The sequence below is a fragment of the Apium graveolens genome, chromosome 6, assembly GCF_009905375.1.
Source record: "Apium graveolens cultivar Ventura chromosome 6, ASM990537v1, whole genome shotgun sequence".
Lineage (NCBI taxonomy): Eukaryota > Viridiplantae > Streptophyta > Magnoliopsida > Apiales > Apiaceae > Apium > Apium graveolens.
In genome coordinates this window covers 281,969,114-282,113,292 of record NC_133652.1, presented here as the reverse complement: position 1 = coordinate 282,113,292, position 144,179 = coordinate 281,969,114, and the positions used below count along the sequence as shown (strand labels likewise).

The 144,179-nt window shown below is 32.9% G+C and overlaps 4 protein-coding genes, 2 long non-coding RNA genes and 1 other non-coding gene across 7 annotated transcripts; 5 read left to right on the top strand and 2 right to left on the bottom strand.

Moving 5' to 3' along the window:
- Window positions 1-91,657: 91,657 nt before the first annotated feature.
- Window positions 91,658-92,926, top strand: LOC141664395 (uncharacterized). The gene is made up of 3 exons (XR_012552004.1): window positions 91,658-91,923; window positions 92,635-92,699; window positions 92,782-92,926. It is a non-coding gene; the product is annotated as an uncharacterized LOC141664395 (long non-coding RNA).
- A 430-nt stretch (window positions 92,927-93,356) lies between these two features.
- LOC141664304 (uncharacterized) lies at window positions 93,357-94,530 on the top strand. Its single transcript, XR_012551953.1, has 4 exons — window positions 93,357-93,474; window positions 93,558-93,774; window positions 94,141-94,232; window positions 94,316-94,530. It is a non-coding gene; the product is annotated as an uncharacterized LOC141664304 (long non-coding RNA).
- Window positions 94,531-117,800: 23,270 nt separating this feature from the next.
- On the top strand, window positions 117,801-117,907 carry LOC141670263 (small nucleolar RNA R71). Its single transcript, XR_012554502.1, has one exon. It is a non-coding gene; the product is annotated as a small nucleolar RNA R71 (small nucleolar RNA).
- Window positions 117,908-128,711: 10,804 nt separating this feature from the next.
- On the bottom strand, window positions 128,712-129,365 carry LOC141666115 (secreted RxLR effector protein 161-like). The gene has a single exon (XM_074472112.1). The coding sequence runs from the start codon at window positions 129,363-129,365 to the stop codon at window positions 128,712-128,714; it is 654 nt and encodes a 217-aa protein (XP_074328213.1).
- A 5,037-nt stretch (window positions 129,366-134,402) lies between these two features.
- LOC141666113 (uncharacterized) lies at window positions 134,403-135,784 on the bottom strand. The gene is made up of 2 exons (XM_074472111.1): window positions 135,183-135,784; window positions 134,403-134,421 (listed from the first exon to the last, which is right to left on the bottom strand). Exons 1-2 carry the CDS (start codon window positions 135,782-135,784, stop codon window positions 134,403-134,405), a joined length of 621 nt encoding a protein of 206 aa, XP_074328212.1.
- Window positions 135,785-138,186: 2,402 nt separating this feature from the next.
- On the top strand, window positions 138,187-139,131 carry LOC141666112 (uncharacterized). Its single transcript, XM_074472110.1, has one exon. It carries the CDS (start codon window positions 138,187-138,189, stop codon window positions 139,129-139,131), a length of 945 nt encoding a protein of 314 aa, XP_074328211.1.
- Window positions 139,132-141,040: 1,909 nt separating this feature from the next.
- Window positions 141,041-141,487, top strand: LOC141666111 (secreted RxLR effector protein 161-like). Its single transcript, XM_074472109.1, has one exon. It carries the CDS (start codon window positions 141,041-141,043, stop codon window positions 141,485-141,487), a length of 447 nt encoding a protein of 148 aa, XP_074328210.1.
- Window positions 141,488-144,179: the final 2,692 nt, after the last annotated feature.

The window sequence follows — 144,179 nt, the reverse complement described above, 5'->3', positions numbered from 1 at the left end:
ATGGAAGTTGGGAGACTATTGATAACGTTAGATATCATTTAATTGCTATTGATATTTATGTGGGTTATAAAGTTTGGACATATTATGGTGAGTCAATATTAAAATGATGAAATAGAAAATCATGTTATGTCCAAAGAGTGGTTGAACAACCGGTAGACATGGATGTGATCTTAAGAGATGTTGGGGATCAAAATTTTAGTGGTACCCTTGATTGAAATGGTAATACTATTAATGCTAATAACAGTAGAGTAGAAGAGTCTCCCAATGTGAATGCTTACAAATTCTATAAGGAAGTTAATAAATGTAGAGCACCCATTTATCCGAGGAACTCTAAATACACAAAACTATCATTCTCTACGATGTTCCTATATTTTAAACATCCATCACGTTGTAGTGACAAGTCATTCAATTTGTTACTTGAAATTATTGGAGATGTTTTTCTTCAAAACATGCATTCCCAAGTAATTACTATAAGATGAAGAAGATGATGAAGGAATTTACGTTGTCATATCATAAAATTGACGCATGTGAAAATAATTAATATAATGGAACACTTGGTTTTGAACTTTGATGTGCAAGACATGCCTGTATAATGATAAGACTAAGTCAAATTGACAACCCTAAGTAAGTTGTATTGTAATCTATGTTTTGCATTTTGTATTGTACCACTTAAGTCTGTAAAAATATTCAAGGGCAGAGTGAAGTCTTTTTCTATAAATATTATCAAGCCTAAGAATTCTATCTGGAAGAAGACCAAGAAGATCATGCTTCAGAAGAATTATGAAGAAGCTTGGAGTTCAATAAATCTATTTTGGGAAAAATATTCTAAGTCAAGATCTCTACAAGCCACAGATTAACTGTTATGAAGAAGTCATTCGAGAACTCCATAGTGACTTATCGACAAGTCAGGAAAAGCTACTAGAGAACTCAGAGATATCGGCAAGCCAATTTGAGGACATGAAGAATGGACATACCGACAAGTCATTTCTTCAGTAGAGAACTGTGAGTTATCGATAAGCCAATTCATCACTAGAGAACTCAGAGTTATCGATAAGGCAATTTGTCACTAAAGAACTCAGAGTTATCGATAAGTCAACTTGTCATTAGAGAACTCAGTGTTATCGATAAGCCAAAGTGAAGACATGAAGATGAGAGATCATGAAAAGCCAAATTCTCTTATAGAGAACTCAAAGAATTCGATAAGTCAAAACAATTGTACAGTGATTAGAGATCTCGATAAGCCAATATACTTGTCGAGATGTCAAGTTCTCTACATATCAAACTGGAGATCTGGAGGTAAAACTCAAAGTACAAAGTGCAGGCCAGTCCAATAACCAAGACTATCAATCAACAAATAATCTAATCAATTGGATTGACAAGTCTACAAAAGCAGCTTGAAGATGACAAGATCAAAGGCCAAGATTAACTGGCAAAGTAAAGTCACAGGCGTGCAAGATTAGCAAAGATGCACTAAGCCAGAAATAGAAAGATTTGATTATCCAAAAATAGGGCTTAGTACATACTAATGCATGATGTGTAATAACCAATGTTTACCGTTCTCTAAAGTAAACACTGGATGCTCTGTTAGTAAATTTAGATCTGAAAAACTTGTATTCTCCCAAGGAAAAAGCTAAGCTCTTTATCAACAAAGAGCCTAGAAATTTTGTAGCAAAACATTTTTAATTTTAATATAAAATTAAGTGAGTTTTGAAAGATTTGTGTTCACTATTTTATTTGTCTAAATATAGTACCAACACATTTAACTACAAGATTTTAATTTACTTTGTTCATTACCATAAACACTTCAGGAAAAGCAGAAAAATATAAAAACACATTCACCCCATGTGTGTGATTCATTATCTAACAAGTGGTATCAGAGCAAAATCTGAAAGTAAACAAATTCTAGATCATGAAAGAATGAATACACAAAAAATTAGTAGCATCAAAGTCCCTACTTTTGATAAGACTAACTAAAGTCTATGGAAGAAGAAAATGTTGCTCTTTATTGGGATGGCCAGTCCATTATATATTCAGATTCTCAAGAATGGGCATTTCACTCTTATGGAAAGAGTTGAGGAATCTACAGATAGAGACATGGTCATTCCAGCTCATTATGCTCCTAAATACCCTTTAGAGTATACTGAGCCTGAGAAAGAAAAAGTCTCCCTAGAAAATGGCTTGCAGTCGATCTTGATAGAGTCACTTGACAATGTAATGTATAATAACATTGTCAACTGTGACACTGCTAAACAACTCTGGGAAAAGATTGAAATACTTTGTGAAGGAACAAAGGAAGTTAGGTCAAATAAAAGAAAGATATTGATTTCACAGTATGAAGGTTTCATGGCTAAGCCAAAGGAAAGTATTACAAATGTGTTTGAAAGGTTTAACAAGATGATTAATGACTTCCAGCTGCATTATAAATATTATGAAGCTGAAGAAGGGAACTTAAAGTTTTTGCTCACACTCCCTGATCATTTGGAATAGAAAATTCTTGCAATCAGAGAAGGTAGAAACTTGAGCAGAATAACTCTGGAAGTTCTATATGGAATCTTAAAAACTTATGAATTAGAAATGTTTAAAAGGAAATCATTAAGAGCTGGTCAAGGGCATGTTGTAGATGGTTCAAGTACTCTAATTGGCAATGAAAGCCAGACCTCCAATGATGAGCCAATATCCCAGACTCCAGTTGCCTCAACAAGTGAGCAAAGAAACAATGGTTCACAGGAACAAGTCATACTGGAATTGGAACAAGTCAATGGCCTGTCTGGAAAGAAAGTTCTCTAACATTAGAGTAAAGAAGCCAAGTTTCTTGAAGGGTAAAGGACAATCACAAAGACAGCAGCTGGAAAGGAAAAGGGAAGTACACATCTGATAGCAAAAATGGTTACAAAACTGGATCCGTTGACAGATCAAAGATAAGGTTCTATAACTTTGATGAGCTAGGCCATTTTGCTACGGAATGTAGGAAACCCAAAAAAGCAAAGAAAGACAAAACTTATCTTGAACTGGAAGCAAAGTATAAAGCTCTTCTGAAGAAACAGCAAAGCAAAACTTATATTGCTGAGGGAAAAAGTTTGGATGATTCTGATAATGATGAAGATGAGAAAGTAGGAAATTATGCACTTATGACCTTGGAGCAAGGAGAGTCATCCACACAAAAAACCCAGCTACCAACTCTTACCACTATAGATTTAAATGTTAGTCAATGTAGGGAAACTGTAGAAAAGATGAGCACAGAAATGTTTCACATTCATACAAGTATGGTTGCTTGAAGCTGTGAAAGAAGAAAATGCTTATCTGAATAACAAGCTCAAGTGTGCAAATGAGACTGAAGTTGTGCTAAGGGAGAAGTTAGAAAATAATGATGTCAAATTGAAATCTTTCTGGAATACATCTGAGTTGGTTGAACAATACCATGAGAAGAATTAGCCATGTGCAAATATTGCTATTGGTCTTGAATATGATGCTTTGAATAACAAGAAGAAAGTTGTAGGTGAAAAAGGGAAATGAAATGAAAATGAAGATGTTCCAGCTATGCTGAAAAAGGTTGGCTCACCTATGTTCAAAGCATGTGAAGTAGATTTTAGTGAAGAAGAGTTGATTATAAAGCAAGAAATTGGTGATGAAGACAATGAGAAGAAAAATGCAGAAACAACTTAAACTTCAAAAGCTGAAAAGAAGCTCATGGATAACCAAGATTCCAAGGCACTTATCAAGGAACCAAAAACTGAAGATGTAAGAAAGAAGAAGAAGAATATAAATGGGAAGATTGGGATAAACAAAAGCAATAATTTTTCTTATATTGCAGATGCTCCAAGAAAGAAATATGAGAAATGTGGATCTGTGAATCACCTAACTCACCTTTGTAAAAAGGTTGTTAGCAAGTAAGTTTAAGGAGCCAGCAAGTATAATGAAGCCAAGGCAAATGATCCCTATTCATTTTGTGATAAGTTTGATTACATTCTCTATAAGTTAAAAGTAATAAAAAGTTGCCACAAGCGGAGAGTAGATCTCAAAGAAGTCAGTATTGGATTTACAACTGCATAAACATCTATGAATGCTATTCTTTCTGAGACTTTTAACTCTATTTCTGCTAAATCAGTTAATAAGAAGAAAGTACACAACACTTCTTGGGTTGTTAAACATACTTAAAACTCATTGTGTGCAGGGCAAAATGAATAAGGTCATATGGATCATAGACAGTGGATGCTCAAGGCATATGGCAAGTGATAAGGCCCTGCTATCATAATTTGAGGAGAAGGATGGCCCTTTGGTGATCTTTGGAGATAACAATAAAGGATTCACAATAGGATATGGCAAGATTGTTTCTGGAAATATTGTCATTGATGATGTAGCATTGGTAGTTGGTCTTGAAGTAAATCTTTTCAGTGTCAGCCAGTTTGCAGACAAGGGTTTCAATGTTCTATTTGACAAAGAAGAATGTATCTTCATCAGTAAGAAAACCAATGAAGTTACTCTGAAAGGAGCAAGAGAAGGAAGCTTGTTTGTTACAGACTTGGACTCAACAAATAAGGATGTAATTTGTTGCTTTTACAGCAAGGAATCCATAGAGCAAAGCAAGTTATGGCACAAGAAAGTCTCACATCTAAATTACAAGGTAGTCAACATTCTGGTCAAGAAAGAGTTGATGAGAGACATGCCAAAATTAGAGTCTGCTCAAATTGAAGCCTGTGAAGCCTGTCAGAAAGGAAAAATGAAAAGATCAAGTCATAAGCTAAAAACTGTGAATTCCATAAGTGCATCATTGCAACTTATTCACATGGACTTGTTTGGGCCAGTGAATGTCTTATCAATTTTAAGGAACAAATATGCACTTGTGATGGTGGATGACTAATCAAGATACACATGGGTAGAATTTATGCATTCTAAAAATGAGACTCCACACATCATAATTGAGCACCTAAAGAAGATAGAGAAACAGGATGAAGATCAAAACTGTGTGAAGAGATTAAGAAGTGATAATGGAACAGAATTCAGAAATGCAACATTGAGTGAATTCTGTAAAAACAAAAGCATTGTTCAAGAGTTCTCTGCTGCTGCAACACCTCAAAAAAATGGGGTAGTTGAGAGAAAGAACAGAACATTAGTAGAAGCTGCAAGGATAATGCTGCAAGATTCCAATCTGCCAACTAGTTTTTGGGAAAAAGCTGAAAATACTTCCTACTACACTCGAAACAGATATCTCATTAACAAGGTTCATGGAAAATCACCTTACTCAATCATGTCTAAGAGAAATTCTACTATAAATCATCTTCATGTGTTTGGAAGGAAGTGTTATATTTTAAATTACTACTCTGAATATGTGGGAAAATTTGTCTCAAAGGTCTTTGAAGCAATTTTTCTGGGATATTCATTGGAGAGAACTACCTACAAGGTCTACGTAATTGATCAAAAGAAAATCATGGAGAGCACAGATGTGACTTTTGATGATGACAAGTGTCCAAGCTTGGAATTCCTTGACGAAAATGAAGCTGAAGCCTTTGCATTTGAAAATCTCAACGTTAACAGTGATTCTGATGAAGAGGATGAAGTAAATGCACAACAGATGATGAATGAGGAGTCTACTAAAGAGGAAAATCATGAAAATAAAATCTCATCTCATATATCTGAATCTGATAGCACAAACTCAGGGGGAAAAAGAGAAGAAGAATCTACCAGTCATACAAATAATGAAGAAAATGATGAAGGCACCAATCAATAAACTCACACTAGAAAATAGGATAGAAGTCACAATCAAAATGCAATAATTGGTGATCCCAATGTTGGTGTAAGGACTAGAAGTGCAACTGCTAATGAGTGCCTACATGCATGCTTTCTATCTCAAGTAGAGCCTAAGAAAATTGAAGAAGCTCCTATGGATCCTGATTGGATATCTGCCATACAAGAATAACTTAATCTATTTGAAAGAAACAAAGTTTGGGAGTTAGTTCTTGGACCTAAGAATAGAAGTGTAATTGGAATAAAATGGGTGTTTAGGAACAAAATAGATGAAATTGGTATAGTTACCAGAAATAAGGCAAGGTTCGTTGAAAAAGCCTACTCACAAGAAGAAGAAATTGATTATGATGAAACTTTTACTCCAGTTGCAAGACTTGAAGTAATAAGGATTTTCTAGTATTTTCTGCACATTCAAACTTCAAAGTGTATCAAATGGATGTCAAGAGTGCTTTCTTAAATGGTGAGTTAGAAGAAGAAGTTTATGTTCAACAGCCCCTGGCTTTGAAGATCAAGAATTTCCAGATTTTGTGTACAAGCTACTCAAGGCTCTATATGGACTAAAGCAAGCAGCTAGAGCTTGATATGACACACTAATAGATTTTTTACTTAAACATGGTTTCACTAGAGTAATAATTGACAAGACACTCTTCTACAAGCTGCATGATGGTGATATGATGCTAGTTCAGATTTATGTGGATGATATCATGTTTAGTTCTACTAATGAGAAGTTATGTCAAATATTCTCTAAGCTTCTGAATATGAAATGAGTATGATGGGTGAATTAAGTTACTTACTTGGACTTCAAGTCAGTCAAATAAGTGATGGGATCTTCATCAGCCAAACTAATTATGTTAAAGATTTACTGAAAACCTTTGGCATGGTTGATTGTTCACCTGCATCTACACCTATGTCTACAATAACAAAGTTGGATGAAGATAAAAAAGGGCAAGAGTGTAGATATTGCAAGCTATAGAGGAATGATTGGATCATTGCTTTACTTAACTGCAAGTACACCAGACATCATGTTTTTCAAATGTCTATGTGCAAGATTTCAAGCCAATCCAAAAGAATCACATTTGATGGCTGTGAAGAGGATTTTCAGATACTTGAAGGGGACTCCAAACTTGGGATTATGGTATATCCTAAGGGAACTAGTTTTGAAGCTGTTGGATATACACATGCAGATTTTGCTGGATGTATGGTTGACAAAAAGAGTACTAGTGGAAGCTGTCATTTTCTTGGACAAAGGCTTGTATCCTGGTATAGCAAGAAATAACAATATGTGTCAAATGCCATAGCTGAAGAAGAATACATAGTTGTTGGAAGTTGCTCTGCTCAAGTGCTTTGGATTAGAAGTCAACTAATGGATTATGGCCCAGTATTACACAAAATTCCTATCATGTGTAACAAAACTAGTGCTATATATATTGTGACTAATCGAGTTAATCATTCTAGGACAAAGCACAATGATGTAAGGTACCATTTTATTATAGAACATGCTGCAAATGGTACCATTGAGCTCATTTTTGTTCCAACAGAAAAATAATTTGCTGACAGTTTTACTAAACCTTTGGATGAACAACTTTCACTAGACTTGTAGGTGAAATTGGAATGCTTAATTTTCCATCCTAAGGTAAGAACTCAGCTAATGTGTTGTAGCAGATTAATTTATAGTAAATCAAAATTAATTTGATTTAATTAGAAATTAACTGAAATATGAATTATAAATATTTCAGAAATCACTGCATATTTATTTTTCAAAATTCAAAATTCAGCTTGTAATTTTTCAAATTCTAAGAAAACTGTCTAATTGTTGATTTACATTTTTAATATGTAAAATTAACACAAGGAAAAATCAAAGTGATCAAAAATATATTGAGAACTGAGTTCTCGATAAGTCTAATTGACTTATCGACAAGTCATTTTATGACTTCTCGAGTGAGTTCTTGATAAGTCAATTTACTGACTTCTTGAGTGACTTCTCAATAAGCTGTATTATGACTTATCGAAAAGTCATTGTAGAGTTCTCTATAAGTGTTAACTTACAGAGTTCTCTACAAGTATATTTTTAGACATATGAATAACTCAAAACTGAAATAATTTAATCCAATAAATTATTTTAGTAAAATACTTTTGACAAAATTATTCTGATTTTATTTTGATTTATTCAAATAAAAATTGGAAAGAATTCAGTCCATTTTTGGACAAACCGGGTATTTATTTGACATCTCAATAAGTTTGTTTTTAGTTATCTACAAGAATAAAACAAATTGAATTATCGATATGTTTTCACTTCCTAAAATGACTTCTCGATAGACAAACTCTAAATGTTTATTTCTAGGTTCTCGACAAGTCATTCACTTTTACTATAAATACCCAGAAATCTCGATACACATATACTTACGCCTTCGAGAACTCTAAGTGACCTAGCTTTTTCAATTCCTAACTGATTTCTCTCTCGTTTCAAACTCTTTTTCACTAATTTTTCTTACCCATTCACTCTTACTCAATAACAATGGCACTCAACAATATTAGAGCTGTAATCCCATAGAAAGGAACCAACGACATCGCTTTCACTGATGCTAACCAAGCCCCTGACAGTTTCAATGGGTTTGTGAAAATTCTATGTGAATCATATCTTGCAGGTGCTTTAACAGCTAACCCAGTCATATACTTGGTTGTTTAGCATGAATTATGGACAACAGCAGTGGTGAGAACTGTTATGCTTGACAACTCTGGGTCCTTGGTGGTAACATGCTCAATTGGAGGTCAATAGATAGAGTTCAATGAGGAAGATGTGAATGCAGCTTTGGCTCCTCCAACAGCAAATTTAGTGGATGTGCCAACCCAATATAAACTAGCTGAGTTCATGGACTTCATCAACTATGGTGGAAGAATCAACTTGGCAAGCTTGACCAGAACAAACCTAAGGAAGGAATGGTCCTTTGTGTTTGATTCTATTATAAAGGCCTTCACATGCAGGAAAAGAAGATGTGATAATATATCAAGTGTGGTGCAGAAGCTGGTATTCTCAATAGCCCATAACAGACACTTGAATGTTGGTCTATTAATCGTGGAAGAACTTGCAACCTGGCTGACCATGCCCCAATCTGCTAGAGGTAAGGAAATTTTATTTCCTAGATTTATTATGTCTACTTTAAATCATAAAGTAACAGACATACATTTGTTGAATGGTATAAATAACAGAAAAATAGGCAATTGTAGGCAAGTGTCCAAAATAATATTTGGTTCACTTACTACAAAGAATAAGGTAAATGTGAGTATGAAAATCACTCCATTCATGATGGAGAGGTTTAGGACTTACCCTTACCCTATGCCTGATATGAGATCAAATGCTCAACCTAGTACATCTATGGTCCTTCAACCTGTAGAAGTTCAAATACAGGAAAACCAACAGGGGTCTTCCCAAAGCTGAGACCATTTCTTCAAAACAAATAGCAGCTAGGAAACCAACCACTTCGTCCTCTCAAAGGATGAAGTGAGTAAAAAGAAGAGGAAGGAGATAATGCTTACAATAATGAATGAGAGTGGAAAGGAACAAATACAACCTGAGTCACCCTTGGTTAGAAAAACAAAGAAGGCTAAGAAAACTGAGTTGACCACTCAAGCCACCTCTGTATCCTCCCAAAAGGACGCAGTTGTACAAATAGGGACAAAACATATTCTAGAGACATACTCTCAATAGGATGTTTCTATTGAAAAGAGCATTCTCCCAAATGCATCTTATAAAGAGTCTGCACAGCCAACACTTGAACAAATCCAAGTGTATGGTAGGAGAATTAAGGATGGCACACACAAGGAGAGCACATCCCTTGAAGCTCCCTCATCCATTCAGGGGGAACTGCTAACACTCAGTCCTAAACTTTAAATTTTTATATCTAATATTTCTTCTTCATATACTGAAGCACTTGAATCAAGTCCTTAAGTGTTGTCCCAATCAAGTGATTTGGTTCAAGAAACCTTGCTCACCACCCAGACACCTCATTTAGATGGTGAGAGGCTACTAGCTAGGGTAGACCTTGATGACACCATCAAAAGCATGGGGGATTCTTCAGTTTTTACTGAAGCCCCCATGGAGGTCACAAATGCACCTTCATGTGTAAATCAGTCTTCACAGACTGTTAGGTTTGAGGGTAGTACTCTTGAGGGGAGGCCATCTAAATCCTCTCCAATTCAATTTGAGGTTACTGTTCTAGGAACAACTCCCCTCAAAACCCTGGCTAAAATTGCTTTGACAATTGAAGTTGGGAGTACAATTGCCAATGATCCTTTCGTAGAGGAGGAAAGAATAGCATATTCAAGTGACAGTATGGTGCAAGGCACACAAGGGTTTAAGACTCTTGTAAATGACAGTAACACAGTCAAATCCCCTTCAATTCAAATGGAAGTTCCCACAACTGGTGAGGAACAACACCCTGCCATAAAAACAGAGAAATTTGAGAGTCAAACTGTGAATTCTGTCACAGGTGGTTCTTATCCCTCACACCAACCATCAACCTCACAACATCAACACCACACCTCCTCTCACAATGGCTATAAACAACTGACTCTCAACCTCCATCTGTGGATTATCAAACATCTCACATCATCTACTTACTTCAGATATGACCAATTAGGACTATCAAGCCATTATGCTAACATACAATGAAGAAGTTGAAAAACAGAAGGAGAAAATTCTAAATGATGTAGAACAAGATGGGAATGTAGATTCATGGCTATCCAAAGATTTTATTTTGGATATAGATCAAGTATTGGCTATGTTTAGGGATGAATATGTCACTATTTTTGGAAGCAATGTCAAGGCCTTGACTCCACAGGATGTTTATGATGCAGTCACTGAAGTTTACAAAGCTCGGCTCAAGGCTTTTCACCTCTTTGGTAAAGCTCTAGAAGTAAAGATGACTAGTCATGAAGAAAAGATAAGGAAGCTGGTGAAGGAGAAAATGGATGACGTCATACCATCTCAAGTCAGGATCACCTCCAAGTTTAAACATTTTGATGATCAAATGGCAAGGCTTGATCTGACTTCTGTGGAAAAAGAAGTCAATAATCTGAGACAATCTTTTATTTCTCTTCATGAAGTGGTCCAACAACAAAACACCAATTTAAATAACACAAATATCAAGCTGGACCAGCTTTATCAAACCATATATGAGCCTTCTTCTTTATTTATGGATGGTATCAAACAGGTTGTGGAAGCAGGTTTTGGCTCTTCAACATCTACTTTCACATCTCTACCTGTCTCTACATCAAAAAATCTACAGATTCAAGCTCTCCAAGGTCAAGTATCAACTCTGTAAACCTCCAATGACCAACTCACAACTCAAGTGCATGCTCTCACTACACTGGTGCAGAGTCAACAGGAAAGCATTCAAGCCTTGGTGGACTCCCACAAACACTTACAAATGCAAAATTATATTGCTTTGAGAGCCATCATGGGTAAGCTCAATATCCCACTGTCTGCACTTCCTGAGTCTGTGAGACCAGAATTATGACCCTTGAAACTGATCTAAAGTCTAAAATTCACAAGAAGCCTAAAGATGAGGAAATGATCAGAATCTTGGGGAGATATCTTCAAAATGTACACCATGTTGCCTACAACAGACTATAATCTAAAAGATGACAAGGATGATGATGAGCAAAAGCATGATGAACATAAACCTCTCGCTCAAATCCAAGTCAATCATCAAGAGCAACTGGCAGCAAGGATAAGAAGCAAGAAGAGAAGAAGGATGATGAAACAAAGACGGGGTGAGAGAAGAAGGAAGAAAAAGCAAGATGGTTCAGAACCACAACAAAACCAAAAAATCCAAACAAATCAAACTCAACCTTCTAAGCCAACCAACTCATACACTGAACCACCTCCTACGTCAAAGCTTAAATTCCTATACAACCAAACTGGTAACACCTTTCTGAAAATATCAATCACCACAAGCCAAACATTTCTCAAGAAAATCACAAACCTACCTTCTGTCAAGCCATAACTCAAAGTGAACTACAAGTTTGTTGGGAGGAAATATAAGAAAGCTAAGCATACTAAAAAAGGCAAGTTACTGAAAGGGCCATCTGGAACTGTTACAAGAAAAGTGATTTTCTACCTTTAACTTGGTGCATCTCAGATGAAGACTACTTTCATCAACTAGCTGAGGAAATATTCAGAGTTTGGATTGTAACATTAAGGGAAGTAAGAATCTACAATGAAGATGGGTCCTTCACATTTTTTGGCTTCAACTTAATGGATAAATTTTCACCCACAGAAATCAAGAGGGTGATAAGTTTATTGAAGGATAAAGATAATGCTACAAGAGCATGGAGATCTGTTTTAGCTGAATGGTTGATAGTAAGGGAAGAAAGGAGAGCAAAGAATAAGAATGAATACGAGGATAAGATAAGGAAGAATGATGAGGAGATTGAAATGTACATTAAAAGATCAGAAGAACTCAAGGAAAAAAGAATGAGCAGAATTTCGAAGGGTAGAAGATTTCTAAATGTAAAAGCTAGCACATTCTCAACGTTTAGGATTGAGTTGTTAGATGGTTATCCAAAACAAGATAGACTCAAACTTGTGGAAGATTTAAGAAGGACACCAATCATAGAGGAACTTGAAATTCTTGTATATCTGAAGGACCTCATTAGAGAAGAAGCAAAAGCAAAAACCGTCTTTGTCTGATGCATGTAACTATTTAATCTCAAGAAATCACCTAATTTATAAATGTTGTAAGTGTATCAATTTTTATATATTAGTCTTATTTCCCATTGTATCTTGGGGTTAGTCTTGTTAATAGGCATGAATTTGTGATAAACAATTTTCTCACAAATTGGGGGAGATTGTTGTGCAAGATTGTTGTGCATACTGGAGTCTTTTTCTGTAAACAGTATCATGCCTAAGAATTCTACCTGGAAGAAGACCAAGAATATCATGCCTCAGAAGCATTATTAAGAAGCTTAGAATTGAATAAATCTGTTTTGGGAAAAATATTCTAAGTCAAGATCTCTACAAGTCACATATTAAGTGTTATAGAGAAGTCATTTAAGAACTCCAGAATGACTTATCGACAAGTAAGGAAAAGCTACTAGAGAACTCAGAGATATTGACAAGCCAATTTGAAGATAGTGACAAGTCATGTTTTAACTAGACAACTCTGAGTTATCGATAAGCCAATTTTTCACTAAAGAACTCAGAATTATCGATAATTCAACTTGTCATTAGTTAACTCAGAGTTATCGATAAGCCAAAGTGAAGACATGAAAATGAGAGATCTCGACAAGCCAAATTCTCTTATAGAGAACTCAAATAATTCGATAAGTCAAAAAAACTGTAGAGTGATTAGATATCTCGATAAGCCAATATACTTCTCTAGATGTCAAGTTCTCTCTATACCAAACTGGAGATCTCAAGGTAAAACTCAAAGTACAAAGTGCAGACCAGTTCAATATCCAAGATTATCAATGAACAAACAACCTAACAAATTAGATTGACAAGTCTATAAAAGCAGTTTGAAGAGTACAAGATCAAAGGCCAAGATTAACCGGTAAAGTAAAGTCACAGACGTGCAAGATTAGCAAAGATACACTTAGCCAGAAATAGAAATATTTGATTATCCAAAAATAGGGTTTAGCACATGCTAATGCATGTTGTGTAATAACCAGTGTTTACTGTTCTATAAAGTAATCAGGAGATGCTTTGTTAGTAGTAACATTTTAGATCAGAAAAATCATGTATTCTCTCAAGAAAGAAGCTACGCTCTTTTTTTTTGCTAAATAAAGCTAAGCCTTTTATCAACAAAGAGCCTAGAAAGTTTGTCATAAAACATTCTTAATTTTAATATAAAATTAAGTGAGTTTTAAAAGATTTGTTTTCACTGTTTTATTTGTCTAAATTCAGTACAAACACATTTAACTACAAGATTTTAATTTTCTTTGTTCATCACCATAAACACTTCAAGAAAAGCAAAAAAACACAAAAACACATTCACCCCCTCTGTCTGTGATTCATTATCTAACAAACTTGGTCGAGGAATCTTGACTCGAGGCACCCATTAACTATCGATGGATGTATCCTTTCAAATGATTATTGTAATTCATAGAATATTAGATCAAGGATAAGGCGCAGGTGGAAGGTTCGATAGCGGAACAATATACTGAGGAAGAAACCGCAAACTTTTGTTTATTTAACTTAGGAAACTATTATGGACATGGTACATATTACTATGTGTTTGAATGAAGTTGTAGTTGAAAATTAAGATGACAATTTTTTTAAGTTTTTAGATACCCAATTTAGTCTTCAGAAAAATACGGTTCTCAATACTTAGATAATGAGGAACACTTTGTTGTAGAATATTATGTCTTTTTGAACATGTCGTAGGTTCAACCGTATATTTGGTATATCTTTTTTATGAAAAAAATTGAAATTCTTCTATTTTTAAGTCTTTATTTAATATCATTTTCTTTTTGCGTAAGAAATACGCAACTTATGCTCGTGCAATATCTGAACAATTAGAATCACTTCTCAAGACTCACTTCAAAACTAAATTCAAAAAAAAATTATCAATTTCAACATCCGTACATATTTATTACTAAAATTGATATATATGTTTGTCTTGATCTATTTTTTAAGTATATTTAGATTAAAATGGCGTTGAGACATATCCATGATTCAAAGATCTACTTTATGGACCGACTCACTTGGTATTCATATTTGACGATTGTAAAGTTAACCGATACAAATTTTAGCGTAAAAAGAATTCTGGTGTTCTTGTCAAAGGTACCTCTCATGCAAATATTCTTGAAAACTATTATGGTTAATTAGAAGAAATTGTGAGACTTATTTATAAAGGAGGAAACCATGTATATTTTTTAAAATGCTGTTGGTTTGATTTAGCGGGAAATGGGATACTTGTTGACAAAAATCGAGTTGTTACCGTTGACATGAGGTCAAGATTCAGGTCAAACGAGGTATTTGTTTTAATAGTCAAGCGAGTCAAGTATATTATGCACCTAATGTTTTCAACCCCCGTAGTAATTTCTATATAATTCTTTTAATTAAAAAACTAATCTTGATGTATCAATTACACTTTCCACCAGAAAGAAAATAATGAAGGTTTGTACACTTACATTGATATTACCGAAAAACACACTCCTTGGTTGATGGAGGGTGTTGTAACTGAGTTCAAGGTATTTCTTCTTTGTGCATTAAATAATTTTCTTTGGCCTCCACGTGTGTTTAATTTTGAGTAATGCAACTGCTTGTATATTTATATTTTTTTACATTACTTACTCTAATATTTAAGCATTTTCTATTTTTTTCCTGTATCTAAACAGAAATGGTGCATTTCGGCAAATTTCCCTTTTTTTTATTACATTATAGTATATATCTATTGCAATTTTGAAATATTCTATAAAAGTGTTGATTTAGTTCATGTTTTTATTACTCTTACATGAACACAAAACATTTTATATTAACAATAAAAATACTGATTATATTTTTAACTTTTGCTAAATATTATATTAGAAAAGGTGTATTTATGTTACCCGTTAACGTGATTTTTCGGTTTTTCACTATGTGTAACCTATTTTTATTATCTTTTATTATTTTCAGAACTTCTATAAGAATTTGAGGGGACAAAGCTGCTTCCAAGCCACCTACAGTATCAAAGAGCATATGAATCAAACTTGAAAAAGAGTGATGAATGAGGAGAAAGATCGTTTGAAGAAAATATGGTTGAAACTCGACTGCTGGTAATGAATGCGACCCTTGTACTTTCACCCATCTCTTTGGGAACAACTGTTAAACTATTGCGAAAGTTAGGCTCCTAAACACCGATCATATGTTGGAGCAATTAATCGGAAACAAGTTCAAATGTAGCAGTACAGGAAACGGAGCTTAAACTGACACTTGTAATGGGCTAAACTAGACCGTCTTTCGTCATAGTCGATTTTATACTTAAACCGACTAAAAATATTGAAAAAAATAATTTGGGCCCATGTTTGGGCGAAGTTTCACTTCTTCCACCTCAAATGAAATTGACCATCTATTGCGACCGTTTAACCCGACCGACACCAGAAGACTTTTTGCTGGATAAAACCAACAAGAAAAACTGACCACGGCTTCTACCAGGCCCGCAACAGTCACAATCCGTTCAACCAGTGCCATGTGGACCTAAATCGACCATCAAACCCAACTACTGAACCCAACTGACTGTGTTGCAGTTTGTTTTATGTTGTAGTTAATGCTTCCCAATTTCCAACAATGCACGTCAGCTAGGCGGGAACATTAATTTAATGAAACCTACCCATATGGTTGGTATTAAATCTATAATTAATATTTGATCTACCTCATTTTCTCTTTTGTTCTTCATTTATTTCTTGAGTTAAAAAAGGGAGAAAAGTGGGTGAAAAGTGAATATCTTGATGATAAAAATTAAAGAGGATCTAAAGCTCATTGATAGTAAATTTTATATGTGAAACATTTATTATTACTTGTATTTTGAATGTTTGATCAATTTATAAATATATATGTGTGTTTCTCTATATACATATAACTTGTAAATACATTCTTGTTTTGATATTATTACAATATGTATACAATGTTGCTAAATTAAATTAGTCATTTCGATTTATGATTAATGATTTGGTGGTATTAAATGAATATTATTTTATTTTCATGTTATAAGTTAGAAATGAATTATATAATCTATACAAATATTTTTTTCCATTGGTAGATGTCTAATCAAAATCGAGATTGGGTGAAAATATAATTCAAACATCAAACTTTCATTGGACAACACATATTGGGACGGTGTAGAAGATTTTTTTAAATTTTCTCGTGGAAATGGGATGGTATCCATAAATATATTATGTCCGTGTAACAAATTTAAAAATGGAACATGGATGACTGATGAAATTATTGAACTTTAGTTGTATCAGAATGGCACTTTAGAAAATTATGAAGTATTGGATAAACATGATGAAAATAAAGAAGCTCCTACAAAGAAAAAACGTAAGCGTATTCTGAAAGAGATTAATGTTGAAGAGACTTTTGATTAAAATGCATTGCTACATTATGTTAATGGTGGAAATATTAATATCGATGATGAACAAGCTATGGATAGTAGAAACGTAGAAGAAACTCTAAACATGTACGCTTCTCAATTTTATACGGATGTGAGAGATTCGGGAGCTCCAATATATCCAGGTAACACAACTTTTACTAGAATGTCATTGAGTCTAGGTTGTTATATTTTAAGACTTCCGCATAATATTTCAAAAATCTTTTGATTTATTACTTTATTTGCTTGGTAAAGTTCTTCCGAAGGACCATACTCTACCAAATTCTTATTACCTTATGGAGACAATGATGAAGAATTTAACTTTGGGATGTGAAAAAATTAATGCTTCTGAAAATGACGTATGTTGTACTACGAAGATGATGTGAACAAGATTCTTTGTGACATTTGTGGTAGTGATCGTTATAAAGGTAAAAGCAAAAAATAGAAAGGGTACATCGAAAAAGGTCTTGAGATATTTTCCACTTATCCCCCGTCTACAAATATGTTATACATCCGAGCATACGGCTAAACACATGGTAAAAAAAGGGAAAAATTTTGTCCAAAAATTTAAATATGTATTTTAGACCCCTCATAAATGAATTGAAGTTATTGTGGGTTATAGGAATAGAAAATTTTGATTTATCATTAAAAAAACCATGAGGGCGGAGATTTTATTGACAATTACCGATTTCCTCGGGTTAGGGATGGTTAGTTGATGGCCAACACATGGAAAACTCTCATGTCTAGTTTGTGTTGGAAACATTCAAGATGTTTAATTGAGAAAATGTAGAAAATACAGTTTTTATGGTACAAATCGGTGTTTCTTACCCAATGATGATCCGCTTTGTCTTCCAAGTGCTAAGTTTTTAAAATAAAGGAAGAAGGGTGTTTATTGGTTGGTCAAGTGGTGAGTGTTTATAGACTTTTTGTGAAAATTTACAATTTCCACCACTTGAGAGAATAAATAAAGAGAAGAAAAGTCACAGTTTTGGAGTTGCTCACAATTGGACGCATTATTCAATATTTTCTGATCTACCATATTTTTCATCACTTTCTTTGCAACTTGTATCAATACAATACACACGGAATATAATCTGTTTGATTATATTTTTTACAATATGGTCAACGATATTAAGAAGTAAAAGGATCACACCAAGGGAAAGGGCGATTACATGTTGATGGATGATTTGCCGGAATTGCCGATCCCGGATGGTCAAAAGAAAAAGCCAAAAATGTCTTTCACACTCACAAAAAAATAACACAAACTCATGTTTGCTTGGTCCCGTTCATTGTCACTTCCGGATGGTTATGCATCAAATATAGGTTGTTCTTGCAAATATAATTGTAAGTATTCGGGGTTCAAATCTTATGATTATCATATTTTCATGCAAAAGTTATTACTGCATGCAATTCATAAGCTTTTACCATCGTACATTGTGGAAGCACTTTCTTCCCTATCAAATTTCTTTCATGACATTTGTTCTTTTACCTGAATTCGTGATAATTTAAACATTTTAGAAAAGTCTATATTCCGGGTGATGCTTGTGTTCAAGACATTTTTTCCACCAAGGTTTTTTGATTAAATGGAGTATATGGTACTACATTTCACCGAAGAATTTAGGTTAGGGGGGCCTGTTAATTATCGTTGGATGTATTTTGTTGAGCGAATGATGGGATATATGAAACATAGAGTTCGATTGTGGAACGTTATGTAGAATAGGAGATGTTGAATTTTTGTTCAGTTTACTTTGATTTTAAATCCAACATGGTATATCATCAATTATTCTGTAACGAAGTTGTGTGTGGGTGACATGAAGATCATAAAAAAATGTCCACATATCCTATTGAACCGCAGTGAACCCGATCAAGAATTATTTGATGGATGATAAATAATTTCTTGTGGAACAACATCTGTTATTCAACTCACTAGACGTTCAACCTTACATAGAAGAGTATGAAACTCATGTCAAAGGAAACCAACCAAATATAACTCCGGAAGAATAAGAGATATTGTTAAAAACCAAATTCAAATCATGGTTTCGGGAAAATGTTTAGAATGATGATGTGAATGGTTAATGTTTTAGAAGCATAATTTTGGGACCAGCAAAAACGGTATTAATTTGTCAAAATTGCACGGTGAATGGCTACAAATTTCGGACCAAATAAACTTCAAGTAGTAGTTCGGGAGTTATAGTAAAATATGGTTCACCTGATAATATTATTAACGATTATTATGGTCAAGAAAATAAATCATCAAACTTGTTTATCAAAATATTCTAACCCTTCTATCTCAGTGCAATCATGAGCAACTAATTCTTCTTTATAATGATCCACAATGCCATATCAGGTTTAAATTTTACTATGTATAGCTATTTGCAACAGTCAACCTTTTTACCAACAAGTATTTCAAAAACTTTTTTCACTTATTATTGGCTTCAAGAGCGGAAAATTCTAAACCAATGGCTTCACACAGATCAAGATATTTTCAAGCACCATAATATGATGTAGGTTCATAATATGATATAGGTTCAGATTAATATAGTAACTTACTTTAATTTAACTAGGTAATTACAATTAGAAATCTTTTTGGTATTTTGGTGACAACCAAATTATACACAAAATTTGAATACCAAAATTATTTTGTTTATAAAATGTCCTACAATACTTAAATTTATACCTTCCATGCTATATTTAGGTTTATTTTTGCACAAAAGGAAACAATTTATGAAAAAAGTGGGAGGGGTTTATCTTCTATATTAAAAGTGAATCAGATTTACAACCAGATTATTATAACATATGAGGTAAAGAAGAGAGAAGTATATAGTACTTCTACATGCAAGTCTTCTACGATTTTCAGGAATCTTCCAAGTTCTAGGCATACTTTTACCATCCTTACCCAACAAGTACTCAAGAAAGTCACAATTATCTAGTGTCTACTGAACCTGAAATTTTAGGTTCATAATGAACTACGTGTGTATGTTGAGTACACATCAAGTTCATCACTTTCTTAACTGAGGAATACTAGAATGTGTAACTAACTTTCCTTCCACAAAATAATTGGCTCCTTGTTTCTATAATATACCCCAAAAAATGAAAAATATTTCAAGGGAATGCACTAAAATATTATATATTAAAAAATATGGTATTAGACTATTATAATTAAATTTATATATATAAGGCTATATAAAAATTTGTAGGGAAAGAAATATTTGTTAAAGGGCCTAAAAACCTTATACACATTATAAAACAAAAACACCATGTAACCCTCAAGAATATACCTGAAAATAATATTTAATTAGGTGTATCAGTGTTTTACATTGAAACCTCCTTTTAATAGTTGATAAGTTACCCTTTTATACATATATATTAGCTTAAAACCAAATTTGGTTCTATGTACGTAATAGTATATAGTTTTTCAGAATTTTAAATAATATTACTGAATAATATTTATATGTATGTATATATATAAGCTAAAGTTAAGTTTTATGGAGACGACCTTTTTGTTGGAGACATCGGGGACCACTTATGTTGTGCAAGTAAAATCTTGCATAAAAACATTGTAAAACATATTATTTTACGGATCTTGTTCTGCAAATATTATTATTTTATTAAAAACCTTCAATATCATATATGTACTGCATGTACAACATTACAAAATATTTTACTCTACGAAACATGTTTAGTTTGCAGAACATTTTTTCATCTTGCAGAACATACACATTCTACTTATTAAACTTAAATGATCTTCAATAATTTTAATGAATTTGAAATATTCGTAGAACATACTTCACAAAATAATAATTTTTAAAGTGTTTTGATTGTTGAACATAGGTGGTCTCCGAGGTCTCCGATGAAATAGCGGTCTCCATAGAATTTTGCTCATATAAGCTATATGTTAGTGTTAATTTGAAATAAGTGTTATTTTAAATTTAAAATAACAATATTATAATTGAAATATAAAGCTATATGAATGATTAATATATAAGCTATATGAATGATTAGTATATATTGATATGTTTTTGTTCGACAATATTATACTAATAATGGACTAACTAATTATCCCTATAGTTGTATTAAGAAAATAATATAGACGTTACAAGAATATAAAAGAGACAAATAAACCAACCAAACATGCCATCAAATTTTAAATACTTTGTTTAAGGCTCTAAATGAGTCGATACGCTGATGAACAGTTTGGTATTTAATTCAAAAAAAGTTTGGCTCGAGTTTATTTCAACTTTTATACGAGATGAACGTGAACACAACTTTAAGGTTCGGTTTTAAATGGGATGAACTCTAGCACAATATAGTTCAGCTCGAAAGTTCTCGAACAACTTCGATTAAAATGTTAATGAACAAGTTCATAAATATAGTTCTTCAATTGGTTCGTGAGTATTATGCACGAACATAATCATTATTAGAAGTGTTGAATATGTACATGGATTAATACTTATACATGCTTGTAATTATTTTAGGAACATGCTTTTGACAAAATATTTAGTGAATAATTTTTTATATATTTCTCTATAGATAAATTTTGCAATTTATTTTAATCCAATTATCTTTTTATTAAATTTATAAATATATGGCATATGCATGACATATATGATAATATATGCTAGATGGTACTTATGAGACTATTTTACTTAAAATTTATTCATGTATTGAGTTAGTAACGTAATTTTTCAAAATTAAGACTCTTAGTTATTTAAATTTATATTTTTAGTTTGCACCGTTACTAAAATTTCAAGTTGATAAATATATATTATTTAAAAAAACAAGTGAAACACAATAAAAAATTTGGGAATTGTGTTTTATCAAAAAAATATTGGTGATATGGGTTCAAAATGAATCGTAAAGACATAAAAACAAATCACATTAATCAAACTTAGAATTCATATCCAAACCCCAATACAGACAAGGTTAGTGAAGGCATGTCATGGACCGAAAATGGCCCAAGTCCTCAACATCCACGAATGAAGGATGTTCGCGTATAAGGCCTAATACATCTAAAAGACTAGAAACGTGACATCCAACATGGACACTAACTCCTAGAGGGAAAGATCTAGAATCCATTACCTTATTGGAGTCCTAATTTTCTTCTAAGTTGGAGACTTTCCCACCAAGTCTCCCAACACTAATCTAACCCTAAATTCATCCACTATACAAAGGGCTCAACCCATCAACCTAAAGTTATATTTTGCCGTGATTCTCTACAACAGAAAGATACATAGGCTTCTTGCGAGGACGGGCAGTCCTGAACTAGAGAGCACCCATTAATGCTCGAAACTCACAAACCATAGCGTTAAATATTAACGAATTCCTAGTTTTTATTCGACACTAATTTGAATTGTAAGAATGAGTTCGTAAACTAATATATTGGTGATCAAGACTTCGTGATCAACATTGATGAGTTGTTTGCTGAACCATAGTTAGTGAGCTAGTTGTTCATGAACAATATCGTGAATAATCTTTTTCGTAACGAGTCGATACATGAGCAAAAATTTTAATTCGATAAAAGTTCGAGCTCAAGTTCGCGTTTGATATATTTTTAACGAAAAAAACATAAACAATTACAGCCCTAGTTTGGCTTATCCTACCCATTTTAAATGGTACATAATATCTACTTGCCAATTAGGTACATTTTAGCTTTTTTTCAGCGAGCGTCAATCTTTTAAGAATTATTTTTAGTTTATATTTAATTTTGGTTTTATCTCAGATAAATACTATACATTATTTTAAATTTAATTTTTATTTTAGTTCAGATCAGTACTATACATTTTTTTGGTTTTAAATTTAAATTTTAATGAAACACTAATTAGGGTTGCATTATATTATTATTGTGTTGCAGTATGTCCCTAATGCAATGATTTGTATTTTTGTAGTTGATGGAAAAAAACGTTGCATTATGCAACGCCCATTTTTCTTGCATATGTTAAAAATAGGCATACTGCAACAATTTTTTGGCTTATTGCCACATTAGAAAACATTGAATTTAAGAATTTTTGGCATACTATTTTATGTAATATAAATTATTTATATACCTTCTATTTTGGAAACTAGTTAACATGAGTTAAAATACACTCTAACCGATATAAGTTACTTATATCAGTGTTATTTTTATCGCTAAATAAAATTTAAATTAATTAAAATTTAAAATAAAATAAATTGAACATATAAAAAAGAATAAGAACTTAAAGGAATTTTAAGCTATTATTAGTGAGGCCAAGAAAACATATTTCCTGAAAAAAATTGAAAGTAACGACATTGATAAATTTTAAAAAATAAACATTGTTTTATTTGATTTGTCTAGTATAATCACCAATGATCAAGTGTAACATGAAGTTGTCTTCTATTTATTAAGAAAAATAGAAGATAGTTGAGCCCATGAAATATATTTGCTAAGCAAGGCCCAACCTAATACACTCAAACAAAAGTCCAAGAAAACTATTTCTCATCCATTTTACAACCCTGTCCAAATATCCATTTCTAGATCTATCTACAATATTCTATAATCATTTATAAAAGAAATCCTCCCCCTTCCCTTCCTCTGCACATCATGTAGCACTTTTCTTTATTGTTCACACCTTCTCTTTCCCAAGTTTTTTGATATTTAAAATAAATATTGTTTATGTGGCTTTGAATATATCATCAATAGTAAAGTTATCACATTTGTGTTCATTAATTGGAAGTTTATCTTATTGGAGGCTTATTGGAGGTTGATGTGAAGAAGGTATAGATCTATGAGTTAAGACCTTAATGATTATTACAAAAGGTTATTTGTAGTTTTATTTATACATATAGACGCGCACATGTAAAAAAAAGAGCTCATATATGTATTATTATGTATAGAGAATAAAATAAAACAAAGTGTCTATTACTTCCATTCTTAAAATTAAAAAGGGATATATGCATATATAGCAGACGTAGTGCTTCTAACCACTACTCCTAAAAATTCTGCACTACACTGGACTGTCCTAATAATGCGGAAAACAAACTCACCACTCAGTCATCTCCTGTAGACTAGGATGACAATTTATTTAATTTAAAACAACTAACTAAAACAATAAAATAATAAAACAAGTTTAGATTAATTTTTCAACAATATCTCCTTTAATCTAAACTTGTCTCATGCAAACCTTCCAGCCCGTATGACTTATTCAACTGAGCCCGTATGGCTAATAAACTGAGCTCGTATGGTTATTCAACTCAGCCCGTATGGCTAATAAACTGAGCCCGTATGGATATTCAACTGAGCCCGTATGTCTAAACTTATGATTATAATAAAGCTAGTTCATCATCCTGGACGACTGCCATATTTACTTCCTGCCTCTTCTCTCTTTCACGTCGTGATTTGCTACATTCTGATGCATAGTGTCCCAAGGTATTACAGTTGTAGCACCTGATCCTACTCTTGTCACGGAAATAAGCACCTCTAGTTCTTTGATTTTGAGATGCCAAGAGAAGTTGTTGCCTGTCTACACTCTCAGACCTGCCTTTCATCCTCTCTTCATGAGCTTTAAGACGACCCATTAACTCTTCAACAATCATAACTTTCATGTCTCCGAACTATTCGATATTTGAAGCTATCTGGAGAAATTTATCAGGGACTGAATGTAGGATCTTCCTCACAACGCTTGACCCCTCCATCATTTTTCCAAGAACCCGTATGTTGGTTGCTATCCCGCTCACCTTCATACAAAAATCATCGATGTTATTTGTCTCCTTCATTGTAAGAGACTCAAATTCTCCTTTTAACGTTTGTACCATAGCCTCCTTCACCCGTTGTGCTCCTACACACATCGTTTTAATGACTTCCCAAACTTCCTTTGTGGTTTCTTTCTCAGCAATAGTCAGCAGTACTTCTTTTGTAACGCCTTGGTGTATAGCTGCAAGAGCTATCTGTACCTTCCTCTCATCAACAACAGTCTTTGGGTCTTCTTCGATCGCACCCCAAACACCTTGCGCCTTCATGAAAATCTTCATTTTTACGGACCATGTTGTGTAGTTACTTTTTGTTAGCATTGGATATGTTAAACCCACTTGGTTATCTCCATTGTTACATTTGTGTGTTTGGGTTGATATTTTGGCATACACCAAATGGAGCTCGCATACCAAGTGTAAAGAGATGATATATGTATTATATAGAGAGAATAAAATAAAACAAAGTGTCTATTACTTCCATTCTTAAAATTAAAAAGGATACATGCATATATAGCAGACTTAGTACTGCTATCCACTACTCCTAAAAATTGTGCACTACACTGGACTCTCCTAATAATGCGGAAAACAAACACACCACTCAGTCATCTCCTGTACACTACTAGGATGACAATTTATTTAATTTAAAAGAACTAACTAAAACAATAAAATAATAAAATAAGTTTAGATTAATTTTCCAACATCACATACCTCCTCTCTATAATATATGAATGTGATTGTTCTCATAAAAAAGATTTTTCAACATTTTACCTAATCATTCCCACAATGGCACAATATCAATTAAAGGTATGACAAAAAAAACTAATCCTTGTAGTTTTCTAATTTTTATCAATTCTGATATTGGTAGCCTTCTCCTCTATTCAATATTAAAAACAATTGGATATGTATTTATTCTCCCAAATCATACACTTTCTAAATATTTATTTTCTTTTGGATATGTTGATCAATATTTTATTCTCAAATCTTCAAATCATACTCTTCATTCAAAATTTAGGATAAAATAATGAAGAAAGTGATGCTCAATATATTATGCAAAGATGCTCGTATCTTACAGGTATTTTGTACAATATAATACACTAATAAAAATATACAGTTTTATTTGATAACTACTATATGAGAAATATATAGGACAAGTTTTTCCACTATTGAAACTTTATGGTATATGATGCAAGCACATAAAACCTTGTTGTAAAAACCTATTGTTCTTAAAAACTTGTTAATGTTTAACTTACACTAATAAATCAAAACTATTGATGGAAAATTTATAACACTAACAGTTTGTTAAATTATAGACTATAAGAAGAACCTTTGTTAAAATCTATTTCAAACAACAGTTTTTTAATTTTTTTTGAACTTTTGTTGCAATACATGTCAGATGTCTTATTTGTAATAATACATGTCAGATGTCTTATTTTTAATACATACCAGAGTAGTTCCAGAGTTCTCAAATTGGTACAAAATAAAATTACCCAATGATGTGACATAGGTTAGTTATTAACAATTTTATTTAATAATTTTGATGTGAACACATGGAGTCTTTTTTTTTATTGGATCCTAGTAATTAGGGAATACGGGTGGGACCATTTTGAAATTCAATTTGTGTATTCTAGCATATTCCTTTGTTCAAGTGTCTTTTTAAGTGTTGTGTTAAGGTACATGACAAGAGTATTTCCATTAATATATTTAGAAATGATTGTGGGAAGTAGTTTAAAAGATAGTCTCTATCTTACAAACCATTGTAAAACTTGGATGTTGTAACAAATGATTCATGAAAACTTTTTTCATAAAAATAGTTAAACTAATATTATTTCATTAAAAAATTATTAGCTATTACTAAAAACTAAACCGACATTGACTGTTAGTTAAGGATGCCAACAAAAGTTTTTGGAAGATCATCAGTTGAGTACATATCACAAAGATCTACTGGACCAGATGCAACTTCCACAGACATCCAACGTGCTATTGCATTTGCAGAAGGAGAAACAATTGGCTCCAACTCCATTTCTAGAAACACTAGGATGATCAATAAAAAGTGTCTTAATATCAGGGTCTTAACCCGGGTTCTTGCAAAGTTGATGCTGCCAATTAGGGATTTTTTAATTTTAGCCCATATGTTGACATAAATTTTTTAATATTAGCCCATATGTTGACATAAACCTAGTTTCTGTTCTTATAAATATTCTATTGTAATTTTGAATCCTTAACCAAAAAATGGTGAGAGATAAATAACAAAGTGGTCTTTTGTAATAGGAGTTTTCAAATAATGTAATTTTTTTGATGTGTGATTATTTTTAATTTTGAGCTTTTTGGGTACATGCCAAGTGGTAACCATTATTTCAATTTAATGTTTGTAGAGTCCGTAAATATGAAAAACTGAATATTTAAATAAACTTTAAAACATTTTATGATGTTACAAATTTATAATATTGGTTGAACTGAAATTAACCGTTGTTGTCCATCACATTGTGTAGATCGCCCAAGTACCTGCAAGAAAAAAAATATAATATGTGCCAAATTCGTTAGCCATTGATGTACTATTTAAAGATAATATCCCCCAAGTTGAAATATTATTTTGACAATTCATAATAAATAGGAAATCTAAAAAGAAACAAGGCTGGAATTAGCATATTTTGATACCCATACAAGAATATGTAGATAAAGATTTGTCATAAGATATCATAAAGTAGGTAACCAATAAGATGAGATGTACGGCATATAGATGACCATAGACAAATTAAAATACAATTAAACTATGGTACACTCATCAACGAATATGATATGGCCAAAGCATAGCCATGGCAAATCACAGTGTGACAGAAGTGTAACGTCTGGGAAAATTAGGTCTGTATTATATCATATTTATAATAAATTATGTGTGTTAATGTGTCATTTATGTGTAATTAACTATCAAACCCTAATTCCTATGTGTTACGTGCATTCGGTGTCGTCTAGGTATTTTGAGGATATTTTCAGATATTTTATTTTGCGTTTATAGTTTTCATATCAAAAGTTATACGACCCGAATCATGATTTTATAGCTGATATTTCAAATAAAATAATGGGCCTTATTTTTCATCAAACGGCTTTTACCATCGCATTATTCTGAACATCTATTTATTTTATAAATTTTCTCGTTTCCCGAAAAATGACTTTTCCGGGCCCCATTTGGTGTTAAAAACCCAAAAAAAATCACATTTTTATTTTTATAAAATTAAAGGACTTTCATTTATACTATTTCTTTGTATTTTTCCATTATTCACAATTTTTGGAAAATTTTGACATATATATTGTAAATATAAAATATATAAAAATTAAATTTTAATACTCAAAAATTATAAAATTAGGGGCTTATTAATTTTAAAAGATATAGAATTAGGGCCTTAATTTTAATTAGGAGTATTATTTTACCTACTATAAATAGCCTTACTTTTATTTAATTAATTATAATTGATGATTAAAAATCTGCAAAATTCTAAAAATTCTGTGAAATCGGGTCGGGAAGAATACGGTCGGGTCGAAAATTCAATCCGTGATTTCTCACTGTTACAGCATCAAATCGTGTGATTCAAGTACTCAAATCGAAGGTTTTGATCTGTTCTTTCTATTTCGAGTATCAATTTCACGTTTGAATTCGTTGTTTTTGATTTTCGATTTCTAGGTTTTATGTTCGAATTAGGGCTTTTTGATTCTAGGGTCAGTATGATGTTTTGATGATTGATATAGCTTCCTGATGTTATTTGCAATCGATTCATGGTGTTTAATTGAATAAACGATACTTTGATAGCAAAGTTTGATTATTAGGTTTATACTTATTTTTCAAAACATAGCTTCATGATTTTTGTGAATATTTTATTGTTATGATGTTAGGGCTTTGATTGTACATGTTCTTAGCTTTAATTTGCACTATAAACCATCGAGTTTCATGTACAGATGAGTGATTTCGTATTTTTGGCCGGAGTTGATGTCGGTTTGATCGGAGATTGTTATTCAGGGATGTTTTTGTTTGATTTTGGCCTGAAATAGACTGGTGAAGTGATTTGAGACCAAAAATGATTCAAAACGATACGTTTTTTACACCAAATCAGACTCGCCGGATTCTGGGTTTCAACCTAGATTCCGGTGTTGTTCTTCACTGACCCGGATTGTGGCCTGGTTGACCCGTTTGGTTAACCCGGTTTTCATCCAAAATTGTCAGAGTTTGGTTTCTGTCATGTGTTTCTAAAATTTGATTTTGATTTTTATTTTTATTAATTATAAAAATCAATTTTATTTATTTTATAAATTGATTAATTATTATTTAATTAATTGATATATATTATAAATAATTCTGAAATATTTTCTAAAAATCATTTTCAATTATTTTCTTAATTATTTACTATTTATTTATTATTTATTAATTATTTAAAAATGATTAATTATTTTATTAACTAATCAAATAATTTTCAATAAATTTATTTTAATTCAATAATTATAGAAAAATCATTTTTAGTTTTGATTTTTCTTAAATAATTATTTCAAAATTATTTTATGGTTTAAAAATTAGTAATAATTATTTATATTAAATAATAAATTGAATTATCTGTATTTAATTGATAATAATTAGACCGTTAGTCCGATTCGAGTGAAACGAAAGTCGTTTTACTCAGAAAATGAATTACTTTCATTAAAAATAATACAAAAACCTAATTTCTTCTAGAAATTAGTTGACCTTGTTATTTATTTGATTATAAGCCGAATCGCGTGCCGAGACGAGTCTGATAAATCCCGATAAATAGGAAACGTGTCAGATAATGATCAGTTAAGCGATCAACGAGTCGATTTTGATTCTAAAAATTATTTTAACTATACAAATGTTTATGTGGCTTATGTGCTTATGTGTATTATATGGTTAATCGAGTATTTCTTGTTAATATATAATATACGAGTCAATCATAAGCGCATAGGTAGACAATAGGAATGATGTGAAGACGGTTCAAGACACAATTGAAGTACGAAATAACTAAACCAGTCTATTTCTCTAACAAAAGCCAAGCTAGTAAGGCAGATTGAGCCGATGATAGACGAAGGTGACGTATTTGAAGTGAGTCGCGCAGAAAGCAAGTTTTTCCCCTATTCTAATTTCAGAATAGTGATATTTCTTCAAATTCATATCACGCTTGTACTCTTTTGATTCTTGTTCATAAACACTAATACACACTTGTTATTTTTCTTGTTTATATTTCATTTTGATTCTTCATTTATCCTTTTTCTTTGAATTTTTTATTCATATTCTAATTGCTAAGCATACACATTGGTATATTCTTGTGATTATAATATATCAAAGCTTACCAATTGTTCCGGTTGCTACTCCATGGACTGGATAATGATATTTTTGGGATTAAGTCTTACTTAATCCTAAGGACCGGGACATAACCGGATCCTTGAGATGGGCCATAGTGCCTGGGTGCCCGACTGGATCTATAGAGTGGGGGATAAATCTGCATTGTATCCTGGCTGATCAGCAGGGTATAGATGCGAACTTGTGTCCAATTTAGTTTATTTGTATTTTCCAACAGTGGCCTTCTTTCTATTCTCGCGGTGTTATATCTTTGCAGATGTACTCAGATTACCGATTCATTTAAACTGCTTTACCACTATTTATATTTTGCGGACTTGTTGAGAAATTTTTGGCTCACCCTTTTTTTTGTCATTATTCGCCTTATTGTTTTTAGTTAAGAAGGAATACAAAACCCATCAGGACTCGAGTGGTAAAGAAGCGGGTCAAGCCTCGGGATCCTCTCATACCCAAGGTGTTGATCCCAATCCAGGAAGAAATCTTTGAGTTGCCCGAACAGGTGGAGTGTAGATAGTTAATGTGTGTGTTTGAATAAAAGATGAAATTAGGTTAAAACTGGTTAGACAATGGTTTGTAATAAAGAGAGTTTGTAAGATTTTGAATTTGGTTTGTAATAAAGTAGTTAGTGGTTCTTATTTTTATACTTCAACTTAAAAAGATCTTGGTTAGTGTTAAAGGGGTTTAGGTATATTTCTTTATTAGTTGTTATTCAGATTGTACAGGTTTGGTAATTAGCTAGTAACCCCCAGACTTATGCCTCGGGTCTGGAGGGCGTTACGTGTTTGGCATCAGAGCTGTATGTTTGGTCCCTGAAAATAAGAACATTAGGGTTAAGATAAGATAGGGAGATCACATAGGATAGGAATAGTCAACTAGGAAGAGTAGTGTTAGGATTTAGATAAGATTATGATAGGAACGTATTAGTTCTAGGAATAATTTAGTGACCTTTGTTCTTTCTTTGGTATATTATCAGATGGCATCATCAGGATATTCAGGTTCATCCGAGAGGACTGTGACAGGACCAGTTGCGCGTAGTGTTTCCACCAGTGTCTGAGTTTATGTTTCCACCTCTTCCATTTCCTCCACCATTGCCTCAAGAGCCAGCACCACCAGTGCCAGGGATAGTTCATGATCCCGTAAAGTTATTTGATCCGTTAGAGTTCTTCGAGCCGATGCTTCCACCATTATTTAAAGTAGAGCATCAGTTAATACAGGGGATTGAGCCAGAGTTTTCACCACCACCAGTGTGACTTCTTATACCAATACAGGCTCCAGAGCCAGAGATATTCCAGATGGTTCTAGTTGAAGGTATGGGTGAACATGAGATAGAGTTACAATTGGGAGTCTCACAGGAGGGTGTTGCAGGGATACCGAGGGTTTAGTCATGGGAGTCAGTAGGACATATTGCACATCCACACATGGTACCGTATCATGACTACAGTGATATGAGAGATGCTGCTGAGTATTAGAGAGCCCAATGTAGGGAGATTATGCACTTGTTTGATCAGAGAGACCGAGGACCGTTAGCCTATTACAACCAGATTATATGATGGGACAGAGGTTACACTCTACCTTGATGAGTGCTACATGAGAGTTAGATGCTTTGACACATGACGGGCCACCTTCTTTTGCAGATTTTATAGGATTTTCTGTTTAGCACAGACGTTGGTTCAGGTACTCCGAGATGAGTTGAGGCGTATACCTCCGGGGTTCTGAGATTTTGAGCATAGGGGACTCACATAGTGGGGATGACAGATGTACATAGATGCAGCTAGTATATTGAGTAGTGTATGTGTGTAGTAGTAGCCTACCTAGTAGCAGTAACCATGACCATCATGACGAGACTTTTTGTATACGAAGCATTCACACCTGGAGCTGGTGTTAGATATATAAAATGAACTTTTCAAATTTTCTTTTATTTAAATTCAGTCTTTACAGTTTTTCAGTAATTACCTCTACTTTATTGTTTTACAGCTTTTCGTACTTTAAATTCTGAAAAAAAAAGAAAAGGAAAAGAATAAACATTTCATTTAACTGTTTACATTTCTTGCTTTTATATTAAAGTAAACTGTTTATATTTCCTGTTTTTATATTAAGCAAACTGTTTTCTTTTTTCCGAACTATTGTCCAAATTTTGTTTATACAGGATAAATTGTTTTCTTACCTACTGTCAATTGTTTAATAAACTGTTAAAAAGACATCACTTGTTATATTATCAATAAATGGCACCCAAGAGAAAGACTAGGACTAAGACTTCTAATAGCAACTCCGAAGAACATACCAATGATACCATGACCCAAATGTTCTATCTGATGGAACAACAGATGGTAATGATGAGCAACAGATGCAACAATAGCAGCAGCAGATTCAACATTAAATATTACAACAGCCACCATGTCCTAAACCCCAGATGCCCCCAGCTATACCTATTATTACTTTTAAGCAGATTCAGTAGGTTAAACGTCCCGAATTTGAGGGAACAGCAGATCCTATGAAGGCTACCACTTGGTTGAAAGAAATAGGGAAAACATTTACGTTAGTGAAGGGAGGTGAAGATCAGAAGACTTGTTGAGAGGGGAAACAAATTATTAGTGGGAATCTAAGAAGGCTTTAGAAGGTGAAGATGTTATTGCATAGGATAGGTTTAAAGAGTTGTTCTTAGAAGAACATTCTCCTCGCTATGTGAAGAATCAAATGCAGATTAAGTTCTTGGAACTGAAGTAGGGAAGTATATCCGTGACGGAGTACGAAACCAAATTTACTGAGTTAGCTAGATTTGTCCCAGAACAAGTTGATACTGAAGAAAAACGAGTTTAAAGGTTTCAAGAAGGATTACGATCGTGGATCCATATACAAGTTGCAGTTTTTGAACTAACGACATATACCTCTGTACTCCAGAAAGCCCTGATTATTGAGGGAGAAAATGAAAGATCTCAAAAGAAAAGAGGACAGGGAAGTTTTCATGACCACTCCAGCAGGAAGCCGGGATTTCAAGCCCGGATGAATTTGAATTTTAAAAGGATAGGACATGGTATCCAGAAAACAGGTAATCATTTCCAAGCCCCCAGCCAGCAGGGAAATGTCAGAGTCCCAGTGTCGTACTGCAAGACTTGTGGACGGAAACATATTGGCATCTATATCAAAGCAGATGTGACATGTTTCAAATGTAAGAAGAAAGGATACTATTATAACGAATGTCCAACGGGAAAGACAACAGAAGTTACATGCTTTCAATGTGGAAATAAAAGGCATATCGCTAGGAATTACAAAGGACCAACAATGGCAGCTAGTATTCCGAAAGTGTTGGCATTACCTCCTCCACCGCCGCTTAATCAACCTAGAGCAAGGACTTTCAACATGACAATGAAAAAAGCAGTGCAGAGTCCTAGTGTAATTACAGGTACGTGTCTTTTAAATGTTATATGATTAAAATATGATCCTTATCTGTTATTATCGGGTGGGTAGACCATAAGGATAAGCGTCTGATAGAAAATTATGATAGATACAAATAGTTCAAGGTATTCAAGCCAGGCATGGGAAGTAAAAGTAGAGTCTAATTATGCATGGGAATGAGACGACTGAATACCGAGTATAGGTGAACATAAAATGATGATTGAAAGTTAAAAAGTGGATTAACTGAGGCAAGTATTCCTCAATTTTCTTCTAATGTACTACAAATATTTCTTTCCATTCGAAATTCAGAATAGTTAAATATTTTTATATTTCACTGCAATTACTCTTAGTTATGCAAGTACCTTTTTGTTCTTGTTCCTTAGTATAAATTGTGATCACTTGAGAAAATACCCTTTATTTCGGGTTATTTGCGAACCCTGAATCAGGATGTTTTGAAATCAAAGTGATTTGACATCAAAATACTCTATGGGCTGGATGGTTACGATGAGGGACCGTGATGGACTGAACCCTTAAATATAGAGGCCATAGTGCACTACACCATAAATGGCCTTCTACAATATAATTACATGATGTTGCCGTAGATAATATTGCAGTAGCTATATGATAATGTACCTTACTGCAACATATTTTAATTATGTTAGCATAGGTCTCATAAAGTGTTGCCAATACATATATTAATAAAAATATTCAATTTTTTATTAATAAAAAAATAAATAAATGCTGATATGGCAGAGTTGGGTCCCCACACTGTTGATGTGGCAGGTGAGTCACCCCATGTTGGTCCCACCTTGCTGACGTGGCAGGTGGACCCTGCTGACATGGCAGGTTGGTCCCCCATGTGGGCCCCACTCTGCTGACGTGGTAGTGGGACCTGCTGACGTGGCAGTGGTGTGGTGGCAGTGGTGATGTATTAAATCAAAAAATTTCAAAAATTTTGCACTACCCTGGATTTGAACATAAGACCTCCTAAAGAACAAAGTTGAATGCAAACCACTACACCAAGAAAGAGAATGTCTTGTATTTCATATTATTTAAATATAACCTTATAGAAATAATTCATTTCTACTTAAAGTAAAGGCTCTTTTAACTCTTTTAAATTTTTTAAAATAAAATTTCGACGATCTGTCCGTACGCATGTTAAAAACAATCAATTTTAGGTGTGTACCATCATTATTATAATTTTTTTATATTTATTTTGTAAGATTTTATATCATTATTAGCATTTTATTTATTTATTTTGAGGGATAATATAGCAGTCAAAGCAGTCAGAATACACTATGCCCTATATGCGTCCCGAATGAAGTATTGATTATTTTAAATTAAAATTTCGACGATCCATCCATATGGATGTTAGAAACTATCAATTTTAGGGGTGTACCATCATTGTTAGGATTTTATTTATTTATTTTGTGGGATAATATAGCAGTCAAAGCAGTCAGAATACACTATGCCCTATATGCGTCCCGAATGAGGTATTGATTATTTTAAATTAAAATTTCAACAATCCATCCATATGGATGTTAGAAACTATCAATTTTAGGGGTGTACCATCATTTTTAGGATTTTATTTATTTATTTTGTGGGATAATATAGCAGTCAAAGAAGTCAGAATGCACTATGCCCTGTATACGTCCCGAACGAAGTATCGATTCTTTTAAATTAAAATTTCGACGATTCGTCCATACGAATGTTAGAAACTACCAATTTTAGGGGTGTACCATCATTATTAGTATTTTATATATTTATTTCGTGAGATAATATAGGAGTCAAATCAGTCAGAATAGACTATGCCCTGTATGCGCTACTGTTCTGAATGAAGTATCGATTCTTTTCAATTAAAATTTCGATGATCCGTCCGTACGAATGTTAGAAACTATTGATTTTAGGGGTTTACAATCATTATTATGATTTAATTTATTTATTTTATGAGATAATATAGCAGTCAAAGCAGTCAGAATAGATTATGCCCTCTAGGCGCTACTGTGTCGAATGAAGTATTGATTCTTTTAAATTAAAATTTCAATGATCCGCCCATACGGATGTTAGAAACTATCGATATTAGGGGTTTACCATCATTATTAAGATTTTATATATTTATTTCACGAGATAATATAGTAGTCAAGGTAGTCAGAATAGATTAATCCCTATATGCGCTATTATCCCGAATGAAGTATCGATTCTTTTAAAAATAAAATTTTGATGAAAAATTAAAAATATTTATTTTATTTATATGTTACCTAAAGCCAAATTATGGTCTATGGTTGCACTTTTTGAAAAAAAGGGGGTGTTGGATTTGAGCCTGCTACAATAGGGGTCTATGGTTACATTTTTTGAAATTTTGGTAACAGCTCTCAATGTGTAACAATAGAGTACCTATAGTTACATTTTCTATTTCTATGGTAACAAGTTGAAAGTGTAACCACAGTTGTGTTGCAACATACCTTATCCTTTAGTAACACCAAAAATATGTTGGAATAGACTCTTTATAACACAATATTTACTATTATAACACTCAATTCAATCTTTTGGTAACATTTTTATATTTTATTGTAACATTCTTTTTTAAAACTCTGGTATTTATTGTAACACTTTTTCCATTTTTTACTAACATAAATATATCAATCGATCGATCACACTTGGAATACTAAAGACTTAAATACATTTAATTAAAAGCTCAAATAACGTTTAAATTCAACACAATACAAAGTTCCTTCATGCGGCTGTCATATGGGTGTTTCCTAACTTTGCTAGCTGGACGACATAGTGTCCAATAAAAACTCAATAACATACAATTGGACCACAACATCATACTTTCTCCCTGATGGATTGATCAAAGCTTTTCCTTCTAGAGTTTTGTAGTCTAGAATTTCATCAGCCCAAAGACTCCTTACGAAAGCAGCATTGAGAGCGCTATAAATTGCTGTGACATGGGTGTTTCCTAACTTTGCTAGCTGGACAACATAGTGTCCAACACCGCTTGAATCTGCTATGACAAGAACATTCATCGGTAGCCAGCATAACCATAACAAAAACAAAAATACCGCAGAACAAAGAAGGCATGCTGAGAATTATGTATTTATCCTCCATAAGTTAGTGCAATATAAGTTCATATTATAATTTTAGCTTAAATCTTCCAAACACCTAATATTTTATAGAAATACAAAATTGGAGATCCAAGAAAAGTAAGAGGCCAATCATGCCCTTTATGTCGCCTTTCCAGCATAACTTTGGCATAGTTTTTTTCTGACCAATGAATAAATTATGAGACAGTAACAAGGTAGATCAATAGATTGATATAAATTTCATACCATTTTGAATGCATCGAAAGCCATCTTCCGTATCAGCCTATCTGATGCATACATAATGACCATTTGAACAGCCTAAAAAGTTTATTATAGTTTAAAGAATGTGCTTCAAAATATGATATGTATAAGATATCTGCGGGAAAATATTTGTACATGAATATTGGCACAATTTTATGTTATTAATCTCATTGCAGAACCCTTACTTCGTAACATTACTATTTCATAAGTTTAGTATACTGGTTGAGGGTTTGAGCATCAGTATAGGCTTATATGTGTGAGTGTGTGTGTGTGTTCTGTAATTGACCATCATCAGAAAATAATATATTAACCTGAGAAGGAGAGGAAGCATAAAAATGTGCCTTTTTTACATTGTATGGCTCTTGCCCTGTGGTTGCCCTTCATCTCTACTTCCTGTTGAATTGTTGATTCTTGCTTCCTATATGCGAGTATAGTGGTAGGCTACTAGTCATTTCAATAACACTCATAAACAAAACCAGACAGTTCTTTGGTTTTACCCACAATCTAGGAAAATCAAGGATTAATATTGATTCAATTTACTGGCAAACTGCTAGTACATCTACCTAATACTTAAACTGTAGTTTACCATTTATCGAACTTTTTGATACCATAAATAGATGAGATCTATGTAAAAGCTTTACTTTTCTGCTAATATCAATCACTTTGGTGGCTTCCTAATCTAAACTGGCTCCAAGGTCACAACTGTTAATTTTTTTTTTGATTTTTTTCATCTATTTATCAGTTTTATCATATCATTATATTGACTGTAGAATGTCATGGGTAGAACTTGTGATGTATCATCCTTATCTAGGGAAACACAATTGCACTAGTTAACATTTAAGCCTTTATCTCTGAATATTGTTGGCTTCATACCATCGATATTTATTTATCTCGCATTTACAGAATCATATTACCTGCAAGGAACTTGGACACTAGATTGACTAACGATATACCTACAAGTGTTGCTCCAAGGTTGACATTAGAAAAGCAGATCATAAAATCCTCTTCATCGTCCATACTTTAGTAGAGCAGATATAACAGTTAATCTCAAAAATCACAATACAAAATAAAAGTGTAAAACTCAGTAAAAATGTAGGGCAAAGAGGTAACTACCTTGAAGGACAATGCTGGTTAGCTTGTCAACACCAGCACCTGCTATCAAATTAAGGTATGGTAACTGACAGTACTAAAGATACTGAAACAACTGTAACACCAATGAAAAACATCTTGAAATCGCATGCCCCAAGCAAACAGAAGTAGAAGCCTTTGAACAAAGAAAGAAGTTAAACCAAAAATAAATCATTAATCGCAGAATAAAAAAACATCAACCAAACAGAGGTGATTTGATTGGGGAAAAAAATTATTTGTATATTCACGAGTATTAACCATGATTTGCAAAATGGTTAGGCTAAATAGAGCACGGATCTTTTCGTTGTCTTTCCCCTCATGTTCCAGTACCAGAAATTAAAAGATCAGCATATGGATTTGAATAGACACTGGAACAGCCTTACTGAACAAGATTGTACAATAGTCACCAACAAACTTTACACAGAACGTGTATATGGAACTAGCTATTCCAATCGTTTTACTGAAAAAGTACTCGACATCCGCATCCTCATAATCTTTTTCTGTAGATATGGATTTCAATATTTTGAGTACTCCCGGAATCGTAACTTTTACTTGCTCAAAGTGTCTTCTCTCAATTGTTGTAAAAACTGAAACCAAGAAACACATTCACTCCTCCTGAATTCATATTCCATAAAATTAATCTCATTTACTCAATAGAAGCTCTCACATAACTGATTTTGTGAATTCAACACTTAAACCAATCAAAAGCTTATCATATTCATATTTACTCAATAACAGCTACACATAAGCAACTTTGTTTATTATCAGTGTAGATATTTGAACATGCGAAACAAAGACCATGGACAATGAGAACGCATACACATAGTTATAAACATCGCTTCATTACACAGATAAGTTAACAATATTTATTTAGATCAATAGAGTAGTGAAAGTCTGTAAATAAACTTAAGATTTGACATTCGCATTCTCATTAGTCTCACAGTGGTTTATATCAACACAGTGGTTTAAACCTATCGATAATACTCTCAAAAACATCTAGACACCTCTTTGAGCCACTCAAAAATCGCAGTAGATTCAAGTCCAACAAACTAATCCGCGCCTAAATAATCACTTATTATCGAAAATCAAAATCACGATATATAGATTACAGTGAATTGAGTAAAACCTGATGGATTGAAGTACATGAGATGTATGTATGTATTTCAGAAAGTACTTGGAAAGAAGTGTTCTCAATTTGTGACTTTTCAGGATCTTCCTCAACTGAATCAGTTAAAGTGTTGAGAAATTCGACTAATTCGGATGTGGAGAATGTCGACTGGCTATAGTTTCGAGGGTCGATTGACTCCTTTAATTGAAAATAAATTATACAGAGTTATGAGTTGGAGTGTGTGTGTATGATTGAAGGTGAAGAAGAGACATACTGTGGCTGAAGAAGAGAAGGAAGCTACAACTTGACGGAGGCGAATCGCCAGCGGAGTGTTGAGATTTTCCGATGTGATTGACATGGTTGAAGATTCAGGGTTTAGACCCAATCTCTATAAATATAAACCCTAATCTCCAAGCTCAATGCTCCAGGTTCCGACCCGACTAAGGATCCTAATTAATAAACCCTAATCTCCAACCTCCAAGCTCTAACCATCTAAGAACCCTAATTTTGAACCCTAATCACTGGCGGAGTGTTGAGATGTTGAAGATGAGTGTTGGTTAGTGTTTGAGTGATGTTTAGTAATTTTAATTGAGTGTATTTTATTTTACATTGGGAAAAAAAAGCGGGTCAAATTTTATCTTCCGGGCCGTCCAAATTTTGGTTAAAATTTGGCCAATGTCTAAAATTCTGCCAAAATATTTAGTTATATGGTAACACTAATTATAGTATCAATGCTAACATTTTTTTATGTTACAAAAGCAACTATATAATGTTTTTGGTAACATCTAGTATTCCCTACTGTAACATAAAAAAAATGTTACCTAAAATCGAATTTTTGTGAGCTTAGGTAACATTTTTGCTTGTAACACCAAAAACAATGTTGCTACAGGCCAGATATGGTGTAGTGGTTATAGACCAACCTCTTGTACATCAACAACAACTGACATTAGAGCTCAAAGTGTAGCCATTTTGCTACACGAGCAAATGTATAAAAATAATCTAACCGTTCTGTCTAAGAGTTACCACAAGCAGCTAATCCTTCTTTATAACCATCCACACTGCCATCTCAGGTTTAAATTTGAGTTTGTATAGCTATTTGCAATTGTCAACCTTTTTATCAATAAGTAATTCAAAAACTTTTTTCCAGCTAATATTAGCTTGAAGAGTGGCAAATTCTACACCCAGGACTTCACACAAAGGAGGACATTTATACGCACCATAATATGTTGTGGATTCATAATATGATGTAGGTTCATATAATTTCGATCACTTACTTTAATTTAACTCAGATAATTATAGGTAAAAAAAATTTGGTATTTTTGTGAGAGCCAAATTGTACACAAAATTTTGAACATCAAAACAATTCTTTTTATTAAAATATCTTAGAATACTTAAACTTATACCATTCATGCTATATTTCGATCCATTTTTAAACAAAAGGAAACCATTTATGAAAAAGTGTATTAGGTCCAGAAGTATCATAGAAGGGGGGTTGAATACGATACTCACTAAATTAAAAAATTCTTTTAAATTTTTTCCGAATATAAAATTTAGTGTTCGGTTAGTGGTTCCGTGTTCTTGAGGTGAATAGTGATTGGAACAGTAAAACGAGGAACACAAGATATCCGGGGAAGTATATATTCATATATAAATCCGCGAGGGGTGTTGCGACAGTCTGGTAAATAAATTAACCGGCTACAATCCAAGAACAACAAAGTTCTTAGCTTCTACTAAGATTTACAAATCAAATCCTATAAAATGATCTAGCTTTTATTTGTCTAAGGATTTAATTACCAGATAACGATTATAATGACCCTAAGAATATACAAGAGTTCAACCGGGCATTATAACGTTACTCCGGTGAGAAGTTAAACCGGTATACAATTTTCTTGAGCTTCTCTGTATTTTTCTTTGCTGCTTGTTTTTCATCAGCTCTCGTTTTGGAGAAGAAGTAGAACAACACAAGTGTATTGCATCTGCTTCTGTTGTGTAGACTTATATCAATTAAAATCTACGGTTGAAATTGAGCCATACAAACTAGACCGTCTTTCGTCATAGTCGATTTTATACTTAAACCGACTAAAAATATTAAAAAAAATAATTCGGGCCCATGTTTGGGTGAAGTTTCACTTCTTCCACCTCAAATGAAATTGACCATCTATTCCGACCGTTTAACCCGACCGACACCAGAAGACCTTTTTGCTGGATAAAACCAACAAGAAAAACTGACCACGGCTTCTACCAGGCCCGCAACAGTCACAATCCGTTCAACCAGTGCCATGTGGACCTAAATCGACCATCAAACCCAACTACTGAACCCAACCGACTGTGTTGCAGTTTGTTTTATGTTGCAGTTAATGCTTCCCAATTACCAACAATGCACGTCAGCTAGGCGGGAACATTAATTTAATGAAACCTACCCATATGGTTGGTATTAAATCTATAATTAATATTTGATCTACGTCATTTTCTCTTTTGTTCTTCATTTATTTCTTGAGTTAAATAAGGAAGAAAAGTGGGTGAAAAGTGAATATCTTGATGATAAAAATTAAAGAGGATCTAAAGCTCATTGATAGTAAATTTTATATGTGAAACATTTATTATTACTTGTATTTTGCATGTTTGATCAATTTATAAATATATATGTGTGTTTCTCTATATACATATAACTTGTAAATACATTCTTATTTTGATATTATTACAATATGTATACAATGTTGCTTAATTAAATTATTCATTTCGATTTATGATTAATGATTTGGTGGTATTAAATGAATATTATTTTATTTTTGTGTTATAAGTTAGAAATGAATTATATAATCTATACAAATATTTTTTTCCATTGGTAGATGTCTAATCAAAATCAAGATTGGGTGAAAATATAATTCAAACATCAAACTTTCATTGGACAACACATATTGGGACGGTGTAGAAGATTTTTTTAAATTTTCTCATGGAAATGGGATGGTATCCATAAATATATTATGTCCGTGTAACAAATTTAAAAATGGAACATGGATGACTGATGAAATTATTGAACTTTAGTTGTATCAAAATGGCACTTTAGAAAATTATGAAGTATTGGATAAACATGATGAAAATAAATAAGCTCCTACAAAGAAAAAATGTAAGCGTATTCTGAAAGAGATTAATGTTGAAGAGACTTTTGATTAAAATGCATTGCTACATTATGTTAATGGTGGAAATATTAATATCGATGATGAACAAGCTGTGGATAGTAGTAACGTAGAAGAAACTCTAAACATGTACGCTTCTCAATTTTATACGGATGTGAGAGATTCGGGAGCTCCAATATATCCGGGTAACACAACTTTTACTAGAATGTCATTGAGTCTAGGTTGTTATATTTTAAGACTTCCGCATAATATTTCGAAAATCTTTTGATTTATTACTTTATTTGTTGGTAAAGTTCTTCCGAAGGACCATACTCTACCAAATTCTTATTACCTTATGGAGACAATGATGAAGAATTTAAATTTGGGATGTGAAAAAATTAATGCTTCTGAAAATGACGTATGTTGTACTACGAAGATGATGTGAATAAGATTGTTTGTGACATTTGTGGTAGTGATCGTTATAAAGGTAAAAGAAAAAAATAGAAAGGGTACATCGAAAAAGGTCTTGAGATATTTTCCACTTATCCCCCGTCTACAAATATATTATACATCCGAGCATACGGCTAAACACATGGTAAAAAAAGGGAAAAATTTTGTCCAAAAATTTAAATGTGTATTTTAGACCCCTCATAAATGAATTGAAGTTATTGTGGGTTATAGGAATAGAAAATTTTGATTTATCATTAAAAAAACCATGAGGGCGGAGATTTTATTGACAATTACCGATTTCCCCGGGTTAAGGATGGTTAGTTGATGGCCAACACATGGAAAACTCTCATGTCTAGTTTGTGTTGGAAACATTCAAGATGTTTAATTGAGAAAATGTAGAAAATACAGTTTTTATGGTACAAATCGGTGTTTCTTACCCAATGATGATCCGCTTTGTCTTCCAAGTGCTAAGTTTTTAAAATAAAGGAAGAAGGGTGTTTATTGGTTGGTCAAGTGGTGAGTGTTTATAGACTTTTTGTGAAAATTTACAATTTCCACCACTTGAGAGAATAAATAAAGAGAAGAAAAGTCACAGTTTTGGAGTTGCTCACAATTGGACGCATTATTCAATATTTTCTGATCTACCATATTTTTCATCATTTTCTTTGCAACTTGTATCAATACAATACACACGGAATATAATCTGTTTGATTATATTTTTTACACTATGGTCAACGATATTAAGAAGTAAAAGGATCACACCAAGGGAAAGGGCGATTACATGTTGATGGATGATTTGCCGGAATTGCCGATCCCGGATGGTCAAAAGAAAAAGCCAAAAATGTCTTTCACACTCACAAAAAAATAACACAAACTCATGTGTGCTTGGTCCCGTTCATTGTCACTTCCGGATGGTTATGCATCAAATATAGGCTGTTGTTGCAAATATAATTGTAAGTATTCGGGGTTCAAATCTTATGATGGTCATATTTTCATGTAAAAGTTATTACTGCATGCAATTCATAAGCTTTTACCATCGTACATTATGGAAGCACTTTCTTCCCTATCAAATTTCTTTCATGACATTTGTTCTTTTACCTGAATCCGTGATAATTTAAACATTTTAGAAAAGTCTATATTCGGAGTGATGCTTGTGTTCTAGACATTTTTTCCACCAAGGTTTTTTGATTAAATGGAGTATATGGTACTACATTTCACCGAAGAATGTAGGTTAGGGGGCCTTGGTAATTATCGTTGGATGTATTTTGTTGAGCGAATGATGGGATATATGAAACATAGAGTTCGATTGTGGAACATTATGTAGAATAAGAGATGTTGAATTTTTGTTCAGTTTACTTTGATTTTAAATCCAACATGGTATATAATCAATTATTCTATAACGAAGTTGTGTGTGGGTGACATGAAGATCATAAAAAAGTAAACTATGCCCTATGAAGTTTTATTTATTTTGTGGGATAATATAGCAGTCAAAGCAGTCAGAATACACTATGTCCTATATGCATCCCGAATGAAGTATTGATTATTTTAAATTAAAATTTCGACGATCCATCCATATGGATGTTAGAAACTATCAATTTTAGGGGTGTACCATCATTTTTAGTTTTTTATTTATTTATTTTGTGGGATAATATAGCAGTCAAAGCAGTCATAATACACTATGCCCTATATGCGTCCCGAATGAAGTATTGATTATTTTAAATTAAAATTTCGACGATCCATCCATATGGATGTTAGAAACTATCAATTTTAGGGGTGTACCATCATTGTTAGGATTTTATTTATTTATTTTGTGGGATAATATAGCAGTCAAAGCAGTCATAATACACTATGCCCTATATGTGTCCCGAATGAGGTATTGATTATTTTAAATTAAAATTTCGACGATCCATCCATATGGATGTTAGAAACTATCAATTTTAGGGGTGTACCATCATTTTTAGGATTTTATTTATTTATTTTGTGGGATAATATAGCAGTCAAAGGAGTTAGAATGCACTATGCCCTGTATACGTCCCGAACGAAGTATCGATTCTTTTAAATTAAAATTTCGACGATTCGTCCATACGAATGTTAGAAACTACCAATTTTAGGGGTGTACCATCAATATTAGTATTTTATATATTTATTTCGTGAGATAATATAGGAGTTAAAGCAGTCGGAATAGACTATGCCCTGTATGCGCTACTGTTCTAAATGAAGTATCGATTCTTTTCAATTAAAATTTCAATGATCCGTCCGTACGAATGTTAGAAACTATTGATTTTAGGGGTTTACCATCATTATTATGATTTAATTTATTTATTTTGTGAGATAATATAGCAGTCAAAGCAGTCAGAATAGATTATGCCCTCTAGGCGCTATTGTGTTGAATGAAGTATTGATTCTTTTAAATTAAAATTTCGATGATCCGCCCATAGGGATGTTAGAAACTATCGATATTAGGGGTTTACCATCATTATTAAGATTTTATATATTTATTTCACGAGATAATATAGTAGTCAAAGAAGTCAGAATAGATTAATCCCTATATGCGCTATTATCCCGAATGAAGTATCGATTCTTTTAAAAATAAAATTTTGATGAAAAATTAAAAATATTTATTTTATTTATATGTTACCTAAAGCCAAATTATTGTCTATGGTTGCACTTTTTGAAAAAAAGGGGGTGTTGGATTTGAGCCTGCTACAATACGGGTCTATGGTTACATTTTTTGAAATTTTGGTAACAGCTCTCAATGTGTAATAATAGAGTACCTATAGTTACATTTTCTATTTCTATGGTAACAAGTTGAAAGTGTAACCACAGTTCTGTTGCAACATACCTTATCCTTTAGTAACACCAAAAATATGTTGGAATAGACTCTTTGTAACACAATATTTACTATTATAACACTCAATTCAATCTTTAAAACTCTGGTATTTATTGTAACACTTTTTCCATTTTTTACTAACATAAATATATCAATCGATCGATCACACTTGGAATACTAAAAACTTAAATACATTTAATTAAAAACTCAAATAACGTTTAAATTCAACACAATACAAAGTTACTTCATGCGGCTGTGACATGGGTGTTTCCTAACTTTGCTAGCTGGACGACATAGTGTCCAATACAAACTCAATAACATACAATTGGACCACAACATCATACTTTCTCCCTGATGGATTGATCAAAGCTTTTCCTTCTAGAGTTTTGTAGTCGAGAATTTCATCAGCCCATAGACTCCTTACGAAAGCAGCATTGAGAGCGCTATAAATTGCTGTGACATGGGTGTTTCCTAACTTTGCTAGCTGGACAACATAGTGTCCAACACCGCTTGAATCTGTTGTGACAAGAACATTCATCGGTAGTCAGCATAACCATAACAAAAAGAAAAATACCGCAGAACAAAGAAGGCATGCTGAGAATTATGTATTTATCCTCCATAAGTTAGTGCAATATAAGTTCACATTATAATTTTAGCTTAAATCTTCCGAACACCTAATATTTTATAGAAAAACAAAATTGGAGATCCAAGAAAAGTAAGAGGCCGATCATGCCCTTTATGTCGCCTTTCCAGCATAACTTTGGCATAGTTTTTTTACTGACCAATGAATAAATTGTGAGACAGTAACAAGGTAGATCAATAGATTGATATAAATTTCATACCATTTTGAATGCATCGAAAGCCATCTTCTATATCAGCCTATCTGATGCATACATAATGACCATTTGAACAGCCTAAAAAGTTTATTATAGTTTAAAGAATGTGCTTCAAAATATGATATGTATAAGATATCCGCGGGAAAATATTTGTACATGAATATTGGCACAATTTTATGTTGTTAATCTCATTGCAGAACCCTTACTTCATAACATTACTATTTCATAAGTTTAGTATAGTGGTTGAGGGTTTGAGCATCAGTATAGGCTTATATGTGTGAGTGTGTGTGTGTGTTCTGTAATTGACCATCATCAGAAAATAATATATTAACCTGAGAAGGAGAGGAAGCATAAAAATGTGCCTTTTTTACATTGTATGGCTCTTGCCCTGTGGTTGCCCTTCTTTTCTACTTCCTGTTCAATCGTTGATTCTTGCTTCCTATATGTGAGTATAGTGGTAGGCTACTAGTCATTTCAATAACACTCATAAACAAAACCAAACAGTTCTTTGGTTTTACCCACAATCTAGGAAAATCAAGGATTAATATTGATTCAATTTACTGGCAAACTGCTAGTACATCTACCTAATACTTAAATTGTAGTTTACCATTGATCGAACATTCTGATACCATAAATAGATGAGATCTATGTAAAAGCTTTACTTTTCTGCTAATATCAATCACTTTGGTGGCTTCCTAATCTAAACTGGCTCCAAGGTCATAATTGTTAAATTTTTTTTTGATTTTTTTCATCTATTTATCAGTTTTATCATATCATTATATTGACTGTAGAATGTCATGGGTAGAACTTGTGATGTATCGTCCTTATCTAGGGAAACACAATTGCACTAGTTAACATTTAAGCCTTTATCTCTAGTTTTGTTTCCACCTTTTGATTTTCCTTTAAAATTCAACCTAAACTTCTTGTACTATAGTCCACTGAAATGAAATATTGTTGGCTTCATACCATCGATATTTATTTATCTCGCATTTACAGAATCATATTACCTGCAAGGAACTTGGACACTAGATTGACTAACGATATACCTACAAGTGTTGCTCCAAGGTTGACATTAGAAAAGCAGATCATAAAATCCTCTTCATCGTCCATACTTTAGTAGAGCAGATAAAACAGTTAATCTCAAAAATCACAATACAAAATAAAAGTGTAAAACTCAGTAAAAATGTAGGGCAAAGAGGTAACTACCTTGAAGGACAATGCTGGTTAGCTTGTCAACACCATCACCTGCTATCAAATTAAGGTATGGAAACTGACATTACTAAAGATATTGAAACAACTGTAACACAAATGAAAAACATCATGAAATCGCATGCCCCAAGCAAACAGATGTAGAAGCCTTTGAACAAAGAAAGAAGTTAAACCAAAAATAAATCATTAATCGCAGCATAAAAAAACATCAACCATGATTTGCAAAATGGTTGGGCCTAATAGAGCACGGATCTTTTCTTTGTCTTTCCCCTCATGTTCCAGTACCAGAAATTAAAAGATCAGCATATGGATTTGAATAGACACTGGAACAGCCTTACTGAACAAGATTGTACAATAGTCACTAACAAACTTTACACAGATCGTGTATATGGAACTAGCTATTCCAATCGTTTTACTGAAAAATTACTCGACATCCGCATCCTCATAATCTTTTTTTGTAGATATGGATTTCAATATTTTGAGTACTCCCGGAACCGCAACTTTTACTTGCTCAAAGTGTCTTCTCGCAATTATTGTAAAAACTGAAACCAAAAACCACATTCACTCCTCCAGAATTCATATTCCATAAAATTAAGCTCATTTACTCAATAGAAGCTCTCACATAACTGATTTTGTGAATTCAACACTTAAACCAATCAAAAGCTTGTCATATTCATATTTACTCAATAACATCTACACATAAGCAACTTTGTTTATTATCAGTGTAGATATTTGAACATGCGGAAAGAAAGACCAAGGACAATAAGAACACATACACATAGTTATAAACATTGCTTCATTACACAGATAAGTTAACAATATTTATTTAGATCAATAGAGTAGTGAAAGTCTGTAAATAAACTTAAGATTTGACATTCGCATTCTCATTAGTTTCACAGTGGTTTATATTAACACAGTGGTTTAAACCTATCGATAATACTCTCACAAACATCTAGACACCTCTTTGAGCCACTCAAAAATCGCAGTAGATTCAAGTCCAACAAACTAATCCGCGCCTAAATAATCACTTATTATCGAAAATCAAAATCACGATATATAGATTCCAGTGAATTGAGTAAAACTTGATGGATTGAAGTACGTGAGATGTATGTATGTATTTCAGAAAGTACTTGGAAAGAAGTGTTCTCAATTTGTGACTTTTCAGGATCTTCCTCAACTGAATCAGATAAAGTGTTGAGAAATTCGACTAATTCGGATGTGGAGAATGTCGATTGGCTAGAGTTTCGAGGGTCGATTGTCTCCTTCAATTGAAAATAAATTATACAGAGTTATGAGTTGGAGTGTGTGTGTGTATGATTAAAGGTGAAGAAGAGACATACTGTGGCTGAAGAAGAGAAGGAAGCTACAACTTGACGGAGGCGAATCGCCGGCGGAGTGTTGAGATTTTCCGATGTGATTGACATGGTTGAAGATTCAGGGTTTAGACCCAATCTCTATAAATATAAACCCTAATCTTCAAGCTCAAAGCTCCAGGTTCCGACCTGACTAAGGATCCTAATTAATAAACCCTACTCTCCAACCTCCAAGCTCTAACCATCTAAGAACCCTAATTTTGAACCCCAATCACTGGCGGAGTGTTGAGATGTTGAAGATGAGTGTTGGTTAGTGTTTGAGTGATGTTTAGTAATTTTAAGTGAGTGTATTTTATTTTACATTGGGAAAAAAAGCGGGTCAAATTTTATCTTCCGGGTCGTCCAAATTTTGGTTAAAATTTGGCCAATGTCTAAAATTCTGCCAAAATATTTAGTTATATGGTAACACTAATTATAGTATCAATGCTAACATTTTTTTATGTTACAAAAGCAATTATATAATGTTTTTGGTAACATCTAGTATTCCCTATTGTAACATAAAAAAAATGTTACCTAAAATCAAATTTTTGTGAGCTTAGGTAACATTTTTGCTTGTAACACCAAAAACAATGTTGCTACAGGCCAGATATGGTGTAGTGGTTATAGACCAACCTCTTGTACATCAACAACAACTGACATTAGAGCTCAAAGTGTAGCCATTTTGCTACACGATCAAATGTATAAAAATAATCTAACCTTTCTGTCTAAGAGTTACCACAAGCAGCTAATCCTTCTTTATAACCATCCACACTGCCATCTCAGGTTTAAATTTGAGTTTGTATAGCTATTTGCAATTGTCAACCTTTTTATCAATAAGTAATTCAAAAACTTTTTTCCAGCTAATATTAGCTTGAAGAGCGGCAAATTCTACACCCAGGACTTCATACGAAGGAGGACATTTATACGCACCATAATATGTTGTGGATTCATAATATGATGTAGGTTCATATAATTTCGGTCACTTACTTTAATTTAACTCAGATAATTATAGTTAAAAAAATTTTGGTATTTTTGTGAGAGCCAAATTGTACACAAAATTTTGAACATCAAAACAATTCTTTTTATTAAAATATCTTAGAATACTTAAACTTATACCATTCATGCTATATTTCGATTCATTTTCAAACAAAAGGAACCCATTTATGAAAAAGTATATTAGGTCCGGAAGTATCATAGAAGGGGGGTTGAATACGATACTCACTAAATTAAAAAATTCTTTTAAATTTTTTCCGAATATAAAATTTAGTGTTCGGTTAGTGGTTCCGTGTTCTTGAGGTGAATAGTGATTGGAACAGTAAAACGAGGAACACAAGATATCTGGGGAAGTATATATTCATATATAAATCCGCGAGGGGTGTTGCGACAGTCTGGTAAATAAATTAACCGGCTACAATCCAAGAACAACAAAGTTCCTAGCTTCTACTAAGATTTACAAATCAAATCCTATAAAATGATCTAGCTTTTATTTGTCTAAGGATTTAATTACCAGATAACGATTATAATGACCCTAAGAATATACAAGAGTTCAACCGGGCATTATAACGTTACTCCGGTGAGAAGTTAAACCGGTATATAATTTTCTTGAGCTTCTCTGTATTTTTCTTTGCTGCTTGTTTTTCATCAGCTCTCGTTTTGGAGAAGAAGTAGTACATCACAAGTGTATTGCATATGCTTCTGTTGTGTAGACTTATATCAATTAAAATCTACGGTTGAAATTGAGCCACATAAATTAATTGATTATATCAATAAACTTGTGGCTGAGGAGCTTGGACCTGCTAACCTGCGACGAGTAGGAGTATAACTTGTGACCAGGAGGGGGAGGGAGTATTTCCAATCAAAGCTAACGTGCGACTATTTCGCAAGTTAGTAACATGTGACCTTTTGGTTGCATGGTTTCTTTTGATTTTATCAACTGGGGACCAAGGTATACCTTGGTTTCCTTTGTTTATTTGTTTTGCCCTTTTTTCTTTTTGTTTTTTTTGTATTTGTTTTTGTTTTGTTTTGTTTTGTTTTTCCTTTTTCCTTTTTCTATTATTTATGTTTAAATTGTAACTAAATTAATTTATACAATAAACTTAAATATAACTTATATAAATAAACTAATTTAAATTTATAAAATAAACTTATGTAATATTTATAAAATAAATCATTTTGAGTTTATTAAATAAATTATATTAAATTATAAAATAAACTTATTTAATGTTTATTTAATTTAACAATTAAACTTTGAACTTGGCCAATCCCTCGAGATGTTTAGCTGTATACCCTACGCACCTCTTCTTACTTTAATAGATAAACATTCAATCCAAGTATGTTCCTCAACTTAACAATTATTCTAAAAATAATACCCAGATTCCTTTCACGAGCTGTTTACGCCTAGTGCAACTGGTCTAGTTCACAGACGACTAACTCCGATTCAGGTCTTCGTATTATAGCCTTGATTACATTGTTAAGCTTGCAACAACTTTATCACTCCAGACATTGACTGTTAATAAACATATATACTCTCACTGGAATCCTTTCTGGCACTATAAACAACGTCTTCATTGCTACTACAATCTTGAATACATCATTTACTGTTCTTCACCGATGCTTGAACATATAAATGAACTCGTGTCAGTAAGTCTACCTTCAAGACTAGAGTTGTCTTCTTTAATCTCTATCTATACCCTGTCTTCAATTATTCAGATTCTTATGCTTCGAACACTGTCTATCTTCAATCAATGCTAATACACTGAAATCTTCTGGTAGCACTTATACACTGAATCTTCATCATTTCTGAAGCCCTGAAAGTCTATAACCTTTTTTCTTCACTGAGGCATGAACATATTAATGAGCTTCTTTCAGTGACCTAGTAAACAGACCTCAAGCTTTCTTCTAATCTTTTGATTATTTGCTTTTTCCTTGTCTTCATTTTCTCTGATTTCTTGTATAAACATATTATTATGAACCCGTCATGTTCTAGTGTTGTTCTCATATTGAGTTATCACGTAACTGTTCATACAGCTATGCATTCTCACCAATAATCTCCCCCTATTTGATTGTTAAACCACAAAACAAATTAAATAGAGAGGATAACTCAACTAACAACTTGGAAAAAGTAAAGTATCAGGACTTGTAAATAATGCTACTAGTTTTCTGGATCAAATACCGCATTTCCAGAATCTCTTCCAGATAACACTTCTCAGTCTTGAAGTAATCATCAGCAGCTTCTTTTGTACAACCACATTTTCTATTGAGAAGCGCAGATCTCTCTTGCTTCTCCCCTTATGAAAGAACAATGATGAACCGAATCCACTTCTTCGGATCACTAGGAAATCACCTTCGTGTTTACCATATCTCCCGTGCAATAGGATCCGTAGTTACAAAAACAACAATGGTGTGTTGTAGTGTACATGCGCTTTACTTTTTCCTCCTCCATGCTATTTCTCCCCCTTAGTTGAGGTATCCTCCAAACTATTATATAAGCTTTTTTCTCCCCCTTAGAGAAAAAATTTATGTTGTTGTCTGATGGAGTTCTCATATTTTACTTGGTTGGAAAAGAAATGGCTTCAGAATGCTGCAGAAATGGCTTCACTATTGATCATCATGTCCCTTTGAATGCTGCATAAATGGCTTCACTATTGATCATCATGTTCATCACTCTACCCAACTCCTTATAGCTCCCAAATATGAGATCACCAATTGTTACCAATTGTTATATCCCAAACTTGTTAGGTCCCGAAGTATTCTAATCCAATCTATAAATGTTAGGTCCCTAAGAGTTAGGTTCCAATCATAAACAAATTTGAGACCCGAAGTATCAAGAACCATGTTGAAGGATAGGGAATGAGATATGGTATTTCTCTTTCTTCGTCACTGTGAGTGTGTGATTCTATTTTGTGTACCTCAAATGTGTTTCACCCTTCTCTCCACTCGTGTTTACACTCATTCTCACAAGTGTATCACTCATCTCATAGCTCTAAAATCCAGTTGTACCTACAAACAAAATCACCTTACCCATCCTTAAGGAGGTCACAGGTGGTGCAATGGGATTTCGCAAATCACCATCGTTGTTAGACTCGTCAGATTTATTTGAGTCATAATCTACAAGTTGTTATTTTCCCTTTTAGGGTTCCAGATTTGAACTTTGGGAAGGTAAATAATGATCCAAATAATTTAGCATAAAGATCAAAGTTTCCTTCTAATGTTTGTGAATATATTTCCTTGTGACTCATCAAGTAAATATGAATCATTGTCAATAAGGTGCCGATCTGCACCTATGTTAGATCCACTATCCACAGATGCATCCAGTGGATTTAAGCCTGGGGAGGTCGACACTGACCACTGACATATGGCTATTGGATAAGTATCCTCTCCTAAAACCTGTAAAGGCAATTGGTCCATTAAAGAACCTTGAATAATCGAATCGGACCGTAAAATGGTCGAAACTCTTGTTTCCTTCAACTCATCCTTTATGTGTGTAACCTACCCTTGTGCATCAAGAATTGTTTATATTTGAGGTGGTGACACTACATCGGATACCCTGGCCGATAGGTGAATTTCAATAGATGCACCATGTTGAGAGGATGAATCTAGTAACTATTTTTGTGCCTTTTCAGCCTTTACATCCTTTTGCGAAGATGCATGGCGGCTAGAAATTGCCCCGGTTTTAATATATCTCAACTTTGTAGGAGACAGAACTGCTAGGTTGACTTCAGAACCTTCCTTATGTGGTGCACTAAGGCACTTTCTCCCTCACGCTCATTCATACTTCATTTTAGGGGTAAGAGAGTGTGGGTTGGTTCTGTTTCTGTGTTAGTCTTTACAGTCTGGGATAGAAGTTGTGGGATTTCAACCTCATGACTATCAATGAAAGAAGGCCATTGAAGGCTAGACCTATATCACATAACATATGGCAATATAAAGATAAAATGCACTTAATATCTATAATGAATGAAAATTATGCATTTAATAGTTTGAGAGAAATGATGTACAATAGTGATTTTGCAAAGATTTACTAATATAAAAAGAAGTTTGATTTTCTCCTAAAACTGTTCGATTATATAAGTCTGTTTTTATGCCTAAAAAGATAAATGATTTGATAAGACACAGACTGATGACCTAGCAGTATAAGAAAAGAAAGAAAGATTTTATCTTTTAATATGAATGAATTTTTGTAAAAGTATTGATCAATTAGGGTAAAGTCTAAAAAATTCGCATTCATGCCAAAAGCTCGATAACCTATTTTTATAAATAATTATTACCAACAACATTTATTATTGATAAAAAATCTTAATAAGAATGGCTCATATAGTGAATCTGCCATATATAGAAACTCATATAAATTCACTAGAATTTAAAATCCCACAATTATCTGCAACAAAATATTAACAATATATCATTGACTGATACATGTCAAGTACTTTAGATAACAATAATTATGTTGCACCTTATTTTAATATAATTGAAATCATGAAACTCATTTGACATGGAATTGTTTAACATCATAATTCAAACGTATTAGAATAAAATATCAATAAATTAAATACCAATTATCTATCAAATAGACATTAGCATTTAATTTCGTATTCTATACAATTGTTAAATCCTAACAACTGTAATATCTCAGACAATATTTGTTCGATAAAAAAGCAACATTTACCAACATTGTCTTATTTGCAATCTTAGAAAAATATTTTAAGTTCCATATAATTTGATTCACTCAGTATTGTATCTATTATCAAAGTGTTAAGGAATTTACAAATAAGTATAAAAATTATTTTAAGTTGACATCATATGGTTACTTCTAATAAAGAATCAAACACTGTAACCATAGTTGTACTTCAAGAAAGATTTTTACATTTTTTATATTAGTATAAGTGAGTGAGGATAAGCATTGTTTACTGAGAGGAGTTTAAGTAATTCGACAAATACTAATACTTCACAATTAGTTCGTACTTCAAATCTTAACTAAATATCATTAACTGATATAAGTCAAAAAATTAGCATACAACTAATCATGCTACAATCATGATTCTGATTTCAGTGAATTCTTGAGATGCAAACATTTCTAAATTCACTAAAATCAAAATCTCATAATTAACTTATAACACATAAGTTACAATCAATATACTAGATATTAATTGTTGACACATTTAGTTATAATCAATCCTGTTGCTTATTTATTTTAAATTAGTTTGAATTATGGAGCAAATAAAATCATTGAATTGCTTCAATTTCCATAATCCAAACTACCCATGATAAATATAAAGTTAATAAATACTGAATATCTATGAGTTAGATACTTGCACTTAAATATTTATAAATATCCTTGAATAATAACCTTATGATATATGACTAATATACATGGCAATAACTCTCTGGATAATTAGAAATTTTGGAAATACTCTCTAAGCATATAAAATATTGAGAGTTTTATACACATAACTTAGAAAAGACTTCGACTTTCAATATTAGTGATTTTAGAAATAATCACTGATTACTTAGAACAAAAATTCTAAATAATATCACTAATACTAAAAGTACCACAATTATTCGTACAAGATACAAATAACTATATTATATATTATTATAAATATAATTTAAATTATGAGACCAATATGGAATGGAATTGTCTACCATCATAATTTAAATCAATTAAAATAATATTCAACCTTAATACTATAATACTTAACTACCACAAATGTATATGACATTGTAATCATGATAATCAGGATATTAGCACTAAGTACGATGTATTGGATTACTGATAAATTCACAAGTCCTTTAAATATGAAAGATTTAATACTTGTGAACTTATATTATGAATTCCTTATAGATGGGATTTCCAACTAATGTGCAATGAATGGTATCCCACATTTACAAACCACACCTGAAAGATTAATTTGAACAAGTGATTTAATAAATGTTTCTGCAAGTGACTCTTTGACTAAAAGACATGCTCTAGAAATAAATGATACCTGGTATAAAGGTACCTTGTCATAGAGTGTTCCACAGAGTTGTTGGATTTGAAGTTATTTCTTATCATAATAAGAAATCATTCTTCTTGTACGAAGTTGACAGCTTCGTGAGATGCTTCTACTGTCACTTAATTTGACAGCTTCAGAGATGCTTCTCCTGCCTTTCTTACAACCTGTGTAATTTATATCTATGTAGCCAAACATGTTAAACACAATATATTTAGGGTACTTTACTCCAAGAGTTGATAGTCCCTTAAGATATCTTATAATCTTGATAATAGCTATAAGATTGGATTCTCTAGGATTCACTTGGAACCTTGCATTTTGGCATCTTGAGAACATTATATGTTGTCTATTAGCATTTTAGTAAAAGAGTGAGCTTGTCATACCTCTATAGCTTGTCATTTTACCTGAGTTACACTGATCAAGCTTTAGTGGTTCATGTTTGTAAGTATTCTTGGCATTTTCAAATCTTCCAAATTCTACATCTTCAGAAGATCCTTAACTTGTATTGCCATCATTCATTTCGTTTACTTGAGCTTCTAAAAGAAATATTCTTTTGGCATGCTTGTAGTAATTCCAAATAGAATTGTAACCTTTCCAACACGCTCCTCCATACCTACTCTGTAATTACATAGAAAATAATCGTGCACAAGTTTTTGTTAGTAGACCAACATATAACATTATCATTATATCACTACACATATATAACATTATTTTTGTGACTAGTGATAAGAGAGTTATTAATATGATGACTATATTAGTTCATATTATATTTTAACTTCAGTTAGAGAGTCATACCATATCCTTGATGATTTCTTGAGTAAGATACCATTTCATACCATCCTGAAGTGAGCTTGTGAAGAAGAGATATACAAATTCTAATAGATCTGCAACTGCAAAGTTGGTATTTGGTTTGGATACCAACTTCCCTATAATCTGCTTATTGACTGATTGAGTTCATCTTGCTTTGCAATCACCCAATCAATCCGGATCTATCAGAGCTTCTGTAACTTTCTTAGTTTCGTCTTCAGATAAAAAACTAGAGAAATAATCATCCAGTATCTCTGCTAATCATTACTCCACCATCCGGATCACCTAAAAACTAGACTCTAGGAATAATATTGACATCAAACCCTTTGTCTCAGCAGATATGTTCTTGTAGTGTCCTCTTGATTTTCAATATGATGTTGTGTCTGACTAGTTGATCATTCTTTTGCTCCCCTTAAGCTATTACTGGGATTTCCTGAAAATCCTTACGCTTGCTGACTGACTTCATTGAAATAATGAGTTATGTTATACACTGCCATTCCATTGCTTGGGTTTGAATCATCAATGTCATTAATTTCTCCTGTAACAGCTTGGAGCATGGAGGTGTTGAACTGTACACTTAGATTGTCTATCACCTTCTGTTGATCAACCATAAATGCCCTGTAGGTTGTATAGTCCACTGAGTAGCCATGGGAAATATTCTAACTAGTCTCAGCTGCAAATGCCAAGATCTTCAAATAACTGAAAACATTTAATTGTTTGCTTCTATAGAACATTCTCTCCAAACACTTTTAGGTTATCCAGTGTTTGCTTCTATTGGCCATTAACTCATTAATGGTCTTCATGTATACATCCTAATCAAGGCTTGATCTTACTTGTTGCAAACTGTATTGACTGCTTCAGCCCTTTGGAATTGAGAAAGTCTTGATTAGCTTGACATTGTCCTTGTTGCTTTAATCAAGTTTCGGTTCTTCCCTTATACCACTCCATCTTGACACAGTGCTCCCAGTGCTGAATTATCTCATAAAATTCTTGATGTTACATATATTAATCAGAACTGCATCTTTAATCAGTCTCATTATCTGACACAAAATCATTTCTTTTACAGTTACTTCCAACTTGATTTTCTGATATAATCAATCACCATTTGTGATGTAGTGTCTTGAGAATGTACGAGCAATAACTTTTTGTTAAGAGTAGTCATCAATCATCACTAAGGTATATATTTAGTTTGATGTGATGTTCTCCTTGACTCCTCTTTCTAACATGCCTCACATATATTTCATCTTTCTGAATTCTAGATGAGGCAGTCCTCTCACTAAACCCTTTTTACAAAAGAGTTCCTTTTATTGATGTTCAAGGGGGAGAGCTTCCAATGCCATAGCTAAATTTTTGTCAGATGAAGCTTTACAGTAGAAATCATTGACTTCACATTTCTTGAGATTCCAGTTTAGCAACGAGCATATCTTTTCCTTACTCTAAGAAGAGCAAGCTTCTCAACCTTCTTGCTTCAGATGAGGCACTAATCATTCATTGAATTGATATTATGCCCTTTGATGACGAACTGTCTGATAAGAGGATTTATCCCTTGATTCTCCAGCAAGAAAGATGCTTGAACTGTTATCAGTGACTCCAATGATTAGTTGTTATCAGTGATAGCAATTGTTGAGTCCATGATGACATCCCTTTTTCTTTATATCTTTGTCCCGTAATAAAAACTTTGATGTCATCTCCAAAGATTATTGACGTGATAGATTTTGTCAACCACATTTGATTGTAAGGCTCTTTCTCTAATCATATGCCTTGAGTATGAATTGCCAAGAATACATATAAATCAATTAACCTGTTATGTCATGCACTCATGAATGGATTAACAGTTCTTGGTACCCAACTTATCAGTTTCGGTCCAGTTGGATTAGAGATTTTACTATAAACAGAGATAACAACAGCTGCAACCTTATCATAGATATTCTTATCTTTGACTGACCATTTTCTCCATTATAATACCATTGACAGATTTATCTCTAGGCTAGGGGAAAAATGGTTCCAACCTTACATAAGGAGGAATAGCAGTCTTTGCCATATTTTAATCCTAGACATGCTTTTTCTACAATTAATGCAAGTACTAAGAGATGTATTCATGGCATATAAATAAACAAACATTGAATTAACAGTACATTGCATTCATTCAGAAATATTACACATAAGAATTAAGCAAGATAGGCATGATATGGAACAAATAGAATTAACAAATAAATCATTAATTCTATCAAGTCCAATCCTGTTAATATATCTCATCTAGCTTTCTCAATCTAATTATAAACTAACATATGTTAACAAACAATTCAAAATAAATGAGAAAATCATATTATAATAGGATCCAGAGAGTAAGCATAAACAAAGGTCTTATATGCTGAAAAACATATATCTCACTAAAGTAAATAATCAGGTTCAACAAATATTCAAACACATATTTAAGACCATCTAAAGTAACATGCACAAGTTAAACATCAATACTAGTTAGCAGAAAATAATCTAGTGAATTAGTTCAGCATTATCTATGTGTGATGCTATCATGCTTGTGCGAGCGTTAAACATTTAAACACTATGATCTTAACATGCATTGAATATTTAAAACAAAATATTGTAGTGGTTCATGAATTTGAAACCTGAGATATGTGAGTTGGACCATCTTCAGAGATTGTTATGAAAGCAAGATATTCAAGATCATCCTTGTCGTCATCTGATCCATCCTAACTCTTTTACATTCACTATAAGTTTTGACTAGCAGTTTCCCTAAGAAAACATTCCACCTTTCTCACAACTCTTCAACTGAATCCCTACTCGTACTTGTTTGTTATGCTTCTTGTTCTGTTGTACCAAAACCCCAGATAGTTACTTGAACATATTGCTTGTCAGAACTGTAACTATCAAATGTTGTTTATGTCCCAATCTCAGTCCTGTAATCACCTCTTGAACTGAATTTATAAAACTCTCTGCTTCAGAATAGATTGGCTTGATCCTTGGATATAGCTTATGTACTCCTTGTGAATCTGATGCTACTAAACTGCCCTGACATGTGAAACACTGCCCTGACATCCAGTCCCTCAAGTACTTCTACCTAAGCCTCCTCTGATTCAGCTATTAGTAACTCTTATATTCTATCCCGAGGTTCCAATTTTAATGCATGTAACTCAGATATTTGTAAGTCCCCACTATTCTCTCTGACGTCCACAATTCCTGCCTATATGATCTCATTGATTCCCGGATCAATGTAGCATTGGTACAAACAACTGTGCGACCATCAATTTGCAACCTACGGCTTTTGTTTTTATCTCTGTATCTTGCGACCATATATCCTAACCTAGGACCAGATCTTGTATTAACACTAACCTGCGACCGCAAAAATGTCTTGACTAAAATTACTAAATGGCGACACTAGCCAACTGGTCACTTTGATTGTCCTGCGCATGAGTTGCTGCAGGCGCGTGAACAAGTTTTGTGGCAGGTTACAAACCGCGCGTGTTGGCTGCTAATTGCTATTTGATCATTGACTGCGGTGCGTGTAATCTACCAAGAAACCAGCCTCGTGAATTCAAACAGATAAGTTGTTGTTTGATTGTTTTTTTTGTTTGTGTACACAATCAACAAAATGGCAGATAAGCTGCTATTGCAAATAAATAAACCGAGGTGATCACAAAACTGGCAGCTAATAGTCTAAATTGCTGAAGTGAACAAACAACAAAATGGCACCTAATAAGAACCCAAGGCTGCCAAATGAAAATTCAGAAAACAAACTTTGTTTACAAAATGGCAGCCTACAAATAAACTAATTTAGATTAAAAAATTTTATTTACCAAAATTTAAATAGTAAATTAATTTAGTTAAATTTATAAAATAAATTTATTTAAATTATGTTTATAAAATAAACTTATTTAAATTATATTTATAAAATAAATTTGCTAAATCAAATTTATAAAATAAATTTATGTAAATGAAAAATTAATAAAATAAATTAATTTCAGGATCCTGATTTTTGTATCAATCAGCTCTGATACCAATTGTTAGGTCCCGAAGTATCGTAGAAGGGGGGGTTGAATACGATACTCACTAAATTAAAAAAATTCTTTTGAATTTTTCACGGATATAAAATTTACTGTTTGGTTAGTGGTTCCGTGTTCTTAAGGTGAATAGTGATTGGAACAGCAAAACGATGAACACACGATATTCGGGGAAATATATATTCATATATAAATACGTGAGGAATATTGCTACACTCCGATAAATAAATTAAACAGCTACAATCTAAGAACAATAAAGTCTCTGTCCTCTACAAAGATTTATAAATCAAATCCTATACAATTATCCAGGTTTTGTTTGTCTAAGGATTTAATTATCGGGTAATGATTATAATGTCCCTAAGAATATACAAGAGTTAAACCGGGTATTATAATGTCACTCCAGTGAGAAGTTAAATGGGTATACAATTTGCTAGAGCTTCTCTGTATTTTCTTTGCTGCATATTTTTCATGAGCTCTCATTTTAGAGAAGAAGATGATCAACACAAGTGTATTGCATCTGCTTCTGTTCTGTAGACTTATATAAGGTCAAATGTATGGCTGAAATTGAACCACATAAATTAATTGATTGTATCAATAAACCTGTGGCCGAGGAGCTTGGACGTGCTAACCTGCGACGAGTAGGAGTATAACCTGCAACCAAGAGGGGGAGGGGGAGGGGGTATTTGCCAATCAAAAGCTAACCTGCGACCATTTCGCAAGTTAGTAACGTGGGACCTTTTGGTTGCATGGTTTCTTTTGATTTTATCAACTAGCGAGCAAGGTAATCCTTGGTTTCCTTTGTTTATTTATTTTGCCTTTTTTTCTTTTTCTTTTCTTTTTTTTTTCTTTTGTTTTCTTTTTCCTTTTTCTATTATTTAAGTTTAAATTGTACCTAAATTAATTTATACAATTAACTTAAATATAACTTATTTAAATAAACTAATTTAGATTTATAAAATAAACTTATTTAAAGTTTATAAAATAAATCATATTAAGTTTATTAATTAAATTATATTAAAGTCAATTAAATAAATTTATTTAATTTAACAATTAAACTTTAAACTTGGCTAATCCCTCCAGCTGTTTAGCTGTATACCCTGCACACCTCTTCCCGTACTTTAATAGATAACCTTCAATCCAAGTATGTTCCTCAACTTAACAATTCTTCTAAAAATAATACCCAAATTCCTTTCACGAGTTGTTGACACCTAGTGCAAGTCATCTGGTTCACAGACAACTAACTCCGATTCAGGTCTTCGAATTATATCCTTGTTTACATTATCAAGCTTGCAACAACTTTATCACTTCAGACACTGACTATCAATAAACAAATTTACTTTTGCTGGAATCCTTTATGACACTATAGACAACGTCTTCAATTCTACAACAATCTTGAATACTTACTGCAGTTGTCTTCTTTAACCTCTGTCTATTACACTCTCTTCAATTTTTCAGATTCCTATGCTTCGTACACTATCTATCTTCTGGTAGCACTTATACACTAAATCTTTATCATTTCTGAAACCCTGAAAGTCTTTAACCTTTATTCTTCACTGAGGCATGAACATATTAATGAGCTTCTTTCTGTGACCTGTAAATAGGTCTCAAGCTTTCTTCTAATCTTTTGATTCTTTATATTTGCCTTGTATTCTTTTCTCCTGATTTCTTGTGTATACGTAGTATTATTAAGTTGTCCTGTTCTAGTGTTGTTCTCATGTTGAGTTATCACATAACTGTTCATACAACTACGCAGTCTCACCAACAAAGTGGGGGGAGTTTATCTCGTGTATTAAAAGTGAATTAGATTTATAACCAGATTATTATAACATATCAGATAAAGGAGAGAGCAATTTATACTAATTAAATGCATACTTCATCATGCACACATCCTATGATTTTGAGGAATATTTAATGTCCTAGGCATACTTTACCATCCTTACCGAAGAAGTACTCAAGAACGTCACCATTATCCACTATTATCGAACCTGAAACTTTAAGTTCATAACGAACCTGACACGTGTGTATTTTGAGTACCCATCAAGTTCATCACTTCCTTAACTACGGAATACTAAAATGTGTAACTAACTTTCATTCTAGAACACAACTGGCTCTTTATTTCATTAATATACCCCAGCAAATGAAAAATATTTCAAGGGAATATACTAAAATATTATATCTTAAAAAATGTGGTAATAGAAAATTGAAATTAAATTTATATATAAGGCTAAATAAATATTTGTATTTTTTGTGTCCAATATTTTGCATGGGCTCGATTTAAGGCCCGTAAGAAGATTGAGCCCTAGTGAGATGGATTAGGAGATGGGTAGGTGCAAGTTTGGCCCAATGATTGATGGTTTTGGAGGTACTGACACTAAGGTAAAATGTACCATGTCAAGTTACAGCTTGTATGAGAGGTTTTTCTAGCTTTATGAAACTACAGGCCACCAGCGGAAGTTAAAGCTAACTAGCACAGGTTCAACTGGATTTTGGGCAGGCAGAAATGGTTGTGGAAGGTGTTGTTACCCAGCAGGTGAAGCATTGGTTATGTAGGTGAGGTGCTGGAAGAACACTGTAAGCTGATCAGGCTGGAGAGGTACTGGAATAGGCGTACAAGCACACCTTTTGGACAAAATTAGTATTTAACAAGGACTATACCTCCTAAATCAAGGAGAATGGACTATATCCTCAAGGAGTGGCTTTCTAATGCATTTCTACCACTAAAAACATGGTGATAACTCCTAATTAAAGGATATATACCATATTTATTGGATAATTACGACTAACTATGGATTAATCAAGTTTTGAGAGTTCCGTTGGCGCTAGGACACTAGACGCTCACTTGGAAGTGGTTAGATAAACTTTGGACACATGGAATAGCTTATCAAATTATGGCTTTCTCATCAAGTAAAGGAGTCCTAAACCTAAGAAGTACATGGGACTTGATTTCTCTAAATATAGGATATGTAGGCATTTTAGAAAGGTTAGAAAATATTGATTCTTACTTTATTCTACAAGAATCACATAGAAAGTGGAGCAATAGGCATCTATGGGCATCTCCCTTGGCCGTGAAGGACTTATTCAGCCTCCCAGACCCAAAAATCTTACAAAATCAGTCCCAAAAATGTCACATCTCTCCACCAACTCTGGAAGGAGAACCTGGAACTGCAATAGCGATGCAGAAGCATGAAATGAACAGTTGCGTTCTATTATCGGGAAACCAAGGACAAAATCAGTTATTCTGATGATATTTACTCATGGTGTTATTACCAAATTCTCTCACAATATTTTTGGTTCAAGAAGGTGGGGCTCATCATCATCTTTAGAGAGGAAAGATGTCCGACGATGGTCGTACATTGAAGAACAATGATGGTAATTTTGTAAATTAGCCCATGAATGGTGTTTCAACAAAGGATTTCGTGAATCAAGATGACATACGTGAATGAGAATCAATTTCTCAAGAAGGTATGCCCAAAAAGATGAAGAAATGAAAGAGAAACTATGGCAGTTTTGTGAAAATCGTAAAACACGTAAAGTGAACTTATGGTTATGAAATGCTTAGTTTTGGTCTTGATAAATGGTTGAAAAGAAGGTGTTCTCACGTTGATTCTGATATGAAATAGCCAGAAAATTAGTTCTAATAGGGTTCAGATTCATGAATGTGAACCAGGTACATATTCGGGTGTGTGATGGTTCAGGCACCTAAAGACCCCTTCAATATGGAATTGTAGTGTATTTGACAAACATGCGCGAAGCTAAACCTAAATTTGTTGATCGAAGTAAAAGGTCATTTGGATGTGTTCGTATGGGCATCAGATAGGAGGTTAAACCTTAACATGCTACTGTAAAAAGGCATTTGGAGAGTTTCCAGGAGAGAGGTGCAGGAGTCTGGGACAAAAGGAACCTCAATCTGAAAGTTACCACACATCAGAAGGTTCTCGATGCCCAAGGGAGAACCTCACCTTGAAGGTTCAACTGCTAAGAGGTTAATGACTACAAAAGTTCTCACAATATAAATTTTGGAAGCACCTGAACCTAGAACTGATGGGTGAACCTCCTGATTAGTAAACAGTAGTTGAAGTTGATTGTTGTCAATTGTATGAACCTCCTAATCAATAAACATCAGTAGAAGCTGATAGATGTCAATTGTATAAACCTCCTAGGTGATGAGAAGACCAAGGAAATGGAAAATATGAGGGTTTAAATCTGGTAATTTATGAACACAGCTAAAGCTGATGATGTGAACCTCCTGGATAATGAGTAGCATGTGAACTTGGATGCTACCAAAGAAGCTAATATGAAGATGTGAAACTCATGAGCGAGGAGGAATAGAAGGACCTGGACACATATAAGGATGCAAACCTCTTGGAAGATATAATTCCGGGAGAAGATTCCAAAGGTCAAGAATTTTCAGCTATTAGAGGCATCGAAATGAGGTTCTCATAAAAAAAGGTTTAAAAATTTGAGGTCACCTCAACCAGAGGATTCGAGCAGCTAGGAAGGAGAATCAAAAATTGGAGGTCACCTCAACCGGAGGTGTATACGCTAGACGCTTTTAAAAGCAGAAGGCCTCTAATAGAAGGATCTATGAAAATATTTTTATCTAAGTTTGACTACATAAACCTAGGATGTCCAGTTTCAGAAGTGGTAATTTGGCATAACCTTAGATGAAAACTGATAAATGTTTCTCTTATGGAACCTCTTATTTCCTACAATAAGCATGCTCATATAGGCTTAGAGGTTCATAGTTGAAGTTATTTGTCACTTAATAAATGGTTAAACAGTTGACTCTACCTGGTAAATTGTGAAACAAGACTCCTTTTATATTTAATAACTACAAGGAGTCAAAGATCTCGAAATACCCCAAGAAAGAAATGATGAAAGTTACAAATGACCTCTCGGTCAATGAAGGAAATGTGAAAGGGGTAGCTTCTCCCAAGGAACTGTTAAAAACCTCATATATGAAGGTTTCTAAATGCACCTATATCCAAACAAATGGGCATATAAATGAGGTTCTGGTTCACAAACTTCATAAACTTTTGAAGGATGTAAGGTTCGTATTTCCTCACTGGATCAAGTAAAGTTCTTCTGCTGGAAGGATCGTTGGTGGAACCTCATTACGGGATCAGACAGCTAAACATAGAAAGTTCGGTAACATGGATTACACAGTATTCATTAGAAGGAATATTACATACGGTAGCCTCTTCACCTACCATACCTATTATTTCTTACAATGAGTATGGACACATAATCATAGAGGTTCAGGTGAAGGTTGGTTGAACCTAGATGATGCTTATTTAAGGTTCCTTTTACATTTAATTACTAAAAGGAATCGGGGATAGTGCATGGTGCACTACTCATGACTAAATCTTAAAAGTTCTCGATTTCAAATAAAAACAGATAATTTGAGCAAAATACATTAACTATGACTTGGTTGTACCTTGGATTTGGATTATGGGTGTTTTTTGGTTATATATATAGACTAGAATAGAATGCATATGTGTTGGTTATGGAACAAGACTGGGTCCAGGTTAATCGTAGCGCTTAGTGCAGTTAATGATGATGAAGATTCTAGTTCATATTAGAGCTCTGCTTACAATTCAAGTAAAGGTTTATGTTATAAATATGAGGAAGAACATGTGTGTGCATCTGAATCATTTTAGTATGGGATTAAAGGTATATATGGTGGAAGAGCTAAAGGGTGCAGATTCATGCTAATATTTGGATCTCGCATTGCTTCAGATACATACAAGTGTTAGCAAGTTGTGACCATGGTTGTTCATGCAAGTACGAGGAGGAATAGTGTGCCTTGTCCATAAAGGATGGAGATAAGGTCATACATAAAGAACTTGAAGAGTTTGCACTATAGTTAGAAGTTCAATCCAACTCATAGATGAATCTTGTTGCATGTAATTGGAAGACTTGATGGTACTTCAACAACAAGGTTCGAGCTCACCCTCTAAAAGTTTATTGATATTCTGGATGAATGGTTCAGTTTTACATGAAAGGTCAAGTCATAGAAGCACTTTTACCATATTTGTGTCATAAATGGGCAAGGTTTGAATAGGTACAGGTATGTGAAATTCTACCCCCTTCTATTACATAAGGTTATTTCTATATGAAACGTATGTTGAATGATTGGTTTTAATGTTTAAGATAATTGCATGCTTACGTGCTCAACTAGTTGAACAACTTTCATGAGTAGAGAGGTTTAATACTCTCATAATATTAGATGTAGCTTCACAAAGCTGATATTCTTACAATATATTTTAATTATCTGCTATTTAGCAAACTCTACATGGTTTAGGTTAATTATATGGTTTTTACATGTATCTACATATTAGGGTACGACTGCACACTTGAACCTAGTTCTTCACTATAAGGTTAAATTATATTACATAACTCAGTGGTAGTAGGTGGATATATCCATTAGTCTTATAACTTAAAAATTCTTCAATTTTGAAGAAAATGTAAAATTTAATTGGAAATGGAATAAAAAATTATGCTTGGATTTCTTTATAGGTATAGGGTCATAATTATTTGCATGAATATGGGTATTGAATAGCTTTACATGTATGAGTTTACATATCTTTAAGGGCATGCTTGCTAGAATAAAAAAATTAAAAGATACTAAGATATTTGTTCTTTTGTATTTTATGTAACCGGCTGTGCAAAATTGATAAAGTGCCTAGAAAAATATTTGCACATTCAGTTGCTCATGTGAATCTATATAATAGCGGGTTCACTAAAATCAATATATGATTCATAGGTTCAGTGGCACTCCCAGTTATCTAACATGTTTTGGTGAAGCTCACTTGAGCTTAACAGGTTCAATAACATATAATAATGGATGCAGGTTCATTCACCTTAATACGTGATATGTAGAATTTATATTTGGATAACACCTTGTAGGTCCCCCGGTTCATGCTAATTAATATGGAGATAATATCCCCCAGGTTCACCTTTTTATATCTGTAGCTTGCAACTTCAAGTTTGCTGGTTCACTGATGCTTAGTTTAAGATAAAGCTAACAAATTCTGTCAATGTACTTAATACCTTCTAATATGCTTAAACTTAAATATAGAAGAGGTACAAAATGTCCTCTCGGTTTATTATGAAGTTGGTGCAAATTTTGCTTAAGAACCCATTAGAGGATGAAGCGTGAGCTATGAAGATTCAGGGAAATAATGGAGTAAACAAAAGGCTTTCAGTTAGAATGGACTCGGATTTGCATGTGTAGATGACAAAGGAAATAAACCAGGATGAATAGTTCACATCATTTTAAAAACAAAAGTTGTTGCAAGGAGTAGTTTTTCCCAAGATGTGATTACTGGAAGCTTCATCTATAGAAGATGAAGAAAAAGTCGTACCTGAACGTACATCAAGGATGGCAGGAAATCGTAAAATGACTAGAGGTTCGAGCTAACTCGCAGATATAACTGGTTAATATGAAAAGAAGACTCTAATGATTCTTGATATGAAGTCGTTGTCGGATGTTTCACTTATAAATGATACCACGAAGACCCCTGACTATGATGTAGCTAGTGTATATTTGAACAGGTCATTCCTTAGCAAGTTAGATTTTTGGAAGGATATTGGGCATTCATTCGTGATAAATAGATTCATTGATATTCAGCTAAAGTTGATGGTTTCCACCTAATTATGAGGTTTCCATAATGAAAGAGAAAGTTTCAACATTCCATCACAAGAAGGTCGGATGGTTCGGAGGGCAACTTGGTTTCCTAATATTCTGTCATGGAAGAGCTCGAGTCATGGAAAGGACGTCCCCACCTAAAGCTCAATCAAAAAATAGTTTCGACCTTGGAAGCTGAATGGCATAATATTAACCTTAATTGAAACAGAGAAAGCAGAGATAATTCATACTTTTATGCTTTTACATATAACTTATTGTGATTGTTTTCCATGCACTCAAGGAAATATTAGGAATGATACGAATGGGTTATCATTCGTAGCTGGCATACTTAGATTCAGGATAAAGTTTTCTACTGTTAGTACGCCCGGGGGGTAGTACGAGCACCTCTAGTTGATAGGATAACTTATAAGTAATATTAAAGGGATAGCTTAATAATATGATGGTAATTCAGTTACTTGCATATTATATATAGTCAATTGGAATAACATGTTTGGATATATTGAATTATAACATATTTAATTCGATCGGGACTATTTGAAAATCTCTTAGTTAAGAGGGATGCATGCTGATAAGACTAGTAAGTTGAGTTGGGTAACCTTTCTAAGGAATTATGAGTAAGCTAACTTAGGTTTAATGGTACAAGAAAATATATAGTGTAATTTTAGCTTGAGCTTTGAGCATGCGCTGGCACCTCAAGTAAGAGGTATAGCCCATGGATAGTTATCAAGTTAAAATAGAAATTTGGTAATCTGGAATGTAGGAGATTCGTGATAAACAAGCACATGCTTATATGTTTTGAATAATTTTTTTATGTAAAATGTGTGGTAAATGGTAAATTGGATCTTATTTTTTCCCATAAATAATTATATGTTAAAGAACTGGCGGTTAGTGGGTATACGCAACTCCTATGACAATGTTGTTAAAATGTTAAAATTTAAAAACAATGGATTAAACATAATGAATGGCTTGGATTAGATGATTGTTATTATTCATAATGATTGCACATATGTATGTAATGATATTTGTAAATGTAATCTACTCTATTTCATAAGTGTATATGCATACTGGTATCTCAGACATATAAAACACTGGTGATCATGTTTTCAATTAGATGAGAAGCGAATATCAACTTGGAATTGCTTGACACCCAAAAGGGATTAAATAAATGTTCATAACTTGGAGTTAAAGATAGCTACAGGTGTGGCTTGGAAAATAGCTACGGGTGTAGCTAGGACTATAACTACTAGCATAGCTTGGAATTGAATACAACTACTGGTGTAGCTTGGAATATAGCTACTAGCGTAGCTTGGAATTGGTTATAACTTGTTTGTAACCTGGAATTGGAATCATGTAAGGTGATTTCGATTATAGATGGATATATAATCATATGTGGATTATATGTAAAGAGTACGTGGGAACGTACCTCATTGAATATATGGCTTATGCAATGATAATCTGATAGATTTTCATTTTTGGTAATTATGTTTGGATTCTTGGATATATGACCTATATGAATGCATGTTATAATGGATATGGATGTTATATGGAGGTGTGTCTAGTTACACATACCTCAAATCAAATAATTTAGGTTTGTCAAATAAATGACATGGAAATATAATGGAAATTTGGTAAGAATGTAATTCTTGGATAAGGAGTGATGTACGCGAGAAATTGCGTACCTGGATGGAATGGTGTATGGTTGATATATCAAAAATGGATGTTTTATGTAATGACCGATAAATTTACGATTGTTTTATGATATATTAAATGAGTATTATGTGAATTATGCTATTATAAAATTATGATTGGTCATAAAAGGTTATTTGTTATGTGTTATATGTGTTCTTTGAGATTTGGGTTATTTTCGGCTATTTCATTACGTGTTAAATGGATTTAAATTAAAATTTATACTATCTAGGTTTTCTTTTAATAGCTGATGATTTATATATAATTATTGGCTTTATTTTGCATCATATGGCGTATACCATGTTGATTTTTCGAACATTTAGTTAATTTAGAGTATGTTTTGTTTCGTGAAAAATGATCTTTCCTGGCCCTTACAGGGACATCAAAGTCCACAAAAAATCATATTTTTGTTTTTATAAAATTATGGGACTATCAAATATTCATTATTATTGCATATTTGAATTATTCATAATTTTTGGAAAATTTTGACATAATTTTTGTATTAATTGGATTAAAAATTATACCCCGTTAATTATTATTTTTGGGCAAATTATTTTTATTAAATGATAGAATTAGGCCCTAAATAATTTTGGGGGTATTGTTTTTTTATAACTGTAAATACAATTTAATTTTTATTTTATTACATAAATATCAGAAAATTGTTCTTGAGTGTTCTTGAGAATCGAATCCAAATTTGGTGGTGTTGTGGATCTCAGTAATCAAAGTATGAGTAACCGTTGTGAAGCCCTTGATCTGTTCTATCCATTTCAATCATTAAAATCATCAAACTATTGGTAATTTTTTAATCATAATTTTAGGGTTGATACCCGATGTTGGGGCTTTTTATTCTTGGGGTTATTGAAAGAATTTGATGATAGCAATAGCTTCTTGGTAGGATTCTGAATCAATTCATGTATTTTCTTGCACAAAATGATTACTGGAATAGTAAAGCCGAATTCTTGAAGCTTAGAGTTTTTTTATTTCTGCTGGTTTGATGATTTTGATTATAATATTTAATTGTACGTTTGTAGCTTTATTTTAACATCTGAATCCTTGGTTTTGGTTGAGTGTTGCCCATTATTGGACTTTGGCCGGAAAATCTCGGTTCTTCACCGGCTTCCATGGCTATTTTACCGGATGTGGTCACGGATTAGTCGTTTGTGGTAAATACCGGCATAAATGAACTGTTGGAACGAATTGGAATAGGATTGATATAGAAATCGAGCAAAACGACCCAGCTTCTGGCAAAAATCGAAGCCGCCGGATAAGTTTCCGATGATCGAAATTCTTCTCCACTATCTGGGTTCTTGATAACCTGTTTTGGTTCTTGGTAACCCGCGAGGTGACCCGGATTTGACCCATTTTCAATCTATTTTTCCCCAAAACAAATCCTAAACTCTGTTTGTGGGATTTTGTTTTAAAAATAATTTAAAATTGTAATTTTAAATTCCAAAAAAATTGATTTTAAATTCAAAAAATTAATTTAGTTAATTATTTATTAATTCCAAAAAATTAATTTTCTTTATTAATTCTAAAAAAAATTCAAACTGAATTTAATTATTTATAATTTAATTTAATCGATTATTTATGAATTTAATTAATTGATTAATTCATTTAATTAATTAATTTTATATATAAATAGTTAAATAAAATGTAATTATTTATAATAATTTATAAATAGTTAATTAATATTATTATTAATTGAATTATTCTTATTTTATTCGTATTAAATAGACTGTTCGTCCGTTTAATACGAAACGAGCGTGTAAAGACTCAGAAAAATATCCCGCTTCCATTAAAAATATTTTGAGACATAAAATCTTTTATTTAGAAAGGTCGCTTGAATTTGTTAACGTTTCTGAGTCGCGAAACTATCGAAAACTCATATTTCGACTTGGTTTCACTTTTAAACATACCGAGTCAAATATTTTGACGAACTGAGTTATCTGTTATGTGAAATATGTGATATGTTCCTTATGTGTTTACGTGGTATGTGAATTATGAGTCCCCGTGTCTATTAAACTTTATGTGATTGAAGCTGATCCCTATTTGTTATTGTCGGGTGGGTAGATGATAAGGATAAGCATTTAATAGACAATTATATATTGTCAGTTAATTGAAATAGTATCTTTTATGATAGATGCACCTAGTTCAAGGCATTCAAAGCTAGACAGTGATAGTAAAAGTACAGCTTGATTTTGCGTGGTAATAAAACGATTGGATACAGACTAGAGGTGAAATATAATGATAATTAAAAGTTAGAAAGCGGATCAATTGAGGCAAGTATTCCTAAATTTCTTCAAATATACTGTAAATATTTCTTCCCTATTCTAAATTCAGAATAGTTAAATGCCTTTATATTTTGCTGCAATTACTCTTAATTATGCAAATACCTTTTTTGTTCTGGTTCCTTAGTATGAATTGTGATCTCTTGAGCAAATACCCATTATTTCGGGTATATACAGATGGATATAGATCTGCATTGTATCCTGACTGATCAGCAGAGTATAGTGCATATGTTGGTTCTCGTGTCCAGTCTAATTTATTGTTGATCGCCATTAACGACATTCCTTCTTGGAAAGTTTATGATTATAAAAACAAATAAAGATTTAATTCAAGAGATGAATTAGTGAAACGTTCACTGTTGCTTATTTACTCAACTATTTTAAATAAATAAAAATGTTTTTGAAATCATTTAAAGATTGTTTGTAGAGGTTTCTTTTTTATGATACTTGGAAACCTATTATGATACTTGTTGGGCATTTTTGGCCCACTCTTGCATTGTGAATTCTTATTTCTTTTATTATCAATAAGGATAAAAGTGAATAGCCCTTAATAGACAGCAGAATTGGACAGATCCCAGCTGAAGGAAGTTAGTAAAGAGGTATCAAAATTTTATTTAGTTTTTATAAATTTTAGATGGGTAGATTCTTGTTTCATACCATAACAAGTAAATGATCCGGAATTGAGGGGTTATATGTGTATATTTATTTTAATATGCAGGTTTATATTGTTGAAAGTTGTTTAATAACACCAACTCCTGACCCCGGAATTGGGGATGTTACAGTTGTTATCAGAGCTTCAGGTTATTGGTCCCTGAAATAAGAATATGTAGAAATTAAGATAAGATTGACACTACAAATAAGATAGGAAAGACTTTAAGTAAACTTATATTGAGTTTGAGTTGATTCTGAATAAGATTATCGAATATGATATTGATTACTCATATAAGATATTGTTAAGATAAGTGTGAGGCGAAAATATCGGCGCTATAGATATATTCAATACCTAGATCCTATAGTTATGAGGAGTCGACGGTTTGACAGATAACGGGTAAAATCCCCTGATTTCTATGTGGTTTAAAATGGATGTGGGATTGATTCTTTCAAGAATTGGTAAAATAAGAGACAAATGGGTTTTAGTATGTTCCGGTATAGGATCGTGTAGATGAATTAGAGCTACCAGTTTTGGAGGAACTTTTAACGGTTGGTCCTAGATATTCATATGAGATTTTTTTTTGCTATTGTCAGCCAATTCTCGGGCGCCGCGGAAGGAACGACACTTACCTTAATAGTTATAATGAAGATTAAAAAGAAAATACAACCTCATCTACAGATAGAGCGTTGAATTATGCCAATTGGTTGTAACTATGACATCAGGGACGATAATGAGAATATCAAAGATAGTATCAGATGCCAGCATTGAAGTTAAAATTATGAATAAGATAGTATATAACGGTAAATGAAGTTTTCATTGACTAATGAAGGTGAAATGGACCTAATAAGGGGTAGAAGATAAACACAATGGAAGGACTCATAAATGGTCGTTTCCTTAATTAGGCACCTTATTGATAGATTACGAGAATAACAAACAATTCATATAGTAATGATGACCATGTGTTCGGTTTTTAAAATTTTAAAAAAAGTCTTCGAAAAAGACTTCTTAACAAAGTTTTTATAAGATATTTAAACAAAATGGGTTTTACAAATTGGTTGCCAAATTACTACTTGAGTTTTCTGTTTGTTATAAGAGTTAGATTATCGAGAAGAATATTTAATCTAGACTCAGTATTGATAATTTAGAGGGCCAAGTTTAAATTTTCCCGACAGAAGAGTGTTAATCTTGTTTAATTGTATCAAAAATAGAATCAATGTGCAAAAGAATTATTTATCCAATTCATGAAAATATTAAAGTTTAAAGGATTTGTTGATTCAAAAGAAGCTAGAGTATGGTTGAAGAGGATTCAAAGATTTCCAGATTTTTGGAAGAAGTATATTATTACTATCAAAAGAGTTGATATGTTCAATGATCAATGGTTATTCTATGCGTCATTGACGAAATTAGAAGTTATAATTGTAAATCCCACAAGATCGCAACTATGATCAAGTTATTAAAGTATGAAATATGAAGGCATGATGCTAAAAATACAAGACTTACATGGCAGGGAGGAAGCGAGAAGTTATGACTGCAAATCCAACAAGAAGACAATTATGTTCATATTGTTAAAATGTTAGAGGTATTTTCAGAAGACTCCCCAACATTATTATCTGACTTGGATTTGGACCTACTGATCAAACCACCCTTGAAAGTACACATAAGTGAAGCATGGATGACGACCAATGCTATCATTCTTTTCTATAATACGACATCGTATACTCTTCTTGATTCTTGATTATGCATGAGCTTCTTTTAGTGATAAGTTATATGAGGCAAGAAGGAAAGAAAATTTATTTTGTTCCTTTAAAATCATTCCTTCTTCAAAATACTTCCTTCTAATTGAGACAAACAGTGTTATAGTGTGACACTTTGTCAGAATAACGAAGAGTCTGGTGGGACGCCACCTAATCATGTGTTGTATACCATATAGTATGAAAGACTGGCCATCTTGAGTACAAATATGGTTGTCTCATTCATATCTAAATCATCACTTATTCTTTCTTCTTCAATAATGATTTATGGATTTATAGACCATTTCAATTGTTTCGTTGTACTATTGTTCTTTATAAAGTTTTGCAATCAAAATCATATAGACAAATCCCGCCCCTCTTGTGTGACTCAGAAGAAATAAATTAATCACGTATAGTAGATGGAAGTACATATTGAGTATGGATACCATTTCAAGCCAACAGATGGTGTACATTTATGCTCAAAGAAGAATCATTATTCAAATAACGTAGTTATTACGAGGCATCGAAGCAGATGCAGATATATATTATACATGATTGTTTCGTTGTGGAAATTTTAACAAAGCGTTATATTATGTTAACATAACACTTTTTGAAAATAAAATTTGATGTGAAATGGATTAGTTAGAGAACCGTATTAGGTAAATTAACCATAAGAATAAGAAGGTAAAGTCGTGTACACCAGATAAGGAAAATAATTGGTTGGATAGCAGAAGCGAATGAAGAACTTCTTAATAATAACCAGACAAGAGATTAATATGTTGCGAAGGTGAAGCATACCTCAATCAGGTGGGAGATACGTGTCATAAAGATTCGAGAATCGAAAAAATTCTAATTACAAATAAATTTTGAATATGTCCTCGAGAAATTGTTAGGCTTCTCAGTTTAAGCAAATGGTTATGGTAAACTTGATATTGGAAACTGAGCCAGCGACGGAGGTTCCTTAGTGAAAGACATAAGTAGAGATAAAGAACTAGTGATCCAATTGCGAAATCTTTAAAAGACTGTGACAATATTGGTTGAGACCATGTGTTGGTTGTTAAAAGTTAAACAAGTTAACTAGTAAGAATAAAGTTTTTGAGAAATAGTAGAATAATGTGTAATGTTATTCTGATACAATCAGAAGAAATGATAAAAGGTATGAATATAATAAGAGTTGTTCATTATGATCTTAAGTTAAAATAGAGGTAATTGTTGTGGTGGTTACTGATATATGTGGTTCGTAGTATGTTATGTCTTATAGTATTATGTAACGAGAAGTTTGGATGATGTTAGTTGATTGGTATACTTGTTGCTTAATTGATGGTTATTTGGGTGACTGTTGGTTGTTTGCATGATTGTTGGTGTCGGCTTGAGTCCGATTGGTAGTCAATAATACAGAGAAAATGCTACCCAAATTTTCGGAAAATACCCTACTTTTAAAGATAGAAAGTATACATTTGTATGTTATCGATATCCCTATTGATACTTGAAATGATTGCAATCTCGGTTCTTGAAAGTGGTTCTTACAACCAAATCGACTTCATATAATTGGTTTTGATTTCATCTAACTAGTCATCACTTGGTTCAATTGATCAATTAAAAAGCGCTAATTGATTAATTTTATCAACTAATGGTCAGTTAGATGGGAATCGATTCCAATAGGATTAAGTCAAATTTTGATGTGATTTTCAAATCCGAAATCAAAGCAATGAGGAATTTGGAGGAAGTAAGGACACCAGTAGAATTCAGAAGTTTAGTAGAATTAGCGCGATGTTACTACAAATATACGAGGCATTATATGGATGAATATGCCCTTTCCAATAGACAAGGGAAATAAAAAGTTATTTGTATAGACGAGTGAGGGGAATGTTTTCGGGAACTCAAATTCAAGATAGAGCAAAAAGAAGGAAGGAATAGAATGAAGAAGGAAGGTTGAATAAAAAAGAGATTAGTAACTACACCAAATGGATGTTGTTAGATGATCAAAGAGATTTTATCATCTGCAACCAGGTTTTATTAAAGGACTTGAAGGTATACCTATATAGAATGATGATGTAATGAGAATTACCCCGGAATACCAGAATACTCGCGAATACAGGTATCCGACATATGGTAGAAGTTAATGATGAGAGTACATGAGTAAAAGATATGGAAGCATCTGTTATTGAAGGAAAAAGTATGCAAAATACACAGACTCCAACAAGTTAAGATATATCTTCATCTAGAGAAAGTAAAATATGAGACAAGGACGCGGGTTAAAAATTGATTAAAGATGGTAGTTATAGTTGATTGAAGAAGATAATTGCATGATTAATAGTTAATTGAGCAAGACTAACGAGATAGCTGACAGTCTCAGTGAAACAAAAAGATGGATTTTCTTAATTTTATTAGCAAGGATAGAAAAAGGGTTTAAATACTTATGAACTGAAGGCTTTCATTCCGGAGTTAGCCATATGAATGGTTTATTTTATGAAGAACCGATCAGTACTATTGAGAAAAAGCACTCACTTATATTAAGAAGATATAATGAGCCAGGAGAATAAAGAACTTAAATAGGATAGGAAGTGGAATCAAAAGGATGATAAGGAAATGTTAAGTTGCCCAGGATGTAAGTACGTGATGGATATTGTGGGTGCTAGAGCTAAAGCAAAGAACGTAATGAAACGTCTATATCTTGAAATAAGGATATCAATCTAAGAATATGATTAAATATTGAGAGATAAAAGGAGATATTGATTGACTTGATATAAGAACGTAGATGGTAGAACATGTAAGTAAATGTTATGACTACCGAAGAATTAAGGCCAACATTAAAGGAGGGATATATTATTGTAATCGTTTTGAAAAAGAATACAACTCGTTAAGGGACGTTGTAGTGAATTTATTCGAGAACCAAATACCGGTGAAGTGTGATTTGATTTATTATTGATAGGTTAATCAGACCTAATCCTTTTCTTTTATTAATTCAATTCACCCGATAAGTGAATTCGTTGTTACTTGAAGAGCTTGTAGTACGTCATCAGATCCATGAATTGATTGTAGATGACCAATAATATTTGAATCAAGATTTGACAGAAGTATTTAGAATATAAAGAATCATGTCGAACCGAATAGTATGTACCACTCCTGGATGAACTGGCCACACGGAAAGCAGAGCTAAAGATAAGAATTTAGTAAAACATCGATGACTCGAGAGATTTAAGTTGTTTCCAGAATATGATAAAGAATAACTATTTAGAAGAAGACTTTCTTATAATATGACATGAAGACAAAAATAAACGTTATATGTAGCTGAACATCAAGGAAGGACATTACGATAAATTTTATAACGCGACTTTCTAGAACCAAACAAATGATAATACGGGTTAAAATATATGGGCGATGTATCCAGATTAATATATTTATTCTAAATAGTAAGATATTTTCGCTTGACGAATATATTCGATTGTAATTCAAAGAACATTATGGGATGGCAACAAATTCGTACGTCAATCATATCTAGTTCAGATTGTTTTTTTAATATGAATCCGGGAGTTGATACTGGAAATGTTTAGAAGCCGAACGCACCATAATTTCAGTAATCATTCACAGATGGATGAGAAGAGTAAGGGAATGATTAAAAAACTTTAAATGATATTCGAAGCAATCATAAGCTAGGTTGATTGAACAAGGAAATACGTGGAGAATGTAATTAAAGGACCGTTAATTGTTGGAAGTGTTTATGAGCACGAATTATTAGAATTAGAAAGAAAAGAAAATTAGTATATATTATGTTAGTCCATTTGAGATAGTACGATATGTAGGAAGATTGTGAGTGAGTTGGCTTTATCGCCACACGTAACGCAAATTCATAGGCTGTTTATATGTGTATAGCCAGGAAGAGTAAATTTAGCTCTATTATATATATAAAATGGAGACTTGAGTTAGATGGTACGAGCAACTGGTAGAATATGATATTAGCAAGTGCCTTTTGAGTAATTATTGTTATAGTGGGTTAAAGTTTATGGAAAAGTTGTAAGGTTCAGAAGTCAACTTGAGAAATTTTAAAGGAGACACTTAAAAGTATCATTATATATTTCTAAGCGTGATTTTGAGGACAAAATCCTTTCAAGGGGGAAAGGATATAACGACCGAAAAATTTATGATTATTTTGTGATATATTAAATGAGTATTATGTGAATTATGTTATTATAAAATTGTGATTGGTCATAAAAGGTTATCTGTTATGTGTTATATGTGTTCTTAGTGATTCGGGTTATTTTCAGGTATTTCATTACGTGTTAAATGGATTTAAATTAAAAGTTATACTATCTAGGTTTTGGTTTAATAGCTGATGATTCATATATAATTATTGGCTTTATTTGGCATCATATGGCGTATGCCATATTGATTTTTATTTCGTGAAAAATGATCTTTCCGGGCCCCTACAAGGATGTCAAAGTCCACAAAAATCGTATTTTTGTTTTTACAAAATTATGGGACTATCAAATATTCATTATTGTTGCATATTTGAATTATTCGTAATTTTTGGAAAATTTTGACATAATTTTTGTATTAGTTGGATTAAAATTATTCCCCGTTAATTATTAATTTTCGGCTAATTATTTTTATTAAATGATAAAATTAGGCCCTAAATAATTTTGGGGGTATGGTTTATTTATAACTATAAATACCATTTATTTTTTATTTAATTATTATTTTATTATATAAAAATCAGAAAAATAAATAAACTCTGGAAATTCTCTGAAAATTGTTCTTGAGTGTTCTTGAGAATCGAATCCAAATTTGGAGGTGATGTGGATCTCAGAAATCAAATTCTAAGTAACCATTGTGAAGCCCTTTATTTGTTCTACCCATTTCAATCATCAAAATCACCAAACGATTGGTAATTCTTTAATCTTGATTTTAGGGTTTATACTCAATTTGGTGCTTTTTATTCTTGGGGTTATTAAATGAATTTGATGATTGCAATAGCTTCCTGATAGGATTCTGAATCGATTCATGTATTTTCTTACACCGAACGATTACTGTAATAGTGAAGTGGAATTCTTGAAGCTTAGAGTTTTTTATTTTTGATTTCTAAATTTCTGTGAGTTGGTTTGATGATTTTGATTATAATAGTTAATTGTACGTGTCTATAGCTTTATTTTAACATCTGAATCCTTGATTTTGGTTTAGTGTTGCCCATAATCGGACTTTGGTCGGAAAAGCTCGGTTCTTCACCGGCTAACATGGCTATTTTGTCAGATGTGGTCACGAATTAGTCGTTTGTGGTAAATACCGGCATAAAGGAACTGCTGGAATGAGTTGGAATAGGATTGATATAGAAACCGAGCAGAATGACCCAGTTTCTGGCAAAAATCGAAGCCGCCGGAGAAGTTTCCGATGACCAGAATTCTTTGCCGGTATCTGGGTTCTTGATAACCCGTTTCGGTTCTTGGTAACCTGCGAGGTGACCTGGGTTTGACCCGTTTTCAATCTGTTTCTCCCCAAAACAAATCCGACACTCTGTTTGTGGGATTTTGTTTTAAAAATAATTTAAAACTCTAATTTTAAATTCCAAAAATTTAATTTTTAATTCAAAAAATTAATTTAAATAAATATTTTAAATATTTAACTAAATTATTTTAATTCTAGAAAATTATTTTTCTTTATTATTTTCAAATTGAATTTTATTATTTATAATTTACTTTAATCAATTATTTATGGATTTAATTAATTGATTAATTCATTTAATTAATTAATTTTATCTATAGATAGTTAAATAAAATGTAATTATTTATAATTAAGAAAAATAATGATTTAAAAATCATTTTGAGCCTTTAAAAATTATATAAAGCTATTTAAAATTCAACTAATATTATTATTAATTGAATTATTCTTATTTTATTTGTAATAAATAGACCTTTCGTCTGTTTAATACGAAACGAGCGCGTACAAAATCAGAAAAATATCCTGCTTTCATTAAAAATATGTTCAAGACATAAAATCTTTCATTTCGAAAGGTCGCTTGAGTTTGTCAACGTTTTTGAGTTGTGAAACTATCGAAAAGTCGTATTTCGACTCGGTTTCACTTTTAAACATACCAAGTCAAATTTTTGGACGAACTGAGTTATATGTTATATGAAATCTGTGATACGTGCATTATGTATTTACGTGTTATGTAAATTATGAGTCCCCGTGTCTATTAAACATTATGTGATTGAAGCTGATCCTTATCTGTTATTGTCGGGTGGGTAGATGATAAGGATAAACATTTAATAGACAATTATATATTATTGGTTAATTGAAATAGTATCTTTTATGATAGATGCACCTAGTTTAAGGTATTCAAAGCCATACGTTGATAATAAAAGTAAAGCTTGATTTTGCGTGGTAATGAGACGAGTGGATACAGAGTAGAGGTGAATATAGAATGATAACTAAAATTTAGAAAGCAGATAAATTGAGGCAACTATTCCTAAACTTTCTTCTAATATACTGCAAATATTTCTTCCCTATTCTAAATTAAGAATAGTTAAATGTCTTTATATTTCGCTGCAATTACTCTTAATTATACAATTACCTTTTTTGTTCTTATTCCTTAGTATAAGGATAAACATTTAATAGACAATTATATATTATTGGTTAATTGAAATAGTATCTTTTATGATAGATGCACCTAGTTTAAGGTATTCAAAGCCATACATTGAATTGAGGCAACTATTCCTAAACTTTCTTCTAATATACTACAAATATTTCTTCCCTATTCTAAATTAAGAATAGTTAAATGTCTTTATATTTCGCTGCAATTACTCTTAATTATACAAGTACCTTTTTTGTTCTTGTTCCTTAGTATGAATTATGATCTCTTGAAAAAATACCCATTATTTCGGGTTATTTGTGAACCCTGAATCGGGATATTTTGAAATCAAAGTGATTTGACATCAAAATAATCTGTAGACTGCATGGTTACGACGAAGGCCAGTGATGGACTGGACCCTTAGGACCAGAGATGGTTGGACCCTTAATTACGAAGACCATAGTACCTGGGTACCTTATATGTTGGGGGGTCTATACAGATGGATATAGATCTGCACTATAGCCTGACTGATCAGCAGGGTATAGTGCATATGTTGGTTCTAATATCCACTCTAATTTATCGTTGATCTCCATTAACGGAATTCCTTCCTGGAAAGTTTATGATTATAAAACCAAATAAAGATTTAATTCAAGAGGTGAATCAGTGAAACGTTAACTATTCTTTTACAGAGAAATGTGATTTATGATTAAAGGCCAATGTGGGCCGATTTTTTATTCGCTCAACTGTTTTAAATAAATAAAAATGTTTTTGAAATCATTTAAAGATTGTATCCAGAGGTTTCTTTGATATGATATTTGGAAACCTATTATAATACTTGCTTTATGAATTCTTATTTCTTTCAGTATTAATGAGGACAAAAGTAAATAGCTCTTAATATACAGCATAATTAGAGAGATCCCAGCTAAAGGAAGTGGGAGATATCAGAGTGAATAAGATGAGAAAGTTAGTAAAGAGATGTCAAAATATTATTTAGTTATAAATTTTAGAAGGTTAGATTCTTGTTTCATACCATAACCTGTAAATAATCCGGAATTGCGGGGTTATCTGTACATATTTATTTTAATATATACGTATATATTGTTGAAAGTTATTTTATACCTTTTATACATAGGATATACGGCTTATACATGGGAAGACCCAATATATTTGAGCCTGCGTGATTCCCTTTGGGTAGTAAGGAATTACTTATGTAAATACGTGTATGTTGATATGTGGGAAAAGGATGAATCTGAGTAAATACTCGATTCCTGGATTAGGTTTGCTTGGGTCTATGAACCTGGATGGATAGGTTCGTATGAAAATACGAGTCTATAAGATTTCCGCAGGTGCATGCTGATCCAAGGAAAGCTGAGATAGTGTAGATCCTATGAAGTTTTGCATAAGTATAGTCAGAGTGCGAGGTACTTGCACAGGGAATAGGGGCTTGCGGGGAAGATATTAAGTTCAAGGACTTACGAAGATGTAAGTTCAGGTTTAAATATGAACCTTGGGATAGAAATTGGAATTAGAATTGGAGTGGGAAATAGAGGTAGTCATAAGACTATAGAAGATAAGTAAATAAAATGATAAGAGGTAATCCTGATCTATTCTAATGTTTAAGTTATTTCATTAAAAAAAGTATGTTTGCATGCATAAAATAAAATAAATAAATTATTAGATTAGTCTTTCCGAGCAATGGTAAGTAAGCAAGCTTTGATATAATGTTACATGATCGGTTCGTAGCATAACTTCAGCTTAGGGTACAAGACTGTTGTGGTACCTCAATCAAGAAGCTTTATGTGTGAACAAATGATTACCTTAGTCTCTTTTTAATTAGACTAATATAAAACTGGTTTGTATTAAAAGAGGAATTTGAATTCATTTAGCTAATTTTTAAGTTCCATTTAAAATTTGAATAATACAAATATAGGGACCATTGCTAATATAGTAGGTTGAGGTTTTCATGTCAATAAGCTATTTTTAGGTATAACTATACATATGAACCTTAGCAGGATCAAACTTAGAACTCATGTAAGTAGAAAATATCCGGTATGCTATTAAGAAACAAATTATGAAATTCGTACTAAAGGATTTTGTTGGGTGAAATTGCTTGAAGTAAAAAGAATATTTACAAGTTAAGAAAATATTTATGAAATTTTCATTTGGTTTTAATTAAGGTACGTAGATTACATTTAAAAACAAAAATAAAATGTTGAAGAAAAGGTGTGCATGATAGCCATATCATGGTAAGGATTTTGAGTTTATTATTGGTCATCTATTCTTTAGCTATTTTATGGATAAAAGTTCACTTTATAATTTAAAGGTTAGGTCTAGGAAACTTTCCTTTAGGGAAGGTATGTATAATGACCTGAACCCGGATACATATTAAGTTGTTATTGATTATAAAGGATAGGTAAGGTAGGATCAAAACCTAGAACTCTAGGCTTTGGTCTCGTTCAACGGGCTTTACTTGGCTAGGGTTGATGAGAATTAGATTAATTATACCACGGTAAAAATCTAAGTCCTTGTGAAGGTCTTTGTACAAACATCCCCCAAGTAAAATCTTATAAGCATTACTTGTATAATTTTCTTAGACTAGTATAAGTGGGGGTTAGTTACAAGACCTAGAAATAAGGTCTGCACCTAGTTTGACTCCTAATAAAGTAATTTTTGGTAGAATATAAAACCTAATGGAGTGGATAGAGTACGTAAAGTGAAATCCGGGCATATGTTATTCAAACTTAGAAAAGAATTGAGGGAATCGTAAGGCTTAGGTTTATATACGTACCTTAGGTTTGCCTTTTGGGTAAAATAGATTACATTGCTTTAAGTTGAGAAATATTTTTTTCCTTAGAATAGGAATATTAAACTCTCTTATAAATTGAATGTCTGACATCTTTTTATGTGTGATAAGAGCAAAGTTCTATGGAGACCACATTTTTTTCGGAGACCTTGAAGACGACCCGTGTTCTGCAATCAAAACACTATGAAGTATATTATTTTGTGAAGTATGTTCTATAAACATCACTAATTCATTAAAATTGTTAAAAATCATTGAAGCTCAATAAGTATAATGTGTATGTTCTGCAATTTGAACAAATATTCTGCAAATTAAACATGTTTCATAGAATAAAACATTTTGTAATGTTCTACATGCAATATGTGTATGATATTAAGATTTTGGATAAATTAATGATCTTTGTAGAACATAATTTCAAAAAATAATATATTTTGCAATGTTTTTATGTAAACTTTAGTTGCAGAACATACGTGGTCTTCGTGGTCTCCAACAAAAACGTGGTCTCAATAGAACTTGACTCTATGTGATAATAACTTATATGTGCTTATATCCAATACATTAGCTGTAATGTACTATATTTATACTGGGTGATTGCTTATGTATGCATATTTGTGATATCTAACATGATGCATGTGGAATATGACATTCTATTATTTGATCGGTTATGAATCATTTTATGTGTTTTATTATATGTTGAGCTACCCAACCTATGGAATTAGCTGCGTATATAGACCGCTAACATGATAGGTTCAAACAAGAGCATGAATCGTAAATGAAAGTCTGATAAAAAGTACGGAAGGACATTACACTTGATAAATTATATCTGCTCTCACAAGACGATTTCCAATGTAGGGTTCAGTGATGTACCTGAACTTGAACGTAAAGCAACGTCACAAAAAAAGAGATAAGTTTTACTCTCATATTTCTATATATTTGGTATCATGCATGATTATTATCCATTTATTAAGTTACTATATCATTTTAGAAAAAGGTTCTCAGTGTGAACCTCATCATTTCAATTGATTGATTATCTATCTTAGATGCGCTAATGTTTATATAATTTCGAGGCATGAAAATTATATGGATTTGAACACAATAGATCATTATATCATGAATATTTACTTACCTCATGCATAAGGTTTAAAATGATATTCAAACTTGCTAGACATACTAGCAACTTGAGGAGGCCTCCGTAGCCCTCCTATGGTCCCTCTTATAGATTTGGACATGCCCCATGATATATATGGACACGGTTTAGAAAAGCCCCATGATATTTGGGCTGTTTGGAGAAGCCACATGGTTTATGGGCATCATTCAAAAAGTACCAGGAAAATTATCTAACACCCTAAGAGGAACATCTGGATGAATGGTTGAGAACATCTGAAAGTTACGACATTATGTCTGAAAGAGTATGTTCACCAAGGTTCTACTTGATTGCTAAGGCGGCTATGGTTTTAGATATATACATACATACAAATTCATTTCCACATGTATATTTCCACTGGCATCTATGCATTATATAGGCTTGAGCTACATTTGTTATATGTGTGAGCAACTTAGCTCATGTTTCTAATCATTTCTTCGAGTCATTTTTATAAGTAAAGATTATGGAAGAGATAAGCAGCATCATAATGGTTGGAGCTTAAGGTGCTATTCAAGAGGGATTCACGTATGAAGATCAACTTCGGAGAAGAAAAGAACATCACAAGGAACAACAGAAAAGGAGGTCAAAGAACAAGGATCTTGGAAGCAATCTCGTTCATGGAAGTATCGGGGGTCGTGTTGAGGTACTCTAGCTTCAGATCCAACTCAAAATTAACGAGCGTGGGATTATGTTAGAAGCTAATGATACACGATGTCGAAGCTATGACTTTCTCAAAGAAAGATAATGGAAAATTGAACCTCGTATTTTTTCCATATCCTATTGCATTTTATACTTCAAGGAACTGAGGAGTAGTTGTTGTGCCCAATATCTTGCATGAGCTTGATTTAAGGCCCATAAAGAAATTTAACCTTGATGAGATGGTTTGGTGCAAGGTTGGCCCAATGATTGATGGTTTGGAGGTATTTATACTAAGGTGCACCGTACCAGTTTAAGTTGGAGCTTATTGAGAGAGGTTTTCCTATCTATATAAAGATGTAGGCCATCATAGGAAGGTAAAGCTGACTAGCAGAGGTTTCACTGGATTCTAGGAAGGCAGGAATGGTTGTGGAAGGTGTTGTTGCCCAGCAGGTGAAGTCTTGGTTAGGCAGGTGATCAGGCTGGAGAGGTACTGGAATAGGCGTACAAGCACACCTCATGGGAAAAATTAGTATTTAACAAGGACTGTACCTCCTAAATCAAAGAGAATACACTCTATCTTCAAGGAGTGTCTTCCTAATGCATTTGAACCACTAAAAACATGGTGATAACTCCTAATTAAAGGATATATACCAGATTTATTGGATAATTACATTTAACTGTAGATAGATTAAGTTTTGAGATACCTACTAGCGCTAGGACACTAGAATCTCACTTGGAAGTGGTTGGATAAACTTTGGACACATGGAATGGCTTATCAAAACGTGGCTTTCCCATCAATTAAAGGAGTCCTGAATCTAAGAACTACATGGGACTTGATTACTATAAACATAGGATATGTAAGCACTTTGCAAGGGTTAGAAAATATTGATTCTTATTTTATTTTACAAGGATCATGTACAAAGTGGAACAATAAGCATCTCTTGGCATCCACCTTAGCCATATAGGCCTTACTCCACCTCACATGCACGAAAATCTTTAAAACTCAGTCCCAAAAACGTCACATATCTCCACCCACTGCGGCAGGCGAACCCGGAACTTTTATACGTATGTGCTAGCTTAAAACTAAATTTGCTTCTACGTATGTAATAGTATAAAGTATTTCGGAATTGATATTGAATTAAATATTCTAAGATATAAATTTTATATACCCAAAATTTTAAACAGTATTATTGAATAATATATATTATATATATATAAAAGTGGCTATATGTTAGTAATAATTTGAAATAAGTGTTATTTAAAATTTAAAATTGAAAGATAAATGCTTTTAACATGTATGAATAGCATATATTGATGTGTTTTAGTTCGATAATATTATACTAATAATAGACCAACGAATTATCTGTAGTTTTGTTTTTATAAAATACTATTAGATATTACAAAAATGAAAAGGAGAAAAATAAACCAACCAAACAAACCATCAAATTTTTAATATTGCGGTTAGAGTTGTCAACGAGCAGATACGCTCACGAACACTTTGGTGTTTAAAAAAAATATATTCGGCTCAAGTTCGGTTCAACTTTTAAACTAGTCGAACATGAACACAACTTTAAGTTTCAATTTTAAATGAGATGAACTAGAGCACAATATAGTTTGGTTCGAAACTTAGCGAACAAGTTCAATTACAATGTTCATCAACAAGTTCGTAAATATAGTTTTTCAATTGGTTCATGAGTATTATGCACGAATATAATCATTAATTAATGTCGTGAATTTATATATGGATTAATACTTATACATGCTCGTAATTATATTGCAAACATACTTATGACAAAATATTTAGTGAATAATTATTTATATATTTATCTATAGATAAATTTGGTAATTCATTTTAATCGAAATATTTTTTTACTAAATTTATAAATTTTTTACATATGTGTGACTTATATTATAATATATGATATATGGTACTTTTGTGACTCTTTTATTAAAATATTATTGATGTATCCAACTAGTAACGTAATTTAATCAAAATTAAAATTCTTAGTTATTTAAATTTATATTTTTAGTTTGCATGGTTATTAAAATTTCAAGTTGATAATTACTTATTATTTTTTTTAAAAAATAACTAATATCAAAATTTTGGGAATTGTGTTTTATCAAAAAAAAAATATTGGTGATATGGGTTAAAAATAAACCCTTAAGACATAAAAAATTTGCATTAATTAGACTTGGAATTGATGTCCAAAACCCAATAGAGACGAGGTTAGTCAAGGCATGTCACAGACCGAAAATGGCAAGTCCTCAATATCCACAAATGAAGGTTGTCCGTCAACAAAGCCTACAAGGCCTAATACAGCTAAAAAACTAGAGATGTGACGTACAACATGGACACTAACTCCTACAAGGAAGGATCTAGAATCCACTTCCTTACATGAGTCCTAATTTCCTTTTAATTAAGAAGACTTGTCCAGCTAATGTCACAACCTTATTGTAACCCTAGACTCATCCACTATATTAATGGCTCTACCCATCATCCTAAAATTATGCTTTGGGGTGATTCTCTACAATATGATAATACGTACACTACAAGAAATTTGCAATCAGACAACACTTGACAAATAATGGTTTAAAAAAAAACCGTCATCCTAAAAAATCATATAACGGTGAATTAAATTTGCAAAAAAAATAGTTGTGTGAGCTCCAAAATAGACAACAGATATCCATTTTTTTTAAACTGTTGTACAAGTTGTATCCTCTCATCGAGTCAGGCAACGGTTTTTTAAATATAGTGTTGTTGTAGATGTTTAACACAACGATTACAAACCATTGTTACTATGTTAATGTATAGGGTTAGAAGATAACGGTTTTAACATTACATTGTGTAATTTAGACAATGGTTTTTTAGAAAGGTTGTCCTCTAAATCATCAAACAACGGAATGAAAACAGTTGTCTGAGAAATTTTAATGGGTACCACGTATTGAGGTGGCAGAACGTGATAGGTGGTAAATCATTCACAAGGATTGCTGAGGTGGTGAAATGAGAGCCCTTTATTGAAATGAGATTTGATATCGGCCGTTAGATCAAAACTTAGATGATATTCTTATACAACGGTTTTATGTTAAAACGAAAGAGTTTCCTTAGTTGGTCTCATACAAGCTTTTAGGTATTACGTTGTGTAATTCACAAAACAATTTTTAAAAGGGTTGTCTTAAAAACCTTCATACAACGGAATAAAACAGTTGTCTGAAATAGTTATTTTATAATTTAAATGGGCACCACTTGATGAGGTGGGAGCGCATGATAGGTTGTAAACATATTACTCGGATTGCTGAAGTGTCACAATGACAGCCCTTGATTGAAATGAGATTAGATATTAGCCGTTAGATTGAAAAAAGCTGATATACTTACACAACGGTTTTATAATAAAAAAAAGCATTGTCTTAGTTTATCTTTACACAATGGTGTTTCAAGGAAACCATTGTAAAAGTATTATTGTATAAAATGAGATTTCTGGTTACAAAGTTCAATTTTTAAATAATTTTTTCGACGATCCAACCGTACGGATGTTAATATATATCAATTTTAGTCATATGAAAAAATTATTAAAAAATTTAAAATTCATCTTGCAAGTCAGGATTAGAAAAATCTAGTAAAAGTATCACTACCAACAACGAGACTTGTTCCTGATTTACAAGATTAATTTTTGAAATGATTTTTTCGATGATCCAACCATACGGATGTTAAGATATATCAATTTTAGTCATATTAAAAAATTATTAAAAAAATTGAAATTCATCTTGCATGTCAGGATTAGAAAAATCTAGTAAAAGTATCGCTCCCGACAATGAAACTCCTTCCTGATTTACAAGATTAATTTTTGAATTGATTTTTTCGACGATCCAACCGTACGGATGTTAAGATATATCAATTTTAGTCATATTAAAAAATCATTAAAAAAATTGAAATTCATCTTGCATGTTAGGATTAGAAAAATCTAGTAAAATTACCCCTCCCGACAACGAGACTCTTTCCTGATTTATAAGACTAATTTTTGAAATGATTTTTTCAACAATCGAACCGTACGAATGTTAAGATATATCAATTTTAGTCATATGAAAAAAATATTAAAAAATTTGAAATTCATCTTGCATGTCAGGATTAGAAAAATCTAGTAAAAGTATCGCTCCGGACAACGAAACTCGTTCCTGATTGACAAGATTAATTTTTGAAATGATTTTTTTGACGATCCAAGCGTATAGATGTTAAGATATATCAATTATAGTCATATGAAAAAATTATTAAAAAATTTGAAATCCATCTTGGATGTCAAGATTAGAAAAATCTAGTAAAAGTACCGCTCCCGACAACGAAACTCGTTTCTGATTTACAAGGTTAATTTTTAAAATGATTTTTTAATGATCCAACCACATGGATGTCAAGATATATCAATTTTAGTCATATTAAAACATTATTAAAAAAATTGAAATTCATCTTGCATGTCAGGATTAGAAAAATCTATTAAAATTACCCCTCCTGACAACGAGACTCATTTCTGATTTATAAGATTAATTTTTGAAATGATTTTTTTGACGATCCAACCGTACAGATGTTAAGATATATTAATTTTAGTCATATAAAAAAATTATTAAAAAATTTGAAATCCATCTTGCATGTCATGATTAGAAAAATCAAGTAATAGTACCGCTCCAGACAACGAGACTCGTTCCTGATTTACAAGATTAATTTTTGAAATGATTTTTTCGACGATCCAACCGTACTGATGTTAAGATATATAAATTATATTCATATTAAAAAATTATTAAAAAAATTGAAATTTATCTTGCATGTCAAGATTAGAAAAATCTAGTAAAATTACCCCTCCCGACAACGAGACTCGTTCCTGATTTATAAGATTAATTTTTTTAATGATTTTTTCAATGATCCAACCATACTGATGTTAAGATATATCAATTTTAGTCATATAAAAAAATTATTAAAAAATTTGAAATCCATCTTGCTTGTCAGGATTAGAAAAATCTAGTAAAAGTACCGCTCCCCACAACGAAATTCGTTCCTGATTTACAAGATTAATTTTTTAAATGATTTTTTCAAAGATCCAACCGTACGGACGGTAAGATATATCAATTTTAGTCATATGAAAAAATTATTAAATAATTTGAAATCCATCTTGGATGTCAGGATTAGAAAAATCTAGAAAAAGTACTGCTCCCGACAACGAAACTCATTCCTGATTTACAAGATTAATTTTTGAAATAATTTTTTCGACGATCCAACCTTACGGATGTTAAGATATATCAAATTTAGTCATATGAAAAAATTATTAAAAAATTTGAAGTCCATCTTGCATGTCAGGATTAGAAAAATCTAGTAAAAGTACCGCTCTGGACAACGAGACTCGTTCCTGATTTACAAGATTAATTTTTGAAATGATTTTTTTGACGATCCAACCGTACGGATGTTAAGATACATCAATTTCAGTCATATGAAAAAATTATTAACAAATTTAAAATTTATCTTGCATGTCCGGATTAAAAAACCTAGTAAAAGTACCGCTCGCGATAACGGGACTCGTTCCCGATTTACAAGATTAATTTTTAAGATATTTTTTTTCGACGATCCAACCGTACGGATTTTAAAATATATCAATTTTAGTCATAAGAAAAAATTATTAAAAAATTTAAAAATTCATCGTACATATCACGATTAGAAAAATCTAATTAAAGTAACACTCCTGACAACGAGACTCATTCCCGATTTACAAGATTAATTTTTAAAATTCTTTTTTTGACAAATATATTTACATTAGTCATTTATAAAAATAAGTAAAAAATATGAAATTTATATTTCTATTGATTTGATCTTAATTAAATGAAAAATTAAATATTTAAAAATTAAATACTTAAAATTTAATTTTTTATTAATATCACACAATATTTTATTTCCCTCCATCGGTCTATTATTTCCCCTGCACAAAATTTGGTTCCCCCCTTAATCTCCCCCTCTTACTTTCAATCTGAGACCTTATCTAAACTTATATCTCCCATTTACCTTTGCTTCACAAATAGGTCTCCGACTTTGTTCTTAATTGATAATTTTTCATTCTCATTGTTCCGCTGTTGGTTAACTTTCTCTATCCCCCTCTCTCTCTCTCCAATTACAAGATAATGATTTACGGCTTCTCTAACAGCTCTCGATAGTGAAGATCTAATTGCTCGCATCTCCCCTCACTCTGCTCTCTACACAAGTTTCCAGGTCATACCAAAGTTTTGAGTTGAAGATTTGGGGTTGTGAGTTGAAAAATTCAAAGAATTACACGTTGGAGTGTAAAGATTGAATTGGGTAAGTTTTAAAAACCAAGTTCTAATTCGGGGTTTCAATTTTGAACCCTATTTTTTTTAATTAGTTGAGGCTTTGAATTTTTAATTAATTTTGAGTAGTCAAGGATTGAGTAATTGGCTGTAATTAGTATATCCCCACTCCACTAGGCTTTTATTTTTTAGCCAGAGAGTGATGTTTGTAGGTCCATTTTGTAGTAATGTTTCAACTACTTGATGTATATTTTTACAGATTTCAAATTGACAGAGCAGTACATGAGACGTAAAGCCAGCTATGCACCAAGCAGAATCATGTTAAACTATCTGCTGACCATTTTTAGAATAGTTCTGTCATTCAATTTACTTTGGCTTTCTTCTTTGATTATTCTTTCTCTTAATGATTAATGGACCAAATTTTTTCCCCTTTGTGTAAGCATGACTTTCAGTTCTTTAATATGCTAAGGCTCAGTGAGCTGTATGAAAAAGAAGTTCAATATCAAATGGTGGGTATACATTGTTGCTTGTAATAAGACGGACTAGCAATATTGTTTTAGCCTTACAATAGTTCTAACTGAAATCATTGCTTTAATAATGCTGTGTAGATAGCTCAGCATAAAAATCAGACAAAAGACTCTGTAGATGTTGATGAATCTGAAGGTTGTGAGCTTCAACTTTTATATGTTTAGTTATAGTTAATCAATCTTATATTGTGGTAACATTCTAATTATTATGATAGATGTGGGCTATCCTTTGACGGTTGCGGTTGAAGAGCAAGAGGAGAAGGAGCAGTTGTTGGAAGAGGTCTATAACCTTTTTATAAAATTTTAATTTTTAATCTAAACCTCCCTCTCTTTACCAAAAACTCAAATGACTGTGATTTTAGGGGTTTTCAACATGGAGCAAGAAAGATTTCAATAGTTTCATAAGGGCTTGTGAGAAGTATGGCCGCAATGATGTCAAAGGTAATGCCTCTAAAATGGAAGTTAAAACAAAAGAAGAGGTTGAGAGATATGGAGAAGTTTTCAAAGAAAGATACAAAGATTTGAATGGTAAGTGCGTTGCTTGTTTTCTACATTGATGATTTTTGTTTAAAAATAACCGTGTATGATTTTCATCATTTGAACACATATCAGTAAAATAAATAAATATCCTGGTGTTCGTAGTAAATATAAATAGGTAATTAGGGTAAGGAATTTTTTCTTACATTCTCTATGCATGCTTTCTTGTAATTTTAGCTGCTATCATCAAGTCCAATGGCGTTGCTAAAATATGTATAATTATTGCAATATTTTGAAATCAAAAAGAGGATTGTGATGATAAAATAGAACTTGTGCTATTAGAGTCCTGAATCCTGATATTCCCTCGTTAAGTATAGGTTAGGAACACAATGTTAAAAAGACTGTTAATTGTTGAATGTTCTGTCTCCAGATAATGAAAGAATCATAAAAAATATTGAAAGCGGTGAGGCTAGAATTTTCCACAAGGATGAGGTTATAAGAACCCTTGGATGGAATTAAAGATCCACTATGGTCAGAAAAAAGGAAAATTGTACAATGAAGAATGTGATTGTTTCATGGTGAGTATATGAAGGATGTTTAGTCTCTTAAGAACTTGATTCTTGTTTACTAGTGAGCAATACTTATATTCTTTTTTTTCTAGTTATGCATGACTCATAAATTTGGGTATGGGAACTGCGATGAGCTTAAAGCAGCATTCCGGACACCACCTTTATATCGCTTTGATTGGTTTATCAAATCATGTACTACCATATAGCTCGTGAGGAGATGTGACACACTCATTCGGTTGGTGGAAAAAGAAAACCAAGAGTTTGATGAGAGGGAGAGGCAGGCTCGAAAAGAGAAGAAACTTGCAAAGGGTAAATAACAAAACACCTCCAGTTTACTCCTTTAACGCAGTCTAGCATGGGTTGTTATTGTTGGCTGTATTACTAGTGATTTTTTTTTTTTGCGATTGCGCCTCTAAAGCAGAAGAAACTTGCAAAGATTAAGTAACAAAACACCTCCAGTTTACTCCTTTAACACAGTGTAGCATGATTTGGGGTATTTAGTAGTTCATCTATTATTGGTTGTATTACAAGTGATTTTTTCTTGGTTTGAGATTGCGCCTCTAAAATACCAAATAAACTTTGTATTTGTCAGAATCATGAGCATTTCACTAGCCTTATCATTTAGTTCCCGACAATTTTTTATGAACTTTGTTTTCTCAATTTCTTTTATGCCAGAATCTGACACCTTCAAAGCAGTTTGTGGCAAGGCAGACTGTTGAAAGCCCACCTTCTAGTATCAAGAAGAGGAAATAACTTTTGTGACCTTGGTATGTGTTTTTATAGCTTTCTTCTTGAATTTGTGGAGTTTTTGTAAGGGCTATTCTTATGGAACCATATTTGTTGTTTTCAGGAAGAGTTGAACTGGAACAATTTTCCTAGACTCTGTTGCTGACAAACCAAAACCAATTTCTTAAGATAATGCCTTCAAATCCGTGAATCTGTTGATTTATTTGCATTCCATTTCTTTAACTTCATTTATTTGTAATGTGTATATGGTTGCAAATGTGTCATGATACTGCAAAGGTAAGGAGCAAAATGATTTAAGCAAGCTCTAAGGTTAGATTCAAGAGGGAATTCGATGGCACTCGATGGCAAAATGAGCATGTTTAGAAATAGATTTTAAGTTATAGTTGTAATTCTTGTAGAGAACCTTTGTATTGTAAATTTAATTTCAATTCTGAAATAACAATTGAATTATTATAATATCATTTTATTTTAAAATTGATGTATTTTTAAATAATGAGATTAATTTTATAAACAGTTGTGTGAAACCCACTAAAAAATGATAAAAACCGTTGTATGTCTCACTGCACATATTTTTTTAAAAAAACACTGTTGTCTTTTAATATTGTTTGCAATGGATTAAATCTTTTACACCATTGTCTTTTAAACAAAAAACATTCATGACAACGGTTTTAACTAGTTAAAAGAAGTTTATAAACTGTTGTTTATGAAAATATCGAATGAGTAAACAATAATGGTTTTTCTACAAAACCGTTGTTGTTAAGTTACGTAGACAATAGTTGAATAAAGAAACAGTTATTTAAAAAATTTCCTAACAATGGTTAATATAGAGTACCCATTATGAATTCTTGATTGTAATCAGTGTTGTTGAATCTCGCTTATTACAAGTGTATAAACAAGCGTTGTCCAACCTTTGATCACACGAGTGTTGGATAGACAACGGAAACTCTACCTTTCACACAAGGGCAAAAAAACAGTTGTATGATTGCAAATATGTTGTACTGGTAGGCTTCATGCCAGGAGAGGCAACCATTAAAACTCGAAACTCAAAAACCATTATATTAAACACTAACAAAGCCATGATTTGTATTCCACAACAATTCGAATTATGAGAACATTTCAGAGCAGTACTCTACTTCATTTTGGTTTTAAGTCAAATCAAACGCTCCCACATGCAACGCCCATTTTTTCTTGCATATGTCAAAAATAGGCCCATTGCAACACTTTTAAAGCCTATGGCCACATTAGAAAACATGGCATTTAAGCATTTTTAGCCTAGTATTTTAAGAAATATAAATTATTTATATACCGTTTATTTTGGAAAATAATAACATATGTTAAAATACAATCTAAGATAATAAACAATGTTATTTATTCTCGTTTTATTATTATGCTTTGGGTGATTCTCTACAATATGATAATACGTAGGCTTCATGCCAGCAGAGGCAAGCATTAAAACTCGAAACTCAAAAACCATTGCATTAAACACTAACAAAGCCCTGATTTGTATTCCACAACAATTCGAATTATGAGAACATTTCAGAGCAGTACTCTACTTCATTTTGGTTTTAAGTCAAATCTAACGCTCCCAGATGCAACGCCCATTTTTTCTTGCATATGTCAAAAATAGGCCCATTGCAACACTTTTCTGGCCTATGACCACATTTGAAAACATGGCATTTAAGCATTTTTAGCTTAGTATTTTAAGAAATATAAATTATTTATATATCATTTATTTTGAAAAATAATAACATATGTTAAAATACACTCTAAGATAATAAAATATGTTATTTATACTGATTTATTTCTATTGCTAATTAAAATTTAAAATAAAAACCGATTATATAATAAATAAATAATATATGAAAAGAACTTAAAGAGATTTATAGCTAGTATTAATAAGGCAATAAAATATGTTTCCGGTAAAAAAAGGGAAGTAACGACATTTACAAACTTTAAGTCATAAGTTTAATTTGATTTGTCTTTATAATTAAAATATTTAACTCTAATATAAACAAGTCTTCTATTTATTAAAAAAAGTAGAAAATAATTGAGCCCATGAAATAGATTTGCTAACCGAGGGTCAGGCCTAGCCCAAAAATCAAACAAAAGTCCAAGAAAAAAGATCATGATTATTTCTAGTCCATTCTAGAACCCTGTCCAAAAATCCATATCTAAATCTTTCTAGAACTTTCAATAATGATATATAAAAGAAATCCTCCCCTTCCCTTCCACATCATGTACCACTGTTCTTTTGTTGTTCACACCTCCCCTTTCCCCGGTTTTATGATATTTAAAATAAATATTGTTTATGTAGATTTGAAAATATCATCAATAGTAAATTTATTACATTTGTCTTCTTTAGTTGGAGATTTCTCTTATTAGAGTTGTATGTCAACAAGGTAGGGATTTATCACTTTTGACCTTATTGATTATTAGAAAAGCTTAATTGTAGTTTTATTTATGCATATACATTGATCTCATTATTTTCATTAAAAAAGATTTTTCAACATTCTACCACATCATTGCAACAACTAGACAATATCAATTAATGGTATGACCAAAGAAACTAGTAGTTATAATTAAGCTCCTAATTTGAGCCCAATTATAGTTTTTTATTAGTTGTGATATTGGTAGTGTTCTCCTCTATTCAATATTAAAAACAAAATTTGATATGTATTTGTTCTCCGAAATCATACACTTATTTATTATTTATTTTCTTTTGGATATGTTGATTAATATTTTATTCCAAAATTTTTAAATCTCACTTTTTGTTCAATATTTAGAGTGAAACAATGAAGAAAGTGCTCGTGAATATATTTACACAAAGATGACCGATATCTTACAGGTATTTTACATAATATAATACACAAATGAAAATTTACTTTGTTATTTGGTAACTACTATGGCTCTATTTGGAAGTTTTTATTAATTTATTCATATTTTGAGATATAATATATAAAAATAATGTTTTTGAGAAGGTTTGATGACGAAACTGATAGCAACTTCTTACAAAAGCTGAAAACAGCTTTTTCCAAAAGTATTAGGGGACATGCTTTTTCCAACAACATGTTTTACACCAAAAGGGCTTTTTCAGATAATAACTTTTAGAATTTACCAAACACGGTTCTGACAGATTTTCACCAAAAAGCTGTTGTAGCTTTATACAAGAGGAATACCAAAGGTTACAAAATGTGTCACCTTGGCTATATGACCTCAAACCGATGTCTATTAACATATGTCTAGTAGTGAATCCTTTTTATTTTGTGTTTTGTTAGCATGTAGGTGCATTTGTAAATATGTTTTATTATGGATTGTAGCCTAATTTATGCCTTAATTATTCAATAATTTTTATGGGCGGGAAATGCCATATAAACAATTATTATTTCCTTGTACTGATATCCTTCCTTTTTCGAGGCCAACGTCTTATTCTTCTCATTTAATTTAAAGAGAAGAAAAAATAATATAGGCCGCACTAAGAAAATGTGAATTTTTAGGTGTCTCTGTTTTTCCCTTCACCTTCACAAAGTTCCATTTTTACGCGTGTTAAGTTTTTGAAAGGTTTGTCATTTGAGTTCTGTTTCAGTTGTAGCCTTACCGATTCCTTTCTTGATGAGCTAGGCACGGAGATTACACCGGATACTCTTTAAGCCTAATGGACTCGAAGATGGTACAAAGTTGGCTTATTTTGTCAACGGAAAGGTTATGTATGATTTATGTTACACTTTATGATGCTTCTGATGGCTTTCCTCTAATTTTATAGCTTAATAAATTTAAGTTTGCAGGCTATATGTATGGGCTACAAGCAGGTTAATGGAATAGTCTATAGTCACTGCTATAGAAAAGTAGATTTATTTTCTTCGTACGGAATTTTCAACTCTGGTCAGCGTAATTTCTTTCATGTTGGTTTCAGACTCACTTCTCTACTCTTGCTGTGCTAATGGATGATTCATTACATATTCTTTACATATTGGAACATTTATATTTTACATAGTGCGCTGCAAAAGCATTTTAGATCATGCCCAAATATAACTAGAGTGTCCATTACCAAGGACGAGGAAGTTTTTTTGACGAAGTTTGTTTGAAGGGGTGTGTGCACCTTCAAAATTTATATTTTATTGAAAAGTAACTAATGAAGTCAAATACTTGTCTTTCTACTTGATTCCTTCGTGGGTTTTGATTTATGTTGCTTTTAGGGTGCAGCATTGCTTATATGGATTTTGGTGATACTAATGGTCTCACTATTGTTGGTTGGTGTTTGATGTCAACAAGTTATGAATGTGGTGTTGATATGAAGGAAATGACTTATATAATTAGAATAATTCATGATAGATGGAGTATTTAAGAAGTTTTCGATATTGAAATTTATTGTTTAAATGATCGTTAACTTGATAATAATGCTTCTTCTTGTTTGGAGCTTGTTAGCTTTTATGTTTTTTTATATTTTAGTATCGTTGGCAAGTTTTTACATACTACTGCTTAATTGATCAGTTTTGTTTTTGTTGGTATGGTCATTTGGTTTGTTGGATATGTAAATATAACATATCACTTCAAATGTGCAAACTGTCTATAATAACAAAATAAAACAATTAGATTGTGTAATTTTGTGCCTAAAACTAGTGTATATAATGGAAAATAACATCGGCTAGAGAAATTACAAACTCATGTTAAAGCTAATATACTATTGCTAAACACTGCTTCTTTTGTAATTTTTGACATCAGTCTGTTGTACAAAAATGATGTCTGAAGTGGTCTTTTACAACGACACAAAACTGATATACAGCGAGGGACCTTTCTCTACATCCACGAAGACATCAATTTATTTTCTTAACATCGGCTTAAAACTGATGTATATTGATGTATTTCTAGTAGTATATACTTTATATTTTGTGTTTTGTTAACAACTGTTTATTTTGAAAGATTCAGCTAGATATTGTAAAAGATCACATGTTCTATAGTTAATAATTAAATAGATAGTAGTGGTTTTATACTATCAAAAAACTTTGTTGACTTATTTTTTGCAAATTGATCGTATTACAAATTTTCTACAGTAAGACCTCAATAAGATACATGACGCTCAGCAACGAGATAAAATAGTTCATCTTATGGTCCCTTTAATGTTTTTGCTTGCAAGCTTGTAAATAGGCTCCTGCGAATGATGTTCATGCATCTTAGTCTCCTCAAATTGGCTCTAGGTATATGTCTATATATAGTTTCGAAGATTGGTGGTCACTTGGTACTTCGATATTCAAATCCACCAACCTTAATACTTTTTTAAATTACTTTCTTAAATGAGTGACTTATTCTCTCAAACCACTCATTTTTATACTTTTAACCATTATAATTAATCTTTTTTAGTGTAATATTGTTGAATGTATTGGTAGACAAGTAGAGAATATCGTATTCAATGATTCTACTTAATTAATCATTTTTAGTGAGATGTTATAGAATGTATTGGTAGACAAGTAGAAAATATTATATTCAATGATTCTCTTTTAATCTAATCCCCATTCTCAGCTAGTTGCATATATTATGTCTTCTTGGGTGTCACACATTTGCTTGCTCTCAAACACTCACTCCTTGATGAGGTGTGTTGGTTTTTGGGCAGAAATTGGCCTCCCGTGCTTTATTGTGCGATTGGTGCAAAAGCGAGTCTTCAGCGACAGATGTTGTGACTTCGGTGGTTGTAAAAGACCTTCTTGTCTTGTCACACGTAATCGTGTCATCTAAGGAGCTCGAGGACCCTTAGGTGCTACACAATTTGTTCACCCTAACTATGATCCCAGGTGAGGTAGGACTACACATTAAGTTTGAGTATATCAATAAGCGGAAAAAAGAAACTTTCAAGGATTCCCCCAGTAACGGAGAGCGAACCGGGAATAGCACAGCTTAAAAATTTAGTGGCTCTGCCATCCGAATTGTAGTCTGGTGAAGTGTTTTCAGCGACAGACCAAGTTCCCTGGAAGGGTTTACCAGAGAGGGTGAGAGCCCCGTTGTGCCCGGACATTGTTGCACCACGAGGCACTGTCTACTTATTTTAGGGCTTCAACTTCATATTCATTAAGGCATTCCAAGCCCGGACACTTGTCATCATCAAAGGTCACATCAGTACTTTCCATAATTTTCTTATTCTCTAACACATAAACTCTGTAGGCAGTTCTTTGTAACGAATATCTCAGAAAAATAGCTTCAATTACTTTAGAGTCAAATTTTCCAACATGTTCAGAGTTGATTTTAAACACAAAGCATATGCTTTCAAACACATGCATATGATTTATAATAGGTTTTCTTTTTGACAAAATTGAGTAGGGTGACTTGTCTTGGTTTTTGTTGATTAGATATATGTTTTGAGTGTAGCATATAATGTTAACAGCTTCTTCCCAAAAAACTTGTTGGGAAATTAACATCTTGCAGCATTGTTCTTGTAGCCTCAGCTAGAGTTATATTCTTCCTTTCAACCAATTTTCCGAGGTGTTCTTGCAGCTGAGAACTCTTGAACAATGCCCTTGTCTTTGCAGAATTCACTTAAAAGTTGCATTCTTGAGTTCTTTGTCATTATCACTACTCAAATTTTGTATAACCTTGTTTCATACTTAAACCTGATAAGATCTTGGTCAAGGGGTTGTAGATGTTGTAGTTGTTTATGTAATTCTAGTTCAGTTATTGTATATTTATGTTTTATTATTGTTCATGACATCAAACTCTAGACCCCGGAGTTACGAAATGAAATACAAACTTAGAGGGTGAATAGTTGTTGTAACTAACTAATACTGAATTTTAAGTGGTACCAAATAATTATTAAACTGTGGAGACAACGTGCTGATAATATAAATAATAGTAAATAAGGATTTAGCTAGATTCGAACTCCGTCCCTCTCTCTAGGTTTTACATTGGGGAATAGGGCTCTGTACATATTTTAAACTTCTATAAAGTATATCTTTCAAATTATTTTTCTTCTGAATAAAAAAGTTGTGTTTAAATTTTATTCCAAATTTTTTTTAAAAAAATTATGGAAATCTACCTCATACCAGCCTTAAAATACGTGCCAAACCTGAAAACAAAATTGTAAAGAAAGGAGTGGGAACGAGGTAGCATTATAAATGACTCAAATGATAACAATTAATATCTTCCCTTTATCCATAGAAACTTGACAATAACCATGTTCTCTCATCAAAATGTCCTCTAAAAACTGCATTACCTTAAGTATAATCTTCACTGACAAACTAGTTCCATGAATCTTGTTATCCAACCTTACTAAATAGTACTAGCTACTATCATCAAAATCATAATCCTAATGATATTATTAAATGTAATATTTAATATTTCTTACATGGAGGTTTAGGTGTTTGTTGTTTGGTGTCATGGACATAGCATTTCACATGTTTAGTTTTGGCACAACATTTCACATAGGATTGTACGCGTTATAATCCTAAAAAAAATTATAAAATAGTCTTAAGTTGACATTTAAAATTATAATAATAATAATTATTATTATTATTACTACAATTTATATTATTTTAATTTTTATTATTAATATTTTATGTAACCTATTGTCAAATTAAAAGTTCATGCCTTAATAATTTATTGCTAAGTTGCAAAATATAACTTCCTAAAAGACTTATATGCATAAAAAAATTGTTTTACATAAAAAATCTACTTTTTACACTACAAGAAAAGTGCACATTTCTTTCAACTCATTTTCAACTACTAAAAATTGGTCGAAAATGGAATATTATAACAGACCGAGAAATTCGGTCACAAATAAATTTATAACCAACCATTGTCCGACCACCGACGGTCGATTATGATCGAATGGGACAGACGCTGTTAAACCAACCACTCTCGTCACATCACCTAATTTTTAATAAGTTTCGCATTCTTATTGGTTGAGCCAAACATGATCATTTCCTACTGTGTAGAAGAATATTTCCAACTGTAGTCGGTTAAAAAGGAGCCTGCTACTTTTTAGATTAGTTAAAATATTTTACTTTCCTATTTTCTTCAATGATAATACATAGTTGGGGATAATAAAGAGGAGAGAAATATTATAAGGTATGGGTGAAGGTTTTATTTTTTCTATTTATAACCATTATTTTTTATATACGTATTGAGTCATTTATTGCACATCTTGTAGGCTGGTGAAGTTGAAGGTGAAGTAGAAAATTGATATCTATATGGTATATGTGTATATTATAACTTTCTTGAATTTAGATTATATGTGCACATATATATATTTGTTTTTGATTTAATATATATACATATACTTATATATATACAAATATATATATAAACACACGCACAGACATATCGTAGTTTGATGAATCGTCACTTAGAAAGTAACTGCATTACACTTACTGCGGAGTATAAATTAGGTGTTGAGTCATTTCTAAAGTTTCCCAACATAATGAGAGGTTGGTTGAATATTTGTTAAAATGTCTTTGCAATGATTGTAGAAATGGAAGTTGGGAGACTATTGATGATGTTAGATATCATTTAATAGCTAATGACATTTATGTGGTTTATAGAGTTTGGACATATTATGGTGAATCACTATCAAAATGATAAAATAGAAAATCATGTTGTGTCTAAAGAGTGGTTGAACAACCGATAGACATGGATGTGATGTTAAGAGATGCTGGGGTTCAAAATTTTAGTGGTACCCTTGATTGTAATGGTAATACTAGTAATGATAATAATAGTGGAGTAGAAGTGTATCCCAATATGAATGCTTACAAATTCTATAAGGAAGTTAATAATTGTGGAACACCCATTTATCCGAAAAACTCTAAATACACAAAACTATCCTTCTCTATGATGTTCTTATATTTTAAAGTCCATCAGGTTGTAGTGACAAGTCATTTAATTTGTTACTTCAGATTATTTGAGATGTTTTTACTTCAAAACATGCATTCCTAAGTAATGACTATAAGGTGAAGAAGATGATGAAGGAATTTAAGTTGTCATATTATAAAACTGATGCATGTGAAAATAATTGATATAATGGAACACTTGGTTTTGAACTTGCCCGAGGAATCTCGACTGAAGGCTCCCGTTCACTATCGATGGATGTATCCTTTCGAATGATTATTGTAATTCATGGAATATTAGATCAAGGATAAGGCGCATGTGGAAGGTTCGATAACAGAACAATATATTGAGGAAAGAAACCACCAACTTTTGTTTATTTTACTTAGGAAGCTATTATGGACATGGTGCATAATACTGTGGGTCGAAATGAAGTTGTAGTTGAAAAACAAGATGGAAATATTTTGTATGTTCTTAAATATTCAATCAAGTCTTCAGAAAAATATGGTGTTCAATACTTAGATAATGAAGAACACTTTTTTACGAAATATTATTTCTTTTTATACATGTCGAAGGTTCAACCATATATTAGGTATATTTTTTTATGAAAAAATTTGAAATTCTTTTATTTTTAAGTATTCATTTAAATATTCTTTCTTTTTGCGTAGGAAATACGCAACTTATACACATGCAATATCCTAACAATTAGAATCACTTCTCAAGACTCACTTCAAAACTCAATTAAAAAAAAGTAATCAATTTAACCATGCATATATATTTATTACTAATATTGATATATATGTGTGTCTTGATCAATTTTTTTTAAGTATATTTAGATTGAAAAATGATATTGAGACATATCCACGATTCAAAGATCTACTTCATGAACCGACTCACTTGGTATTCACATTTGATGATTATAAAGTTAATCGATACAAATTTTATTGTAAAAAGAATTATGATGTTCTCGTCAAGGTACCTCTCATGCAAATATTCTTGAAAATTATTATGGTCAATTAGAAGAAATTATGAGACTTATTTATAGAAGAGGAAACCATGTATATTTGTTTTAATGTTGTTGGTTTGATTCAGCAGGAAATGTGATACTTGTTGACAAAAATTGAGTTGTTACCGTTGACATGAGGTCAAGATTCAGGTCAAACGAGGTATTTGTTTTACTAGTCAAGCGAGTCAAGTATACTATGCACGTAATGTTTTCAACCCCCGTAATAATTTCTATACAATTATTTCAATTAAAAAACTAATCTTGATGTATCAATTACACTTTCCACCAGAAATCCCGACCAAGAAGATATTTCAAATGCATAAACATCATTTCATTGTTCGTTGACTTTGCATAATATGAGCTAATTCCAAAAATTTCAGATGAAGATCATATTAATGATCATGATGAAGATGATAATGATGATGACGAAGTTGAGAAAGATGACGATGATGACAATGATCAAGAATTTAATGAGGATGACAAAGAAGTTGAAGAAAGAGAAGAAGAGGGGGAAGAAGAGCAGGAGGAAGACAATAACGAAGGTTCTCCGGATATTGTCTAATAACTATGAAGAAAAAGATTTTACTTTTAATCTCATAATGATTGTTATTAGTTTATTGAGATTGTTGTTAGTTTTTGTAGAGATTTTAAGATTTTTATGAGATTATAGTGTGATTGTTATCAGCTTGTTGGGTGATAATATGAGATTACTGAATTTTATGAAATTGGGGTATGATTGTTACGAGATTACAATAAAATGGATGTAATGATAATGTGTATAAAACAACTTTCAATTACAAATAAACGACCAAAATTACCTTTTCTGACCATTTTTCCATTCAAATCCAGAAAATCAATAAAATTCATATCAATGTGGTCATAAATAAGTTGTTCGAACCACAATTTTGTAACCTCAAACTCGAGGTTCAGCAATAAAACCGAAAAAATGTAACACTATATAGTTTTGTACGGTTGGATCATCGAGAAATATTTTTAAAAAAATCAAAACACTGATATGGAATGAAATACCAGTTAGAGGTACTAGTTAAATGAATAGTTGACTCCTAAAATCTCAAACCCAATCCTTTTTTATGTAAAATTGGGAACATCATTAAAATATATAGTTCTTGACATCCGTGTGCTTGGATTGTCGAGACACATTTTGAAAAAAATAGAAATAGAATTACGGAATGAAACACTAGTTAGAGGTACGAGTCAAATGAATAGTTAATTCCTAAAATTTCAAACCCAGTCTATTTATGTTTTAAGAAAACTTGGGAACGTCATTAAAATGTATAGTTCTCGACATCTGTAAGGTTGGATGTTGAGAAATCTTTTATTTTAAAAATTAAAACATCAATCTGGAATGAATTAAACACTAGTTAGAGGTACTAGTATAATGAAAAGTTTACTCCTAAAATCTCAAACCCAATCATTTTTTTTTATGAAAACTTGGGAACATCATTAAAATATACTCTCTTCGTCCCTCCAGGTCCTTTACAACGGGGGACGAGTTATCGACTCGTATTTTAAGGCTCATGAAACATATATTTTCCTAAATAATATTAAAAAAAAATATTTTAAATAAAAATATAATATTTAAATTTTTATACAGAATAAGAAAATTATGAAAATAAATTACAGAATTATATTTTATAGTGGCCATAAAATATGTGACAAATATGAGTAAAAAGTATGTAAAGTATGAGTATAGTTCTTGACCTCCGTATGATTGGATCATCGAGAAATGTTTTTGACAAAATTGAAACACTAATCCGGAATGAAACACTAGTTAGAGGTACTAGTCAAATGAGTTGTTGACTAGTAAAATCTCCAACCCGATCAATTTTTTTTTAAGAAAACTTGGTACCTAATAAGTTTATTATACATGTTTAAGAAACATCATATTTAACTATGCAAATAAGTCACCTTCTAGACTTAATACAAACAAAATGCTTACCAAATTGGAGAATGTTCCAAATTAGTTGATGCGTGCATCATAAACTAGTTCATGGTTAATTTTATCTATTTACCTTCTAAATAAAAGTCTTGTTATTACCTCATATTCGATACTTACCTGGTATCTATGAATAATGATAGATATCATATATATCTCGGGACTGTCTCTTCTTTTTATGCTCCACCGAACATATATCACAGATACGATTTTTTATATACTGATGCCATTTAATCAGTTTTAATATATATATATATATATTTGTGTGCTCCTTGATGACTAAATGGTGCCAAGAAAAGAAAATATGATGGGTGAGGTGATTGTATCCAAAGGGAGTACGAATGTGAGGGATAAAAGTTCAAGTAGAACTAGGTTGTGCCCATCAAGTCCAATTAATGGAAGGTGTTAGGTCACACACACTGTAGAGGGGGGTGAATATAGTGTATAACACAATCAAATCGAATTCTAATAACACAAGTAACAGAAAATAGACGTTATTCAAAGCAATAAATTATGTTACAGTATGGAACTGTCCTCTCTCAGTGATGAACAAATATCACGAGAGCTGCTAGGGTTACAATGAATAATCTTCTCGATAATGGTAACACTTATAATATAAACCCTATGTCTATGTTTATATAATATAAAGTTACAAGATAATCGCTAATTGATATGGAATATAATTCTGCTTCCTAAAATAGATCAATCAGATATCTTTTCTTCCAAATATTCTATTCTTCATAGAATTCCTTCTTCATGCATATCTCTTCTTACGTTTGTCTTGATCTTCTTTTCCTTTCAATCAGCCGCCTTCCTTATCTGAACGTTTCCTTTAAGTCCTGATATTATTTTCTGATAAATATCTCCTGAACCTTAAGTACTGATGACTTAAGTTATGACTTTAGTATAAGTGATGATTTCAGTTAAGTACTAATTTGTCCTATTTAAGTAAGATCTGAAAACTAAACATAAATCATATTAGACAAGACATTATCAAATATATCTAACAATCTCCCCCAACTCGTAAATTATCATAATATACAAGTTAACAGATATTTGATGATGTTAAAAACATTAAGTACAAATGCATGAGAATTTGACTAGATAACTACAACTTACGATCCTTAAAGCTTTACCAACTTTAACTTTTGATAACAACTTCAGTCTGTATTCATATCAGAATTTGAGCAGTTGTAGATCTTGACTTGGCTTCACTTTATGATCTCTATGATGTCAGGAGTTGTTCTGAGATAGTTCTTTAACAAACATCTCTCAACATATTTGAGTTCATCAATCATCCTCCTTTTAACATCTTTAAGTTCTGCAAAATCTTCACTAGTTTGAAAGATTGCAGCCCTGAGATCATTAATTTTAGCTTTCCTTATGTCTTGATCCAGTCTGATCAAATACGCCTTGTGAGACTCAAGATTGAATTCCACAGCCTTGTAACCCAGAAAGGTAGTTATAATCTTAGCAGAGTTAGGCTTCATCTCAATAATATCACCCTTGTGATCTCTGTACTTTGGAAGATATGTGTTGTCAGACTTTACAGAATAATGCCTTTTCTGTCTCTGAATTTGACTCTTCAAATAGTTTGCAGCACTTTCTGTTATTTTGTCATTCACTTGAAGTAAGAATAATACATGTTCCAATTCTTCAAAATACTTCAGTGGAATGGCATTTTCCCTTATATGACAAACCCTACCATCTGTCATGATGTACAACAAGATGTGCTCTCTCAGCACTACCCAATCCAGATTTATCTCTTTCTTCCTTTCCAGTAACCACTCTTGCTTCAAAACCACTTACATCAGTCTTCAAAGGTTGAGTCTGTTTGGCTTTGGTGAATCCTGGTAGGAGTAACTTTGAAGGTTTAACATGAGCAATGTCAGAGGTTTCCTTTGATTTATCTTCTGATATCAAGTTAACTTGAGCTATGTCAGAGGTTACTTGCTTCTTTGAGATATCAGAACTAACTATATCTTGACTCTAAACAACTTGAGCCATGTCAGAGGTTGTCTTAGAAATTTTTCTTGAAGTTAGAGCAAGATTAGCATCTTCAACAGTAATTTCTTCATCCACAGGGGGAACAATCCTCATTCTCTTCTGTGGTGTCTGAGGAACAGTCTTTGTCCTCTTAGGCTTGGAAGATGAAGGTTTCACAGTATGTGCTGATGATGAAGGTTGAGCTATCTGTGAAGGTTTGAGATGTGTTCTGATAGAAGATTGAGGTATAGATGTATGAGTGGTATATTCTGATGGTTGTTGTGGTGTTTGGGATATGGTTGTAGGTTGTACATTAGGATAAACAGATCTATAGGTTTGAGAATCAGCATTTACCAGGATCTGTTTTATAGACTGAGGAATCTGTAAAGGTCTAACCACCGTTTTCTTAAGGTCAGCATTTACCAAGTCATTAAAAGCCCGTTTTGCAAGTTTAAAAGGTGGAAATAAAGAACTGGTTAGTTGAGGGTCATCAGCACAGCAAAAGGTATATATAAGCTGACAGAATCTAGCAAAGTAAACTACATTTCTATCCTCTGTCATCCTATACCCAATAAAGCCTAGCACAACACTTGCAAAATCAAAATGAGTTTGGTTAATAATAGCATACCCGATGTGCTGACTCATTATTGGAATGGCATCAAAGTTGGAACACTTATTCCCAAAGGCTTTAGTGATGCAGTCGAAGAAAAAGCTCCATTCCTTTCTGATATGTGCTCGTTTCAACTATCCAAGCTTAGCCAAACTCTTCTCATACCCCAAATTGGCCATGAGCTGCTGTAGAACTGGTTCCTCCGATGTTGAGAAAATGCAGCCTTCTGGTAAATGTAGAGCTTTACGAACTGTTCCAGGAGTTACCACATGTTCAAGATCATTGACTTCAAAAAAAAATGCTGCGAGTACCAGTAATACCACCATTATCAAAATGCCCAGTCCGCCTAAATGTCAGAATTTGTTGGATGGAAATGACTTGAGGTTGGGTCAATGTATACCCAATTTTACTGTGTGCCAGAAGATCTTGCACAAAGTGCAACTCAGATGGAGCTTCATCATGATTTAGGATTGCAGCATAGTTGTTGGGAACGAACTTGGCTCCATCTATAATCAAATCCTTAGGTGCCATGAGAAAAAAAATTGAGAATTAAGGTTGCCTGTAAGGTATTTGATAAAATGTCTGTATGAAAACCAACGTCAGGAGATGAGAAAGAGTAAAAGTAAAGAAAGAGAGATAAAGTGTAAAAGTAAATAAAAGATTGTATAATCTTCTCTCTCTCTTACTTTTACATGGTTACAAAAAAATAACCGTTGGACACCTGTCAGACATGCAGCAATAATGAATAGTTAATGGGCACGGGAAAACAGTAATCTTTACTTATCACATGCAGTTTTTCAAGGAAAAACCGTTCCACTTACCAAGTAATCCCATTAATTGAGGTAAGTCGATTTTAATTCAAAATTTAAACTGTTCCCACTTTTTTAATCATTTTTGCTGCAAAACCCATTTTCTGGGAAAATATAAAGTTTGACAATGACCAAAAAATAAATCAAGTAAACAAGTATTGATATTTCAGAATCAGAACTTAATTTATATCAGCAATTAAAATGGTCATCAGAATATGGATATATCAGGATTTAAAAATGTAGTAGAATTGCAAACATCTCAGAGACAAAATCTTGCAAAGATATAAAATTCCATTAATATATTAGGAGAATACATTCATGAAATTGAAATTTACATCATAACATCACAAGACTGTCCTAAGCTACAAACTCCAACATCAACAGGTTTTGTCCTTTGCTAAGAAGCTAGACAAAGCTGACGATGAAGAAAAATAGGAAGAAGAAAACAAATTATTTCTTCTTCCGACTCACTACAAAAAGAATAGCGAGTCGAATGATTCGCTCTTTTTGGCGGAGAGCTTCCAGCCTTTCTTCTTCCAATCGCTCTAGATGGCGATGGTAGTCCATGTAAAAGAACAGGAGGTGTGTGAGAACCTCCTGGAGAACCGAGTCCCAAATCTCATCAGGAATGACAGTTACGTGCTATTCCTGCTGCCAGTCCTCACAGCTCAACTCCATGTTGAAGGTCTCATAGTTTAAAAACATATTGTAGTTGACCATGATTGTGTTGGTATGAAGGAAAAGAGAGTGAGTATGTGAGAAAAGAAATGATGTGTAGGCTGATTTGAGGTGTTGGTTTATATAGGCAATAGAATGCCAGGAGATGCAAAAAAATTTAATGCTGACAAGTAGAAATAATTCTACCTTGTCTCCCTAGACTGGGAAGAAGAAAAACAGCCATTGGAAGTGTAAAACAGGGTTTAATGCACACAAGAAACAAGTAAATATTACTGTGCATGTACGTGTTCCACTAACCCTAATTGTATTGACTGTTAACATCTCACCCGTACATATTCTAATTTAAAATAAGACTGTTTCAGGTTTTAACCACAAATAAGTCAAATAGAGGATCATAATTTAATATCAGCACTTAGACTTATATCAGAACTTAACAGTCATCAGAACATGATTTCTTAACTCGAAAAATGAATGCCTTTCTCTGTGATTCTTTACACAAATTCTGATTTCGGTTCTTCAGAACTTATTTATCAGAACTTCCATCAGAACTTGTCCTCAGAATTTATGCAATCTGACACATAAACTGTTCATCTAAAACAACATTGAACGCCACAGTAATTTTCATCATTCATATGGAGTGTAAGTGTGTGCATTAAGCAAAATATCAGAAAAAGAGTAAAGTCTAATTCACTTCAGTACATCTTAGAAATAAGGCATAACTAAGAACTTTACTAAAAATCTGTCATTATTCTGAAGTTTACTTTTGAATGAGTTCATGCACGGGTCCACCTCAACTGTTTTGTGCTTATTTTATGCATCTTTTGAAATTCCATTTTACAGTGGCTTCTCAGTGTAAGTGAGTCACGACTGCTTATCAGAATTTATGCTATTATCAGAGTATTTCTCCATTAATCATAGAGTGTGAAAATTCACCAAGAAAAATAATTATTTGCTTTTCTGATGCATATTACTTAATACCAGCAATGCACTTGGGTCGTCCCTGCCACATTTTTACTGTAGATCTCAAAGGAGTACCTGATTTTTATTCCCTTTTCTTTTACTTTTTCTTTTGATGAGTGAGGTTTATCAACACTTAGTACATCCATCAGATTTACTAACATCCGAACTTAACAGATGAGAAGCATTATTCTAGTTTTTGAATTAGTAATAAGATAGACAAAGTAAATGTGACTAAGCTCAATATCAGAATTTGCTTGTGTCAATTGATTTCCATATAAATAATTACTTCTAACATGGGATCTCTAATATGTTAAAGACTACTAGGTCAGCATCTAGCACAGTTATCCTCATAGGATTGAATAGTCACAGAAACAGTTAGTTCACTATCATAGTTTAGAAATTCACATCAAACAACAATCAGTACTAAAGCAATTTTTAATTAAGCACATAAAACACAAAGAGAGTAATTTCTATAAATAATGATCATAAAGTCTGATGCATCAGAACAAAAGCTAAGCAGATTTAGAGAAAGAACCTGAAACCATTCCAAGTTCATTTACCAATCTTGTAAAAGTAGCTTCACACAGTCATTTTGTGAAGATATCTGCTAGTTGTTGATCTGTTGGAACAAAGTGCAATTCCACTGTACCTTCATCCATGTGTTCCCTTATGAAGTGGTACCTAATGTTGATGTGCTTTGTCATTGAGTGTTGAACTAGATTACCTGTCATAGCAATATCACTTTGATTATCACAGTAAATAGGGATTTTAAAATATGTTAACCCATAATCCAGTGGCTGATTCTTTATCCAAAAATTTTATGCACAACAGCTTCCTGCAGCAATGTATTCTGCTTCTGCAGTTGATGTGGAAATTGACTTTTGTTTCTTGCTAAACCAAGAAACCAATCTGCCTCCAAGAAATTGGCAGCTTCCACTTGTGCTTTTCCTGTCAATTTTAGAACCTGCAAAATCTGCATCTGAGTAACCTATTAGTTTAAATCTGATTCTCTGGGATACCATAATCCCAGATCAGCTATTCCCTTAAGATACTTTAAAATTCTTTTCACAGCTGTTAAGTGAGGTTCTCTTGTATCTGCTTGAAATCTTGCACAAAGACATGTAGCATACATGATATCAGGTCTACTAGCAGTTAGATAGAGTAGAGAGCCAATCATACCTCTGTAATCAGTAATATCTACTGATTTACCAGTATCCTTATCCAGTTTTGTTACAGTGGCCATGGGAGTGGATGCACTTGAACAATCTTGCATTCCAAATTTCTTCAGCAAATTTCTGGTGTACTTGGTTTGACAAATAAAAGTGCCTTCTTCATTCTGCTTGACTTGAAGGCCCAGAAAATAGCTAAGTTCCCCCATCATACTTATTTGATATCTTGACTGCATCAGTTTGGCAAACTTCTTGCAAAGTCTGTCATTTGTAGAACCAAAGATGATATCATCAACATATATCTGAACCAGAAGTAAGTCCTTTCCATGGTTGAGGTAGAACAGTGTTTTGTCTATAGTTCCTCTGTTAAATCCACTTTACAAAAGAAACTGAGCTAAAGTCTCATACCATGTTCTTGGAGTTTGCTTAAGGCCATAAAGTGCTTTATCAAGCCTGTAAACATGATTAGGATATTTGGGATCTACAAAGCCTGAAGGTTGTTCAACATAAACTTCCTCCTTTAATTCTCCATTGAGAAAAGCACTTTTCATATCCATTTGAAAGACAGTAAACTTTTTGTGAGCAGCATAAGCCAAAAATATCCTTATGGCTTCGAATCTAGCAACTGGTGCAAATGTTTCATCATAATCAATTCCCTCCTGTTGAGAATATCCTTTTGCAACCAACCTTGCCTTATTCCTTGTAATTATGCCATCACTATCAGTTTTGTTTCTGAATACCCACTTTGTACCAACAACAGATCTGTTCTTTGGTCTTGGCACTAGGGTCCAGACTTTGTTTCTTTCAAATTCATTTAACACTTCCTACATTGCTTGCACCCAATCAGCATCTTGAAGAGCTTCTTCCACTTTCTTTGGTTCAGTTTGAGAAAGAAAAGAATTGTAAAGACATTCACTCGAAGTAGCTGTTCTAGTTCTGACACCTGCATCAGGATTTCTAATAATTAAGTCAAGTGTATGTGATTTAGTCCACTTCCTTGCAGATGGAAGGTTTTCTCTAGAACTGGATGCTCCCCCATGATCCATGCTATCTTCATCAACATTTTTTGATGCTCCCCCTGAAACTATGCTCTCTGAGTTGGATCCTTCAGAATTTAAGTTTTCAGAACTATCAGAACTTGGCTTATCAGAACTTGATGAATCAGAACTTGAAGAGCTAGTTGTATGTTCTGATGCTTCTTGAGATGTGGTTGTATCTTGAATATGCTCCCCCTGCATAGGTGCATCTTCCTTTGGCGTAGTCACCACAGTTTCAATAACATCAGAGTTTAATCCATCAGAGTTTGCAGTATCAGGATTTTGACTGTCAGGATTTTTAGTATCAGAATTTAAGTCTTCATCTTCAAATCTCAGCTGATCATGATAATTGAAATCTTCAAGTCCAGTAATCTGCTTATCATCAAAAGAGACATTGATAGATTCCATGACCACTCTTGTTCTCAAGTAATAGACTCTGAAGGCTTTTGTGAAAAGTGGATATCCAACAAAGATTCCTTCATAAGCTTTTAGATCAAATTTGGATAGTTGTTCAGGTTGAGTCTTAAGAACAAAACATTTGCATCCAAATACATGAAAATACTTCAGATTTGGCTTCTTTTTCTTCACCATCTCATATGGTGTCTTTCCTTGCTTGTTAATGAGTGTTGCATTCTGAGTAAAACAAGCAGTCTGCACAGCTTCAGCTCAGAAATAGGTTGGAAGCTTTGCTTTATCAAGCATTGTACGTGCAGTTTCAATGAGAGTTCTATTCTTTCTTTCAACAACTCCATTTTGCTGTGGAGTTCCAGGAGCAGAAAATTCCTGCTTGATTCCATGGTTTTTGCAGAACTCTTCCATTATCAAATTCTTGAACTCAGTACCATTATCATTTCTTATTATCTTCATAGAATCTTTGACCAATTTATCCAGTTTCCTGACATGATCAATCAAGATAGATGCAGTTTCACTTTTTATGTGCAAGAAATACACCCATGTGTATCTGGTGAACTCATCCACTATGACCATAGCATATTTCTTCTTTGCAATAGACATGACATTTACTGGACCAAATAGATCAACATGTAGTAGGTGATAAGGCTCAAGAATTGATGATTCAGTCTTGCTCTTGAATGAGGATTTCCTTTGTTTAGCCTTCTGACAAGAATCATAAAGGCCATCAGGAGCAAATACTGACTTTGACAGTCCTCTCACAAGATCTTTCTTGACTAGTTCATTTATATTGTTGAAATTTAAATGAGAGAGTTTCTTGTGCCAATTCCAGCTTTCTTCAATTGATGCTCTACTCATCAGACAGATTGCCAAACCATTAGTACTTGTTGAAAGCTTGGCTTCATAGATGTTACCATGCCTGTATCCTTTCAGAACAGCTTTTCCTGTAGATTTACTAATAACTTCACAGTGTTCTTTAAAGAAATCCACATGATAACCTCTTTCACAGATTTGACTAACACTCAGCAGATTGTGTTTAAGTCCCGAGACCAGAGCTACTTTTTTAATGATGACATTCCCAAGATTGATATTGTCATATCCCAACATTTTTCCAATGTTGTCATCTCCATAAGAAACACTTGGGCCAGCCTTCTCCACAAAGTCTGATAGCAGGGCTTTATTTCCAGTCATATGTCCTGAACATCCACTGTCCAGAACTAGGATGTTTATCCTGTTGCCCTGCAATCACAAAGACCACTAATCATTAGTTTTAAGGACCCAGACTTACTTGGATCCTTTGGCCTTATTAAGTTTGTTAACATTTGCAGCGGATTTAGCATCAAAGTTTATGTTAACATTTTTCTTATCAGACTTTACACTATCAGACTTTGAATCAGAACTAACACTAGAAGGAACAATTCTAACTTTCTTTAAAGAAGGTTTTATTTGATAATAATCATAGTACAGATTATGATATTCCTTACAAGTATAAATGGAATTCCATAAACTACCACAATGAAAACAAGGATTTTGTGGCTTATATCTAACAGACTGACTCTTAACTTCTGACTTTGAAGGTAAGGAGTTTAGGTTCTTATTCTTTCTGCAAAAAGAAGCCAGATGGTTAGAACTTCCACAGTTATGACACATTTTTCTGGAGCATCAGGAACAGGCTTATAATTATTGCTTTTATTCACACCTTCCTTTCCATTCCTATTTTTCCTAGGTGATTTTACCTTGTTTGCATTCTTAACATCTTTCAGCTTATGCTTAAGCTGCTTCTTTGTCATTAAACCTACGTTTACTTCAGTTGTCTTTTCCTGTTTTAGTTTGTCAGAAGTTAATTCCTTTTTAACTTCTGATTTCTCATTATCAGAATTTACAGCTACAAACTAAACAGACTTTAACTTAGATTTTTGATTAACAACTATAGGCTTAATTTCTACATTTCCTTTATCATTCTTATCATCTCCATAACCTAAACCCTCTTTCCAGTTTTCAGTACTTAACAAATTATGAGTTGTTCTGCCAGAGTTAGTCCATAATCTCTCTTTCCTTTTCTAACTCAGCTTTTAGAGATTCATTCATTTTAAGCACTTCATCCCTAACAAAGAAAGCATCATCTCTATCTTTCTGAGTTTGATGGAACATGACTAACTCTTTTTCTAAATAATCATTCCTCTTTTTGCAAGCAAGATTTTCAGAAGTTAATCTTTCACATGTTAAAGTTTGATCTCTATAGCTAATGAACATGGTTTTAAGATATCTTTTCAACTCATTAATATCATCAGTATGAAAGGCATAAGTAGTTTGAGGTACCTTTAACTCAGCAACTTCAGAACTGCTTTCAGCACTTGCCATATCAGTATTTACCATCAAGGCATAATTTTCCTCACTTTCAGAATCTGAGGTGTCTGTCCAGTGTTTGTTCTTTGTGACAAGAGCCTTGCCTTTGTCACTCTTCACTTTCTTGTAATCAGGAGATATGTGGCCTTTCTCACCACAGTTGTAGCATTTGACATTTGTATAATCTCCTCTGTCAGACTTTCCTCTTTTGCCCTCAGATTTTCTGAAATTCTTCTTATCAGAACTTGCACCTTTCCTGGAAAACTTCTTTCCCTTCCTGAACTTCCTGTATGCAATCTTTGTGATTCCTTTCACCATAAGGGCACACAGCTTCATCATCTCTTCATCAGCATCCGTCTCAGGCAAGCTTTCAGATTCTGAGTCATCATCACTATCAATACTTGATGACTCAGTATCAGACTTTGTGAAGAGAGCTTTACCCTTGACTTTCCTTGAGGTAGCTGCCTTGAGTGATTCTTTTTCAGCCTTAAGAGCAACTGTCTAGCTTCATGAAGATAGACAAGGGCATCAGATTGATGCTAGCTCCCAAATCACATAAATACTTGTCAAATGACAAGTTTTTAATGGTGCAAGGAATAGTGAAGCTTCTAGGATCTTTAAGCTTCGGAGGTAACTTCTTTTGCAGCACAGCACTGCATTCCTCCGTAAGAGCAATGGTCTCTAAGTCATCGAGCTTCACTTTCCGAGAGAGAATACCTTTCATAAACTTCGCATAGCTAGGCATTTGTTCAAGAGCTTCAGCGAAAGGTATATTGATATGAAGTTTCTTGAACATCTCCAGAAACTTAGCAAATTGCTTATCCAACTTTTGCTTCTGCAGCCGCTTAGGAAAATGAGGTGGAAGATAGACCTGTTTCTCCCCTATATTACCCTCACGAGAAGTGTGTTCCACAGTTTTCTTCCTTGATTCCACTTGTGCTTCCTTCTGCACATCTTTTTCATCCAAAACTTCAGATTCTGGAACTTGAGATTTTTCAGGGCTTCCAACCTTCCTAAACATCAATATAATTGCCTTAACCTACTCTTCTGCTTCCCTCTTGCCTGGAACTTCTGTATCACTAGAAAGTATTTCTGGTAGTCGTTTCAATAAGGCGTTAGCAATTTGTCATATCTGGTTCTCTAGAGTCTTGACAGACTCAGCCTGGATTTTACATATAAGAGCCTGGTTTTTGCACATAAACCTCAACTCCTCCAATTCAGAGTTTTCATTTGCAGATTGACCGACAATTCCATGTGGGTAGTGTTGAAGTTGGAGTTGTTGAATTGGTGCATACTGTTGCTGAAAACCAGGAGGATTGAATTGATTGGATCCAAACTGCCGATAAAGCTGTTGTACCACATTCTGATTATTGCTCCAGCTGAAGATAAGATGATTCCAGTTATCAAGAGGATAAGTGTTTGGAAATGGTTGTTGCAATCTCTGAAAGTTCCTCATAAACTGAGCTGATTCACTAGATATAGCGCATTGCTCCGTCGCATACGAACCTGCATATAGCTCACAAACACTGGTTATCTGATTAACACCATAGTTAACAAGAGAATCGATCTTCATAGACAACTCCTTTAGTTGAGCAGTGAGAGCATTAGCTGTATCCACTTGAAGAACTCCTGCTACCTTGCCCTGTGGCAATCTCTGAGTTGGATACTAATATTCATTAGCAGCCATCTATTCAATTAGATCATAAGCTTCCTCATAGCCCTTTGCCAATAATGCTCCACTTCATCCTGCATCGAGCATGGGTCTTGACTGTGCTCCCAAACCGTTATAGAAGTAATTGATGATCATCCAATTAGGCATTCCATGATGAGTACACTTCCTAAGCATCTTTTTGTAGCGCTCCCAAGCTTCACATGGAGATTCCCCCATTTGTTGTGCAAATTGAGTAATAGCGTTTCTGATTGCAGCTGTCTGCACCATAGAGAAGAAATTAGTGAGAAACTTTTGAGCAAGATATTCTCAAGAAGCAATTGAACCAGCTGGTAGATAGTGTAACCAACTCTTAGCCTTGTCCATCAGAGAGAATGGGAATAGTCTCAGCTTCACAACATCTTCAGATATACCGTTGAACTTGAAGGTGTCGCAGATCTCAATGAAATCCCTAATATGCATATTGGGATCTTCCGTTGGAGAACCCCAAAACTGGACTGAATTCTGTACCCATTGAATTAGTCTAGGGTTGATCTCAAAGGTATTAGATGCGATAGCTAGCCTGACAATGCTAGATTGAATGTCATTGATTTTGGGTTGAAAAAAATCTATTAAAGCTTTCGTTGGTGCTGCTGGATCTCCCATTGTATTGTATACCTGAAACACAAACAAGAAAACCGTACAGGTAAAAGAATCTGAGTCAGTGAACTTTAATGACCACTGATGGAAAGCACATAAACTAAAAATTAACACTGTGTCCCCGGCAGCGGTGCCAAAAACTTGTTAGGGCGATAACACGCGCTAAAATTCATGCAAATATATGGATTTGCAAGTAGTATGAGATATAAATCAGATTCGTTCCCACAGAGACTGGTTTAGGTTAAGTTCAATTTATGCACCTATACAACAGTGTACGGTTATTGCTCAATGCTAAGACAAATAACAAATTGGGTTTTGATTAAACTAAGAGATTATACTAAATAACATTAACTAAGATAATTGAGTTTGAATTACTTATATGAGATAAACATGGGGTTCTAACTTCATTAAATACTTCATTCAAAGTCATTGTTCTTAACCTTAGCATGCAATGGTGATGACGACTAATAAGATAACATGAAACTAGTAAACGCCAACTTTCGTTGTACCAATACCCTACTACCGGACATCCACAAAAGAGATAGAAGCTGAATAAATACCAATTATGTTGAGACCCTATATGTCTATATAATTTGACAATATAAAGGTTTAATGATCAAGTTATCTATCGTGATTACAAAGGACAAGTAAGATGGTTAAAATTACCTACGAATCATGCATAACAAATACATGAACCTATGCTAGCATGGAAAGTTCTAAACCCCTATATTCACTTGATCTTTAGGAGCATAATGAGCTGGAATGACCATGTCTCCATCAGTAAATACCTAAACTCTTTTAATGGGGGTGAAAGGACCATTCTTGAGAATATAAACATATAATGGGTTGGCGATCCTTATAAATAACATCATTTTATTTTTCCATAATGTGTAGTTAGATCTGTCAAAGGCAAGAATTTTGATACTGCTAATCTTCTGTGTATTCATTCTTCCAATATCTTTAATCTGTTTACTTTTAGATTTTGCTCTGATACCACTTGTTAGGTAATAAATATAACACATAAGGAGGGGTGAATGTGTTTTGGTTATTTTTAAGGCTTCTTGAATGTTTATTGCTTGGTGAACAAAGTAGATTAAAATGCAATAATATTATGTTAACTGAAATTAAAATAGCACACACAATATTTCAAAACACACTTAATTTTGTATTAAAATCAAGCTAGTGTTTTGCTACAAATTATGGGTTCTTTGTAAGTAAAGAACTCAGCTTCTTTCTTGAGAGAGTTACAAGAAATATTAGATCTGTTTGATACCTTTAAAAACATAATACTAGTGTTTACTTTATAGATTAGTAAACACAGGTTTACACGGCATGCAATAGAATGTACTAAACCCTACTTTAAGTTGTCTCTAAAGTTTTCCATTTTTGGCTTAGTGTATCTTTGCAAATCCCGTGAATCTATGACTTTCCTTTGTCAGTTAATCTTGGCCTTTGATCTTGCACTCTTCAAGCTGCTTTTGTAGACTTTTTAATCTAAGTGATTAGATCGTTTATTGATTGATAATCTTGAATATCTACGTACATAAGACGAATAAGCATAACCAATACTAGGATAACAATCAATCACCAAACACCAAGATATTGAAATAATTTAAGCATAGAAATCCATAAGTAAATCCGTTAGAACCCCACGATAATGATTAGTTCATAACTGAACTCATCGTCACCATGGGTTCCAATTAAAGCATGATAATAAACAATATAAGAGTACTAAGGTTCAAGAAAAAATCAAAAAGAAGCATCCAAGTATCAACTATATAAAAGAAAATAAAGGTCTTCTTCTCCATAGCCTTCTCGTGCTCTTCCGGTCTTCTTATTGCTCTCCCCTCCTTCATTATTGTTAAAAACATCTTTTAATTAGTATATATAGGCTCCAGGATGACCAGGCCTCTCAAAATCTTCAATTTCGACAAAAATCAGGATTCTGGGGCAAAAACCGGGCGTGGACGCGGTGCTACAGGGCGCGGCCGTGCTGGAATAGTGATTTCAGCGGCGCGGGTGCCCTGCTTCTGGCGCGGCTGCGCTGAGATTCTTATTGATTGAGCCAAACACGTGGTTGACTCAGATCATTTCCGACCGTGCAACATAATATTTCCAACCGTAGTTGGTCGGAAATGAGCCTTCTACTTTTGAAGAGTAGTTAAAGTACTTTACCTTCCTATTTTCCTCAATGATAACCAATAGTTGGGGATAATAAAGAGAAGAGTAATCTAATTATGTGTGGGTAACGGTTTTATTCTTCCAATTTATAACCATTATACTTTATATATGTATTGGGTCATTTATTTCACATCTTGTAGGCTAGTGAAGTTGAAGGTGAAGTGTAAATTTGAGATCTATAAGGTATGTGTGTATATTGTAACTTTCTTGAATTTAGATTATATGTGAATAATTATATATTTTCTCTTGATTGAATACATATAAATATACTTATACACATAAAAATATATATAAACACACACACACACATATATATATGTATATATATGTAGGTTAAGTAAAATAAGGTTCTTATCTCTAAAATTAGTTAAATATATATATATATATATATATATATATATATATATTTTTATGTAGATGTCGATCAATGATCGTAGTTAGATGAATAGTTGAGTCATTTCTAAACTTTTGTCAAAATATTGAAAGGTTGGTCGAAGGTTTATTGAAATGTCCTTGCAATGATGTAGAATTAGAAGTTGGCAGACTGTTGACAATGTTAGATATCATTTAATAGCTAATGGCATTTGTGTGGGTCATAAAGTTTGGACATGTTATGGCGAGTCACTATTAAAATGATAAAACAGAAAATCATGTCGTGTAGAAATAGTGATTGGACAACCGGTAGATATGGGTGCATGTTAAGAGATGTTTGGGCTCAAAATTTTAGTGGTACCCTTGATATAATGGTAATACTAGTAATTCTAGTAATAGTGGAGTAGAAGAGTCTACAATATGAATGCTTCTGAAGTCTGTAAGGAAGTTAATAAATGTGGAACACCCATCTATCTAAAAAACTCTAAATACACAAGATTATCCTTCTATGTGAGGTTCTTACATTTTAAAAGTGCATCACGTTATAGAAAGAAGTCATTCAATTTGTTACTTGAGATTATTGGAAATGTTCTTCCTTCGAAACATTCAATGTCAAGTAGGTACTATGAGGTGAAGAAAATGATGAAGGAATTGAAGTTGTTATATCATAAAATGAATGCATGTATAAATAATTGATATAATGGAACACTTGGTTTTGCACTTGGCTGAAGAATGTTGATTCAGCGGACCCGTTCACTATCGATGAATGTATCATTTTGATTGATTATTGAAATTCATGGAAGATTAGATCAAGAATAAGGTGCAGGTGGATGGTTCGATTGCGGAATAATATATTAAGGAAGAAACCACTACCTTTTGTTCATTTTACTTAGGAATCTATTATGGACCATGTGGTCACAATGAAGTTGTAGTGGAAGAACAAGATGAGTATATTTTGGGAGTTTTAAGATATCTAATTGAGTCTTTAGAAATGTACGGAGTTCGATACTTAGACAATAAGGAACACTTTGTTGCGGAATATTATATCTTTTTGAACATGTTGGAGGTTCAAAAGTATATTAGGTATATTTTATGTATGAAAAAATTTGAAATTCTTCTAATTTTAATTCTTGAGTTTAATTATTCTTTATTTTTGTGTAGGGAATATGCAACTTATACAAGAGCAACATCCGAACAATTAGAATCATTTCTCAATACTCACTTCAAAAGTCGGTTAAAAAAGGAGGTAATCGATTTTAATATGCCTACACGAAGTAGAACTAGGTTGCAGACACCATGTCCAATAAATGGAAAGGATGGCCATTCAACTAGAGCTAGGTTTCACACAGGGCTAGCCATTCAACTAGGGCTAGAGTGCACACCCAAGTCCAACTTTATCAGGTAGTCCACCAAGTCCACCCATTTCACCAAGTCAAATTTCTAGTCTGCGCAATCCAAATACCCATAGGATGACTGCAGTCAAAGAGCGTGCTTGGTTATGATGCAAGCCCAGAACAGATTGAGTTTAGGGTATTTCTTTTTTATGTATTAAATAAATTACTTTAGCCTCCATGTGTGTTTAATTTTGAGCACTGCAACTACTTGTATATTTATATTTTTTACATCAATTGATCTAATATTTGCGCATTTTTTATTTTTTTCTTTACCTAAACAGAAATAGTGCATTTTGGCACATTTCCTTATTTATTATTTTATATTCCATTATACTATATATCTATTACATTTTTCATATCTGATATAAAAGTACTGATTTAGTTCATGTTTTTATTACTCTTACATTAACATGAAACATTTTATATTAAAAATAAAAATGTAGATTGGGTTCTTAGCCATTGTTAAATATTATATTTGAAAAGGTGTATTTCTGTTACCCTTTTACCTGTATTATAGGTTTTCCACTATGTGTAACCTGTTTTTATATCTTTTATTATTTTCAGTACATCTATAAGAATTTGAGGGGACAAGTCTACTTCCAAGCCACCTAGAATATCAAAGAGCATATGAATTGTACATGCAAAAGAGTGATGAATGAGGAGAAAGATCGTTTGAAGAAAAAGATGGTCGAAACTGGACTACCGAAAATGATTTTGGGAACAACTGTTAAAGTATTGCGAAAGCGAGGCTTATAAACACCGATCAGATATTGGAGCAAATAATCGGAAACAAGTTCAGACTCTGCAAAACGCCGGTGCAAAACCTTTTGAAGTTGTTCTATAAGAAAAAGAGCTTAAACCAACCTCCACTGGTCAAGAGTTAAACCGGGTCGTCTTTCGTCACAGTCGATTTTAGTCTTAAAATGAACAAAACAAACCTACTAAAATTTCTGCCGGGCCCTCTTTTGGACGAAAAAGTTTGACTTTTACCACCTCAAATAAAACCGACCGTCTATTCTGACCATTTACCCGACCGACACAAACACACCGCTTTGCAGGACAAAACCGATAAGAGAAACTGACCACAACTTCTATCGGGCCCGTAACTAACACAATCCATTTGACCAGTACTACGTGGACCTAAACCGACCGTCAAATCCAACTACTGAACTCCACAGACTGTGTTGTCGTCGATTTTATATTACCGTTATTTCTTTCCAACTACCAATAATGCACGTGAGCTGGGCAGGAAATATTATTTTAATGAAACCGACTGAATGGTCGGATTTCAATATGTTATTAATATTTGATTTACCTCCTTTTCTCTTTTGTTCTTCATTTATTTCTTGAGTTAAAGAGGGGGAGAAAAGTGGGTGAAGAGTGAAAATCTTGATGATAAAAATTAAAGAGAATCTAAAGCTCATTGGTAAAAATTTTAAATATGAAGCTATTATTATTACTTGTATTTTGAATATTTGCTCAATTTATTTGTGTGTCTGTATATGTATACACACATAACTTGTACCTACATGCTTCTTTTGATATTATTACACTATGTGTACCATTTTGCTTATTCATTTTGATTTATGATTAATGATTTGGTGGTACTAAATGAATATTATTTTATTTTTATGTTAAGTTAGAAATGAATCATATAATCAATATATGTATTTCTTTGCATTGGTAAATGTCTAATCAATATCGGGATTTGATGAAAATTAGATTCGAACTTGTCCAACTTTCACCGGACAACACATATTGGGACGATGCATAAGATTTTTTGAAATTTGCTCATGGAAATGGGATGGTATCCATAAACTTTTATGCCCGTGTAACAAATTTAAAAATGGAAAAGGATGAGTGATGAATCTATTGAACTTCACTTGTATCAAAATGGCATGTTAGAAAATTATGAAGTATGGGATAAACACGGTGAAAAGAAAAAAGCTCCTACAAAGAAAAAATGTAGGCGTATTCCAGAAGAAATTAATGTTGAAGAAGCTTTTGATTTAAATCCATTGCTACAAAATGTTAAAGGTAGAAATCTTAATATCGATGATGAACAAGATACGGTAGTAGTGACGTGGAAGAATCTCTAAACACATACGCTTCTCAATTTTATACGTACCTGAAAAATTTGGGACCTAAAATTTATTTGGGTAACACAACTTTTACCAGAATATCATTGAGTTCTAGGTTGTTATATTTTAAGACTTCCGCACAATATTCTGAAAAAGCTTTTAATTCTTTACTTTCTTTTCTTGTTGAAGTTCTTCTAGAGGATCATACTCTACCAAATTCCGCACAATATTTGTTTGATTTTTCACTGTTAGAATTTAAATATATAGATCCATTCTATTAATATTTCTGATACTGAGAGAAATATAGAGAAATGTTACTAAAAGCCTTGGTGATGATCTTTTTTAGGGTTTAAACCTTTACTTTTTTTCCATATGTTTAAAGAGATAAGCATTCGAGATTCTTATTATAGTAATATTTTTTATACCTTTTAAAAAATTTAACTATGCCATATTTATGTATTTTAGATTAGGGCTATACTACTGAGCAATTAATGGTTAAAAGTGCAGTATTTTATGATATTTAGGTTGATGTATATTTGTTTACTATTTGCAAGGCAATTGAGGAAGCGACTCAATAATTTATAGAATGGGAAAGTTTCGAATATGACGAGTCTGCACCTGAAGATGGTGCAGGAGCCAAAGATGTAATGGTTTCCAAGATGGTGCAGTTTTTGAAGATGAAGATCGTATTATGGTCGGTTGTTTTGTTTAACTGTAAACTTTCAAGAAACTTGAACTAGAATGATATGGTACGTTTCTTGGCAACTCGAAATTAAATGTGAAAACTCATCGTATTCGATTATATTTTTTCCAGAAAACAGAGTATAATAGTATCTGGTTGTAATGGATTTATTTCGGATGTTGAAATTTGTTATAATGGTATTCTTTAATTTATGTCAAGTTTATGATTGAATGGTTTAGTAAGTTAAAGATGCATGCTGATTGGTTTATTAATTACGTTTTATACGCTTAGTTTAGGTATTAACCTGTTCTTGGAAAAATCGAGCCCATAAAACTGACCATATTAACATTATTACCAACATATTCAAGAGAAATATAAACATTTAAAATACAGAAATATTACCACATTTTTCAAAAAATGATAGGTTATGAGTGGTCAGAAATAATAATTGGGGGCCGACTATTTAAAAATGCATCATTTATACATTACCAACTAAAATATCAACAACCAAGTGTGGTAAGTTTATCATAAATTGAAACGACTCATTTTGACATTACTGACTACCCATTTTCGACCAAATGTGGCTTGTTTTGACTTTTTACATTCCCAACTAAATCATTTCCAACCAAACAGGGTCTATTAGGTTTTGACATTGCCGACTACCATGTATAACCAAATGTGGTTGGTTTTAAGTTACTCACATTTGCGTCCAAACCATTTTCCACAAAATTTGGTCGATTATGTTTTGACATGGCAGTACTAACGTGAAAGACACGTATAAGGAGAGCTAAGTTTAGCATGAAAGTAAAATGACTTAACGGACTTAACTGACACGTTTGTCTATTGGAATGCGGTAGCACGTATAAGGAGAGCTAAGTTTAGCATGAAAGTAAAATGACTTAACGGACTTAAGTGACACGTTTGTCTATTGGAATGCGTAGTAAATGACCTTGATGACCAATGAAAGGGTCATTTATGATCACAATTTAACACCACTTTAATTAGTCAGTTTTTATAGATTTTGATCCTTATTTTTGACGGACTACACTCAATTTTTACCAAATTTGCTGGTATGTGCAATTGTCTGGTAGTGTTAGTTACAAAGTGTGACTTTGTATGAGACATCTAGGGCACCTAGATGTAAGATACAAAGTGTGATTTCTATTACACATCTACTTTATCAAATGTAACATTCAATAAATAATAATTTATTATGTAGGTTATTAAGTCTAATAGTTAATTTAAAATATAATAATATTTACAAATTTTCTTAAAAAAATTCTTACATTTCACACGGAAATTTGTATTTTGTTCTAGTCCCATAAAGTCAATATACGTTGTGAACATAAAAGGATTTGTTATTGTTATTGCAATTATAATTATAATAATATTATTATCTATCGAATATTCATGTGATTTTTTTTTTCACGTTACAAAAAAATATCTTCTTAAAAGTTACAAAATACAACTTTATGTAAAGCATAACTTGTTATAAGTTACCAAATCCAACTTAATATAATACATACATGGTATATGTTAGTTACTTAAAAGTTACAAAATGAAATTTTCTGTTAAATGTATTACCATTTTAATGATTATATATACAAATCTTATTCTACCAATATACTTAGAATGAACGATAACTTACTATCTCATACTAAAAAATTAAGTTTGTCTTAATAGATACCAAAAACACTCTTTTGTCAACATTGTTTTGCCGTATTTTAGCTGTTTGATCTTTTGTTTGATTTTCAGCCATTAATCTCTTTGTTACCTACAGGATGATAGTAAGCACATTTAAAACAAGTTACCAAAAACAAATAAGGAAAAACGTGCTTCAAAAATATATAGAAATTGGGACACATGAAGGTGTTCCAATGGTGGTACTACTCTGTTATCTCACATATTATATATTTATAATTTTTCTGTCCTTGTTTTCACTACCCTACCTTTGATGCCACTAACTCTTATAAATGAGTCAACATTTTCTTTATTGTTGTGTTACTTTCCTTACTATTGGAGATAACAGTGGGTGACAGTTGAGACACTATTAATTTCTTATTCAGAGTGGTTCAATTTTTTCTTTTGCAGACAAGTATTGTGATGTGAAAGACAAATTCTCAAAGAATACAAAGAGGGTTCTCAAAGCAAATGTTTTATAATATTTCTCTCCAGGATTTTGAGTAAAGTGTGGGATCAATGCATGCTTTTCTATCTATAGCAATTATTACACAATATTGTTATTTTAATATTGGAAAAGTTTATTTTGTAGTTTATTTTTTATCAAAAAAGTGGTTCTTTCTATGTTTGTAATGTTCTTACACATCACTTACTAGTTCAGTCATGCATCTATGAGTCTTGTGTTTATTAGAAAGAGAATTCATGTTGCACATTTGAAAGTTCATTGATTCTAGACACATGGTGTTGAGAATGGAAAATTAGCCCATCTTAGTGGTTCTGACTAAGGGTTTGTTGTGTGATTTTCATGAATTTAATATATTTGTTAGAAATGGGATAGTCATTCTATGTTATCCCCTGCTTATAAAACTTGTGTGGGAGTCTCAAATATGAATCAAGAGACAAAAAGAAAATCAAGGATCAAGATCAAGATGACAAAATAACTCTACTAAGTTGAACATCAAGAACCTTATCATCTTTACATCAAGAACCTTATCATCTTTATGTTGAATTTCTTATTGACACTGAGAAAGACTTTGAATGTTGACCCTTATAAAATGTATTCTAATTGATAAATGTCCACATAATATTTACAAAGTTTTTAGTTTGGGTAGTCAATGTTATATCATAAATAGTTGAATTATTTCAGTTTTTTCTATACCCTCCTACATATATATGAGTAGCTATCATTTTTAAAATTATAAGATTGTAAAATAATAATTTTCTTTAAATAAATTAGTTATTTTATGATACATTTAGATTGTACTATGAGTTTAACATTCATTTAGTACTATAATCAAAATTACAAGAGAGGGACTATAAAATTTATTAGCAATTTCTAAAATTATTTTCTATATTTAAAAATTGTGTACAAAGTTATTTGTTGTTTGTGATTGTCCTTCCATAAATTTTTAATAAAAAATTAATATACTAAAATAGACTAATAATTAAATAATAACTAAAGTCAATATATGAGATATATTAAGTTAGACAATAATTGAAGCAACAAACACAAATTACTAAAATATAATCAAAATCACAACATAGTGACTTTAATGTAGAAATTAAATCCCAGCACAAAACTGATGTATTGGTCTCAGACTATAACAGCAAGCATATGAGGAAAGAAAAACAAAGGTTTATTAAGTTGTTCGTTACTTACTGGGAAATGAATAGAAACTTACATAAAAACAAAATTACTACTCTACTGAACTACTAGAAAAATAGCAACACACTCCTACAAGATCTCCACTTCTTCTTTTATTCAAACAACTCCTAAACATCCTCAACTATCACTACGACTTGTTCACTATCAAACCAACGTGGCTTCCAAAGAGACAGCTAGGAAGAATGTTTTGATTATTTCCAACATTCTCTCCCATAATCTAAATATTCTCTAGCAACTTCTGAATTCCCAATAGAGCTCGCATCCTTTCAAACTTTACTGCAGGAAACAATTTCGTTAGAACATCAGCACGTTGTACCTCTGACTTGACATGTTTAATCAAAATCTCTCCCCTTTCAATGCACTCTTAAATGAAGTGATATCGTATGTCAATGTGTTTACTACGACCATGAAAGATCGGATTTGTTGCTAAATCAATTGCAGACTTGTTGTCTATATAAATCACTACAGGTCCATGTTGTATATCACTTATCTCTGTGAGCAAATTGCGAAGCCAAATCCCTTGGCACGCTGCTGCAGTTGCAGCCATAAACTCGGCCTCACAAGAGGATAACACCACACAACGCTGCTTCTGAGATACCCAAGTAATTAAGCTTTCGTTTAAGTAAAAAGCCATTCCCCTGGTACTCCTTCTATCTTCGATATTACCGGCTAGATCACTGTCCGAATACCCTAACAACAAATAATTCCCAGTTCCTTTTGAATAAACTAGACCATAATTTAGTGTACCTTTCACGTACCGAAGTATACGTCTTGCTACACTCAAGTGAAGAGTTGTAGGACGCTCTATAAATCTGCTAATAATGCCAACAGGATATGTGATATCTGGGCGAGTATGCACCAGATATCTTAACCCACCAACGAGACTTTTAAACACAGTGGGATTAACTTCCTTCCCTTTTTCATCCCTGTCAATTTGCTGTCTGGGTTCCATAGGGTATTTCACTGAATTGCAGTCTGCCAATCCCGCCTTTTCAAGTAAACGCTTTGTATATGTCATTTATTTTAGTTGAATGAACCCCTTCTGTTGGTCAACTTCGATACCTAAGTAATGCATTAGTTTACCAAGGTCACTCATTTCGAATTCTGCAGCCATCTGATCTTTAAACCTCTGAATACTCGAAATACTCTACCCTTGATGTCTACCACTAAGCCATCTCCAAACTTAACCTGTCCAGTAATGTTTTCATCGAGCTCCCTAAACTTTGACCGCTGCCATATCATATGATTACTTGCTCCGTTGTCCAAATACCACAGATTTCGTCTCTGTTTCGTTAAGCAGCAATGCAGGTTCATCATCTTGAATCTGCGTTAGATTTGCCTCTTGCTTGGGGTCCATCTCTCGCTTTGGTTTTCGACATTCGATAGCAAAATGTCCAAGTCCTCCGCAATTAAAACACCTCACTCTGCTCCTGTCACGAACTCCATGAACTCCTTGAAAATTGCCTCGAATTTTCTGATTTGGTGAGCCCTATGTACCACCTTTATTCGACCTCCTTTGCCATTCTTCTTTCATCAAGAGCAATTGTCCCTCATGTCACTACTAGAAATAGTAGATACGACATCGGTATTTAGACATCGGCACGTAATGCACCCGATGTTAAAAGTTTTTTTAACATCAGTTTTTAATTAACCGATGTTGAATAAGAATATTGACATCGGTTTCTTATACTAGCCGTTGTCTATGTTTGAAAATAAAAACTGCCAAATATACGTTTTTAACTTTGACATCGGTCATTTTTACAAACCGTTGTCCATGACCAATTTTAAAAAAATTAAATTATCTTGTGATTTTCCCCCGTTTCAGTGCCAAAATTTCCCCCCTTTTGTACAGAAAAAATTATTTTCCCCCTTTACACATATTATTTCCCTCTGTCCAAAACTATATCCCCTATTTGCTCAAACCCCCGATTCTCTCTCTCTCTGTCAAGACGGCAACTCTCTCTCCCTCTCTGTCAAACCTCAACTTCATCTCAAACCCTCCAACTCTCTCCCTCATCTATATGATCTTTCTCTCCTTTCTCGCCATTCCTTTTTATAAACCCTAATTTAGAACTAGTACAAAAACCCTCCTCTCTCATTATTCTCTCCTTTCTCACCACTCCCTCTTACAAACCCTAATTTAAAACTACAAAAATGACACTAAAAATTGACCTAATTAAGCATCAAATCCAGCTTCAAATTGGTAAGCTTAGTCCTTGATAGCAGCTTTAGAGCTTGAAAGGAGCCTGGGTTTCGTCCGATTAAGTTCCAATTTTAAAATTGTTTTAGTAAATTTTAATTTTATAGATGTCTATATATATATTTATTATATAGTTGGTTAATTTATATGTTTACCCCCTCTCTTACCTTCTTTCTCCCTCGTTCTTTTTTTTTAATGTTTTACTTTGTCTCTCGATTGTTACAGGGAACTCTCTTCCATATGGTTTCGAGAAGCTGTCATATGGCTCTGACAAGTTAGAAAGAATAAGTCTATGCGGGCCAGGTGTTTTAACTTTTTATGTGTAAATCTAAAAAATTTGTATGTTTATTAGAGATATTGATGCATGATTTATTCACTTGATATTCATAGTGTTGCTGATAAGAGGAAAGAGGCGGCCGAAAGTACTCTTAATGTTTACAAGGCTGCTTAGTAAATATGTTTTATGTTGTGTAATTGACTTTTTATGTATATATTTAAATCATTAGTCTTTAGGATCTCTAGTTATTTATAATGTTGTTAATATTGTGACTCTAATTATTTTGAGGTCGCAAATGAAGAAGAAGCGTTTCACTTCAAAGAAACAACAATGTATGTACCATATTTTATGGATGTAGCTGAAACAATGTTTCTATACTTTCTATTTTTATCTCCATTTTGGTCCGTGTACCGGAGCTACATATATATATAAATTGAAACTGAGAGTAAAATAGAAGTCTATTTCTAGTTTACTTGTCACTTTTGATCTATTATGGAAAATTTGTTTTTATTGTAAATTTTTCAAATGTAAGGCATTGCAACAAGATGGCCACTGGTTTTGCAACTACATAAGGTGGAGGGGGGTTCAGAATTTGCAGAGTTTCTTCATGCTCCCAAGAAAAGGTTCTCTGATTTTGGTATGTTTTATGTAATCAAGAAAGGTAATGTTGTTATTATTAACAAGAGTTTCCTTGTCTTTTCATGTTCTACTTCCTACAATTTGTTTTGTTATCAGTCATGTCTATATATATTCAGGTTCTTTCCAGCTACTGAATATTGCTAAATGTCTTTAATCAACTATACATGAAATTGTTTTAATCCAAATACGGCTACTGTGCGTCAGGAGATTTCAGATGAAACAGGTCGTGTAACAGGGAAATCCAAGAAAATTTCCAACCATCCAATCCAACTTAGCATATATTCTCCACATGGTAAGTATTGCTAGGACATTTTCTGTAAAAATAGCCCTAATCACCAAGAACGACTCTTAAACACCAATACAAATTATTGGCCAGTATGCCTTTGGTGTGATATCTTCTCCTATTTTTCTTTATTATGCATAATAGTTATAATGCGTATAATCCATTCTTCTTAACCCGGTCTACTATTTTTGACATCCAATATAAATGCCATTCTATTATTATATTTGTCTGGTTGAATACTTTTCTGTTCATTTATGTTAACTTCTTGAGCACATTTTTTTGTTACAGTTGTGAACTTAACCCTTATTGATCTTCCAGGGTCGACAAAGGTTGTTGTAGGTAAGCACGATGGATTTACTTTTTTCTATTCAGCATTCGCAGCTTCTCTGTTTATGACAACATAATGCAAGTTAACAGAATTTACAGAGGGACAGCCAGATACTTGACTTTATGTTGTAATTTTTTTGTTTCAGGTAGTTTATTTCTAGAATGGGTAGAATTTCAATTAATGACGAATGAACCCTGGTATTAGTTGGATGCACTGGCAATGGGAAAAGTGCAATAGGCAACAGTATATTGCAGGAGGATGCATTTGAATCTGATGCCGACTCATCTAGCGTTTACTCACACCAGTGAGATGCGTACAACTGTCTTAGAAAACGGCCAGACTCTTAATATTATTGACACGCCTGGTATAGTTTCTTTCTAGCTGTCTAGTTGGACTTCCATAGTTCTCTACTACAATAAACAGATAGTTTCCTTTAAGCTTAATTTGATCTAATAAATCTTACGCAATATATATGGCAGGTTTATTTGATTGTTCTAAGAAACAGAATCCACTCTTAAAGAGATTGCTAAATGTATCAAGATGGCTCATGATGGTATTAATGCGGTTCTTGTTGTTCTTTCGGCCTAGAGTCGTTTCTCATAAGGTGAAGAGACAGTCATAAATAGCTTGAGGACTCTGTTGTAATAGGTGGAAAAAAGACAAAGTCTCCTGGTGCTACATATATATATAAATTGCAATAGGTCATTTTTTTAGACAAGTTTAGTGTCAGCTTGCATGCAAGCCAAGATGGGGCTTTAACTTTAGATTATTATAAATCAAGTTGTCCAACAGCTCTTGAGATTGTGAGGAAAGAAATAGAATATGTTGTGCTTTCTGATCCCCGTAATGCAGCTTTGATTTTACGTTTATATTTCCACGATTGTTTTGTTCAGGTTAATCTTCTTTAGTTGTAGCGTTCATCCACTCTGTTAATTATAATGTACATTAAGCGATGGCATTTCTTAGCTATAAAATTTTGCTTGCTTCTTCTTAGTAGTAAGAGAATAACCTGTAGCTAGTACTGATTATTGATGTGAATACTTGCAGAGATTTTATAGTTCAGTTTTGCTAGATGATACGTACACGCTTAAAGGAGAAAAGAAAGCTTCCATTAATCATCATACATTAAAAGGCTTTGATATCATTGATCTGATCAAGAATAAGCTGGAACAGAGTCCCCTGGAATAGTCTATTATGCTGAAATCCTCACTGTAGCTGCATGAGATGCAACTATTTTGGTAATCAAGAACAATTTGGAACTTTCTGTATGTGAGAATGAAGCCGCTATTGGCAGGATTTGAGCTAATGTCATGTTTTCACTTGTTGATCTTTGCAGGCCGGTGAACCTTATTGGCATATACCTCTTGGCAGAAAAGACTCAAAAACTGCAGGCTATGAACTTGCAACATCAAATTTACCCGGAGCAAATGAAGGCCTTCTGTCTATGATTTCTAAGTTCATGTATCAAGGTCTATCAGTCACTGATTTAGTAGCTCTTTCAGGTAAACTTGGACTTAAGCTCCATCTTCTTAATTCTAATTTAGATTGCTTATCATGTCTGAGGTATTTTTCCCTATGATGTTATATAGTTGAGTTCCATCGATCGTTATGCAAGAGTTTATAAAAATCTGACTCATCTCCAAGTTAGGTAAATAGTTAAGGATGTTTGTGGTTAAATATAAGTTATAGTTCAATCTTGTTAAAAAAAAGTATTAGTAATGCAATAGAGCTCTTACCTATGTAATATATAGTTTTTTTTTGTTTTATGGCTTGTTTATGTATTAGAGTACTCCAGAATCTTTATCTTTGACTTCTACTAGAGCAATATGCTTTTAAAGAGCAATATGCAAAAGCACCAGAAATGCTGGTGGAAGGGTTGCCTGTGGTAAGTCTTCAGTTGACAATGAATTAATTGTAAATTGTCTATTATATATTAGGTAGCTGGAATTATGTGTTTTTTTACTTTTATTAGGTAGCTAGAAATTATGTGTTGTTTGTGTGCTATGATATCAATTTATGATCCGTTATCACTGTTTCAGGTATCATCGGCCTGCAGGGTTAATTTGCTCTTCTTTGGTTTGATCATGCAGAAGTCAGACTCTTCTATAGTTTATCGGAATTGGGTTGATTGACTAAATTGGATGGAGTTGTCGGAATTTAAGAATAGGGTACTTAAAAATTAGTATAGTATGAGTTGGCTAATGGAATGCTTGTATTTTATTTGAAATGTATGTATAGCATGGTATGAGTAATATTTTGGTATTAGACTTGTAATTTGGATGAGTACCTTTATGTTTCTGTTTGGATGTTTTTTGTTGGGATGTTGCATTATTTTGGTTCCTTGTGCCTGTAAATAGTACCAGGATGGCATGCAATTTATAGAACATTAATATCACAATGGTACATGTAAACCGATATAAAAAATGTACAAAAGACATCATGTAAAATAATATTAAATGAAAAAAAACTAAAAAACTGATGTGAAATAGTCATTTGACATCGGTTTTGAAAAGAAACTCAATGCATTTTAAGTCAAATAACATCGAACTTAAAATGAAGCTGATGTCTTAAATTTTACAATATTAAAGAGTAAACATCGGTTAGAGAAACTGGCTGATGTTAAACAAAAAGATTTAACATCGGTTTCGTGAAAAACACCCATGTCTTATCCATCATTTAACATCGGGGGGCTAATTTAACCATTGTCTGATCAAACATTTCACATCGGGCAGCTAATCTAACCGATGTCTGATCTAGCATTTCACATCGGTTTGTTCGAAAGAATTTTAATAAATGGTTTTTTAAAGGTTCTAGGTTTCATGTTTTAATGGATAAATACCTCATAATATACTCATATTTACCTAGAAATACTGTAATATAAGCTGAAATTTATTGCAAAGACATCACATTTAATCTTAAAACCGATGTATAGCACTGTAATAGATATCGGCTGTTAACCGATGTCAAATGCTGATGACATTTAACATCACACGCGAAGACATCGGTTCAGATTTTTTTAACATCGGTTCCGAATCGATGTCTGATCCCATATTTCTAGTAGTGTGTGCCTCGCGTTTCATCCACTCATCTTCTGTTAGTAACAATTGCCCAATGCCCTTCTCCACTTTGCCCTGTAATTTTTCTTCATGTGCTTTCAGAGATCCAACAGCTTCTTCAAATGACATCTCATCGATTTTTCCGAATTGTTCCATTGCTGAAGTTATCTGAAGAAACCTGTTTGGGACCGCCATCAATAATTTCTTTACTATATGGCTCTCTTGCACCGTTTTACCCAACGCCCGGATATTGGTTACCAAGCCACTCAGAGTCATGCTGAATTCATCAATTCCCTCAGTTTCTTTCATCCTCAGGGTCTCAAACACAGTTTTCATAGTTTGGATCCTGGCTGTCTTGACTCTCTCTGCTCCTTGACACATCATCTTTATTGCTTCCCAGGTGCTTTTGGCTGTTGTCTTTTCGGCCACTGCCAATAAGATGTCATCAGGGATAGCTTGGTACACACCTGCAAGCGCTACCCTGTCCACTTTTTCATCAACAGCAACCTTTGGATCTGTGGGCTCGATTGCATCCCATATTCCATGTGCCCTCATGAATGCTCTCATCTTCATTGCCCATACTGTGTAGTTGCTTTTCGTCAGCATGGGGTAGCTTAGTGCTACCGTTCCTTCTTTGCTTTTCATTGCCTCCATCGAAACTGTTCTTGGCATATACTTGGGAATACGCCGATTACTCGCTCTGATACCAAGTGTAGAAATTAAATCCCAGCACAAAACTGATGTATTGGTCTCAGACTATAACAGCAAGCATATGCGGAAAGAAAAACAAAGGTTTATTAAGTTGTTCGTTACTTACTGGGAAATGAATAGAAACTTACATAAAAACAAAATTACTACTCTACTGAACTACCAGAAAAATAGCAACAGACTCCTACAAGATCTCCACTTCTTCTTTTATTCAAACAACTCCTAAACATCCTCAACGATCACTACGACTTGTTCACTATCAAACCAACGTGGCTTCCAAAGAGACAGCTAGGAAGAATGTTTTGATTATTTCCAACATGTAATATCTATTTTCATTTTCTAAAGTAGTTATCTATATTTGAAAAATGGGTACACAATGATTTATTGTTTGTGATTGTCTTTCCACCCATTTATAGTAACAAAAGATTTGTCTAAATTGGACTAATAATTGAGTAATAATTCAATTGGATATAGGAGATCTCTTAAACTAGACACTAATTAAACCAACAAACACAAATGACTAAAATTACCTCTAATTAGATAATTATATGAACTCAACATATGAAGTGACCATATAAAATTTCAAAAAAAATTACAAGCAAAAGAAAAATCATGTGGGAAGACATGGATAACAATGATGTTTCTTCCTCTTATGTGATCTGTAGTTGTGAGCATCCATTTACTTCTCAAAGCCACCAGTCATTTCCTCAATGATCGTGCAAATTCATCTTTATAAATAGCTGGGTATCCCTATCAAGAATAATTTTTTTTTTCAATTTCTTGGCAATTTTCCTCTTAACTAGAATTTATTAATTCTAATTAAGCAGTATGTATTGCATGATGACTGACTGTATTTCATGCCCATAGTGACTGACTGCATTTCATGCCCATATTAGTGAAGTAAATATATGGAAAATCCTAAATTTATGATAGACTGCAAAAATTTTAGAGAATTTTCAAAGAAGAGTTTTATAGGATTCTCATATCAAAACAAAATGTTTTTATTTGGTCCCGTACTTCTTCATCACAAAAGATCAAGTTTTGTCTTGTCATCACTTTAGGGAAATCGTGCATCAACAACAAATAATATATAAATGATTCAAACAAATGATCTTGAAGACTTTTTACAGTTATTAATATTAATTTTAACACACTTGGATTTTGGATATGGTAACATATAAATATAATTTGATTATCATTGATAAGCTATATAAAATTTACTTGCTACATGATATGGTAATATAATAAAATATAAGGTTTCTGACTCTGGAAATTATGAACCGTTTAGGTAGTGATAATAGTGTTGGGTTTAATCTAATGCTTGTCTTAATAATAATAGTTTGATTTTGTTTTTCTTTGGTTTAATCTAATGCTTTGTGGGACCAGGTCTTGCGGTAGTTGAGTTATATCAGGAGAGTCATGGAATAAAGTTCAGTGGTAGACAACAAGTCAGCCATTGATCTGGCCAAAAATCCAATGTTTCATGGATGATGTTTTGAATAAGGCACTTTCTGCTGTGAAGTTTGAGCGTATGAGGCAGTTACTGGGTGTCAAGGAGTTAACACGACAAGCTTGGATTATGAGGGAGATTGTTAGGTTTAATCTAATTCTTGTCTTAATAATAATAGTTTGATTCTGTTTTTCTTTGGTTAACAGCTTTGTTGGACCAGGTCTTGCGGTAGTTGAGTTATATCAGGAGAGTCATGGAATAAAGTTCAGTAGTAGAGAGATTGTAGGATAGTTGTTTAGTGGCTCCTATTTTCTAGTACATGTTGCTTTCAACTTTCTATATTTATGTATCTATGCAGTCATTGAATAAAAAATTAGAACTTCCCGTACAAGTGTTTGTTTTCTAGTTTTATCAAAGTAGCTTTATATATATATTTGTAACTGGGCATTCTGCAGAACAAGATTTGGTATCAGAGCTTGGTACACATTGAATGCCCAAATATATGCCTAAGGCTACAGCAACGGAAACAAATAAGGTGAAAGATTGCGGAGTAGGTCTGAGTTATCCAATGTCGGCTAAAAGCAATTACGCAGCGTGGTCCTTAAAGTTGAAGGTTAATATGCAAGCTCACGAAGTGTGGGAAGCAATCGAACCAAAGGATCCTAAGTCACCAGTGGAGGAGAGAACAGACAAAGTAGCTTTGGAAGTGATTTAACAAGGTATACCTGAAGATATTTTGCTGTCATTGGCGGAGAAAGAGACAGCTAAGGAGGTCTGGGACGCCATAAAGACTATGCGTATTGGTGCAGATAGAGTCAAGAAAGCAAGAGTGCTGACTCAGAAAGCAGAATTTGAATCTATGAGCATGAAAGATACAGAACCAGTCGATTAATTCTGTATGAAATTAAACAGCTTAGTGACAAATATAAGAGCGCTTGGAGAGGAGGCTGAGGAGAGCTACGTGGTAAAGAAAGTACTTCGTGCCGTTCCAACAAAATTTCTACAAATTGGATCAAAGATCGAGCAATTTGGAAATGTAGAAGAAATGTCCATAGAAGAAACTGTGGGTTCGTTGAAGGCGCATGAAGAAAGATTAAAGGGACAATCTGAAGGCAACAACAGTCAACTTCTTCTTACAGAGGATGAAAGGGCAAAACGAGAAGCTAGTGAAGGGAAGTTGTTAATGACGAGAGAGGAATGGTCCAGGGGGGCTCACAGAGGAAATGGAAGTTCATTCTCGAACCAGAAAAGCCTAAGTAAGGAAGGTGGATGTACTGGTCGTGACAAGACAAAAATAAAGTGTTATAATTGCCATGTATACGGCCACTATGCAGCAGAGTGTCGTAGGCCCAGACATGACAAAGAGACAAGACCTGAAGCCAACATGGCACAAGTAGATGATGATGAGCCTGCTTTACTATTGACAGAACTTGACACAAAGAAAGAGAACTTGATGCTTCTGAAGGAGGATAAAGTTGTGCCAAAGTTGAGCTCGAATAGTGACCAAAATTCATGGGAATCGAATGTCTGGTATCTTGACAACGGAGCGAGTAATCAGATGACGGGGCAAAGATCCAAATTTAAAACTCTGGACAAAAGTGTTACTGGCCAAGTCAAATTCGGAGATGGGTCTCTCGTTGAAATCAAGGGAAATGGGGCTGTAAGATTACGGTGCAAGAATGGAGAAGAACGTGAACTCCGAGAGGTATTCTATATCCCGTCTTTGTGTAATAATATAATTAGCCTAGGGAAATTTTCAGAAACTGGTTACAAGGTGGTGATGAGTGGAGAATATCTGTGGGTATATGACTCTCAAGGAAAACTGTTGATGAAAGTGAAATGATTAGCGAATCGTTTGTATAAAATTATAATTGAGAGTGGAGAGTCTAAGTGTTTATTATTAAGTCCTATAAAAATGCTTGGGTGTGGCACTTACGGTTAGGACATGTAAATTTCCAGGCAATGGAGTTGATGTCAAAGAATAAAATGGTCCATGGATTTCCCAGATTCATTCAACCAGAGGACAAATGCACATGATGTCTTATGTCAAAATAAGCAAGGAGGCTCTTCCCATCTAAGTCAAATTTTACAGCCAACAAGATTCTCAAGCTCGTCCATGGTGATTTGTGCGGACCAATTCACCCAGCCATATACTCAGGTAACAAGTACTTCATCCTGTTAGTAGATGACTACAGTCGTATTATGTGGGCTTATCTGTTAAAAAGTAAGGATGAGGCATTTGATGCTTTTAAACGTTTTTGAGCCATGGTTGAGTCTGATCCTGAAAGGAAGATCAAAGTGTTTAGAATAGATCGTGGGGGTGAGTTTAACTCTAAGGAATTCTCTGTATATTGTGAAGAAAATGGAATTGTTACGCACTACATTCTCCATACACTCCACAACAAAATGGAGTTATGGAGCGTAGAAACCGAACAATGGTGGAAATGGTTAGAAGTTTCTTGATGCAAATGAAGATGACAGCAAATTTCTGGGGTGAGGCTGTTAGACACACTATCTACATCTTGAACAGACTACCAACCAGGGCGTTATCAGGCATGACTCTATACGAAGCTTGGAAAAATGAGAAGCCAAACATAGGACACGTAAAAGTCTTTGGTTGCAAGGCGTACATGAAGATACCCAACAACTCAACAAGGAAACTTGACAATCGAAGCAAAAGCGTGGTGAATTTGAGTAAAGAACCAGGTACAAAGGCATATAGGATGTACGATCCAGCGACCAACAAAGTCTTAATCAGTCGAGATGTGGTATTTGATGAGTCTGAAGCATGACCATTGGAAAAGGAAAGCAAAGAGAACGATGTTGAGCAGGATGAACTAATTGTGGTGGGCATGCAGACTATAACCGAATTCACTCCAAATGACAGCATTGGTCCTAATAGTCCAATAATTTCTGCTCAGTCAGATAGCTCAACATCATCTATGGAGCCAAGTACACAAGAGAGTGGGAGTTAAAATTCTGAAAATGATTTCAACAGCCCTGTACGATCCACACAGTCGCATATTCAAAGAAGTGTAGATGAAAATGTAAATGACAGTACAGAACCAAGAAAATTCAGAAGCATTAACGAAATCTATGAAAACACATAGCCAATTGAATTACAGGAGGAGGAATTGTTGCTCATGGGAAACTACAATGAGGCAATGCAAGAAAAATGTTGGAGGCAAGCTATGAAGGTCGAAATGAATGCTATAGAAAGAAATGGAATGTGGATTCTGACTGATCTTCCAAAGGGGCACAAAGTGATTGGATTAAAATGGATTTTCAAGGTGAAACGGGATGCAGATGGGAACATTCTGAAACACAAGGCCCGTCTTATTGCAAAGGGTTTTGCATAAAAACATGGTGTTAATTTTGATGAAATCTACGCGCCTGTGACAAGACTTGAGACAATACGGTTGCTGTTGGCTCTTGCTGCAAAGAACTATTGGCAGGTGCATCACTTAGATGTAAAGACTGTGTTTTTTAATGGAGAAATATCCGAGGTGGTTTATGTAATATAGCTTGAAGGGTTCGAGAAGAAAGGAGATGAGATGAAAGTTTACAAACTTTTGAAGGCCCTGTACAGACTTCGACAAGCTCCCCGATCCCGGTACGCAAAAGCTCAACTAATGTTTAGAAAATCTTGGTTTTCAAAGGTGTCCATACGAGCATGCAGTTTACACGAGAAAAACAAAGAGCGAAACTTTGGTGGTTAGCGTGTACGTAGATGCTATTCTACGAAATATCCAATGGACCCAAAGGAACAGATTACTAAAGACGAACGAGGAAAACTTGTTGATGTAACACAGTTTAAGAGTATTGTTGGGGGTCTCAGATATTTGGTGCACACTAGACCAGATATAGCTTTTGTTGTAGGAATTGTGAGTCGTTTTATGGAGCATCCTACAGTCATGCACATGAATGCTGTTAAGAAGATTTTAAGGTACGTAAAGGGAACTATAGATTATGGATTACTATACTCGAGAAGGAGTGGGAATAACATATTAATAGTCTATTCCGATAGCGACTTGGTTGGGAACGTAGAAGACAGGAAAAGTACTGGTGGAGTAGCATTTTATTTGAATGACTATTTACTTACTTGGATGTCCCAGAAACAGAGATGTGTAGCCTTGTCTTCTTGTGAGGCTGAATTCATGGCAGCCACTGCAGCACCATGCCAAGGAATTTGGCTATGAAATTTGTTAGCTCAGATTATGGATAAAAAGATTGGTCTAGTTATTCTCTATATAGACAACAAGTCAGCCATTGATCTGGCCAAAAATCCAATGTTTCATGGATGATGTTTTGAATAAGGCACTTTCTGCTGTGAAGTTTGAGCGTATGAGGCAGTTACTGGGTGTCAAGGAGTTAACACGACAAGCTTGGATTATGAGGGAGATTGTTAGGTTTAATCTAATTCTTGTCTTAATAATAATAGTTTGATTCTGTTTTTCTTTGGTTAACAGCTTTGTTGGACCAGGTCTTGCGGTAGTTGAGTTATATCAGGAGAGTCATGGAATAAAGTTCAGTAGTAGAGAGATTGTAGGATAGTTGTTTAGTGGATCCTATTTTCTAGTACCTGTTGCTTTCAACTTTCTATATTTATGTATCTATGCAGTCATTGAATAAAAAATAAGAACTTCCCGTACAAGTGTTTGTTTTCTAGTTTTATCAGAGTAGCTTTATATATATATATTTGTAACTGGGCATTTTGCAGAACAAGAAATAGTCTTCCAGATATTGTATAGAGAGAAAACAAGATAAAGAAGTCTAAGAAAGAGACCATGAAAGAACTCTCTATCTACATAAAGAGAGGGATACAACTCAACATATTGAGTGTCGAATTAATACTCCTGAATAAGGAATGCAAGAATTAACTAACTTCTTTTCTAGAACATTGACAGAGTGTTCCCTGCAACTGGACTTTGATTTCTCTCATGGCGGGTTTGGGAAACTTGATTTCATTTGAAATTATGGATTTGATCAAATAAGCTGTTTGGGAATTTAGATTTAGATTTCATTTAAAATCCAAGACATTCAAATATTAGTATAAACATAAGAATTTAATATGATAATTCAAATCCTGTCATTTGAAATCCCTCGTTTGAAATAAAATGCAAGTTTCCAAACGCCCTCTAATATATTTCTAGTGTTATCATCCCCCATCAAGCTTGAATGTGAAAACAAGTTCAGCACTCCAAGTTTGAATGCATGGCATAGTATGAAATGGACTTGTAAAGAGGTTAAAGCTTGAACGTCAGATATGCAGTCTAAATAACACTAGTTAGAAGTTTATCTAGCACAAGATGACAGTCTAAATAACACCAGTTAGAAGTTTATCTAGCACAAGATGACAATCAATCTCAATGTGTTTCAAACATGAATTATAGGATTGGATTGTTTATACATGGGGGACTTATTATCACATAACAATGTAAGTGGATGGAGTTTAGGTAGACCTAGAGAAGAATATAGATTCAACAACCATGTTATTTCACAAAATACATCAGCTAAGGCATCATATTTTACGTTAGCAGAGGCACGAGACGTAGTAGTGACCCTAGATTTGAAGGAAATCAATGAGTTCCCAAGAGTAATACAATACCTATTTAAAGATCTAAGATAAAGCACAGCCTCCCCAGTCAGAATAAGAAAAGGCCTAGAGTTTGGAAGGACCGGTAGCTAAAAGAAAACCACATTGACCAATAGTGTATTTGAGACACCGAACAACCCTTAAAGGCAGTATCTAAATGACTTTTTCTAGTTCTGGGAAAATATTGAGGTAAAACATGAACTACATAACACAAACAAGGACGAGTAATGGTTAAATAAGTGAGATGACCCAGTAAACCCCTATAAGAAAATGTATTAATCGAATACGGAGAAGAAGTGTCACATAAAAGAGAATGATTTTCTTCCATCGAAACAAACTAGAAAATAGTCCATAGACATTACATTTTTAACTTCAGCTCGAAATCTCATCGATGTAAAAAAATAATTTACATCGGTTATTTACAAATCGATGCTAAATTTATGTTTTTAGATTAGATTGTTAAATGACCGTCATCTAATAGTGTTTTTCAAAAACTAAATGCATCGGTTGTGTTTTAACCGATGTTAAAATACTAACTTCCAGGCCGGTTCTTTGATGACCTATCTTAGTTTCTCTTATTAACATTGGTTGTTAAGAAACCGGTGCCTATGTTAAAATTTATTAAAAAAACATATGGCTGTGATTGATTCCCCCTCTTTTGTACTTACATAAAATTTCAGTCACATTTTCCAATTTTTTGGTCCCTTTCTTTAGTCTCTATTTTCCCCACTTTCTCTCATTTCACCCCGACATACCTCTCTCCCTGTGACCCCAACACTCACACTCACTTATCAACACACACATACACTCACTCATCTCGTATCTCTTTATTTTTCTTCTTCTTTTTCTTCTTCTCTCTATCTCATCTTCGTCTAAACATCTACGTGACACCCTCCAAACCCGGGTCAGAAGTTTGGGGTTCACAACATATAATGACCCGGACTTTTAAAAATGTATTTATTATTATAAAAGTAATTTTCCTAAAAATAAAGGAATAAAATTTAATATTTTATTCCAGCTTGTATAAGTTTCAAAATGTTATCTGGGTTATTGTGTTATCGATGTGTAAATTTCTTTCTAAACCAGAGTTCATATATTGTTTCTAAAATACAGATTTATTATTTAGGTGAGTATAATTGTTAGGTGATTAAGTGATACATGTGGTTGTGATTGTATCAGCAGTAAAAAAAGGAAATTATGAATATTATATATGGATTTTCTGTAAAGTTATAAGTAAATAATTTTCCGTAATTGCGATTTATATATGCCATAATTTTGAATTTGGATTATTAATA

Bases quoted from the DNA above. Each gene is read 5' to 3' on its own strand.
- LOC141666112 (XM_074472110.1), top strand. From the start codon at position 138,187: ATGAAATTAAACAGCTTAGTGACAAATATAAGAGCGCTTGGAGAGGAG.
- LOC141666115 (XM_074472112.1), bottom strand. From the start codon at position 129,365: ATGACATATACAAAGCGTTTACTTGAAAAGGCGGGATTGGCAGACTGC.
- LOC141666113 (XM_074472111.1), bottom strand. From the start codon at position 135,784: ATGGAGGCAATGAAAAGCAAAGAAGGAACGGTAGCACTAAGCTACCCC.
- LOC141666111 (XM_074472109.1), top strand. From the start codon at position 141,041: ATGGACCCAAAGGAACAGATTACTAAAGACGAACGAGGAAAACTTGTT.